Source organism: Onychomys torridus, chromosome 12 (genome assembly GCF_903995425.1).
Source record: "Onychomys torridus chromosome 12, mOncTor1.1, whole genome shotgun sequence".
In the NCBI taxonomy this organism is placed as follows: Eukaryota; Metazoa; Chordata; class Mammalia; order Rodentia; family Cricetidae; genus Onychomys; species Onychomys torridus.
This window is the reverse complement of record NC_050454.1, coordinates 35723169-35824551: the sequence shown is the minus strand read 5'-3', so window position 1 is coordinate 35824551 and position 101383 is coordinate 35723169. Positions and strand designations below refer to the sequence as shown.

The following is a 101383-nucleotide window of genomic DNA, read 5'->3' as shown; positions in this document are numbered from 1 at the left end:
TGCATTTTCTTTGCTCATGGTTTTGTTTAGTGAATGGTATGGAAAGAAGCCATGACCAAAAGCCTGTAATTTTGAAAGTTCAGAGCCAAATTACCATTGCTCATCTTCTGTCAATTTATAGCAGATTATTACCCAACTCTGTGTATGATCTAACATCTCTGTGATTATAAGTAAATCCTTGGGAATGTACAGACAGAACTTTAGTCAATACCCAATAGAAATCTATGAATATAGATAAGAGAGTATCAGAGGACTGGAGTTAAGGTTCCCCCCCACTTTCTGTAACCTGCCCACATTGCTGTGGATATCGCTCTGTGTAAATAAAGTTCTGATTGGCCAGTGGCTAGGCAGGAAGTATAGGCGGGACAAGAGAGAAGAGGATTCTGGGAAGTAGAAGGCTGGGGAGAGACACCGCCAGCCGCCGCCATGAGAAGCAACATGTAAAGACACTGGTAAGCCACGAGCCATGTGGCAAAGTATAGACTAACAAATGGGTTAATTTAAGATAGAAGAAGTAGATAATAAGAAGCCTGCCACAGCCATACAGTTTCTAAACAATGTAAGTCTCTGTGTGCTTTCTTGGTTGGGTCTGAGCGATTGTGGGACTGGCAGGTAAGAGAGATTTGTCCTGACTGGGCCAGGCAGGAAAACTCTAGCTACACCACATGATGTTTCCACTAATGTCTTTGAGAAGTGTTTTGAATATCACTTTCTTTGTTCTGTTATTATAAAGGGTTATGAAATTGTTACTATATTGGAACATGGAATTTGGGGTAACTCACGTCTGTGTTCCTGGGCTATGGTCACTCACATCTGACTCTAGATGAAATTACTTTTTAATCCCCTTGGAGATGACAATAGTTTCTAGTGTTGACAGTTTCTTAACTTTTTTCTGAAGAAGACCTGGCTGAGGATGACTCTGTAGTGGTGTTCCAGTTTTGTTAAGGCATTTGCATGTTTTATTCTTCACTTGTAACATCATTTGGGGTAAATTCATTCTATATATCATGTAGAGTGATTTTTCTGATGTTATATGCCCACACTGTGACAAATATTTGCTTAATTTATCTGATACATATGTATGTGGTTTGTGATATTGCTGCTACTGAAATCTACTAAGTATTAGATTATATTTATCCTATTACTGCAATGACAAATAAGTGAATGTGTGCTCCATGGTGCAGAAGCCTGAAGAGGAAACTGCAGAAATTCCTTTTTGTGCCCAATTGCTTCAGTTCTCTGAGAGGAAGAAGATGACCAGAAGTTATCCTGAACTTTGCAAAGGATAAGAGGGATGTTCCCAGGGTACACAGTTACAAAGCCATGAGACTGGAAAAGGAGAATGTGGTAGTACCTGTAAGAAGAGAAAGCTACCATCACACGGAAAGCCACCCAAGCCACCCTGTTAAAGCAGGTGAAGGAGTAACACAGGAAAACCTATCTTGTAACACTAGACTCTCTGTACCTCAAGAGTCTATGTTTGCACATTGGAGTTGTAATAAGTAAACTGTCACCTAAAGTAACTTGAAGCCAGATTCTATGTCTAGTGCTGGACAGACATGTGGGAATAAGTAGCATGAATCAGACTTAAAATATATTTGAAAACTGTTAAGTGCAAATACTCTGCAGTCTTCCTGAAAGAGCAGAGATGTCTACATGTTTAGTGTTGTAGAAGGCAAGCCCCTGAGAAAAACAGCTGCCATCTTCATCACATCAGCTGGGCCTGTTGACTATTGAAGATCCCTCGGAGGAGGACTGTAGAGGGATACTTCGATCTATAGAATTCTTTTATGGGTTTTAATTTTGCTGTATGAAGAAACTGTATTATAACAAGTTTTCTGAAATAATGCCAAGTACTTTACAGCATAAATGTTGAATATTTTAAATTCTAAAATACTGGGTGAGGAAATTTGGCTTTAGGCTACACTTCTCAACATGCACTCACCAATGGAATCTTTCAACATTTATTGGGTGTGTCAGTGTGAAGAATGCTAAAAAGTGGAGATCCGATGATGGAAAGATCTCCCATGTTCATGGATAGGTAGGATTAGCATAGCAAAAATGGCCAGCTTACCAAAAGCAATCTACAGATTCAATGCAATTGCCATTAGAATTCTATCACAATTCTTTATAGACCTTGAAAGAACAATACTTAACTTCATATGGAAAAACAAAAAACTTAGGATAGCTAAAACAATCCTGTACAATAAGAGAACTTCTGGGGGTATCACCATCCCTGATTTCAAGCTGTTTTACAGAGCAAGAGTAATAAGATCTGCATGATATTGTTATACAAATAGACAGTTGGATCAATGGAAGACCCAGATGTAAATCCACACACCTATGGACATTTTTTTAAATAAAGAAGCCAAAATTGTACAATGGAAAAAAAAAGCATCTTCAATAAATGGTGCTGCTCTAACTGGATGTCAGCATGTAAAAGAATGAATATAGACCCATATCTTTCACCCTGAAGAAAACTTAAGTCCAAGTGTATCAAAGACCTCAACATTAACCCAGACACACTGAACCTGATAGAAGAGAAAGTGGGAAATAGTCTTGAACTTATTGGAACAAGAGACAACTTCCTGAATAGAACACCAGTAGCAAAGATACTAAGATTGGCAATTAACAAATGGGACCTCATGAAACTGAAATTCTTCTGTAAGGCAAAGGACACTGTCAAAATGACTAAACAGCAGACCACAAAATGGGGAAAGATCTTCACCAATCTAACATCTGACAGAGAGCTGCTCTCCAAAATATATAATGAACTTAAAAAACTAGACATCAGAGGAGAGACCTGCCAGCCGCCACCTCAACAAGTGAGATGTAAGGTACTGGTAAGCCACAAGTCGAGTGGCAAAGCATAGATTAACAGAAATGGGTTAATTTAAGATAGAAGTAGATAGCGAGAAGCCTGAGCCATTAGGCAAAACAGTTTAAATAATATAAGTTTCTGTGTGTTTATTTTTATAAGTGGGCTACTGGACTGCTGGGGCTTAGTGGGACCTGGAGAAAAGCTCTCCAGCGACATACTTGTCAATTAATTCTGAAACCTTGATGCCAGCTACATTGAGCGCCTCATATTTGTAACCCTTTTTACTTCCAGCAACACAGAACCATTTAAAAATGCTGTTATGTCCTGTCATCATTAAACTTAAGCCTGGAACCTTGAGAAAAAAACAAACAAACCACTGAGCCATCTCTCCAGCAATACACACACACACACACACACACACACACACACACACACACACACACACAATGCCTCATTCAGTTTCAGTAGAAGAGTAGGAGCTAGTCTCACTGCTGATATCTATGAGAGGCCATCTTGTATTTGAACAGTGGAGGAGGGGTGGATGGGGGTGGGTTGGGGGGAGGAATTGGTAAGAAGGAAGGGAAGGGAAACTTTGGTTAGGATGTAAAAGCAAACAAAAAATCAACAAACAAAAAAGGAAATAGAATCTCAATATAGTTTTGATTTACATTTCTTTTATGTGCTCCTTTTAAGAAGTCTGTTCAATTTGTTTGTCCATTTATTGTTTGGGTTAGTTTGCTTTTCTGGTAATGGTTTTTGTTTTTGTTTTTTTTTTTTTTTTTTTTTGGTTTTTAAAGACAGAGTTTCTCTGTGTAACAGCCTCATCTGTCCTGGAACTAACTCTTTAGACCAGGCTGGCCTCAAACTCACAGAGATCTGCCTGCCTGTCTCTGCCTCCCAAGTGCTGGGATTAAAGGCGTGTGCCACCACTGCCTGGCCTTGATTTTTTTTATATACTTATTCTGGATATTAATCAACTGACAGACATAATGGGCAAAGATTTTTTCCTTCAAAGCCACAGGCTGCATCATCACTCTGTTGTTTCCTTTGCTGTGCAGAAACTTCTTAATTGCATGTAGTCATGTTTCTCAGTTATTGCCATTATTTCCTAAGTAGTCAGAAACTTTTCTGTTGTATAATTTCTGCAACCCTGTATTCTGCATTGACTGTTTCAGGTATTGTGTTGGGTGGATAAGCAAACTAACCAGCATCTATCCTATAATCGTTCTGAATCAGATGAAGGAATGAAAAGATGACTAGAACATGACCCTGCTACTTAAGGACACAAAAATGAGTCTGAGAGGCAGATAGAAGAACAGATACACACAGGGATTGGCAATAGTGGGAAAGAAATATGAACTGATGACTGGGCAGTCCTTTTCCTGTTGCTATAAAAATAGTGCCGATTCGATAATGAATAAGAGAGGAAATTTGTTTCTCACTATTCTGAAGGCTGGGAGTCCACTATAAGGTGTGGTCTACCACTGCCTGGTGTACCAGTCTCTCAGGCAGCACTCGGGGCTCAAAGGGAAATCCACAGCACGTGAAGCTATGACTTTTCCATCTGAGGGTTTTTAGGGAAAAAAGATACTTTCATATTCTCTTTTTTTATTCTCTCACATGTTGTTCTCCTGTATCACTCCATTCTTTCATGTCACTTTACAGTTTATACATCCCAACAAACTCTTTCAGACAATAGAGGAGTCATAAAAAAATTGTACTTCTGGATAAAGACATGACTGAGAACAGAGACATCCTGACAACTCTCATAGAATATATCAAAGTAGCCTGTCATGAGCAAACAAGGAGCATGTGATCTCAGCCAAATCTTTCAATTGACAGACTGTAAATTGTAATTATAAAGAATCAATTACTTTATTATCTATCTTGAGAGTTAATCTTATAAGGAATTTTAAAGGAGTCATAAACCTAAACTACTGAAAAGCCCAGAGAAGGAGAAAATTATGTATTTATAACCTATACTGTAATTGAGTGTAATGCCACTTATGACCTGATGCCTTGAATATTCCCAGGCAGTGGAAAGGCAATTCACCTAACTCATGACAATGTAAACATTTTAAACAAACACTCTGTAATCAGGAATCGTAAATTCCAGATTCTCTTTAGGTCTCCAAGAATGCCTTGTAAGTGCTGTGTTTTCAGACAAAGAGAGCTAAAAATGTTTCAGATTCTCTGGTTGAGGCTAGATTACCGTACATCTTCTAATATCAGTTCAGCCAGCACTTTCCACAATACTCTGACCAAAACACCTAAAATTTAAAGTGTATTTTCTGTTCTGTGTGTAACTTCTGATTACCCAAGAATGCCTGCAGCCCTCATTTAGAGATACAGAGTCAAAATATTTTCTAAAGTCTCGACTAGTCAGAATTTATTTTTACAAACTGAGGTCAGGAATGGGTGCAAGGAATTAATCATTTGCCAGCTAGCAAAAGTTGAGCTGTTTTTGTATTTACAACCTAGCCATCTGTGTGTCCTTGTGAACTAAAGATTGGGAATGTTTATCCTAAAAACCATTAGCAAGGTATGTGGTCTAATCTAAAGCTCCTTTGAAGCTTTGTATCAGCTGGTGGTTCTCAGCAATAAAATTAAAGGAATTTGAACCATTCTCGCTCCCAGTTTACCATTAATTCGAGCTGTAATCAGAAGCAGCTCTATGGGGAAACTCATGGGCCGACTGTGTAGCATATCTTCGCATTCAGTTTTATTCGTCAAAATTATATAGCTTAAGGAGAAGTCATCTTCCTGGCAATCCACAGATATAAATGCCCCATAGAATGGGATGTTTTCATGAGATAAACACACTACAATACAGGCAGTGGCAAATTTCCCCACACCCAGTTTAAACAATGTCAGATATCAGAGAGAGAGAGAGATAGCAACATGCAAAGACACAGCAGGAGCAAAAGACATTCTGGGGTCTGTATCCTTGCAAGCCTTGCTTAAATTAGATATACCCATCAGAGAGTTTTTCTTCTGGTGGGCTGACACCTGAACTTAATTGCCACCTGCTGTTGCTCTGACAAGGCCATTTGGCAAGGACCTTCTTATAGGTCATATATCATATAGCAGAGTACATCACATGACAAGAGTTAGGGAACTGTAGGACTTCAGGGCTCTCTCGGAAAGTCACTGCACAATCAGGGCTGCCAGTCTAATAAGAGTAAATAAGAAAATAATGTTCTTTTTGGATGGATACTTTGATCCAGGTTCACCACAGTCCTTGCATTGTCAGGCAGACCAGTCATGATGGGGTAAGAGTTGGGGAAATCTGAGTAACTCATCTAATTTATGGATCTAACTTCACCATACCATCAACAAATTAATTTGAGACGTTTGTAACACATAAACTTTGGGGAACACAACCACAGTGCACAGTTGGTTCAAGGCAAAATGAGAAATATCACTTTCTTCAGTTAGTGGAGATACTGTAGATGCTGTGTGGAATTCACAAGAAAAATGACGCTGCTTTGCATCTGCACTTGTTGAGCTGAATTCATGGTGTTCCCTTTGCATGCACTCTTCTACAAAAAGGCAAAAGATTTATACAATTTGAAGACAAAATAGGGGCTTTGTGTTGCTGTTGTCCTTAATGTATACTGGCGGGGAATTTTCTAAATCTCCATGTTTGGCTCTTTATGTCTCTCACCTTTTTACGATCATCAGTAAGGAGGTTCCAAGCCACACATGCAATTTACGACTTAGCTTCTCTCCTCTGCTAAATTGCCAGTTTCATCTCTTCTAAGTTGTATCTTGATAGCGCTACAACACAAACTAGCCATATGATTTAAATAAGGGCTGCCTTTAAAAAAAAACAAAAACATCTCTGAGATTGCAGCACAATGGCTTTTTACATCCATGTTTCTACCAACATTTGTCTCATGATTACTTTCATTCATATTCTGTATGGTGGATGCTTCGTCTCTATTTCTCTTTTTCCCCCAAGTCGTCACCAGGATTGTGTTTAACAACAGCCTGTTCACCAGCAAGTAATATTTTTATATTTTAGGAGACCTGATCCAGAGTACACACATAAAGAAAAAGGAACACGTGACACAGCTATCAGAGATATAAAAGCTAAGAGTTAAAATACATTTTTGCAAATGGGAGAAAAAGGCTTAAGAAAATTATCCTAAATAAGCACAGGGGTGGGCAAACCAGAGTTCTGTGACAGGCACATGTGCTCCAGGGAAGATTGTATGGGCTAGGATGTCAGGTGGAATTCCGCTTAAGACGCAGACGTAAAGGTGACTGGATCCAGGGTCCTCGAAGGAAGTCTCCACTCCGAAAACTTCCTAACAGACGCATCGCATCGCCTTTATGACTACTGACTGCAGCCAGAGCACACAGGCACCTTCAAGTCACTTCCATTAGTCGACCTGCCTTTCCCCGGTTCCATCTAGCCATTGCCCTCTGCCGTGGCCCCAGTAACAATAAACTCGTCCAAACTACAGTCTGGATCCTGCAGCGACATGAAGCTGGGTCACACTGCACAGTGTCCTCACCTTTTCCTCACGCACAGCCACACCCTCCACCCGGGTCCCCAAACCCACCAATCGACTGGGCGGCGGCCCCACCACCCCTGCCGGCCAGTTACCTCCTCCACAGTTCCTCTGCACTCCCGCCCACTCCCAACGCTCCTGGGAGCTGTCCCTATCTCGCTCCACTGGCGACAGTGCCACCCGTCCTTCCATGCTGGGGGAGGAGGGGGAGGAGGGGGGAGGAGGAGGAGGAGGAGGAGGAGGAGGAGGAGGAGGAGGAGGGGGGGGAGGGGGAGGAGGAGGGGGGGGAGGAGGAGGGGGGGGGGAGGAGAGGTCAGCTGTCACCCATGGCCTCCCAAGGGATCATAAGCAGGCGCCAGGCACAAGGGGAAGGCTTCCAACCTGGAAGTGATTCTCCTCTACACACTCGAGAGGGGCGGGCACAGCCTCGGGTCTAGCCTGGCATGCCCTGGGCTTCCTTCCGGAGACCTGTGATCTTCTTGGTTGTGCTCGCTTTCCAACAGGCTGACTGGGTAGAGCCCACGACCTGAGGATGGACATCAAGGCCTCCTCTAAAATGTAGAGGCGGTGCTGGCGGCGTGTGGTAACAATGCGTTATGTCAATTGGTTCAGAACGAAGGAAGTAACTCAAATGGGGAACACCACAGACCTACAGTTACAGGACACAAGTGCTGACGCCATGTCTCAAGTTTGCCTTTGTTTTTTGAGACAAGGATTTAGGTGTAGCACGGGCCTCCTCAGCCTCGCAACAGCTGGGATTATGGGCATGGGCCAGCGCCTCCAGCATGACTATAACACTGCACGGAAAAACGGTAAAAGGATGAGTAAGAAGAAATGTCTGGGAACAATACTGTGCCATCTTTTAAGTGAAGGAGGCTGAGAAGGTAAAAAGAGGCAGGAGTCAAATGACCAAGGGCAAATCCAAACCATGTTTGTATCTCACAACGCTACACACACTCTTTGCTGTTTTCCTTCTGAAGATGTGTACAAAAATAAACGCAAAGTTAAAGAATGAACATTTAGCTCCCTTTCTAAAAAAGGAAAGAAGCCCTTTCAGGACTACCATGCTAAACCAACCTACCTTCCTTCCTTCCTTCCTTCCTTCCTTCCTTCCTTCCTTCCTCCCTCCCTCCCTCCCTCCCTCCCTCCTCCCCTCTCCCCTCTCCCTCCCTCCACCCCTCTCCCTCTCCCCTCTCCCTCCACCCCTCTCCCCTCTCCCTCCCTCCACCCCTCTCCCTCTCCCCTCTCCCTCTCCCCTCTCCCTCCACCCCTCTCCCCCCTCCCTCCACCCCTCTCCCCCTCCCTCTCCCCCCTCCCCTCTCCCTCTCTCTCTCCCTCCCTCCCTCCTCCCCTCTCCCCCCTCCCCTCTCCCTCCCTCCCTCTCTCTCTCCCTCCCTCCCTCCTCCCCTCTCCCCCCTCCCCTCTCCCTCCCTCCCTCCCTCTCTCTCTCTCCTCCCCTCTCTCCTCCCTCCCTCCCTCCCTCCCTCTCCCTCTCCCCTCTCTCTCCTCCCCTCTCCCCTCCCTCCCTCCCTCCCTCCCTCCCTCCCTCCCTCCCTCCCTTCCTTCCCCACCTATGGTGGTCTGAATGAGAACATCCTCCATAGGCTCATATATTTGAATGCTTGGTTACCAGTTGCTGTGCTGTTTAGGAGAGATTAGGAGGTGTGGCCTTGTTGGAGGAAGTGTGCCACTGGCGGCTTTGAGGTTTCAAAGCCCATGCCAAGCCCAGTCTTTTGCCCTCTCTGCCTCCATCTTTTGAATAAGATGGAAGCCTTCAGCTACTGCTCCAGTGTCATGCTTGCCGCGGTCTCTGAAATGACGGTCATGGACTAACCCTCAAACTGTAAGGACGGCCCCAAGTTACATGTTTTCTTATAAGCAACCTTGGTCATGATGTTTCATCACAGCAGTGGAGTAGTAATTAGGACACCATTCCCGAATTCCAAGAAGTATAGCAACTCCCAAGGCCTCTATTGCCTGGTTGCCAACTTGCTTCCAGCTGTTCAGGGTGAGGCGTGAACCTCTAGAACAGACAGATGAGGCGACAGAGGCAAAGATGGTGGTTGGATACTCTGTGACAAGCACACAAGACCAGGCTGCCCACTGCTCATATGGAAAATGAAACTTAGATTTTTCACATTGGTGACTTTTGAATATCTAACCTTTTACCCAGGAGAGAAGCACTTGTCAGTCCTAACCAGAGGAGTATGAAAATGTGATTATTTTTCTCATCAATAACACCCTCAAGATAGTGTTGCCTTGCAAGCAAAATGAAGAGAAAGGCATTGCTTTTGTTATTCAGAGACACAAACATCGCAGAAAGTAACGATGACTTCTAAAATATAGCATCGTATTAGAGGTACAGACTGTTCAAACATGTGCACACTGGCTAAAACAAGGACCACAGTGGCCCCAACTTCCCATGTAATGAAAGGCACCTGTTGCCTTGGAAGAAACAATCTGCTTGGTTCTACCAAGGCTCCCCAAGCCCCAGCACTACACAGAAGGATCCTGCATTCATCCTCCCCTGCTTGATCACACACAGGTGATGAAGTTCAGGCTGCATCCTGGGCAAAGCGTGAGTGTTACAGTTCTGATGGGTAAGGTATCCTGGCGATCTGGAGCCAAGGAATACCACAAAGTCACACTTCACAACAAGCCTCACACAAAAGATTTATTGGGAAAGACACAAGAGAGTGAATGCCTTTGTTTGGCAAGAAGCAGAAAAGAACTGAGCAGGAGACACACTTTATATAGAGTTTCTTGGGGGTGGGGAGAGCTTTTTTACAATGGCATGTGATTGGTTGGATTTTGTGGCCTGATCTTGGGGCAAGCTTAGGGATTGGTGGGATTCTGTGGCTTGTTATTGGGCTTTTTCCTATAGAGTGGAGCTTGGCCACCTGTGTCTCAAGGGGCTGGAAATGGCATTAAGATCATTAGAGCAGTTTGCAGGGACTGGCCAATTGCCCCTCAAGAGGCTTACACAAATCACTTGCCTCACTGGACCAATATCAAAATCAGTTTTAAAAAAAATATATGTGTGCTAGGCAGCGGTGCATGCCTTTAATCCCAGCACTCGGGAGGCAGGCGGATCTTTGTGAGTTGGAGGCCAGCCTGGTCTACAGAGTTTTTTGTAGTTTGTGGTTTTGAGCATATCTTATGATGTGATCTCTAGTGGTTGTGTTGATCATGTACCAGAGTATGGTACAGCTGTGTGTGCCCAGGACACAGAGTGTGAGTACTACCTATTTAAAATGTTAGTAGAGGGCAGTCACTGAAGCTTTAGGCAGAAGACAGTGAAATGATGATGTTTTATCTTCTGATGTGCTTTCCTCAGAATGGTGAAAGTTAGTGATGGTGCCAAAGTACCCTCCACAGGGCTTTGAGGGGATCTGGGTTCAGGGGGATGGTCACTGAAATGTTCATAGGGCCTGAAGGACGGAGCTAGATGATTGCTGTAACCTGTTTGTTGGTGTTTTCAGTGGTGGTACAGTTGGAGAGATGCTTGGTGACCGGCTTTCTGATTTCAATTCCAAATCATTAAAACACAGAACGAAAGTATTCCAGTCCTCTGCCACTTCTGGAGACTCAATCTAGTACAATTCTGTACCAAAGGCTCAGAGAACATTGAAGGAAAGACTAAGATCCAGAGGAACAGGATGTCTGCTGTGAGATGACATCTCTAAGAGATGTCAGAAAGGCTACACTCACATAGTCTACTTGACTTTAAAGAAATAGTTCAGGATCAGGAAGGTTATAGCCACGGTACTAACACTGATCTAAAGACAAGAGACTGTTGACTACTGATGGCTTCAGATTCTCCAGGGACATAATGCTGAACATTATTCCAAGTTGCCGTGTCCAACTTGGCAGGAGGAAGCAAAGAAGTGGGCCCAGGGCCCCAGGCAAGATCTTCCTCACAGGGTTAGGGGTAGTGTCCAACTTCTCACAGTTGTCAAAGGACTAAAAGCCAGTTTGGAGTCACCCACACTGAATAATACGAGCAGCTTACCATTTTTGAATTTCCTTTTCTTTCATGCTACATGCAGCTATGCATTCAATATACCTTCAAGAACTCATGCTACTGAGAAAGAAGGCGTGGATGTCAGACTGTGAAATATAGCCTTTGATGAGCTGCACCCACACTCTAATGGAGTGGGGAGCCACTCAGAACAATGACCATATTCTTGATTGCAGATGTACGAGCATTTTTACACACAATAAATGAGAGTTCCAGGGAGAACATCTTTTAGGTAGGGATCTGCAGCAATTAGAGTGGCAGGCAAAGCCTTCTGTGGAGTTTCTGCCAAGAGTGGATGATCAGCCCTGTTAGAGCCGGAAATAAATGACAGAAAACATATGAGTAAAAGATTATGATGTAGGATGTATGTCACGGCAGGCCAGAGGGACACAGGAAGAGGGAAGGGCGAGGAAAGCCTTTGTTAATAAAAAGGAAGAAATTCACATACACTGCTGTTTTTATACAGAGTCCATTGGTCTTAGTGAGTATAGGTTGGAGTTGTGTAATCCCATTGGCAGAGCTATCATCACTAGGAAAGCATCTTGTCTGGGTTGTACAAAATGTGTCTGTGTGTGAGGCATGCAAAACATGGTTATGTATGAAGGGATTTCTGTTTCTTTTGTTGAAAGTCTGTGAGACAGTTCTTATTGCTGACAGGTAGAGTATGAACTCGCATTCCTCATGTTCTCCCTGATTTGAATTTTGTCTGAGCTTGACAAGAGGAGGTTCAAGGTTGGTATCAGTGATCTTTTGCAACCATTAGGAAGGGAGAGGTGGTAATGGCTAATTCAGTCCCAGTCCACAGAACTCCTGTCTTAGTGCTTGGGCAGGAGAAATAAGCTGGAGGCCCGAACTGAGGGCAGTGAGGCTATCACTGAATGGAAGACATGCAAAATGATCAGTACAACAGGTACCCATTTTTGCCTGCTGTGAGAATCATAAAACAAATGGATGTGGGAGGTGGAATGGATGCAGGGTGTGCACTCTTGGGAAGGTGCTATTAGGAGTCCTGTCCTGAAACCACTGAATGGTGATGCCATCCTCAGGGTGGAGACACGTAGTTGGCTTTAGTTTCAATTTTAGAATTTGGCAATATTTCAATCAATAAACAAAAACTATCATTTGATTGTAATAAACCATTACAAATGATAGAGAGAGAACACTAGCAAGAAGGATGTAAGAAATAGAAAATGATACAATGACATTACTCCATTCTTCAAAATATAAAATTTGTCGTCCCCCCCCCCAACTCCGAAACAGGGTTTCTCTGTGTAGCTCTGGCTGTTCAGAAACTGTGTAGACCAGGATGGCCTCAAACTCAGATATCCACCTGCCCCTGCCTCCCAAGTGCTGGTATTAAAGGTGTGCACCACCATTACCCCACCACATTTTGAAGCTTTGATACATACCTTTCATGCTCTCTCCTTCCCATTTTCCTCCTTTTTCTTTTTTGAAACAAGGTTCTATATAGCTTACATTGGCCATGATTCTCTGTGGAGTGCAGGCTGGCCTTAAACTTGGGGTACTCCTGCTTACAGCCTTCTTCATGCTGGGATTATTGGCATGTGCCATCACACCTGCCAATATTACATGTTACTTTTTTTCATGTTTCTTACTCTTACTATATTAATGTACTTGTGAGTCAACTGAATAATTATATCTGAGTTGTTTGGTTTTGTAATATTCTAAATATATGAGTTGTTTACACTCTATTCATACATCAGGGCATTCGGAATTATTATAGTTAGTCTTACTAAAGCGTTTTTTTTTTTTAAACAATGGAATCTTCAACAAATGGTGCTGGCATAACTGGATGTCAACATGTAGAAGATTGCAAATAGATCCATCTCAGTCACCATGCACAATACTCAAGTCCAAGTGGATCAAAGACCTCAACATAAATCCAGTTACACTGAACTTGATAGAAGAGAAAGTAGGAAGTAGTTTGGAATGAATTGGCACAGGAGAACACTTCCTAAATATAACACCATTAGCACAGATACTGAGAGCAACAATTAATAAATGGGACCTCCTGAAACTGAGAAGCTTTTTTAGAGCAAAGGACACAGTCAATAAGACCAAAGGATAGCCTACAGAATGGGAAAAGATCTTCACCAACCCCACATCTGACAGAGGGCTGATCTCCAAAATATACAAAGAACTCAAAAAGCTAGACATCAAAATACTCAACAATACAATTAAAAAATGGGCTACCGAGCTTAACAGAGAATTCTCAACAGAAGAATCTCAAATGGCTGAAAGGCATTTAAGGAATTGCTTAACATCCTTAGTAATCAGGGAAATGCAAATCAAAACAACTCTGAGATACCATACTACACCTGTCAGAATGGCTAAGATCAAAAACACTGAAGACAGCTTATGTTGGAGAAGATGTGGAGCAAGGGGAACACTCCTCCACTGTTGAGGGAATGAAAACTTGTACAGCCACTCTGGAAATCAGTATGGCAGTTTCTCAGAAAATTGGAAATAAGTCTTCTTCAAGACCCAGTTATACTACTCTTGGGCATATACCCAAGGAATGCTGAATCTTACCATAAGGACACATGCTCAACTATGTTCATATCAGCATTATTTGTAATAGCAAGAACCTGGAAATAACCTAGATGCCCCTCAACTGAAGAATGGATAAAGAAAATATGGCACATATACACAATGGAGTACTACTCAGTAGTAAAAAAACAATGACATGAAATTTGCAGGCAAATGGATGGAACTAGGAAATATCATCTTGAGTGAGGTAACCCAGACTCAGAAGGACAAACATAGTAAGTACTCATTCATAAGTTAATACTAAATGTGAGAGAAGGGATGGCCAGACTGTAACCCACAACTCCAGAGAGGCTAGCTAACAAGAAGAGACCCTAGGAGGGACATATGGATGACCCTGTGAAGGAGAAGTGGATGAGATCTACATGAGTGGACTGGGTGTAGGGGGCGGTGGCAGAGGCCGAGGAGTGGGGGATGAGAACATAGGGAAATGGGAGGATCAAGCTGGAACAGGGACAGAGTGGGAGGGTAGGGAGGAAGATACCATGATGGATGAGGACATCATGGGAATAGGAGGAGGCAGGGTGCTGGTGAGGCTCTTGGGAATCCACAGGGTTGACCCCACCTTGGTCTGCTGGCAGTGGTCCAAAGGGTGCCTGGACCAGTCTGCTCTGGTGACCAGCCTGGTGAATAACCTAGCTGTCATTATGGAGCCTTTGTCCAGTGATTGATGGAGGCAGATGCAGGAATCCATTGCCAGGCACAAGGCTGAGCTCCAAGAATCCAGCTGATGGGAGAGAGGAGAGATACTGCAGGTGAGGGTCATTGAGATCATGATGGGAGGATGTACAGAGATGACTGGCCACACTAGTGGAAGCCCATGGACTGTGGACTGGTGACTGTGGAGCCCCCATGGGACTGGACTAGGCCCTCTGGATGCAGAGGATGGTTGTTTGGCTCAGACTGTTTGAGGGGCACCCAGGCAGGGGGTCGGGATCTGTCCCTGGTCTATGGGCAGGCTTCTGGAATCCGGTGCCTGTGGTGTGACACCTTGCACAACCTTGGTGCAGTGGGAAGGGGCTTGGACCTGCCTGGGCTCAGTGTGATGGGCTCTGCTGACTCCCCATGGGAGACCTTGATTTGGGGGATGTGGGGATGTGGGGTGGCTTGGGGGAGAGTGCTGGGGGATGGGAGGAAGAAGGAGGGGGATGTGTGCATGGTATGTGGAGTGAGTAGAAAATTTCTTAATAAAGAAAAATTAAAAGAAAAAACAAACAAACAAAAAAAAAAACAATGGAATCCTCAACAGCCCAGATGTGATTGACTCAGCTGAAATGGAGATGGAATCAAGCAACTCAATAAACCAATTAGAAAATTCAGAGAGAAGTCTTACCAATAGAGCGGATTAAGTAAAAGATAGAATATCAAGACTTACATGTAGTGGATAGCCATCCCAGCATTGGCCTGGAAGTTCCAACCCCCATTGAGGCTTTGGTAATGGTCACGCCCACAAGGCAGGGCAGAGGAGGGAGCGGAAGACCGAGGATCAAGAGGAGGTCGCTCTCTTGGTTTGGGGATGCTGGACGCAGGAGACCGAGCAGAGTTCTCCAGAGAACACCGCCGGACTGTGCTATACCTTTGCCAGACCCTGCAACCTATCCCTTCATTTGTAAGTTACCCTACAAAATAAACCTCCCTTTTAACTACGTGGAGTGGCCTTAATAATTTCACCAATACTTACAAATAAAGTATAGAGATTGGGCAACTCTGTCAAAGACTATTTAAGAAAATGAAGAAATATACAAGAACTTTGGAACACCATGAAAAGACAAAAACTTATGAATTGTAAGCATAGAAGGAGAAGAATCTCAGGTCAATAGCATAGACTGGACCTCCAAAAAGATTATGGAAAATTTCCCCAAATTAAGGAAAGACACAAACATACAGATACAAGAAGCATACAGAACACCAAACAGACAGGACCAGAAAAGAAACTCCCCACAGCTTACCATAGTTAAACAGTAAATATATAGAACAAAGAGGAGGTATTGAAAGTTTCAAGATAAAAAAAATCATAAGCCACATATAAAGGAAAACACATCAAAATAACAGCTGTTTTCTCAGTGGAAACTTTAAAAGCCAAAGAGTCTAGAGCAATGTACTCCAAGCTTGAAAAGAACACAGATACCAGAACAGACTACTTTACCAAGCAAAACTGCCTAAAATGATTGAAGGAAAAAGAATAACTCACCATGATACAAAAGTACTAAAAGAAGTCATGCCCACCAAACCAGCTTGCCAGAGAATACAGAGGAGCTTGCTTTCCTTCCTTCCTTCCTTCCTTCCTTCCTTCCTTCCTTCCTTCTTTCTTTCTTTCTTTCTTTCTTTCTCTTCTTTCTCTTCTTTCTTTCTTTCTTTCTTCCTTCCTTTTATTCCTTCCTTCCTTCCTTCTTTCCTTCTTCCTTCCTTCCTTTCTTTCTTCCTTTTATTCCTTCCTTCCTTCTTTCTTCCTTCCTTCCTTTCTTCCTTTTATTCCTTCCTTCCTTCCTTCCTTCCTCCCTCCCGCTCTCTCTTTCTTTCTTTCTCTCTTTATTTCCTTCCTTCCCCTTTCTTTCTTTTTTCCTTCCTTCCTTTTTTCTTTTCTTTTATTTATTCCTCTCACACAGTACATCCCAACTGCAGGCTTCCCTCCTTCCACTCTTCCCAATCATCCCCATCTCCCCTCTCTTTGAGATCCACTGAGATCCTTGAGAAAAGAGCAACCCTCCCAGTGATATTAACTGAACTCAGCATAACAAGATGCAATAAGACTAGGAATACACCCTCATATCAAAACTGGATGAAGCAACCCAGCAGGAGGAAGTAGGTCCTGCAAGCAGGCAAATGAGTCAGAGACACTTGCACTCCCATTGTTAGGAGTCCACAAAAACACCAAGCTAAAGAACCACAGCATGCACTCAGACCCATGTAGACTCCATAGTTGGTGCTTCAGTCTCTGTGAGCTCCTTGGATCCCTGCTTAGCTGATTCTGTGGGCCCTATTCTCCTAGTGTCCTTGACCCCTCTGGTTCCTACAATTGTTTCTCCTCCTCTTCCTTTTGCCTTGGGGCTTTTTACTGTTCTTTCATTCTGCATGTTCTACTTTCCTGCCTCCTCTGTGTGTGTCTGGCTCGCCTCTGGCATCTTTTGGGCATCTCCCTGGCATCTCTTTTTCTTTCTTCTGGAGCTTAAGTTCCACCTCCTACTTATTCTGCCTGCCTGGAAGTTCCATCTATACCTCCTCCCATGTCTTAGACAGGCAAGGTAAAACAGCAACACATCTTTACATAGTTAAACACATGCAACACATCTTTACATAGTTAAACCAGTGCAACACATCTTTGCATAGTTAAATATTCCACAACATATCCCACCTTTTGTCTAAATAAAAAGAAAGTCTTAGCTTTAACATAGTAAGACTATATACAATAAGAACAATTATCAAGTAAGAATTACATTTACAATATCCAGCCCATTTGCATTTGGCAAATTCAGAGAAAGAACTCCATTATCTGTCCTATCTTGGTGAGTCCAAAGTTGTATACCTAATTTGCTTTCTATCCTAACTTGCATTGCCATCCCCAAATTATCTTTTTAGATATCAAAGCATTTTCTTTGATAAATGATTCAAGCTTTTATGTTTCCCAACCTTATAAACTTTACATTTCTTATGTAAGTTTCTTTTCTGAATTTAGTAACAAAGAAAGCTATAATTATCTTGTCTTCAACTCCATCAGAGACCTGAGAAGGATTATATATTACCAGAGTAAACACAAAGTGTAGAGCAAGCAGCTTCCAAAACTATAGAAATGACAGAAGCAGCTGGCTGCTTGGACAGTCACCCAAGCTTCCTCTGCAACACTGGGGCATTCATCTTCAGCCTACAGGCCTGGACTATCTGACAGACTTTTCTGTAAAGCAGAAATTTTGAAAAACTGTCCCACCTTGTCTTGGCAAAGTTTGGCAGTCTTTCCCCTTTGTGACCTGCTTGTCCAGTTTGTATAGCAGCAGACTGTCAGCAGTTGAGGCAAGGGCAGTTTCTTGCCCAAATGGCTAGCTTTGCCACAGTGAAAGCAAACTCCATATGGAGTTTCTTTGATGCCCATCATTCTTTTATGAAGTAGATTGGTGCTTCCAGAAGCAGATGTTTCTTACTGTCATGAAAAGCCCTAGGTTATTAAACATCTTAAATGCCATATTCTGTGAGTCTCTGAATCATTTGAAGGTCACATAATATTTAAAATATATTCGTTTAATCTGGAAAACACACCTAACATGACTAAAAATTTGAGTGCTATAGATGATGACTAACTATTAACCTGCATTTTGAATTATCCTAATCAGTTTGTAATAATAGCTTTCAAGGACTAGAACTTTATATTACATTTTAAAATGAGTTACACAGGTACAATACCTTAAATAAGAATAGAAACATATATACAGTATAGCAAAAATAAGCTTAAATTTTCATCAATATACAAAAATCCATACCAATGTAAAACATTTTAGATGAGTGGTTGTCTTTTTATCCTATGTTCCTATATCCCCACTAAATAATGACAAACATCCATATCTCATCAAATGACCAAAAGCCACCCACCTCACTTCTTGAGAATGTGGGCATTGTGTTCTCTAGACTGTTTCCTATTGTCTGGGGTTGATGGCATCCCTAGGGGACCCTGAGAAAACTGAGATAATGATCAAGTCCTAAGAAAACTACCTGTAACATTTGTGGTCCGCTATCTGCGTAATGGAAAAGCACAAGGCCCATCTGACATCCTGGCTAGAGTAGTCTATGAAGTTGAACCATCTCAACTAGTAACCTTAAAGTTTTTCTGAATGCAGAACTCTAAGGAAACTTCAGCAGAGGCACTCTGAAAGGCTGGATCACCTGGGCCACCTATGTTCATTAGTGTCTGGTCCCCTTGCTCTGAAAACACACAACTTTCAAAGGTAACATACATCTCTGCATTGACATAAATATGGACTGTGCATTTTACACAAGCCAACCAAAGATTTTTTTGTTGTTGTTTCATGTTTGAGCAGGTAAAAGATATCTGTCAACTTTGTAAGTTTGTTTGGACTGTAAAAGCAAACCTCTATCTATGCCATATGAAATGATGGCATGTAATAATAAGTCTGCAACCATCAAGATTTATCATGTCTCTTCCAGTCTCAGAGCTATTCCCACATCAAATGGTCAGCATATACATCACCTGTCTTATAGTTTTTCTAGGTTTATTTCTTTATGTCTGTAGCCAACATTTTTAGAAGCCCCCCACCCCCAATCAAATCTGGTCTCTATTAATTTTGAAGGAATCTACAGCCTTTCATTTCCTGTAGAAAAAAAAAAAACATAGCCTCTCCCCCAGTGCAATACATTTTATGAATTCCATTATATCCCTAAAGTATCTAGGCTGGTTTAATTCAGCAGTTCCTTTTACAATCCCATAGGTCTCAGCAGCTGTCATTCACTCATCAGCAGTCAAAAAATTCAAAGTCAACAAAGCACCATCCAGGATCCCTGTGTATTTCCCATCTTTATGTGGCTTACTTTTTCTTTCCTTTTCTCTTTCTTTTTTTTTCTTTTTTTCTTTTGTCTTTTTTTTGTTTGTTTGTTTGTTTGTTTTTTTCGAGACAGGGTTTCTCTGTGTGTAGCTTTGCGCTTTTCCTGGAACTCGCTTTGGAGACCAGGCTGGCCTTGAACTCACAGAGACCGGCCTGGCTCTGCCTCCTGAGTGCTGGGATTAAAGGCGTGAGCCACCACCGCCTGGCGGCTTACTTTTTCTTTATTACTTTAGTCTTTCATTAAAGACTTTACATAATTATTTCAAAACTCTTTTATTGTTCCTTAGATAACATATACCCATTTTCTTTATTAAGCACCTGCACACACTGTGACTATTCACAGGTTGTTATGGGGGGGGTGGACTTTTTTCTTACTGTGCACTTGGAGCATTCTCTGACCACATGAGCCAAACCTTAAACTGCTAAGTGGAAGCTAGAGCCTCTGCCATGCAGTGCTGGTGGTTGGCTCTGTCCCTTTCTTGGCCATAAAAGCCAAGCCTTAAGCCCTTGGGCCTGGCCCACAGATTCCCATTTTCTCAATTACCTTTATTCTGTGGTCTCTGTTTTTGAAACCCTTCAAAATGGGCTCAGATGGAATTCCCTGAAGATGAGTTTCTCTCCAGCCTCTGTTGAATCTAAGGGTTTGTGATCAAGACACCCATTTTTGCTTATGGAAATGTGGCCAATGGCCTGGTCCTGGGGGAGATGCTTCTGGTCACAGCTGAGCTCATCCCCTAAGAATAGGAGGCATGAACCCTGCTTGGAGTATATCCTGCAGTGTGAGCATGAGCAAGGCAAAAGGAAATGGGAAAGTAGGAAGCTGGGGATTGTGGATATTCCTGATTGGGGGCTTGAAGTCCTACTAGAAATTTAATGGTCTCTGCCTTTGAAGAATTAGTCACCTAAAAGCCTTACATGGGCTGACAAACTGGGACAGGAAAGTGTTGCACACATCCTAAATGATTTTATAATAAAAATCTGAAGCCAGATATCAGGATGAAAGCTGAAAGATCAGAGAAGCAGAGCAAGCCACAGCCACCATCTCTTACCTCACCAACTCCTCAGCCTGAAAGCACCCTGAAAGCCAGTGAGTCCCTGTCTATTCCTGCCATATATTACTTTCTCTGCCAGCCATATCACTTTCTGTCTCAACCTTCCTAGTGCTGGTATTAAAGGTGTGTGATCCCAAGTGCTGGAATTAAAGGTGCATGCCACTATTGCCTAGCTCTGTTTGTCTTTTAGACTGTATTAATTTTGTGTATGCCAGTGTGGCCTTGAAATTATAGAAACCCAGATGGATCTCTGTCTCTGCCTCTCAGTGCTAGGATTAAAGGTGTGTGCCACCACTGCCTGACCTCTATGACTAACTCTGTGGCTGGCTCTGTCCTCTGATCTTCAGGCAAGCTTTATTTCTTAGGTTACAAATATATCACCACAGGAAAGGTATCTCAACTGCTAACACCTTCAGACTGTCAGGATCCATGAAACTTCTGACAAGAAAATCAACATAGCAACCCCTTCATCTCTTCATGGCAGTGCTGAAGAACATCTGTGTAATGGCACCTATTTTGTTACAGGCAAAGAACACAGAAACAGAGACCTTGAAATTAAGGTGAATCAGAAGGACTTCAGAGAACAACAGAGCAAGTACAATCGTGGACAAAAAAAAAAAAAAAAAAAAAATTCAATAAATACATCTAAGCCTTGACCTCCAGGCCTCAGTAAGCAAACAGGCAGGGGTGACTTCCATTGCAGATTGTGGAGTTAGACATGTATGTTAAGAAGGCTGTTTTCTGGTCTGATTCCAGAAGATGAGTCACAAAATGCTTTCCTTGAGAACAGAAGAGAGCTTTCCTTTAGTCCAGTGGACATTCTGGAACACAGCCTTCTTGATTTTGCCAATCAATATACCCATTACTTCCTTCTATTCTCATTCATTCATCATATTTGTTTTAGAAAAATAAAGTTTTTTGATTTCTTTGCTTTTCCTATAGTGCTGTGTTAATAATAATGAATGCTAAGCATGAAAAAGGAAGTGAAAGTTCCTTTGGATATCTCCTTCTGTAGTAGTTTGAATGTAATTGGCTCCCATAAACTCATAGAGAATGGCACTATTAGGAGGTATGGCTTTGTTGGAGTAGGTATGGTCTTTTGGGGGAAATGTGTCACTGTGTGGGAGGACTTTGAGGTTTCATATGCTCAAGATACTGACCAGTGTCATAGTCCTCTTCTTGTTGCCTGCAAGATTTAGGATTCCCAGTTACTTCTCCAGCACCATGTCTGCCTGCACACTGCCATATCCCACCATGATGATAATGGACTGAATCTCTGAAACTGTAAGTCACCGCTTCAATTAAATGTTTTCCTTTACAAGAGTTTCCATGATCATAGTGTTTCTTCACAGCAATAGACTCTAACTATGACAGAAGTCGGTGCCAGGAGTGGAGTATTGCTGTGATAGGCCTGACCATGTTTTTGTTTGGAGGAATTTAAACTTTGGTACTTTGGGTTAGGAAACCAGTGGAATGCTTTAAGCACTGTTTAATGGGCCATACTAGTAGGAACATGGATGACAATAGTGCTGAGAATGATTTCAAGTGTGGGGATCAAGGTTTTAGAGGAGGATAATTTTAGTATGTTGCCTAGAGACTGTTTTTTTTTTTTTATGACATTTTGGTGAAGAATGTGGCTACTGTTTGACCTTGCCCGAAGAGTCTGCCTGAGACTAAAGTGAAGAGTTTTGGATTAATTTCATTGTCAGAGAAAATATCAAATCAGCCTAGTATAGACTCTATTGTGTGGTTATTGGTGTTAACTCTCATGAAGATTTATAATGAAAAGGAGAAAATAAAAATGCAAAATGTTCAGATTAAGAAAAGGAGCACTGGGAGTGGAATGGAGCTAAAACATGAGTTGAAGGAGATAAATGAACTAAGAGATGGAATAAAGGGAGTGGTGATGTCAGGGTAATATGTCACCCCTCTAAGTTTCCAACCTGTGAAAAGGAACTAAAGAAAAGATTAGAGCTGAGTGTGGTGGGACACACCTTTAATCCCAGCACGTGGAAGGCAGAGGCTGGCAGATCTCTGAGTTTGAGGCAAGCCTGGTCTAGAGATTCATTTTCAGGACAGCCAAGCCTAGGCAGTGAAGGACAGAAAGCTGGTGAAGATTTATTGAACAAGGAGGCCATGTTCCAGCTCCAGTAATCCATAGAACTTGGCTTTGGCCACATGATTATGGCTTTAGAGTGAAGGATAAAAGGAAAGGTCTATGGAATTTGCCCCTGAGACTAAGGAAAGCCACTGAGGCCATAGATGCGTTAGGGGTGTCCCTGAATGGAGGCCTAGAGAGGCCATTTAGTGAAGCTGTGAAGTTGAAGACTGAATTGACTTAGAGGATCTAATGTAGTCAGAAGTTTCTCTGTGCTCCACCTGGCCAGCAGTCAGGACAAATCTCTCCCACTTGCATGCCCTAAGTAAACACACAGAAGCTTATGTTAATTATAACTGCTTGGCCATTTGTTCAGGCTTTATTACTGACTAGCTCTTATACTTAAATTAACCCATAATTCTTATCTATGTTTAGCCACGTGGTTTGGTACCTTTTTTCAGTTCTGCCTTCACATCTTGTTTCTTCTGTGTCTGGCTGGCAACTCCTGACTCAGCCTTCCTCTTCCCAGAATTCTCCTTGTCTGCTTTCTCTGCCTATACTTCCTGCCTGTCTACTGGCCAATCAGCATTTTATTTATCAACCAATCAGAGCAATACATTCATAGCACACAGAATATTCCACAGCACTTCCCCTTTTCTTTCTAATTAAAAGGAAGGTTTTAACTTTAACATAGTAAAATTACATATAATAGAACAGTTACCAAGCAAGAATTACAGTTATAATATCTAGTCTATTTGTATTTTGCAAAATTAAAGAATAATACTCTATCATCTATCCTGTATTTGTGAGTTTAAAGCTTTATATCTAATTTATCTTTTTATCATAACCAAGGAAAATTATAACTATCTGGTCTTCAACTACATCAAAGACCCCAGAAAGATACAATATTACCCAAGTAAACAGGAAGAGCATTGTAAGAAACTTCCAAAAATCTAGAATGACAGAGAGAGCTGTCTGTCTAGACAGTCATCTAAAGTTCCTCTGCAATATTGGGGCATCCATCTTCAGCCCATAGGCCACAGTTTCCCATCTGTCTTCTTTTCTCAGTCCCTCCCCCTCACTCCCCTCTGTTTCCATCCCCCAACCCACTCCTCCTCCATTTCTGTTCAGGAAAGGGCAGATCTCTCACAAATATCAACAAAACATGGCACATCAAGTTGCAGTAAGACTAAGCAGCTCTCCATGTATTAAGGGTGGGCAACACGACCCAGGGTGAAAAGTAGGCAAACGGAATTTCATCAGATACTCTACTCCGATATCATAAAGTTGCTGACATACACATAGAATATAAATAAGTAGTCATGTGGCAAAACAGAAAGGCAGAGAGATTATGGTGACCTGGAAAGAAAACTTGGGAGGTGGGGGAGAGGGGATTCATTCAGCTTCCTCTGCTGAGAGAGAAAGGAAATTTTAGATGCTACTGGGGAAAAAAAAAACAAATTGCTCACAGAGACAATAAATATATGTGTTCCAAAAGTCATCTTGGCAAAGGCAATAAGTACTTGGGGCCATGTGATACATTACTAAAGAAAGACATCTCAATCAAAGATGTCAAGGACAGTAATAACATTTACTTCAGACTAAATGATGTGGAAACTTTGAGTTTCTAGCTCTCCCTTCTAAGGCTAAATGATACTCCTCATAAATCTACCTCACAGCTTTGTTTCCAAGAGAAAATTACTTCAGTGTTAAAGAATTAGGTTCTGGGAGGAGCTAGAAACTATAATCAGAGTATAATATATGAAAAAAAAATCTATTTTCAATAAAAAGAAGAAAATATAAGGATGAGATATTTCTTAGCAACCTTTATAGATGTAATTTGACAAATCACCAAAATTCAATATTGCAAAGGCGTATTATAAAAGTGACTCCCTTGAGAAGCTCATACCCACACTTGGGTAAGTTAGTATTATTTCCCTAGCACCTCTCTTGCCTCTAACCTCTTTAATCATGTGGGGAAAATATCTTTAAAAGAAATCTCTGGGGTTGGGAATTTAGCTCAGTGGTAGAGGCCCTGGGTTTGATCCTCAGCTAAAAAAAAAAAAAAGAAAAGAAAAAGAAAAAGAAAAAGAAAAAAAATCTCTGTTTCACACTGACTCATTCTGAACTTTCATTTTCTCACCAAAACCATGAGTTCTAGTTTTGCCTGCGTGTGAGCTGTATCTCCATCCTGCCTACTGCTAACATCTTAAGGCCTCATCAGGACCCACATGAAGCATTGTTGGTTAGCTTCTCTAATCTGTTCACATAATGCTTAGTGAATGCCGGTAGGTACCAAGAACAAAGATCTCCTAAGTCACCCATACCCCATTCCTGAATCAGATGCAATAGGAAGCTTGGTCATAGGGGTACAGCCTGTTGAGTTTGGTCTACTTATGTCCTAAACCATTCTCTTCCTCCTGAAAAAACAGCCTGAGGCACAAGCTGTGTGAAGATGTTCTTTAAAATAGCACATTTTCAACCCAAACGCATTAGGAATGGCTACTTCCATATTCCTCTTGAACCTAAGATCCTCTTAAAGAAACTTCCTGATAGCTATACTTCTCTCTCTCTCTCTCTCTCTCTCTCTCTCTCTCTCTCTCTCTCTCTCTCTCTCTCTGTGTGTGTGTGTGTGTGTGTGTGTATGTGTGTGTGTGTGTGTATGTTTGGAGATCCAAATACAGGTCCTCATGCTTGCAAATGTTCAAACACATGACTCTGTGGGGGACAATTCCCATTTGAATCACATCAGTTTTTTAAATCTAGGCTTAATTCAGTGGTGGTTTCCAGAGTCCCCAATCAGACCTAGACACCAATAAGAGCAGCACCAAGTACTTGGAGTTGCCTGTCTGCTCACACATTTCCTACAAATTCAAATTTGAAAAACTCAGAGTTACAGAATCTTGTTGGACTAGAAAATAGCCCTGAGACACAGGACACACATGGAAAAGGACACATGATTCCCAGAAGACTATGACAAGTTGAGGCTTCATATGCCAGAGTACACTAGAGTTTAGTGTGTTACTTGATATAAATCTTTAGACACACACATATGTGCTCTAACTTAGTGTAGGAAGAACAGTGTATTCAAGCAATGAGATGGAGGACTCTATTAACCTTCATCTTCATGGCTGCTGTGATATGCAGAAGTTGGGGTAACTTCCGGATTTGTCAGTATGCTGGAGTGACCGAGATCCTTCAGCGTTCAGTTGCCCACCTTTCAGTTCCACTGGCACACAAGACAAAGCCCTTTTGTCCACATTTAGATCACCTCTCAGCTCCCTTCAGTGTTGCTTCCTTGCCCTGCCATGGCAGAGACTAGGTTAGTTGTACACATTGTTCTACCTGAAAACCACAAGATGTGACAGCAAGGAAGGATCCCCGACTCAATACAGTTCTCATACTTTAGAGAGCAGGGCACAAGGGTCATAGAGACCTGAAAGTATTAGGGGGTAGGGTGAGAAGTAGAAACAAGAGCTCTTGGCTTGATGTGGGACGTGACACAACCCATCGCCTGGGCAAGGACTAGATTTTCACTCAGATGGTCTGTAAAAGGACACGTGTTGTAACTGTGACAGTGGGGCTGGCATGGAGGGTATGATATAATCCCTTTTTTCTTATAGCTAACACAACTCTTCCCTCTCCCTATCTCAGATGATTTTATACTCCTTTACTTTCATGTCAGAAAGTTCTTACACCTCAGGAGAACTTCTAGCCTATACTTTCAAAAGAGGATTCAGATTCTCTACAGAGAGATGTTACAGAAAGGAATTTGTGCACCTTGAGGATTTTCTTTACTTTTTTTTTTTTAATCTTACCTCTTTCTTTTATTTTTTGGTATTTATTTTGGTATAAATTTTGCATAAGGATCAGGTATACTTCAATAACAAAAACAATGATTTGAGGTTTCTTCCTAGCCTTAAATAAATAAATAAAATAGAGTCATACTCCCACATTTAATGAATCACAGAAGGCAGGGAGGCTGGGAGTTTAAAGCATACATATGAGGCTTATAAAATATGAATGTTTCACAATATGTGACATAAATTAATATAGCATGATGTCAAAATGAACTTACTGTCATCTATACTTAAGGCTAAAATTTAAAAAATTCAAAATAAGATTATTAGCAAACTTTGGAATGTAAGTATCATCAAATAGCTGTCCAATAAATAAATAGTGAAAAAACAAACAAAAAGCCAAAAAAGGGGGGAGGGGAAGGCTAGCAGAAAGTGGGGAAAGCCTTATTTACCTCATCTAGACGGTCTGGAGGCATGTCATTTCTTCTGATTCTTATTCTTGTTCAATATTTTTCAGGAGCACAGTTTCCTTTTTTTTCTTTGCCTCCTTTTATTATCATTATTTTTTATATCCCTACTGCAGTTTCCCCTCTCTCCTCTCCTCCCAGTGCCTCTCCCCACCTCCCCTCTGCCTGCCACCTATTCTTCCTCTCTTTCTCTGCAGAAGAGGGCAGGCCTCCCATGGATATCGACCAAACATGGCATATGAAGTTGCAGGAAGACTAGGCACTACCCCTCTTATTAAGGCTAGACAAGGCCTTTGGGGTCCCACAAGCCAGTAAAAGAGGCAGAGACAGTCCTTGCTCCCACTATTAGGAGTCCTACAAGAAAATAAAGCTACACAGCTGTCACATATATGCAGAGTGCCGAGGTCAGTCCCACGCAGGCTCCCTGGTTGTCGGTTCAGTCTATGTGAGCCCCTACGAGTCCAGATTAGTTGATCCTGTGAGTTTTCCTGTGGTGCCCTTGACACCAATGTGTTCTGCAATCCCCCCCCCCCCCCCTTCTGCAGGATTCCCCTAGCTCTGCCTAATGTTTGGCTGTGGGTCTCTGCATCTCCTTCTATAAGATGCTGGATGAAGCCTCTCTGATGACAATGGGGCCAGGCAACAATATATGAGTATAGCACAATATCATTAGAAATCATTTCATTGACTTTTTTTTTTTTAAACCAGTCCTGTTTGGTTCTATCCTAGATTTCTGGGCTATCTATCTTCTTATTCCTGGCTCTCCAGGCAGTGTCAGGGGTAGGCTCTTTCTCCAGGCAAAGATCTCAAGCTGGGATACTCATTGTTTGGTTTTCCCATAAGTTCTGCTAAACCTTTACCCCAGTGAATCCTGTAGGTAGGACAAATTGTAGGTTGAAGATTTTGTGACTGGGTTGGTGTCCTAATCTTTCCCCTGAAAGTCTTACCTGGTTATAGGAGATGTCGAGTTCAGGCTCCATATCACTCATTGCTAAGAGTCTTAGCTAGGGTCACCTTCATAGATTCCTGGGAATTTCCATTGCACTAGGTTTCTAGTTTGTCCCTAGATGCTCCCCAAATCCATTTGTCTTCCAGTACTCTCTTCTTCTATCTTCCCCCCACATGATCCCTCCTGTTCCCATCCCCACACCCATCCACCCGCAATGTCTATTTTATTTCCCCTTCCCAGGAAGATTCACGTGTCCCTCCTTGAGCCTTCCTTGTTACTTAGCCTCTCTAGGTCTGTCGATTATAGCTTGATTATCCTTTACAGCTAATAGCCACTTAGACGTGAGTACACACCATGTTTGCCTTTCTGGTCTGGGTTACCTCACTCAGGATGATTTTTTTTTTTTTTTTTACTTCCATCCATTTGCCTGAAAATTTCATAATGCTTGTTTTTAAACAGCAGAGTAATACTACATTATGTAAATATACCACATTGTCTATTCATTCTTCAGCTGAGGGACATCTAGACTGTTTCCAGTTTCTGACTATTATGAATAAAGCTTCTATGAACATAGTTGAGCAAGTGTCCTTGTGGGAGGTTGGAACATCCTTTGAGTATGTGCCCAGAAGTGGTAGAGCTGGGTCTTGAGGTAGATCTATTCTCAATTTTCTGAGGAATCTCTGGTGTGCCATACTGCCCTGGCTGTTGTTGATGGTGTTCTTATAATGGCATCTAGGCAACTGGGTTTGGGGGGTTATAGGTCTAAATGCCAATTTCTGAATTTGTCTTTTTTGGATGGGGTGTTTTTTCCCCCTTGGTTTCCATTTCCTCCTTGGTCTTTGGGTCTTTGTAGCCTTGATTTCTGGTGGCCAGTATGACCTCTGGTCCAACAGGGAGTCTCCATCCAAGTTGGAGGTTGGTAGTGGGTTGGGTCTTTGAGATCCTAAGTGAAGTATGGGAGGGTTCCAAGTCCTCAGGAAGGCATTAAGCAAAAGAACAAAGATCATCAGTGAATCACATAGGAACACAGTCCAAGTTTCTAAAAATACAGTTGAAGACAGTATCTACAATCTGTGCATGGAGCAGATAACAGCAAAAGGGCCCCTAGCATCTCCAAGGTTCTTTACTTGATGGTGGTGAGTCACCATTTTAGCAGAGGTCACATAGTCACAGTTTTCAGCCAGAGTGATCTAAAGAGATTTTTATGTCTTCAAGGCCCTAAAGTCTTCCCCATCTCCACTGGGTCATCAAGTGACCATCAAGCAGAACAGTTGAGCCCAGGAAATGTGTTCTGACTTGGATTCTGATTTACTGAGACAGGTCTCTATATAGTGGGAGATGTGGGCTACACTATGGAGGGTGTTTGTATCAGAAACTGTAATCCTTCTGTGAAGATGAGTAGTGGCTGTGTGTGAGTCCCAGCATGCTATGGGAATAAGGGGTAACTGGAACAAGAACCACTATCACCAGAGCCCAGAGCACGCAGGAGCACTTGGCTCCTGTGCTTGGCCTTACCAGTGCAGAGTGGTTTGATCTGACTTCCTTTTATACCAGAGGCAATTGAGGGAAATGTAGTCATTACTCAAGGACTTACTGTGTCCACACCTATATCAGCAGGGCAGTTTTGGTACAAGGAAGCATCAAAGCAGTTGGACCTGTTGCTCACCTGGGTGGAACAACTTGGAGCTGTTTCTACTTTACCTACATTAATGGCCTGAATAGGAAAAACACTGGCAGGTATTTAGCACCAGCCATAGCACATAGACCTTGGATAGAAAGACAGGGCCAGGCTTGTCCTGTAAACAGCTTCTTCTGGTCTCACTGGCTTAGGCTTTAGAGAGAAAATTATTCAAAGCTCCTCTGCTCTCCACACATAAATTACAAAATGACAAGCCTGAAGAAAAAGAAGCGCCTCCATCCTCTAACTTATCAGGGAGGGAGGACTAAAATTGGCTGCCTTAAAAAAATTAATCTTGACTACCACCCAGAACTTGACAATAAGATTATGTTGCTGAGGACACCACATACTTGACTCATAGACCATGGAGAAATCAAGCTGATACTCACCTGGAAGCTCCATTCCCATTGGCTAGCTCTCATGGTGCTTCAAGATGCTATGGAGACTACAGGAGGAGAAAAGTAGTCATCATTCTCACCCAGCTACATCATTCTCAACTAATTACAATGACTGGACCAACAAAATATGCCCACTAAAGCAATAGTGGTACAGATGTTATGGGAGTAACTAATTGGACCTAAGGCCTGCTCCAATAGATGAAGCACATATCTGGCACTGCTAAAGAGGCTAATAATCTGTAGCTAGATTGATCATAAGCCCTAGGGAAGAACTCAGCATTATTATTCTGCTAAATGGACATAGTATTAAAATAACTCCTAATCACTTACTGCTATACCAGTATATTAGAAAACTTTTTAAGCATCATCAGAGAAGTTTCTCCTTGCAGTATAAGGCAATTAACACAGAGCTCCTCAATTGCTCAGGGTGCAGAAAGAAACTATGGAGTGATCACTCTAAAGAGGACATACATACCACATCTTTTACCTGCAAGGATCTTCATGGACGATGGGAGAGAATGATGGTTAAGAACCTGAGGTTGTAGATATCATCAAGGAAACAGTATTTTTCAGATGAATCAGGGCATTTGCACATATGTACTCATAACAGTTGTGAGGGTTGCATTAAGATATGCACAATCTCAAGCCAGATAAAGTCTCAGGCTAGAAATGGGGACATGGACACAAAACCCCAATGTTAGCTGAGAAACTTGACATTTCATGGCTACTAGAAAGGGAGAGTAAGTTTTCTTAAATGATGTGACCTATAGATTAGGTTTAATAAAAGACAAAGATATACATAATTAAGCAGTCTTGTCAAGGTATGGTCCCGCTCATCACTGACCCATCATTGTCTCCAGTCTGTATTTCAAAGTGTATTGATAATGTGTAGAACTGTATGAGATATTTTCTTAGGAGGTGATTTACACAGTGGCTAAGGTGCAGAGAAGAAGAGATGACAGAATACTCAGCCCTAATGGAAGATATAATAGCATCTCCTCTCAAGGATAAGAGATTCTTGTGTAATGGGGGCCTGAAGAACATTGAGAGTCAGAGGCAGTGGATGGCTACAAGAAAACAGTGTCTTCTGGATGTAGCAGGGCACCTGTATACATGAACTCATAATAGTTGTGACAGCATGCACAAGACCTGTGCAGGCCCAAGCCAGACCAAATCCCAGCATGTATGGGGGCTGATGACAAAATCCCACTCCTTGATGAGGAGATTGGCAGCTGGTAGCTGCTTGAAGAAGGAGACAGTTTTCGCTAAGACTGTGGCCCCTGGCAAAACAATCAAGCTCCATTGGAAGGCCACATATGTAAGAATATTTGGGTGGCACAAGTTTGTCTAGATGATGTTTTTAAAGGACAAGAAGTTGATTGGGTTGGAAGGGGTTGTTTATCAGGGGAGAACTAGGGGAAAGGGAAGGCTGTGATCAAAACATGTTGAATAAAATTCTCAAAGAACAAATAAAATATTCTTGAAAAGACAACAGAAAGACATAAAATGGGTACAAACAGGAAAGGAAGAAGTCAAATTATCTTCTTTAGATATTGTAATTCTATACTTAAAAGACTAAATCATCCACCAGAAAATTCCTACATCTAACAAACACATTCAATATAGTTACAGGATACAAAATCAATATACATACAAACACACATATAGATGAATTTTTAAACAGTGTTATTAAATAAGAAACACAGAGCCAAATGCAGAGGTAACAGCTGAAGAGATGAGAGAAATAGCAAATAGCCATGACTAGCTTGAGCTTACTACCACGCTGTAGCTTCCAAGAGAGAGCTTCTTCCTGTCTAAACTACATTTTTCTTGCCTTCCTGTTTTGCCTTCTCATTGGCTCTAAGCCCAGCCACATGACTTCCTCATTACCCCCAGGTCTCTACAGTTGGTACTAGGATTAAAGGCATGTATCACCATGCTTGGCTGTGTCCTTGACCACACAGAGACTCTGCCTGCCATTTGATCGGATTAAGGACATGTGCAACCACTGCCTGACTTCTGTTTATGGCTTGCTATGTGACTTCTTAGCACAGCCATATCTGAATGGAATGGCAGAAGTCATAAAGCCAGCACAGGTGCTTGACAAAGATCCAGCAAAACTGAGCCACATGATGGCTGCCATGCCACCTTTGGTTTTCATCTCCACCTTTTACATACTTGGGGCACTTTTAATATGTGTACAACTTGAGGATATTGGGTTGATGGAAAATTCCTTTTGAATCATTTATGCCTTCTCCCAGGAATGCTGCTTCTAAGCTTACCCAGGAAAGTCCTGAACATACCATTCCCCACCCCCCAAACTTTGAGGGAGATATCCTTATCTACTTGAAGTTCTTCTTTTTGTCTTTGAGGTTGTGACACATAAAGAAGCCAGAGGTCTTTTTATAAGGCGATGAGACATTCTTGAAACATCTGTCCCTGTACTTACTCTGGAACAAGATATTCAAAACAAAGTAAATTTAAAAAGGTCAACAAGATTCAGTGGGCTAGAGGACTTGTCCACAGTTCAGATTACAAGGCTCTTCCCACTGTACACTCAGACAATTATGTGGCATACAACTCTGCCCTAGATAGAGACATATTGATGCGCAAAGAATGTAGTGGAAAGATGATAAAAGTATGAGCTGTCTGGACCTCCCTCTCTTAGAAGTTAGCTCATGTAGAGCCACTATAATGTCATATGACCAAGGAACAACAGAATATCAGGATTAGACATATAGAACAATTCTATAAGGATATAAATGTGAACATTGATTGTATTATGTCAGAATTTGAATAATAACTGCAGCAGCTTTAGCCTGAGGATTTTTCCTGGGCACTCTGACCACTAAGAGTTAATAATACATTGCTTGAGACATGGCAAAAGGCCTAAGGTGATTGAAGATTTTGTTTTGGTCTAGTGTCCTTGAAGCAACCAAAGCAACCAGCCTGAGAACAGGCTGTCATATGTCTCTAGATTCTCAGAAATTAGGTTATGGGGTTTATGAGTAAGAATGATAACTCTGTTTATTAATGATGTCAAAACTTGGGGGAAAATGATTGGAAATGATAACTCTGTTTTGTCATAGCTTATTAATAATGACTAAAAGATGAGCAAAAGGAAGTGAAACACATGCCCAAACCAAAAATGACATGATCTATGTTTTGGAATATCATGAACATCCCTGCTAACTAAATTCTGTATAAATAAAGAAACACTCTGGCTGCTAGTCAGTCATGCTGCAAGATTCTCCTGACCACCATGGCCTGGCTCACTTCCTTCCCTACCGACCCTGTACATCCTCTGCAGGACCCATCCACTGCCAGGGATGGCTCCTAGCAACCTCTGATCTCTAGGCAAACTTTATTTATTAACATACAAATAAAATATCACGCCGGGCGGTGGTGGCACATGCCTTTAATCCCAGCACTCCAGAGGCAGAGGCAGGTGGATCTTTGTGAGTTCAAGGCCAGCCTGGTCTACAGAGCGAGATCCAGGAAGGCACAAAGCTACACAGAGAAACCCTGTCTCGAAAACACACACACACACACAAATCACATTTCAGCACAAATATATTACCACACATACATACATGTTATACACACACACACACACACACACACACACACACACACACACACACACACACACATATATATATGTTTTCATATATACAAATAACAATCTCGCTGAGAAAGGTCCTAGGAAAAACATCCCATTTATAAGACAGAGAAATAAAAAAACCCTAGAACCCAACTTAACCAAGGACATGAAAGACCTCCATGACATTGAGATATTGAACAAAGTAATCAAAGAAAATAATATATGATGGAAAAAACATCTATGCCTTTGGACTAGAAGAATTAACATTGTGAAAACAGCTGTATTATATTAAAAAAAACAAAAAACATTGATTGATTGTTTCTCTCAGTGTCTGTGCTACTGGTGTTATATGTAGGAAGTGATCTCCTGTGCCAATGCGTTCAAGTCTACTTCCTACTTTCTCTTCTATCAGGTTCAGAGTAACTGGATTTATGTTGAGGTCTTTGATCCACTTGGACTTAAGTTTTGTGCATGGTGACAGATATGGATCTATTTGCAGTCTTCTATACATTGACATCCAGTTATGCCAGCACCATTTGTTGAAGATGCTTTCTTTTTTCCATTGTACATTTTTGGCTCTTTCCCAAAAATTATATGTTCATAGGTGTGCGGGTTAATGTCAGGGTCTTCAGGTCTTTAATTCGATTCCATTGGTTCACATGTCAGTTTTTATTCCAGTTCCAAGCTGTTTTTATTACGGTAGCTCTAAAAAAAAAAAAAAAACCTAAACATCCAGGTTTCTCTGAGTCTCTCTGCACTATGGTTGAACAGGTGGCCTGTTCTTCTGCCCCTTATAACCTGTTGTCCTGGTCAGTTTATTGCCAACTGGACACAAATTTGTTATTTGACAAGAGGAACCTCAGTAAAATAAATAAATAAATACATAACCTATGGATTCAATAAATGCCTACCAAACTTCTAATGTCATTCTTCACAGGACTAGAGATAATGATCAGAAAAGGAGTTGTATCATAGAATAAACAATACTGAAATATTTTTTAAAGAGACATAAAAAAATGGAAAGATGGAGCGTAACAAAATGGAAAGAAAAGGGAAGGGATGAGAAAACAGTAAGAGATCACAATGTAACTGAAGGAAAAGCAAGCAAAAAATTGGATAAAAGAATAGAAACTGTGGTGATATACTGTGTCTCCTAACATATTGTGCATCCTAATAAAACTTATCTGAGGATCAGAGGAAAAAGCCAGCCACTATATTAAACATAAAAAATTAGGCAATGGTAGCACACACCTTTTATCCTAGCATTCAGGAGGCCGAGATCTGTTTGGATCTCTGTGAGTTCAAGGCCACATTGGGAACAGAGCTAGGTATGGTGCCACATGCCTTTAATCCCAGCACTAATCATAGAGGCCTGGAGGTCTGTACAGACAGACAGGAAGTGATGTAGCTGGGTGGAGAGAGGAAGAAAGATGGCAGGGACAAAAAGGCATATAGGCGTGAGTATACAGGAAGTAGCTCTCGAAGTGAGGGTGGCTGTGGCTTGTCCTATTCCTCTGATCTCTCAGTTTTTACCCCAATATCTGGCTCTGGGTTTTTTTTTAATATTAATAAAACTGCTTAGCAATTTGTCTTACAAGAAACAGCAAAATAATTGTATGTATGTGCATGTGGAGACCCGGTCTGGAAGATTTAACTACGTAAAGATGTGTTACATTTGTTTCTGTGGCATTTGCTTAATGATGTAAGAATGTCCTAAATTTGCTTATGCATCATTTTTTTTTAATTATTAAAAGATGTGTTCCACCTACCAGCCCAAGGCACCTGATTGGTCTAATAAAAAGCTGAATGGCCAACAGCTAAGCATGAGAGGGAGAGGTGGTGCTGGCAGGCAGAGAGAATAAATAGGAGGAGAGATCTGGGCTTGAGAAGAGTGCGAAGAAGGAGGAGAGAGAGGGAGAGAGGGGGACACCTGGGGCCAGCTAGCCAGGCAGACACCAACCAGCCAGATACAAAAGTAGGACATACAGAAAGAAAAACTAAATAGCCATGAGGCAAAATGCAGATGAAGAGAAACAGGTTAAGTTATAAGAGCTGGCAATAAATGAGCTAAGATGTGCCGAGCATTCATAACAAATAAGAAGTCTCCATGTCATGATTTGGGAGCTAAAGCCTGCTATAGAGACCAGAGGACAGTATTGATTGTTGTTCTTCAAGTACTATCCCTCCCCCACTTTTTTTTTTTTTTTGAGACAAGGTGTCCTATTGTCCTGAGAGTTACCAAGTTGGCTAAGCTGATTAGCCAATGAGCCCAGAGATCCTCCTGTCTCCATCTCCTTAGCACTGAATTTACAAGTATGTGCCATCATGCCTTGTTGTTTTTGTTCATTTGTTTTTTAATGTGGGTTGCAAACTTCAAGGTTGCAAGGCAACCCCTTTAGTGACTGAGCTGTCACTCCAACCCATGCTTTATTATGTTGAGACATCTGGTGCCTTTCCACACACTAGTGCTTGTTTTATGACATTGGCTATCATAATGTTCAGTACATATGTGCTTGGAATTATTGTATCCTTCTAATGGATTGTTCACTCAAGTAAAGTGAAATGATACTCATTTCTATTGAGTAATTTGGCTAGAAGTTTTATTAATTACTTTTCTGTTGTAGTGATAAAATACCATGGCCTAAGAAATGTAGGGAAGCGTTTCTTTTGGCTTATGGTTCTAGAGATAAGAGTCTGCCATGGTCTGGAAGGCATGGCATGGTGGCAAGAACCAGAAGCTGGCTGATATTTTCTTTTTTTATTTTTAATCTTTATTAATTCTTTATGGATTTCACATTGTGGATTCTGATCTTACTTATCTTCTTGTCTCCTCAAATTTGTCCTCTTCCCTTACACCCCCCCCCAATCAAAATAAAATTTAAAAGAAAAACCAAAGTCCAAACAAAATAAAAACAAAGTCAAACAAAACAGAACAATCTTGTCTTGATAGCTATCATGGTCTGAAGGGGGAATCACAATCAACCAGGAACCACTGGCCCCACCTGAGCTATATTTTGATCATGAATAAGAAGTTCAGGGGGCAGGCCAAGGGGCAAAGCTACCCTCAGTGACTTCCTCAAACAAGCCCTTACATCCTAGAAGTTCATAAACCTTCCCAAACAGTACCAACAACTGGAAACCAAGTTTTCACATACATGAGTCTGTAGAAACATTTCTCCTTCAAATCACAAGTCCAATTTTTACAATAAAAGCATCGCTACCCTTGCTTTTTTTTTCCCTCACAAAAATCATCTATTTTGTAAGGTGAAAAGGGGCAAGGAAAAACACCCTGACCCTGCCTGGACCCCAGGACAATGGCTTGAAATCCCACCAATCCTTGAGCACAGAACCCCACAAATCCCCGATATCCCTGAGCCCAAAATGCCACCAATCCCTGAGCATGAAATGCCACCAATTCCTGAGCTTGCCCTAGAATCAGATCACAAAATTCCACCAATCCCAAGCCACCCTGGAAATCTCTGTCCCCCCTCCAAGAAATCCTATATATGGTCTATACCCTGTTCAATTTGCTGCTGTTTCTCACCCAAGGCAGCTACCCTCCTGGATTCTTTCTTCCCAATAAATTTCTTGAGTGAGGTTTGGTGTGCAGTGTGATACTTGCTGGAGCAGAGCCAGTTGTAACAACTGTCACCAGAGCAGAGTGCAGCAGAGCAGAACTGTAACACCTTTGCTGGGGAAGCTTTCCCCTAGAAGAGCAGAGTTGTTACGCTCTGGGAGACCTAAACAGAGCTCTAACACTTTTGCTGGGGAAACTATCCCCTAGCTGTAACACTTCCCAGCAGGAAATGACATAGACTTTCCATAGAAAGCACGTGTTGACATCCTTGGACGTCTTTTTTACTCCTGTCAATCAAATTTTGGTATAAACAATGCCATTCAGCTAGTGACATAGACAAGTTGGGCAAGTTGGACCAGCTACCCGATAATAATTCTTCACCCAAACAACAACTGGCCTCAATCATTGTAACTTAGCTGGAACCCTAACATTTACCAATTAGTGAGTCAGGAGGCCACACTGGAAACACTGGCTTATGTCCTCTGTCTGACTCATTCTCCACTGATATAAGCTCCTCCAAGGACACCAATAATTGCCAGGAACGCTGGTGTTTCTTGTAATACCCTATATGTCCCCAAGGCTGTATATCTAGAGTTGAGTCAGGTGCTAACTTCTTTCTTTCCCTAAAACATAGTGAGCTCTTATCTTAAAAATGATCATACAATGTCTACAAGTGTTTTAACAAACATAACCATGTAATTTTTATTACAGTCACTGATGTGGCATGGGAAAAAGAACTAAGGGCTGGAGAGGTGGCTCAGCGGGTAAAGACACTTACTTCCAACTCTGATGATACCAGTTTGATCTCTCAGACATTTGATGGAACAAGGGAACTGACCCCCATAAGTTGTCCTCTGACCTCCACATGTGCATCTTGGCATGTGTAAATACACACACTAAATAAACAAATAGACAAATAGATATTAATTTAGAGAAGAGGGCCTCCTTAAATTATTTGGAGGAGCTTTCCAGAAAATTGAGTGACACATTACTTATGTACATCCTATTGGCAGTACCTACCCTAGGAATTACTCAGTTAGAAAAAGGTATGTTTTACCACTTACTGTAATGAAGTCAATTAATGATATCACCTTGGACCTTGCAGTCATTCAGGTTAACTTCAGGTTACTGGCATGGATGGTTGTGGATGATGCACTTAGCCTTTACCACTCATGGTAGAGTCTATAATCATTATCTGTCCTGTTGAATCTGTGTAAATGTCGTGCACCAAGTGAAATGGTGAAGTGGGGGAGGGAGGGAGGGAGGGAAGAGAGAGAGAGAGAGAGAGAGAGAGAGAGAGAGAGAGAGAGAGAGAGACAGACGTTGGCTTTATACGGTGCATTCTAATGGCTTATGGCATTTATGCACCTGGTTTGATCCAGAAGCCTCTGCAGGAAGATAAATGGGTCTTGTCTTGCATTGGTACCACAGGGCAGCAGATGCTTGCAGTGATGCTGATGCTGCTATATAAGAGAAGTGTGGTAGATTTTGTCCCTGCTTCCATTGATTGTATTAATCAGATTGGCTGATAAAATAACACACTCAGGAAACTATGTTCCTACTAAAGATGTTATAGAAGCAAGGGATGGATGTTATTATGAGATAGTTTTCTCCATAGATGTCCCAGTAACAGAAGCATTCACACCTCTTTTCCAAACATCTCAAGAAAGTTTGTGTGCCCCTCACCAACCATCCCCAGCGGCACCATTGACCACTGTAGCCATTTGGGCACCCTGCACCAATCGGGAAGAGGTAAGTCCCTAATCTCCCTACTGGACAGCTGAGTTCTCTAGCCTGTAGGCCCCAGGCACACATTCCATACTGATCTAGAGACTAGCCTTGCAGTCTGCTCCTGCAACTCCATCGCCAACCATCCCCTGTAGCACCAGCAACCACCAGAGCCATACAGCCCTCCACACTGATGGGGAAGAGTGCCCTTTAGAGCCACAGCCCCCTCTGATACCCTCTTCATTGATTGGGGAAGAAGAATGACCACGGGACCAGCAGTCCCTATCTGCACTGACTGGAAGAAGAGAGATCAGGAGCTCCAGCTGTTCAGATTAAAGGAAGAAATAGGTAGATGGCCACATAAGAACACATTCAACAACACAAAGAGCAATATGGCACCACGAGAACCTAGTGAACCTACAACAGAAAGACCTAAACATCCCAATGCGGATGATCCAGAAGATTATGATGATTATAGGGACCCTAAAAGGGGAAATGAAAAATTCATTTAAAGAAACAGAGGAAAAGACAAAAAATTGGAGGAAATCAATAAGTCCCTTAAAGAAAGCCATGAAACCCAAGAAAAAACAATCAACAGGTGAAGGAAACCATTTCAAGACTTGAAAATTGAAATAGAAACAATAAAGAAAACACAAACTGAGGGAATTCAGAAAAAGGAAAAATCTGAGTAAACAAACGAGAACTACAGATGCAAGCATAACCAACAGAATACAAGAGATAGAAGAAAGAATCTCAGGCATTGATGACAATAGAGGATTCACTGGTCAAAGCAAATGTTAAACCCAGCAATTTTTTTGTTTGCTTGTTTTTCGAGACAGGGTTTCTTTGTGTAGTTTTGTGCCTTTCCTGGAACTTGCTTTGGAGACCAGGCTGGCCTCAAACTCACAGAGATCCACCTGCCTCTGCCTCCCAGTGCTGGGATTAAAAGCATGCGCCACCACTGCCTGGCAAACCCAGCAAATTTTTAATATAGAACATCCAGGAAATCTTGGGCAATATGAAAAGACCAAACCTAAGAATAATAGGGATAAAAGAAGGAGAATTCCAGCTCAAAGGCACAGAAAATTTTTTCAACAAAATCATAGAAGAAAACTTTCCCAACCTAAAGAAAGACATGCCTATGAAGGTACAAGAAGCTTACAGAAAACCAAATAGATTGGATCACAAAACAAGTCCCCTCACCACATAATAGTCAAAACACTAAACATACAGAATAAAGAAAGAATAGTAAGAGTAGGAAAGGAAAAAGATCAAGTAACATATAAAGGCAGACCTATCAAAATTATATCCAGCTTCTCAAAGGAAACTCTGAAAGCCAGAGGTCCTGGAGAGACATTCTCCAGATACTAAGGGACCATGGATGCCAGCCCAGACTGCTACACCCAGCAAAGCTTTCAATCATTAGAGATGGAGAAGGTAAGATATTCCATGATTTAAACATTACATATCCACAAATCTAGCCCTACAGAAAGTACTAGAAGGAAAATTCCAACCCAAGGACATTAGCTGCAACCACCAAAACACAGGCAATAGATAACCTTGCATGAGAAAATCCCTAAGGGAAACACACACACACACACAGAGACATACTACCACCACTACCAACAAAACAAAAGTAACAAGAATTAACAATCACTTGTCGTTAATATCTCAATATCAATGGACTTAATTCACCAATAAAAAGATACAGACTAACAACAAATATGAAAACAGGATCCATCCTTCTGCTGCCTACAAGAAACACACCTCAATCACAAAAAAAAACCTTGTCTTGAAAAACCAAAGAAAAAAATCAAAAGAGATCGAGAAGGACATTACATACTCATCACAGGAAAGATCCACCAAGATGAAGTCTCAATTCTTCAGAATTTATGCCCAAAATACAAGGGCACCCACACTTGTAAAAGAAACATTAGGAAAGCTTAAATCACACATCAAAACTCACACATTAACAGTGGGAGACTTCAACTCCTCACGCTCACCAAAGGTCTTCCAGACAAAAACTTGATAGAGAAATAAGGTAACTAACAGTTGTTATGACTCAAATGGACTTAACAGACATGTACAGAACATTTCACTCAAACACAAAAGAATATACTTTCTTTTCACCACCTTCTCTAAAATTGACAACATACTAGGTCACAAAACAAATCTCAATAGATATTAAAAAAATTGGAATAGCCCACCTGTATCTTATCAAATCTCCATGGGTTAAAGTTAGAATTTAACAAAAATACAGAAAGCCTACAAACTCACAAAATACTCTAGTGAATCACAACTGGGTCAAGGAAAAAATAAAGAATTTAAAAACTTCCTAGAATTCAACAAAAATGAAGGCACAGCATACCAAAACTTATGGGACACTATGAGAGAGTGCTAAGAGGAAAGTTCATAGCACTAAGTGCCTACATAAGGAATTTGGAGAAATCTCACACTAGTGACTTAACAGCTCACCTGAAAGCTCTAGAACAAAAAGAAGCAAACTCACCCAGGAGGAGCAGATGACAGGAAATAATCAAACTCTGGGCTAAAATCAATAAAATAGAAACAAGGAGAAAAATACAAAGAATCAATGAAACAAAGAGTTTTTTTGAGAAAATCAACAAGATAGACAAGCCCTTATCCAAATTAACCAAAGGGCAGTGAGAGAACATCCAAATTAACAAAATCAAAAATGAAAAGGGGGACATAACAACAGACACTGAGGAAATCCAGAGAATCATTAGGTCATGTGGAGTCTTACCCCATTGGGAACTTAGATCACCTCTGAGGAGGTGGTCGGGAACCAAGGAAAGGTAAGTGTGCCACTCGCCTATTTCCAGCCTTCCTCTTACCCAGAGACAATCAGATGCAGTGGGGAGTCAAGTCAAGCAAAAATTCATTTATTATTAGGCAGTAAGCATCTTTTATAGCAGAAAACCTCAGACAGAGGGGGTGGAAGAAACCAACCCATCATTTTAAAGGTCACCCTATATTTATTCCTTTGTCTATGAGCTGTTTATGTACTGACATCATCCTGTCTGATTTTTGTATCTAATCTCAGCATAAACAAATTGGGCTCCATCTGTCCCACTTCCTCTTGGCACCATCTTTGCAGCCCGTGTATGCCCCACAAGGTCATACTTCAAAAATCTAAAAGAAATGGACAATTTTCTGGATGGGTACCACACACCGAAATTAAATCAAGATCATAAAAACAATTTAAATAGACCTGTAACTCCTAAAGAAATAGAAGCAGTGATCACAAGTATCCCAATCAAATATGACCAGGGCCAGATGGTTTCAGTGAAGAATTCTACCAGAATTTCAAAGAAGAGCTAACACCAATACTCCTCAAATTGTTCCACACAATAGAAGCAGAAGAAACACTTCCAAATTCTTTTTATGAGGCTACAGTCACCCTAATACTCAAACCACACAAAGATGCAACAAAGAAAGAGAATTACAGACCAATTTCCTCATGAACATTGATGCAAAAATACTCAATAAAATACCGGCAAACTAAAATCCAAGAACACATAAAAAAGGAATTGTCTGGGTTTGAATATTGTTGTCCTTATAGCACTGTGCCCATGCCCATTGCTTTTTAACTCTGTAACCACAGTAGCTGCCAGCTGACGTCAGTGCTGCCAGAGCAGGAAGTGTCTGGCTCAATATTTAGTTAAGCCTGCAAAAATGCTGAATGCTACGTCTAGAATAAGGTTATGTAGGGGGTGGGAAAGTGTGTTTGGGAAAGCATAAAGGGGAACAACAAGGGCTTTTATAATGATTACAATGTATTTCTTAAAAGTAAAAAATAGGAGCCAAAAATAAAGCTGTTCATGTAAGCCTGGTAGAGAAGAACCCTGTCAAAGTATAAAGATGGCTCAAGGTATTTGGGGCCACTTGAATGCAATCCACCCAATGGTCAGATTTCTTCCTTGCACGAACACCCCTTCCCTGTCTCAGGACCTAAACCCAAACTGAGGCTGGACCCCAGCAGTGGAGGCCTCCTGGTCCCATTGGTCCCCAGGCTTCCTCCACCCTCCAGTCAGCAACACAGCATCTTCAGCCTTTCTCACCAACTCAGACCTTCATGATTTTGATTCTTTTGCCAGCAATATGAGAGCCTAGTGAACTACACCACACCTTCTAGATATCGTTCATTGCCCTAGTCCCAATTCTTTAGTCACATCTGCAACATACTTTCTACCACATGAAGTAACCTATTCCAGATTTCCAGAAATTATGTCAGTTTAACTTTGAGCACCATTGCTCATATAATCCCTTTAAGAAGTACAGTTAGAGGAAGATTCTCTGACAGTCATGAGAACAAATTTTTTAAAACTTGCCAAGACAGGGTAGATGAGAATAGAAATTAAAAATGCTCTGCAGATTTACAGGTTCCAAATCAGTGTGGCAGGCAGTGTGCTCTAGTCTTCAACACCAGCGATTATTGGGATCTCCTGAAGAGCCCATACAAACTCAATGAAACAAACCCGACCCCTCCTTCTCTCTCTCTCTCTCTCTCTCTCTCTCTCTCTCTCTCTCTCTCTCTCTCTCCTCTCTCTCTCTTCTAATTCTCTTATGCTTCATTTGTAAGTTTGGTTGGCCCTACGAATTGCACTGCTAAACAAAGGAAGTGAGAATAGATGTGGGTGGATAGCAACCAGGTTCTTAATGTTTACAAAGATGTTTTACATGCACTAATTATTTTAATGATCCTAATCATTAGCCCTTATTTAAAGAGACAATAAAGAGCTTAATGCCATGGGGATTATAATACACCTTGCAATCATGTTTTATAAAGCCAGGTGTCAACCATAAATCCATGTCTAAAACGAATAACAAGAAATTTAAATTTATTGGGTACTACCTATCCACCAGTTACATAATGTGGTCTCAATCCCATAAGATCGCATTTTACCCTGTTTTACATTTGACATGATGTGTTAGGAAGTCATGAAATTTGCAGGTAAATGGATGGAAGTGGAAAAGACTATATTGACTGAGATAGTCCAGGTCCAGAAAGGCAAAGACCACATGTTTTCTCCTATTTGTGTGGATCCTAGCATCAAATCATTAGATTTGACTTTATGACCTATAGTATAAAGAAGCCAATCAATACAGGTGGAGAGAAGAGACAAAGCAACAGTAAGAATGTCTGAAAAAGTCATAGTGAAACATTATATTTTGTAAGCATAAATTTAAAAAATACTTGAAGATTCTATACCTTTTATTTAGATCAATGAATCATCATTTTAGTTAGGTCATCTGAAACTTAAAATGTATGCCTGATTGTTTTATAGCAGTAAGCATTCTTTAATCAAAAGACAGGGCTCAATAGAAATGAAGAAGAGTTCCAGCTCGACTGGTAGGGTGTTTGGCCATCTAATCACCAGACTAGGTCAGATCAGGCTTTCTCTAGACCATTGCCAGCAGTCTACAGAGGATGTATCATTGTGGATTTAAGGGGACCTCTCCAGCACTCTGCCTATTCCTGTTCTCATGTGGTCATCATTTATCATGGTCTGTTATTCCTTGTTCTCCCTTTCTGTTCTTGATCCAGCTGGGATCTCCTGCTCCCCTAAGATTTCTTTCCCTCAAACCTTGCCCTTCATTACTCCCACTGTCGTCCAGGTTGTTCATGTAGATCTCATCTATTTCTCTGTCATTGGGTGATCCCTGTGTCTTTCCTAGGGCCCCGTTTTCTAGGTAGCCTCCTTGGAGTTGTGTCACAGTCTAGTCATCTTTGTTTTACATCTAGTATCCAATAACTGATGGAAGTGGATGCAGAGATCCTCAGCCAGGCCCCAGGTGGAGCTCTAGGTGTCCAGTTGTCGAGAAAGAGGAGGACTGTAAGAGCGTGAATTGTTGAGCCCAAGATTGGAAAAAGCACAGGGACAAATAGCCAAACTAATGGAAACACATGAATTATGAACCAAAGGCTGTGGAGCCCCCAGCTGGATCAGGCCCTCTGGATAAGTGAGACAATTGAATAGCTTGAACTGTTTGGGAGGCACCCAGGCAGAGCTGGCTGTTTGGAACCTTGGGCTTACACGGGGACACATGCTCAGTCTGGAAGGAGGGGACTGGACCTGCCTGTACTGAATCCACCAGGTTTAAATGAATCCCCAGGGGAGTCTTGGCCCTGGAGGAGATGGGAGTGGAGGGGAGGGGCTGGGGGGAAGGTGGGAGTGGGAGTGGGGAGGACAGGGGAACCCATGGCTGAAGTGTAAAATTAAAACACAAATATAATAAAAAAAATTTGAAAAAAAAAAAAAGAAATGAAGAGAATGTAGCTCTCAAAGACATAGGGCCTCATTTGATCATTGATAAGCTTTGGAGCTCACACCAATAAGTTCTTTTTGAAATGGCTATTTTTTTAGTTTTCAGTTAGACAGTATAGGTGTTTACCACTCTAGAGGTGGTGGGACCTGAGAGAATGGAGCTGATAAATGAGGTGGACTAAAGTCTCGTGCAATAGCCAACTTTATTCAGAGCATCAGACAATCTACACTCTGAGGGTTAAGCAGAATCCCATGAGTAAAGTTTACAATCACAAGGACAATCTGCATGTGGCAAAAACGTGTTTTTCCATAGAGGCATATAAAGGATAGTTCAGCCATAAGCAATAGGAGTAAGGTGAAGTAACTCACTCCCACCCACTACACCTGGGAGAAGCACAAAAACACATTCCAAGAACAGTTCTGTGTTTTGAAGAAAGTGAGGTCACAAGAGTTCTTGGTTTCTTGGAGTTTTCTCACAGGAACTCATAGTTCTCCTCACAGGACTGCATTCTTGGACCATGTACAAAAATTAAAAACCCTATTATTTTGAAAGAGGATAGCACAGGGAATAATTCCCATGCTTTAACATTTTAATTTCAAGCTTAAATTTATCCTATAATTGTTAAGACATTAGTCATCTGTTGTTTTTTTTAAACTTAATGAACATAGCCCCTTTTCCATTTATGTGCAGAGAAATATTACTCATATTCTGAATGTTAACTGCTTATTGTAATTGTACCTTCTGTAATTTCCATTGTGGAAAGAAAATTTAACATGAAGATGTACAACAATCACATATAACTCATCATTTCATGTACATCACAGTCTTAACAAAACCCCCATTTTCACTCATATATGAAGAATATTCCTGCAAAATAAATCCATAGAAACTAACCTAATAAGTTTTTTAAAGTTGTTAAATGTATATTGCTTAGAAGCATTTTGATTAAAATGAGTCATCTTAAGTCCTTTGAATTTTCTTATTCTTGACTATTAAAAATGAAATAAAATTTTTATTTTCTGTCTAGAATCTATTTAAGAAGAAAATCCTCAAAATGTATGTAGTCAATACAGTTTAACAAAACTCTTATATCATGTTAAATAAACACATGGCTGAAAGAGTCTTAAAAGTTTGGAGCTGGAGAGATGGTTCAAGGGTTAAGAGCATTTGCCATGCTTGCAGATGCTTGGGTTCAGTTCCCAGCACCCACACAGCAGCTCACCGCTGACTGTGACTCCAGCTCCAGGACATCTAATATCCTCATCTGACTTTAGTAGGCACCAGGTGCCTCAGTTCACACATTGTATATGTACATACATATATACATACACACAGGCAAAATACTCATACACATAAAGTGGAAAAAAACAACTAAAAATGTTGTAAGGATTGGTTAAATACATTTACTAAACTCTAAAATACCATCTTAATAGGTTTTAAGATGTTGAGTATCTAAATTTATAAGTTAATACGCATCTACAAAACTTTTTTTTTGTTTTTTTGAGATAGGGTTTCTCTTTGTAGCTTTGTGCCTTTCCTGGAACTCACTTGGTAGCCCAGGCTGGCCTCGAACTCACAGAGATCCGCCTGGCTCTGCCTCCTGAGTGCTGGGATTAAAGGTGTGCGCCACCACTGCCCAGCATAAAACTTTTTAATATAGCCAACAAATACATACATGAAACACACACACACACACACACACACACACCCCTTAAATTAGGTGTTCTCCAAATAATCCTTATAGCACAAATGAAAATAACGGACAAAATGAAGGGGTCACAGGTTTGTTACTCAGTTACTTTGGTGAATTCTAAGGATAGACTGAATCTTGTTCCATCATGTCTTAGGTACAAAATGATAAACAATTACATGAAAATGGTTATCATGAACACACATGACACAATTTCATTAAAACAAATTATACTTAGTAAAACAAAGAAGAAGGATTTTTATCTTTAACTGCCTTTGGGGAATCTGTAAGGCTGTCATTTTGCCTTTCTTTCTGCCTGGGGGACCCTTTGTCCTGTAATGTAGTCAGTCATGTTGGGAATTGGCCCCTTCCTTTTCTGGATATAGAGACAATTCATCTCACAATGCCAGGTTTCTGAATCCTGGAAAATCATACATAGCTTCCGGTTGTAGTTGAGGGGTAGTGTTTTTGGTGCATTTACATGCTCAGTAGCCTAGCCTTTGCATTGAAGCAGGTCAAGTCTCTGCTTTTATCTCAAAAGGGTACTTTTGAGATCCTATTGGTGGACAGGTCCATTCAATGGAGCCTACAAGAGCAAACACAGTTATTTGTCCCCTTTCTCTCCCTTTGTCCACTATCTTTTGTATTTTTTTCATATTTTGATTATTGATTATTGAGAAGGAAGTATCTGACTGCTGAATCTAAGTGGTCTGAGGTCCCATATGGAACTTCTGTAGCTTTTTACAGATGCCAAGTGTTGGGTGACTAATGAAATGTTGACACAGAAGAGCTTATCCCTCAGATTTAATGAGGGATTAAGATTGTTGAATTGTATGAAAACCTCAATTGTTGGATAAATAGGGCAGGGCTTCTTCTTTCCTTTCTTGAGTAATCTTTGTGTTATCACAGTTAAAATGTTTCTTAGTGTAATGTGATGAATCATCATCCTGTGTTTACCAGTCCCTGCTGAGGTGTTATAAACCCAAGCAGTAGATTCTTGATTCTGGAGGATCTGTGCTTCTGGTAGATACTTAGTGGGATTTTAAGCAATTACCAAACAGCCAAGACTAATTCTTCTTGAGTATAGATCTTTCCATGCAAGATAAAGCTTAGGCAAAAAAGTCTCTAGTAACTTGGGATAGATCATCAGAGAAGTTTCCTAGGTTTTCCTTTCATTGACTGAAGTTCATGGCCTCTAATTGTCCCCAAGGGCCCCGGCATTTCCCTTAAGAGGAGTGCCTTAGGCTTAGAAGTAGATGATTGATAGGAATCTCTACTCCTTTTATGTTATACAGGGTTTGCTTCCCTCTTATCTGGTAATAGGATAAGCTGGAGAAAATGGAGGTGGTATGGGGCTCTGTGAAGTAGCTGGAAGTTTCTCCAGTACTGCCTTGCCCCACTGTCTGGATGAATCTCTCCTACCCTCGGTCCCACACCTGCTTATAAAATTATCACTCAGAGGTTTATATTAACTATGTATGGCCCATGGCTTTAGATTATTGCTAGCTAGCTCTTTCATCTTAAATTAGCCCATTCCTATTCATCTATATATTGCCAAGTAGCCGTGGCATTATTGGTTTGCTGACATCTTATTGCTCCTTCGGGTGGGGGCTCATGTCTCCCTCAACTCCACCCTTCTTCTCCCTGTATCTCTGCTTGTATTTCCCTCCTGACTGTAAGCTTTCTTGTCATAGGCTAAAACAGCTTTATTTATTATCCAATGGGAGCCACACATACTCACAGCATACAGAAAGATATCCCATAGCAAGAGAGGTGTCTTTTCTTGCCTCTTGTCACCTGTTTTCTCTTTAGAAAGCAGCATCTGTACACAAACAGAATCATCTAGGATACTCTAAGTGTTCCCTTTGGTTCCCCTTTCCTGTTAGAGGGCCACAAAAGGTTGAGCATAAGGTACTTTAGATTATTTCCCTTGATTTCCACAAAATAAATCTAGCAATAAGACAGTGTTGTGTTTTCACCTTCTATACTTTGCCCAAACCTCCCCATCACTCAGCTTGTTCCTGGCAGTGTAACAGGAAAAGATTAGCTTTTCTGTCTATAGGTTCTGAGAATAAAATTATTGCAGTTCTTTTTCCTTGTCCTTTTATTTTTCAACACAGAGTTTCTCTGTGTAGCCCTGGCTGTCCTATAACTTGGTCTGTAGATCAGGCTGGCCTTGAAGTCACAGATCTCTCTGCTTCTGTTTCCTGTGTGCTGGGATTAAAGGGTGTACCACCTTGTCTGAGCCTGGCTAAGATTATTCCAATTCTTCAAGATGCATCATAGCAGGGAGTCCCTGAGTATTCTGTATTATATGACCTGGTGAGGGGACAGAGAGGGGGAAAAAGGTAGAGGGAGAGGGAGTGGGAGAAGAGGAGGGAAAGGGAGGGAGGGAGGGGATATCCTGCCTATTAGCCTGTGGGAGCCTGTGTTAGAAAGCTGTGAACTTACTATGAACTACGGACGGGCAGAGTATAGAATATTCTTCCCACAAGATGGCCTTCTAGGGACAATTGCATGAACTATGATAAGTGAATGAACTTGAAAGCAAGGACATGAAGAGAATGCACTGGCATATCTACATTATCTCTGTGGGAAAGGCAAAGTCCTGGAAGGAATATGCTTGGCTCTTTTTCCATGACCAAAGATGAAAGACATAATACCAGGTATGTTCTCTCACTATACTTATATTTGTGTAAGCTAACTGTAAACATCACCTCATGTTTTCATTGCTTCAATAATAAACATGGGAAGTACTTTGTTTGTATTACTCTTGAATTCAACTGCCTGGAGTCCCTTCCACCCTACACAGGTCTTTGGAGTGTCCTTCAATCTGTAGACTTAGCCTTAATGGCCATGGGGTGGATCAACATTACTTTGTGTCTTTTTATTGGGGAATTAAGACTATTGATATTGAGAGTTACTACTGAACACTGTTTATTAAATTCATGTTATTTCACAGTTGTGGTTTTTTTGTCTCTTTTGATTAACTGTTTTTGGATTATTTATTCTTTGTGTCTTTTGGGTTATAGTTAACCTCTTCAAATAACATTTTCCTTCTAGTGCCTTTTTGTTGCATAGAAATAGTTTAAAGTTGTTTTTATCATGAAGTATTTTTCTTTCCCTACTATTTGTGATTGATAGTTTTTTTCTGGGTATAGTAGTCTGGACTGACATCTGCAGTCTTTCAGAGATTCTGGAACATCCATCAAGCCCAAATGAATGGTAATATGTTACAAGAGTTGGCTGAATAGCAGGGGGCAACAAGGAAGAACTAGGAGGACCCTTTGTCCACACCACAGACAAATAGACAGGATTAGAAAAAAGGATCCATCTTTTTGCTGCACCCAAGGAACTTCATCAAGAACAGATATTATCCTAGGATAAAAGCATGGTAAAAAGGAATTCCGAGCAAGAAGCAAGTGGGCATAGCAATTTTAATATCTGAAAAAAGAGGCTTTGAACTAAAACTAATCACAAGAGCTAGGGAAGGCCATTACATACTCATTAAAGGAAAAATCCACCAATGGGATATTACAATTCTAAGCATTTATGCATCAAACAACAGCATTTCAGTCGGAATTTTCTTTGGGTTGCCAATCAGCTCCCAAGTAAGGACACAGAGATCTATTATTGATTAATAATGCTCGGCCTTAGCTCAGGCTTGTCCCATTAGCTCTTTTAACTTAGTTTAACCTGTTTCTATCCATTCACATTTTGTCTCAGAGCTTTTTATCTTTCCTTCATTCTGTATGTCCTACTTTCCTGCTTCCTCCATGGCTGTCTGTCTATCTCCTGCTGTCTCCCTGTTGTCTCCTTTTCTTTCTTCTTTGAGACTAAATTTCTCTTCCTACTGTGGTAATATTTTATTTGTGCTGAAATGTGATATTTTATTTGTATGTTAATAAATAAAGTTGCCTGGAGATCAGAGGTCAAACAGCCTTAAACAGAAGCCAGGCAGTGGTAGCTCACACCCTTAATCCAATCACGTGGCAGGCAGAGTCTCTGTGTGGTCAAGGACACAGCCCAGCGTGGTGACTCACGCCTTTAATCTCAGTACCAACCATAGAGGCCTGGAGGTCTGTATAGACAGGCAGTGATGAGGAAGACATGTGGCTGGGCTTAGAGCCAATGAGAGGGCAGAACAGGAAGGCAATAAAAACACAGGTTAGACAGGAAGAAGCTCTCTCTGTGGAAGCTACTGCTGGTGGTAAGCTAAAGCTAGTCGTGGCTATTGCTCTAATCTCTTTGGCTATTTCCTCTGTATTTGGCTCTGTGTTTCTCATTTAATAAGACTGTTTAGAATGTCGTCTACATCCTACTTACTCTTCCTGCCCTGAAGTCCCCCTATACCTCTTCCCTTGCTATTGGCCATCCAGCTTTTTATCAGACCAATCAGATACCTTAAGCAGACAAGGTAAAACAGCAACACATATTTCCATAATTGAACAAATATTCTACAACAAGCATTCGAGTTCATAAAAGAAACACGACTACAGCTAAAATCACATGTTGACCCTGACACAGTGGTAGTGTGAGACTTCAGTACCTGACTCCACCAAATAGACAGGTCATCCAGAGAAATAATAATACCATAATAATAAATAACAGCATAAACCAAGTGAATCTAACAGACATCTACAGAACATTCCACGGGAACACTAAAGTATACCCTTTCTTCTCAGCAAACCATGGAACCTTCTCCAAAATTGACCAGATGTTAGGTCACAAAGCAAGTCTTAACAGAGGTAAGAAAGTTTAATAACACCCTGAAATAGCCTCATATTTTATTTATTCCAATCCTATGCCTTACATTCCCATTCCTGAAGGCCCCAGGTTTCCCAAATCCAATGCCTTGTCCAATGATTGTCATCCATGTGCTGCCCTCTGTGCCAATACCAACAAGTCCCTGGTAAGCTGCTGTGGGTGTTCTGGAGAGGAAAAGAATCCCTCCCTTTGGTAAGGCCCTCTCATCCATTTTGATGTGCATCGGTCCATCACACAGCAGATGGCCATTACACATTGATATAGCTTACACATCTTCAGAGGATTATTGAAAAGTCGCAGTGCCTAGTCCATGGCTTTTCCCATCTCTACCTTCCAGAATGTTTGCTTGGACCACCACACCAGCCACACTAAATACTGCCTTCAGTTTCTTGCAGCCACCTTTATAATACAGATCCACTACAAATACTGTGCTTCCAAGTTTGTAAGAATGAAGGATCTATATCTTTTAGTTGGGTTGGAATATGGCTGAAAGGGATAGCCTCCTCCTTTTATGGCTTTTCCTTCCTCTTATCCTGAGTAAGCCCTTCTCCTTCACCCTTCAGGCCTGGAGTTCCTTTGCTGCTTTGCACACTGGGCAGGCAGCTCTCTTCCTCTATTTAGGGCTCTGTCACCACTTTGGCTGCCACTTAACCCCTGCCACTGTCTTCTCTGCATCCTGACATTGTGTCGATTTCCATGGTTTTGACTTTGGTTCAGATGTATTACCCCAAATAGTTAGTCTAAACGGAAATCACTGAAAAATATAAGTAAGAAAGCATTGTCATGTTATATCTGAAATAGTTACTATGCTCTGCCAAGCACGGACATTTCAAGGTTACTCTGACCCTCATCTCACTTTGATGTGAGTTGTGATCTTTGTGAGGTGTTGTCTTTAAAATTTCCATATCCTGAGCTCAGGCACCAAGAGACTCTGAGGCATAAGCCTGCTCCTGGTCCAGTTAATAAAGGATTCATATATTTTTAATTGGGTTAATCAGAGTGGTTGTCAGTATCTTTCTTCTGTTGATTACTACAAAACAAGAATAAATAACACTCCAAAAGAGTAGATGGGAAGAAAAAAAAGGGAAAAAAGAAGAAAGAAACTCAGGGCCAAAATCAATCAAAGAGAAGCAAAATAAAAAATCAAAGAGTCAATGAAATGAGGAGGTTGTTCTTTGAGAAAATCAACTACCAACTTTCCATTATCTAGTCTCAAGGGCATTTAACCATGCAAATGAACACAAATAATCCAGAGGAAAATTTTAATATAGAGTCACCACATTCCCCTACTTATTCCTTCAAATGGCTTTGCATTGCATTTTAAATCAAATCAGATGTTTATGCCAACCTAAAAGTCCATGAATTATCCTGCCCCGCCTATGTATCCACCTGCCTCCATCTCCTCATTTGCCTAACAGCTTTCCCCAGTGCTAAGGGAAAGTTGTGGGGTTTTGAGTGAAAACAGGTTTAACTAGAGAACACATGATGACTGAGCCAAAGAGTTACACTTGGTTTTGTTTTCTCAGCTATTAGATCAAGCACGGGAAGCCCTTCCATTAGCATCTTTCGAGCAGGGAGAGCCTTGTACAAATTTCAAAACAAATACCATGTCAGGCCTAAAACCAAGTCCCAGTCAGAGGTCTTTGCTTTGGAGGCATAATGTACTGATCCTCTGGTAACCTCAGTCTGTTTTCTCTTCAAACCTACAATGACTTTTAGGCAGTTCATTCCCTTCGCTAGCCGTATGTCTGTTACAAGTCATGAGGTTATTCTAAATGCCCTTGAGACTAGATAATGAAAAGTTGTAGTTGGTATTGTTACAGCTACTGAAAATTCCGTGGTAGGGAAATTGTCTGCCATTGTTTATTAATTAGTTAATGAATTGAGTGCAAACCCAGATCTGAGCACAAGGGTCTCCTGGTTGGTTTGGCTTACTGTCTAGAGGGGCTCTTGTGTGGCTGCACCCAGGACTCTCCATCCCACCAGTGTGCACTTCTACAGCAACGAGTCTGTTGCCCTACCACAATGATTTCCGAACTTTCATTGTCTTTGTTAACTCATTGTTATAGCAATGGCAACAAGACTCCCATTTTAGTCTCAGGAAATCTATATTCAATTGATTTGGATGCTGGAGGATATTTGATCACATTTCGAACACCAAGTTTACATTTGCATTAATTAAATAAAATTAACCTTGAGTCAGAAGGTTGAGTCAGCAACTAGTTGACAGAACGTAATCATAGAGCGGCATCGGAAGGCATCTGGAAGAGACAGAGACACACCAGAAATAGTAGGGAGGGATTTTGAGTGGCATGGCCTTTTCTGTTTTGGTGGAGCGGAGGATGGGCTTTAGGGAGATGCCACTAAGGAGAGAAGGTTAGCTAATTGCTACTCCACCTCTCTTAGCTAGCAGGTTTTCACCCCAGTCTTTGAGCCTTGAGTTTTATTTATAAATAGAATGAGAAAGATTTAGTTAAAGCTACCTTTAGCAGCAGCGGCAGATCTAGTGCCTGTGGGAACAGAATTCCCGCCAAGCTGCAGCCTGAGCAGTCAGCAGACTGGTAACTGCGGAGTTGCAATTGCTGGCTGAAATTAAGGTGCAGTCACTGTGCCGCAGATAAAACAACATTTGGGGATGTATCAATGTGCATTTTGGGGAAACATCATGGATGACTCTGAGATAAACGGTTTCAGGAATTCCCTTTGCAAATATGGGGTAAAGTAGTATGACTTCTATGTATGGTTTATTTATTGGGTCAAAGGAGGCTTGACTTTAGAAGTTTTTTGACTAATGAAGATGAAAATGACCAGATTCACATTTGCCTAAAGCAACTAAAAATATCAGGTGAAATACATTTAAAATGCATTCTATACCCTTCTACAACAGGCAATGAAGAACACAGAGAAGTTAGTAGCAAAAACAGGTATTCACTTTGCCCTGGTTACAGCCTGGAGAGAATTTTCATGGAGGGTGGTTCCAAATGCAGGGGCAGTCTGGATTTCTTGAGCTGAGGAGTTGATGAGAAATATCTAGGGTCACTGAGATGGCCATGGTCAGAATAGAGTTCAAGATACATAAGACTCTCACATGTAAAGGAGAACTCCTAAAGGGGCCCCTCAAGGATTTAACATTATACTAGTTAAAACAGTATTTGAGACAGGCATGGTGGTGCATGCCTTTAATCCCAGCACCCCAAGGCAGAGGCAAAAGATCTCTATGAGTTAGAGGCCAACTGATCTACATAGTAAGTTCCAAGTCAGCCAAGGCTACATAGTGAGACCTTGTTGCAAAACAAAACATTAACAACAAAAACAAAAACCCAAATATTTGAAGAAACTGCTGAAAGCTGGATGTAAATCTTGGAGGCTATGATTTTAATGTGTTCCCCCAAATATTCATTCATGGGAGACAATCTTCAAATTCCTGTTAAATGATATATGGATGTAGGTCTGCTGTGGGATAATCCTTCTGTACACTGTGAATATGTATTACTCTCATTGGTTATTAAAAAGCTGTTTGGCCTATAGCAAGGCAGGATAAAGTTAGGCAAGACAATCAAACTGAGGACTGAAATGAAGAAGGGTGGAGTCAAGAGAGATGCCGGCCACCCACTGGGGAAGCAAGATGCTAGAGGTCAAGTAAAGCCATGAGCCATGTGGCAATATATAGTTTAATAAAAGTGGGTTAATTTAAAAGTAAGAGCTAGTCAGTAATAAGCCTGAGCTATTGGCCGAACATTTTGTAATTAATATAAGCTTCTGTGTATTTATTTGGGACTAGGAGGATGGAACAAAAATCTCCATCTACATAGGTCCTTTGGGAAGTCATCAGGGTTCAGCCATGAGGGTAGAGCCTGAATGATGGCATTACTGGATTTATAGGGAAAGACACTTGAGCTAGAAGCTTGCTCTGTTTATCCATGTGGTATGGGAAGAAGTCCTTCACCTTCCTTTTGAGCAGACACTGCTGATGTTTTATCTCAGCCTCCAGGACTCTGAGACATACAATTCTTTTCTTCCATGTTGTCCAACCTCAAGCATTCGGGAATACTATCCTAACATGCAGTCACAAAGGCCTAGGGATATTGCTTGTTTTTTTTTTTTTTTCTAGACTGGAAAACTCATACTTTATGGGATATTAGACCAGGCAGGAAGGCCTTTGTTTAGTGGACAAGAATAACTAGCATCAGCTTGCACACTTCTCTATATGTACCCAATACATGATTTAAAAAGCAGTTCCCCCACAGGCTCAATCCTGGTACCATCCTTAGCCCAGAACAAAGCTAAAGAGTGTAGTTAGGAGAGCAATTCAACTCTTTAACATGTATTACTTCTACCCTTTGAAATAATCGTCTAAACACATCGGTATACTCCAGGGTTTAGTCATAAAACAGCCAACGGCAGATATTATATCTGTATTCTCTTTCATCTGATATAGTTTATGTCTTAAGCAGAAAGGAAATAGATAGCACGTAGTTAGTAGTTTCAGATGATGAAACCAACAACAATGACTGTGGATGTTCATTCTTGAGTTTTCTTAATCTTTGTATGGTTAGGTCACAGGACGGTTACAATTTGGAGTACTTATTTACTTTCTTATGTGTGGCCAAGTGAATGTAAACTGATTGCTTTAGAAGATTGGCCCAGAAGGAAGCAGAGCCACGGGGTGGGCCTAATCCTACACAGAGACCTTCTAGTTACATGTTTACACACTGGACAGCTGACTGAACAATTGCACAGAAATAAACTATTCAGAAAACACTTTGGTGAGAGTGAAAATAAATAAATATCTTTACTATACTTAGGAATCCTCACTACACTTATTATATACTTCTTATAGGAGAAGAACCTTGTAATAATTCAGTAATACTTTCCCAAAAGTGAAGAAGTAACTTGGAGCTTAACTAATGAGTTGACCATTATTCTTCTATGTCTAATGACACTAATTGCAGGTTGTCATGGGCCAGGTTTCTGTAGGTGTGGTAGAGCTAATGCTAACTGGCTATAAGCTCAGTAAAGAGCATGCTACTGGGAGACGCCAGTGTAGTCTCTGGGATGCTCCAAGGGTAACAGAATTTCCTCAAGAAGTAGGCAGTACCTGTCTCTTCACTGGCAATGAGGAGGTAGTCACTCAGCAGCACATCTTCAGTCCTCATGACTCATGAGGGATTTGAACAAAGGGAAAACTGTGGTAAGTTTTCAATACAGTCTTGCATTTTCTTGCTAGTCGCTCTTGGCATAAACACTTAGTATATGAGTAAAACTGAACGTAATGTGTTAAGTGTCAGCCTTTTTTTTTTTTTTTTTTTAAGAAAAATTTCTGCATTAACTGAGGGGGAAAAAAGGACTGATTTTAGCAGCCTCGTTCCTGTCTGTACTGGCTCAACTTTAAAGTGAGCAATACACTGAAGCAAAGCGAGATGAATAACTCAGAAGATGCAACTGGGCAGCGCCACTTGAAGGTGAGTTTAGTATTTCAGGAGTAACTTTTTTGTGTTGCATTGTGTGAGTCTGTCTCACTATGTAGCTCAGACTAACTTCAAAGTCATCATTCCTGGGGTGTGCTGCAGTGTGTCCAGTTTTGGAGTAACTTTTGGCCTATTAATTTGGAAAAAGCAAGAAAGTTTGATTCATGTAGACTTAATGTGATTCCAGTCTTTACTGGGTGTTTGAGACATTGTGTGCAAATAATTTGCTCTCTTTGAACTTTAGTTTTCTTGTTTGTAATGGGGGTTGTGGGTGTGACATCAGGTCTCCAGGGTGATGAAGACTCCATGAGATTTTGTTTGCAGAGATCCCAATGTGCCAGTTGTGTGGTAAAATGTGATAAAAGATGGCTGTCTAGAGTCTGTCAGCTTTTTTTTCTGGTCCCCTTTCTAACACTGGGGAAACAGGCTGTCATATCTGATGTTTGCAACAGCAAATCACCACCAAGACTGCTTATCATGGATTGCCGCCGGCTGAGACAAAGCTGAGTGCAGCCTGATGCTAATGACTCTGGGGAAATACCTTCCCTTTCACGGCAGATCCAGCATAGCAGGCAGAAAATAGGTATCTTCGGTGCTGACTTTTCTTTCACTTGAATTCTGTGGCATTCTCCTCTCTGGACCCTCAAGATTCTGACAGCTGTTGCCTACATAAGGTCCTGCCACTGGCTCTAAATTTTTACCTGCCTTTTTGTTCCGTCTATTCATCCATGTGCCTGCCACTTACAAAATGAACTATCTATCAGGTGTCGTCCTGAGAGCTTATAATTCAACAGTAAATAAATAGAAAAAGAACTCTGGATTCCTGGGGAATTTGCTCTAGGAAGGGCGTGGAATCAGAAGAAGTAAGCAAATTATGTATCATACCCAGAGACATTCAAGTCTCAGCTTCCCACCTTATCACTCATCTTTATGTCACTACCTCTATCCATCTTGGTCAACAAACCCACTGGAACCAACTGCGATTCCTTTACAGTAGAGTTTGTTTCCACCCTCTGTTGATGTCAGGGACCATGACTACTTCCCTGTTGGTCTGGTAATAGAAAGATGTCACAAACATGGTCCTGAGGGTTGCTCCCAGGTACAACTGTGTGCATCACCTTCAAACTGGAGACAGATTGTGCAGAAAAAGATACCTTGGGGTGTTATCGTGGGGGAGAAGGCAAGTTGGGGTTTGTTCCCCAAGAATACCTGGTTCCAAGTAGTCAGCAAGGAAATAGAGACCTTGAAATTAAGGTAAATCAGAACGATTTCTGAGAAGAACAAGAGTGAGCACAATAACTGAGAAAAAAAAAAGTAGGAAATTCAAGACACATGGGAAGTTTCCCCAGCTGGGATGTATCATTCAGGGTTATGATGTTCCCGGCTGCAAGCAGGGTCAACCTGCCTGTGGATGTGACTGTGGAACTGGGCACATTATGAAGGAGCAGTCTTGAACTGATGCTGATGGATGGACTCATTTGATTCACACAGCTGGCTTTGGCTGGAGAAAGAGGAAAACTTCATTGAGCTACTTCACACAGCTGGGCACACAAAGCCTCGCTGTTCTTGCTGATGATTAGCATACCTGCTCCTTTCCCCATGCCCTCTTGGTTCTTCACCATGTTCGTCTTATTCAACAATTAGCAAAGATTGCTGAGGGTGAGGGTTGTTGTTTCTCTTTGCAGGTGTTTTAATAAGAGCAAATACTAGGCAGACAGAAACGAGGGCAGCTCTGTTGGTAGCAATCTCTTTCCCTGTACCACTGAGACATATGAAGAACCATATCCCAGCTTCCACTGAGACAAATTTCATGGGTAGTGCCAATTTTACCCTTTACAAATAACATGGCGAGCCTTCAGTAAGTCTTCCAAAACTGAGAGTGGGTACTTCTCCTATGAAGATCAGGCAGGAGAGAGTCTTCCTCAGAGGCAAGATCCTTCTGTGTTGAAGAAAAAACCCTATTTCACAATTTAAAGAGGGACAGCCTAAAGTCAAAGGATAAGTAGATGGTTGGCATACCTGAGGATGAAATAAGATAGTAGGAAGCGTAACAGTCCTTTTAGTGTGGTAGGGGCCTTATACAGTCCCAGAACGCCATGGCCTGTCAGGGCAGGCGGGGAGTCAGAGCATTAAACAGGAAGCAGACTCCAAGTGCCATGGTGGCAAATCTCCAAGCACCGAGTAACTCATCTTCAAGCTCTGTTCACCACTGTCAGATTCCAAATAAGCCAGCGCTGGCCTTTCAGTGAGTTCCGGTGCTCCACAGGCTGCTTGGCGGTGATTGTGAGGTAACCAGTGACAGGGGCTGAACCTGATGGCAGCAAATGCCATTAGCTGTTCCTTCCTGGCTCCAAACTAAATAGCCACTCAGTCCTGGCCCCCAACTAACCCCATTTGAAGATAGTTCTCGCCTCAAAGGAATAAAAGACACAGTTTGTTCCAGAGCATATAATGAGTGATCATGGCCCAGGTCATAAATTTAGGCTATCCAAAATTCTATGTTCCAACTTGAAAGCAGTGTCATGAAGTTTTTATACTTTTATAGAACAAAGTCATCAATCAAGGCGAGTTTAAAGTACATTGGTGGGTACATTAGAGAGGTTCAGCAAGATAGCAGGAGTTTTTCTATAGGCTTAAGATGATTCCATTCTTAGCTTTTGGGTATGTGGGTCTGCTAAGTTAATACAATTCCAAAATGCTTTTATTTATTCATCACAAGATATTAGTTTCTGGGCAAATCATCACAGTGTGACTTGTGACTCTTTTGCCAAGATATTTGGAATTTAGTGGTCCATGCCCTGGACAACTCTGGAACATTAGGGGACGGTTGTTATTGTTATGGGAGGCAAGAGTCCCTTGCTCACTCTTACATCATCACAAACCACAGAACATGAGGCAGTGTCTGTCCCCTGTGGGTTTTTTTTTTTCCTTTTTCTGATGCTTTGTAAGGCTCAGTAAACAGAGCCTTTATATACATATTAGTAATAACATCTCTAATGAAAAAGCCTTTGGGGGGTTGGGGATTTAGCTCAGTGGTAGAGCACTTGCCTAGCAAGCACAAGGCCCTGGGTTCAGTCCTCAGCTCTGGGAGAGAGAGAGAGAGAGAGAGAGAGAGAGAGAGAGAGAGAGAGAGAGAGAGAGAGAAAGCCTTTGGAAAGATGAAAAGAAGAAAAAATTTGACCAACTATTTCTGCTACTTTTTATGTGTGTTTGAGTCATCTAAGACTCTTTCAAAGTTTTCTAACTCTTCACAGGTGACATTATCACAGCGAACAATATATGTTGATGGACCCAAGACTGAAAAAAAGCAACATGTGTCCTTAGAGTACAATCATTTTCTCCTCAGATAACGCATGCATAGATCTCAGTGAAGTGTTTGATACAGACACATCATCTGATACATTTTCATTGCTCTTGGCAGTGGCTGTTATTATTGAATTTTGAGGCATGTAGAATAGGAAAAGTGAAGAGAGAAATACAATTATAGCTGAGAGATGGAGATAGAGAGTTAGGATTCCAGCCTTGCCTGTTCTGAGCTATTTGACCAGAGCAAGGTATTTAGCCTGAAAACAGTCATGTCAAGTATAAAATTGGGGTGAGGGGGAATCAATCTCATAGAACTGAGAGCACATTATGTAACTGGTGAATACTGGCCCGTTAAATTTAAATTGTTTATGTCATTCATTTTAGACATATTTATGGTTGACACTTGGCTTTATTATAATTTATCAATTGTAAGGTGTATTATAATCCCTATGGTATTAAGCTCTTTATTCTTATCTTTAAATAAGGGCTAATGATTAGCATCATTAAATTAATTAGTGCATGTAAAACATCTTGGTAAACATTGAGGTTGTTATCCACTCATATCTATTCTCACTTTCTTCACCTATCAGTATAAACAGTAGGAACAACCAAACTTACGAGGAAGGCATAAGAGAATTGATATCTGAAAGTTTAGAAAGAAAGAAAGGAAGGAAGGAAGAAAAAGAAAAATAGATAGGTAGATAGATAGATAGATAGATAGATAGATAGATAGATAGATAGATAGTTGGATCAGTCCTAGGCCTCACCCATGGAGATTTTTATTTAATAAGTCTGGGGCAGGGATTAGATATTATGCATTTGTTTATGACTCTCTAGAAGTTTTTACACAGCTCCTTAAGTGTTTTATCTACATGGCCAGGCTGTGAAGGACTACTCTAGAAGGCAGCAAAGCCTTGACCACTGTTGACCACACAACTTATCAAATCTTTCCCACTGGCAGCTCCAGCCTTTCTGGATTTTAATCTTCTGATTATGTGTTCTTAGTATGAGAATTGCAGCTATTGTCCTTATCCTACCCTTCTCTTGGCACACAGAAGTAAGCTCTTCCAGAGCCTATGTCAATGACACAGGGCAGAGAGAGTCTGTTCAGTGTCTCCCAATCCTTTGCTTGCTAACCTGACCACACAGAAATCCTCTAATTCCGTTGTCAGGCAGAATAAGGCAGCCCCTGGAGAGCTATGTGGTTTTTAGACAGAAATAGCCTTGACTTAGGCAGTGACTTCTATATGGCAAGGGTATGTTTGTATGCCTTCTATCCTCAGCCTTACAGGAGGTTATTATTAATATCATTGTCCACATTGTTTAGAATGAGGTGAGGCAGCTTAAATATGTGTTCTGGACCAAGCTGTTCTTGAAATGTGAATATTTGATTTCTAATCCTGGGCTCTTAAAAGTTCTCTAGGAGGGATTTAAACATGATGACTCCTGGGTCCACCCTGATTACTGAACTGGAATCTCTGTTGCTCAAGTATTGGCAGGTTCCTTTTGAAGTGCAACATTTTTTATTAACTCTTTGCAAATTTCATATATGCATGCAGTGTATATTGGTCATATATACCCCTAGACTTCTACCTTTAATCCCTCCCAGATCAAGCCCTCAACCCTTTATCACCCCCAGACTTTTGTTCTCTGGGTGTGTCTATCTGTCTCTTTCCCCTCCCCTGCCCTCACCCCTTCCTTAAATTACCTTCTGAGGCCAAGTGTAGCTTCCCTGTACTCATGGGTGTGGGGCCCTCCACTGGAACAAGGTTGACACACCAAGGGCCACACCCTTAGATGTACTGTGTGTGGCTGAACACTTCAAAGACACTTACTCTCTGCACTTTGATCAGTTATGAATTTCTGCATTAAACACTATCCAATGCACAAAGACACTTCTCTGATCACGTCTGGGAGCTACATTAATCTATGGGCACAGAGATAGGAATAGAGAGGGTAGTTTGATATTGTGTCCATTCAGCAAAATAATAGTAGGCTATTCACTTTTGGTGCCTCTGAACTACCACACCATGGGGTTTTAGCCAAAGTTATAGTTTCAGGCTGTTTCCTCCCATAGAGTGAGCTTAAGTGTGGTAGCCATTGGTTATCTCCATGTCATTTGTGCCAGTATTGCACCATGGACATATCTTACCACACTGGTTGTGACTGTAGCTCATAGCATCACATCTGGCTATTATGGTTAATGTGTCTAATATTAAAGAAGAAAGGGAAATAAAGGAGAAGGAGGTTTAAGTGGAGAGAAAGAAGCATGAGGATGGCAGGAGAGATGATAACTAAAGATGCTTGAAAAAGCCTTATGGAAACCTACTGTGTTATGAGCTTCATAAATATAGTTTGTGTGTTCATAGAAAAGAAGTTTAACTAGGATAACACTACACAGGGAATAATGCTTCTCCCCAAAGCCATAGCTTGTCAAATAAAAAGTCCAATGCCATATGAGGCTACATACACAGCATGGTGATTGAGAGGGCCAGGCATATATCATGACAGGCCCCTAATAACTCTATTAAGATCTAGGCCTCAGTTCCTGCACATACTAGACCTAGGCCAAACCCCTCTCTCCATGCAGGTAATAACCAAATAAGGACAAAGCCTGGGACTTGTCCAGGCATGCCCCCAAATGGAAAAGCTGCAGACTTAACCAGCTCCTGACTAGCCCTAGCCAATTTGAATGTACTAATATGATTGCCACTTTCTTAAGCCAATCATATCTGAGATGACCTAACTGCCCTAGGAACTCCCCTTGGCTGGGTTAAAAGGAGCCTATGAGCTTCTGCTAGGGCCATTGCCATTTTGCCTTTGTGTGGAATGGATGCCCCAGCATGCTGGAATCTTGCTGATTGCAGATGTGGAGGGTGGTCTTTCATGAGACTTCTCCAGGACCCTAACAGTGACAAATTATCCAGTCACTTAAAAGCAGAAGCCTCTCCCCCAACCTTTACATGATTGTACATAGGACAAATATAATGAACAGGTTTGACATACAGTCAAAAGTCCTGGACTTCATATGGGCTATTAAATTTCAAGTTCCTCTTCATTATTAATTGTAATACCAAACAACAATCTAGAACATTCTCTTCAGGGAATATTTGCTCAAGACTGTGAAATCATTTTTACACATTCTTTTTAAAATTTTTTAACTTTTATTGATTCTTTGTGGATTTCACATCATGCATTCCATTCCTACTTATTTCCTTGTCGCCTCGAATCCACCCTGTACTCTGGCAACCTCCCCCTCAAAACAAAAACAAATTAAAAACAACAACAAAAACCAACTCCAAAACCAAACAAAGAAACAAAACAAAAACAAACAAACTAAAAAAGAAGAATCTTGTCGTGGAGGCTGTAGTGTGGCCTGTTGGCACACACAGTTTACTCATTAGTCCACAAGTAAAGAGGCTGCTTGGCTTGCAGCCTCTGGCTTCTGCTACACCCCCTATTATGGGCTCTAATTGGGGCTCCTCTTAGATATCCTGCTGTTGTCTTGTGTTATGGAGGTCCAGCTGTTTTGGATCTGTAGATTTGTCCCCTTCAAATGATCCAACACTTCATAGATTAGGTGGATGTTAGGGTGGGCCAACTCATAGCCCTGGTCTTGGCCTTGGTGGTAGCTGGGTTGGTCAGCTCGATAGCTTTCCCTCATTGTCACTACCTTGATGGGCTCTCCAGCACTGATTCGGCTAGCTCACCCAAATGCAGCCTATGGCAAGGAGTGGGGCCGGTTCTCCTGCTCTCGGGTCCTCAGATCTGGGTCTCCCTCATTCATATGTCCAGGGCCAGCTCTACTGTTTTGCCCAAGCAAGGTGCAGCGCCCTCTCTCTTGATTGCCACAAGAGGCATATAGGGGTAGGGGGGAAGGAGTGTCAGCCTGTTCTCATGCCCTCAGGGTTGGCTCACCTGTGTTCCTAACCACAAGTTCGGTTCATTTGTTCCCTGACCACAGGGCCAGCTCTAGTATGCTGCCCAGGTGAAGTGCATGCTTGTGGTGAGGGGTGGGGCCATCTTTCCTGAGTGCAGGGGTGAACTCTCCCCTGAGGGGTAGGGCCAGATCATCTGCTGCAATATCCATCTAGGCACAGGACCAGCCAACCCAAGGCAAGGGAACAGCGGGGCTGGCTCAACACTGTGTGGTTCTAATGATCCCTATGCTAACACTGGCCAGGGACATTACCACAGAGCCCGACTGTGGCAGGACCACCGACCCAGCCGTGAACTTTGTCAGTAACCCTGACCCAGACAACGCCATGGCCCTGGGTGACAGTGCAGGCCACTCAGATCAGGATGTCCTGGGTGGCACATATCCCCCCCCCACACACACACACACCAGGCACCAACATAGCCACAGCTTGTGGCCCAGACCGGGGGCATCTATGCACTGCTAAGGAAACAATCAGTTGAGTGAAGAAGAAACACACAGAAATGGGAAGCTTTGCCAGCATACATCTGGCTGAGGATTTAGATACACAATATATCAAAAAATTAAAAAGAAACAACAAGGCACCAAAGAAATAAATTACCCTATTAAAAATGAGCTTGGGACCTACACAAATAGAAGAAATAAAAATGACTAAGAAATATCTCAAAAAATTGTTCATCACCCTCTGCAACCGGGGACATACAAAGTAAAATAACTGTGGGATTGCTTCTCACTCAAGTCAGAATAGCCATGACCAACAAAACAACAGACAACCAATGCTGGTGAGGTTGTGGGGAAAGGGGAACCCTCGCTCACTCTTGTTGGGAATGCAAACTGGGTGCAGCCAGTCTGGAGATCAGTATAGATTATCACAAATAAACAAACCTAAAAGTAAATCTCACATATGACCTAGATACACCACTCATTGGTACATGCCCAAAGGACATCCCATCCCACAGATACTAGGTCAGCAGTGTTCATAGCAGATCTTAGCTGGGAAATGGAAACAGCCTAAGTGTCCTTTAATAGATGAATAATGAAAATATGGTACATGTCTACATTGTGGAATAGTATTCGGTTGTAAAGAAAAATGAAATAATGAAATTTGCAGAATAATGGGTGTACCTAGAAAATATTATATTGAGTGGGGTAATCCAAACCCAGAAAGATAGACATTGAATGTTCTCTCTCATCTGCAATTCCTAGTTCCGAATTTTCTGATGTGAGTATATAACATGGAGGAGTGACTACAGAAATCAGAAAAGTATAAAGGGGTCATGTTGGGGGGGGGGGTGTTGAGAAGGGATAGGAAGATATCGGTGATATGAAGCAGTAAATGGAGAAACAGCCGGAGGGCCCTAACTGGGGAGGAGAAGGGAGGTCTGTACAGATAAAGGAGAGAGAATGGACAAATAATACCAAGATCGTTTGATAAAGTCTCAAGGAATCATATTATTTTCTATTTCCTTAAAATTATACAATACATGTAAGTGTATTTGTATGCAATGAATGTGTGTGTGTGTGTGTGTGTGTGTGTGTATGTGAGCACACGCATGCACACACGCACACAAAGAGCACCAATCATGAGAACAATATAGGCTATTGCTGTTGCCTTGGGATGCCTCTCAGGGGCTTAGGCTATTCTTCTATTACTGAAGACATCAAACACTTAGGACAGGCTACTTGGACGATTCAAGCCGTATCTAACCTGAAGGTCTTCCTGCAGTCTAGTTTCTATTTTACCAGAAAGTACTTTGCAAATTGCCCAAGGAGGGAATTAATTGATAGCCCTACCTAGCTGTGACACCTATGAATCACAACAGTGACCAGCATGGCAAGATATCCAGAAAGGTGTAATAGTGGCACTCACATGGTAGTGGTAAGCAACAGCTATCTAAGTGGATTTTAAGGCCCACTCAACAGAACAGAAATTGTACCTGGTACTACAAATTGTACCTGGTACTACATAGGAGTTTCCCAGGGCTAGTGAGGTCGTGGATCTTAGAAGAGAAGCTACTACTGCCGATTTGCTAGACTAGCAGAATTCCTTAGCTTTTTTCTAAATCTTGTCCGTAGAAGCATAGATAAGTGGAAATACCACCCCTCATCAAAGACACGTCTCTTTGTGGCAAATGAAGACAGTTACAGAAAACCACAACTGGATACAGACGTTAAGGTCAATGGATTGTGGCGTGCCTACCGCCAGTGCCCACATCCTGCAGCTATGGCTTAGGGAACTTGGCAGAAGAGGGTGCAAAGAGGCAGAATGACTGACTGCCTCTCTTGGAAAGGGCAGCACACGCAAGACCTGAACAATTACAATATCAGTAGATATGCTAATGAAGTAGGGGCAAAATCTCATGGGTTCTCACCCTTAGAAGAAGAGCTACAGAGAAATTCTCCATTGTTTTGAGATCTGGACAATTCATTTGAGTTCTCTAAAACGGTGCCTTAATTTAAAATAGTAATCCTTCTTCATTCAGGCTTACATTGTTGCAAAAATTAGACATGTGAAACACTTGACAGGGTGCCTAATCCATGGTGTTTAATGGCTGGAAAATTTCACTCTGATAGGCATTATTGCTATTATAGTGAGATCTACTGTGTATCCATGGCCACAAGAAGATAGTCTGCTGTATGGAGATGGAAATGATTTGGCCATATTCCAGAACTGCAACGCCTATCTTCTATACATTCTTATCTCTGTAGATCCCAGGGGATTTCCAAGGTCATGCTCTCCCAGGAGCTTTCTTGATTTTTTTGAGTCTTTGGTGGAATTCTGTGAATATTCTGAAGTATGTCTGCAAAAAACAAAAACAGACTTACCTTCATTCCAAACCATGGATATATCGAGCAGAAATTTTGGATGGAATTATACTAATTGGCATGGTTTTATTTGGTGAGTGCTTTTAACTTCAGACTTTAAGAAAGATTAAATAGAAAATAAAACACTAACAATAATCTTGTTTGCAAAATACCCTTTCGTATATCTATTGCAATTATAATTTCAGTCTGATTATACTTTATTAGGAAGGCAATTGATGTTTATGCAATAGCCTTTCCTAGAATTTAATTTACCCATATTGGTGACTTCCTTTATTAAATTAGTTGGAATGAGTGAAATAATCTCGTATCAATTGTACTAGTCCCTAAAAAAGGCCCTACTTTATTGAAAGTCCCTCTGACTGTAGGAAAACTTCAGGGACACGTCAGTGCTGCGAGTTTGGAATAGGAATCAGAGCTCAGAAGCCTCATGCAGTCCTTCCTTTTTTTGACTTTCTTAGTTGGAAAAGTTGTTTAGACTAGACAATTTGGAAGGCCTTTCTGCTGCCTTTGAGAATTCTCTAAAAATACTCTTTTTGGAATTCTGCAGCTTCTCCACTATAAAAAGTAAAATGTCCTATGTTACCATTAGGATGTTTCATGCCTTATTAACGATAATAGGTCTTTGCTATGGCCTTCAAATTATAGACTGTTCTTTTTCCAAAGAGAGACATTTCTCTGTCATTTTCTATAGAGCAATAGATAAGGCAGAGTCCCTAACAATATTAAACAGTTTATGAAACTGACTGGTCTGCACACTGTGTCCATCAGGCCTGACCAGTTATCTCTAATTATGGAAAGCTGAAACTCTAGAAGTATTTTATTGAAGAGAAGAGGAATGACTTTGTGTTAATGATGTAAGATCTAGAAGTCCAAGCATCAGCTGCTCTCAGGTCGATTTCTTACATCAAAACAACCTAATTTTTTGAGATTTCACTAAATTGTAATGAGTACTTGGACCAAAATGGCTTAGTACTGAAGAACTAGTTTCATAGGAGGACAATCAATTTGAACATTCATTAGCACATGCTCCTGTGTACAAGGAACTTATGGAGAAGGTTACTTGTTCTGTGAAATATTCTCTTACAGGTGCCATCAGCCTACAAATCTATGCTGAAGTCTCAGAGAGCCGGTTGATGTGGATCCTACGCTTGCACCACACAGTTATCTATATCTTCTATGGACTTCTGGGTGTGACTAGAATCTTAAGTACTACCATTAAATCTCTTCCAGTCTCCTTAACCAAGCTGGCATTGTCAAGTGCCTTCCTTGTACAAAGTAAGTATCAGCAGTTTTTCCTGGGCCTTTCTCAACTGTTAGACATCCAGGTAGCTGTGTATAAGGTACCTTTGGTGTCATGGTATAGCCTTGATTGATGAGACCATTTCTATCCAGGCCATAGTGAGACATTTGGGTGTCAGAATGTCAAAGACTTTCCTTCCCTACTAATTTACTTAGGCCAGCAAAACTACTCAACGTATTTCATTCATGTTTCACTTTCTGTCTTAAAGACTCGCCTATTAACATCAGGATATTTTCTATCGTTCTTCTGGCTCTTTAAAAATATTCATGGAGTAAAACTCTGCTAGCATATAATAAGTAACAACTCAAATATTCAGCCATATTAAAAAATGAGGTTCTTGGGGCTACAGAGATTAGCAGTTAGGAGCACTTGCTGTTCTTGCAGAGTACCAGAGTTTGATTCCCATGACCAAGCCAGGTAACTTGCAACTGCCTGTAACCCCTCTTCTAGACTCTACAGTTCCATGAACATATATTTAATTAAAAATAAATCTTAAAGAATGAGGTACAAATTTTGAGAGATCAATGATAAACTGCACATTGTGTCCATTTGCTTTCTCATCTTATTGTAGAGGGAAAGAAAACAAGTGTTTAATGACATGTCTTCATTTATTACACACATATGAAGCACATTAATTATGGAACCATGAAATCCCCAAATAATCAGAAGACAGTCACTTCCTATCTCTTCCTCTTGCCTTCCATGTCTGTTGAAAGAACTTCTGTCTGTTACTGTTTGAGAATGAGAACCAGATAAAAGATGAGTCCCAACAACCAGCAGCATAACCCTGTTGTTTCAAAGGGCTACTACATTATACATTTCATGAATGCGTTTTCCTCTTTAAAGGAAAATGTTTCAGTGAATTTGGAATCTATTCATAGACTGAAACAATGCACATATTTACAGCTTCCTGGTGACTTCCAGATAATATTGCCATGTCCATGGTTATGATGTATGTATGTGTTTACATATCCCAGGGGACAGATGTCATGATATGAGGCTTCAGCTTGTTCATAGTTGTATAATTCATAGTTCCTCGGCCCTATTAGGCTTCTTATTCATCATTCTGCACAGAGAACTCTCTGACTTACAGTTACTTGAAGGTGCTGTGATGTGTTAAAGGCAAAAATGAATGTTGGAGGAGGGGAAAGGAAGGTTATCACTCCAACATTCAATTTTGAAGAAGCAGCAATGACAATATGCTTACTATGGACATCAGCTGGGACTTGTTCCTCTGGGCAATTGTGAGTTTGTTCAGAGAGCTCATGGACAGAGGGAGGGAGGGAGAGGCCATGAACAGCTTTTGGTTCCATTGAAAATGACCAACTGCTTTCCTCCTTCCTTCAGCTTTCATCATGTACAATCACACTCATGGCCGAGTCACAGTGGATGTTTATTTGCACAAGATACTGGCTCTTGCCACCTTCTTATCAGGCCTGGTTTCCTTCATGGAGGTCCTCACAAAGAATAATATAACCCTGGAGATGCTGCGATCAAGTCTTATTATGCTCCAAGGGACTTGGTTATGGCAGGTAAGTTGGGACTATGAGATGACGGCCATGTGCCTGCATCTGTAGCTTCTCTCATTTTGGTGGAGGATATTGCTCTATAGGTCAAGACCTTCTCTCTGATGAGTTTTCTGCAATACTAATGTGGACCTCTGGGAAATTATGGGTTTTTTTAATGCTTAGTTGCTGAGGAGGCAGATAGTACACATACCTGAGGAGCCATCATATAGTAACTCCGAGACGATGTTTTTAATCAAAAGCCATTTGTGATACTTAGACATTTTGCTGCCCAATGACCAGCAAGTCTGAGAAATTAGTGAAAGGCAAGAAATGGGGGAAAACAATATTTGCTGTGTGGCAACTATATGGTTGATGTAGAAGGGCCTATCTTACTATAATCCATGCCATCCCTGAGCAGGTAGATGGTCCTGAGTGCTATATGAAAGCAGGCTGAGCAAGGCAGGGGGAGCAAGCCAGTAAGCAGTCTTCCTTCATGAGCTCTGCACCAGTTTCTGCCTCCATGTTCCTGCCTTGTTGGAGTCCCTACCCTAACACCACTCAGTGATAGATTGTGCTGTGGAAGTGTAAGCTAAAATAAACCCTGTACTCCCTAAGCGGCTTTTGGTCATGGGGTTTTCACCAAGCAGTAGAAACCCTAGCTAAGACAATGTTTGCATATGGGGCTCAGCCACATTTGCTGAAAAAAAAATTTACTTTGGAACTATCACCAAATTTCAGGTCATAGAGCTGAAAGTCTGTTTTCTTGTGTTTTATGGATGTAGAGAGAACATTTGGATTTTTAGATAATTTTGCATGTAGTAGGAGTTAAGTGTTTCTTGTGGTTCTGATAATAAATGTTCACGACGGGCTCATGTTTTCAAAGCTGAGTCCTAGCTGGTGACTTAATTTGTGCCATTCTATCTTGGAACTATGTAGTTTTGCTTTTGACTTTTAAGTGGCTATTCACTAATTGTCTGCCTTGAGCTTCACAAAAGGCTTTGAATTTGGACTTTCAAACAATATTGATGCTATTAAATATTTGGAGATGCTTAGAAATAGTATAAATGCATTTTCTACTATGAGATAGATGGTCATGAGCCTTCGGGTGCCTATGTAGTAAATGGTCATCCATGGAAACATACAAAAAAAGTAACACTACATGAACTCAACAGATTATATTTGGGGATATACATGTGTGCATGCAGTGACAATCAAGGGAAAAGAGACCGTGAGTTTGAAGGAGAGTGGGGAGAACTATACAGCAGGCTCTGTTAAACATTGAGCCATCTTTCCAATCCCCTTTAATTTTGGGGGGGTTTCTTGGGGTTTATCCCAGAGCCTAAACTATGATAGGCAAACAATATACTATGGAGCAATGTCCGTCCTCCAACATGAGTATCCTTGGTTAAATTTACTCTGAAGTCTTTTAGGGTGTTCAATGCCATTGTAATAGAATTACTCATTTAATTTCATTTAGTGATTATTTGTTGTTTGTATATAAAGATTATAAATGACTTTTTGTATTGTTTTTGTATTTGTGGATATGCTAAATTAATTTATTGCCTTTTAAGAAAAGAATCCTCAGTGTTTGCTATATGTAAGATCAGAATATTTACAAATATAGAGAGTTCTATTTATTCTTTTCTAACATTTGGTTTTAAAATTTTTTTCTTGCTTAATTATGCTGTCTAGACTTTGTAGTACAATGTTGAATAGAGGCAATGAAAAAGTAACTTTATTTCTTGTTCTTGAGTCAAGGAGGACAGCATTCATACTTTCAGTATAAGATATGATATTGTCTGTGGGGCCTTATTCATTTAAAAATGGTTTTGACATAATTTTTTCCTTTTATTGAAAATATGCTTTTTTCCAAAATAACATTTTCATTGATCATTTGGGAATTTCATATCATGCACCTTGATCACACCCACTACCCAGTCCTCCCAGGTCTGCCTTCCTACCCTTGTGACCTCCCACCCCAACAGAAGAAGACGGGAAAGAAAGAAAAACTACTTACTTGGCATGGGAGACACCATGATCAGAAACAGGCTTTTTTTTTTTTTTTCTCACATAATCTATCCTGCTTATAGTTTCATCCCTCTGCTCCTCCCCTTTTCACCACACCTCCCCTCCCATCCAGAGCCCCCCCCCCTTTCTGCTTCTCATTAGAAAACAAACAAACTTCTGAGGGATAATAATAAAATAAAATAAAATAAAATAAAAACCAAACACATTGTATCAGGACAGAAATACACAAACAGAAGGAAAAGAGTCCAAGAAAAGGCACAAGAAACAGGTATAGATGCAGAGATCTACTTGTTTGCATACTCACGAACCCCATAAAAACACTAAACTGGAAGCCATAATATATACACAAAGGACTTGTAGGGTAAAGAGAGAGAAATAATAAATAAATACAATAAAAATTCAGATACAATTAAAAAATAGTTTAAAAAGCCCCAACATGACATTATGAGACAAGGAACCTCCAAAGATGCAGTTCAGTTCATTTTCTGTTGGTCATCTAACTGCTGGGCAAGCAGCCTGAACTCAAGAGTAGTTTGTTTCCCCAGGGAAACTCCTGGAAAAAACTACGTTTTCACTTGCAAGTGGCTCTAAATTGGAGAGAGCTTCTGGGTTAGGAATCAGGGCTTGTGTTCACTTCTCCTTTCAGCTGTAGGGTTCCATCTGGTGCAGACTGGTGCAGGCCCTATGCATGTTGCCACAGTCTCTGTGAGTTCATGTGTGTGTCAGTCCTATTGGTTTAGAGGCCCTGTTTCCTTTGTGTTCTCTGCCACTTCTGGCTCTTACCTTCTTCCTACCTCCCCATCAGTAGGACTCCCCAAGATCTTGAGGGGCTGGGATGGGATTTGATGAGACATCCTGTGTAGGGCTGAGTGTTTTGAGGTCTCTCACTTGCTACATATTGTATGGTTGTGGGTCTGTGTTTATTCCCATCTGCAGGAAAAGGAATTCTCTGATGATGACTGAGCAAGGCACTTATGTACGAATATAGCAAAATGTCATTAGGAGTTGTTTTATTGCTATGTTCTTTTAGTAGAACAGCAGTATTTGGTTTTACCCTAGATCCCTTGGCTATCTAGTCTCAGGCTCCTGGCCACCTAAGCAGTGTCAGGAATGGGTTCCATCTCATGGAGTGGGCCTTAAGTCAAATCAGATATTGATTAGTTACTCACACAAGCTTTGTATCACCGCTACACTAGCATATCTTGCAGGCGGGACGCCATTGTAGATCAAAGGGTTTGAGGCTGGGTTGGTGTTTACATTTCTTCTTTGGCAGCATGCAGAATACTTTCCTGTACCAAAGATGCTAGCACATGGAGATGAAAGCTCTATATAGGCACCAGCTTGATTTCTCTATGTTCAATGATTTGTGTAGGGGTTATCTTTAGCAATAGGGCCTTACTGTCAGATTGTGGAAAGCAACCTATAGTTTTGGCAACAGCCTGGGTTGTTGGGTGATTCCCATGAGACCTCTTTGGCCAACAACTCAATTAGATGTAACCCAGCCCCAGTACTGGCAGCTTCATTTGGTGACAAGAAATAGCCAGTTGGGGCTCTCTCCCCTACCATTACTTTGAGATTTCATTTAGATAGCCTTCATATATGTATATAATTTAGGAAGCTTCTGCTTTATTAGGTTTCTGAATTACTCCTCAAATTGCCCCTAATTTTAGCTCTCTCTCCCTGTACTCCCTCCCTCATCCCCCATTTACCTCCCCTTCCCTACTTGATCCTTGATTCCAGCTCCCGCTACTCCATTCATCCAAAATTTTCTATTCTATTTCCCTTTCCTAGGGAGATTATGTGTCACCCCCTAGTCCCTTACTCTATATCTAACCTCTATGGTTCTACAGATTGTAGCTTGGTAGTCATTGAATTAATAGTTAATGTCCACATATAAGTAAACACATACGATATTGTCTTTCTGGGTTTGTGTTACCTCATTCAGAATGATTATTTTTCTAATTTCATCCATTTACCTGTGAATTTCATTTTTTAATGTCTGAGTAACATTCCATTGTATAAACGTACCATATTTTCTCTGTCCATTCATCTGTTGAGAGACATTATTGGGGCCCTGTCCCAGCTGGATTCATTCAGGTCCTGAGATAGGGAAGGGGTGTCACTGGAAAGAAGTATCTGACCACCAAATGAAATTCACACTAGTGGCCACCCCAAAAAGCTGAGCCGTCCTTATCTATATTTCAAAGACAAACATGTTCCCCACCCCCATCCCCAGTATCGACTTCAGGCAAAAACAAACATGTGTTTCCCAACTTTTAAATTCAAACACTGTAGTTAGAGTTTTCCTGTCTGGCCCAGTCAGGACAAATCTCTCTTACCCGCCAGTCCCACAGTCGCTCAGACCCAACCAAGAAAGCACACAAAGACTTACATTGCTTATAAACTGTATGGCCATGGCAGGCTGCTTGTTATCTACTTCTTCTCTCTTAAATTAACCCATTTTTGCTTATCTATACTTTGCCACATGGCTTGTGGCTTACCAGTGTCTTTACATGTTGCTTCTCATGGCAGCGGCTGGCAGTGTCTCTCTCTAGCCTTCTATTTCCCAGAATCCTCTCCTCTCTTGTCCCGCCTATACTTCCTGCCTAGCCATTGGCCAAACAGCATTTTATTTGTACAGAGCGATATCCACAGCACTTCCCCTTTTCTTTTTTTTTTTTTTTAAGGAAGGTTTTAACTTTTACATAGTAAAATTACATATAACAAAACAATTATCAAGCAAGAATTATAGTTACATTATTAAAGAAGATATTCTATCTTATATTGGTGAGCCTAAGGTTTTATATCTAACTTATCTTGTATCATAACTGAGTAAAATTATAACTATCTAGTCTTCAACCACATCAAAGACCTCAGAAGGATATAATATTACCTGAGAACCGGGAGAAGGATGCAAGCAACTTTCGGGAGTCTTGCAAGAGTAGACAGAGACAGCTGGCAGCCTGGACAGTCACCTAATGTTCCTTTGTAAAGTTGGGGCATCTGTCTTCAGCCCACAGGGCTAGAGTCTCTTGGTCACTTCTCTCAGTGTCCTGTAGAATGTCTGGCCATTTCCTCTGCAAAGCAGGAACCTGAAGGACCATTTTGTCAAGCAAAGTTCAGTGGTCACCTTTCTATGGGTCCTGCATGTTCAGTTGATCAAGCAGTCCAGGCAAGAACAGTTTCTTGCCCAAATGGCTATTTTTGCCAAGGTGAAGATAAGATATGAAGTGTCTTCAATGCCCATCCTCGTCTCTGAAGTAAATCGGTGCTGCCAGGAGCAGACATGTCTCACTGTCCACAAAGTCTAAATTTTAAAAGTATTTTAAATGCCATATTCTGTAGGTCTTTGAAGTATTTGAAGATTACCTATCTGTCTGAAATATCTCTATGTATACCTAGAAGACTTAACTAACATGGCTACGAGTATGATTATCATAGATGACTAATTATTAATCTATTTTTAATTATCCATTACAATTTAAATGAGCTATACAAACATAATACCTTAAACATGAATAGAAATATGCACATAGTATAACAAAATTAACTAAGTTTGTATCAATAGATACACATCAGCCATGGGTTCCCCTGTCCTCCCCCCTCCTGCCCCTGCTCCCACATTTCCCAATAGCCCCTCTCCTCCATTCCCATGTCCTCAAGGATCAAGGCACCCCTGGGGATTCATTTAAACCTGGTGGATTCAGTACAGGCAGGTCCAGTCCCCCCTTCCAGGCTGAGCAAAGTGTCCCTGTGTAAGCCCAAGGTTCCAAACAGCCAGCTCATGCACTAAGGACAGGTCCCAGTCCCACAGCCTGGGTGCCTCCCAAACAGTTCAAGCTATTCACTTGTCTCACTTATCCAGAGGGCCTGATCAAGATCCAGCTGGGGGCTCCACAGCCTTTGGTTCATAATTCATGTGCTTCCATTTGTTTGGCTATTTATCCCTATGCTTTTCCAATCTTGGCCTCAACAATTCACACTCTTACAGTCCCTCCTCTTTCTCGATATTGGACTCCTGGAGCTCCACCTGGGGCCTGGCCGAGGATCTCTGCATCCACTTCATCAGTTATTGGTTGAGAGTTCCAGCACAACTGTTAGGGTGTCTGGCCATCTGATCACCAGACTAGGTCAGATCAGGCTTTCTCTTGACTGTTGCCAGTAGTCTACAGAGGATATATCATTGTGGATATCTGGGGACCTCTCGAGCACTCTGCCTATTCCTGTTCTCATGTGGTCATCATTTATCATGTTCTGTTATTCCTTGTTCTCCCTTTCTGTTCTTGATCCAGCTGGGATCTCCTGCTCCCCTAAGCTTTCTTTCCCTCAAACCTTGCCCTTCATTACTCCCACTGTCGTCCAGGTTGTTCATGTAGATCTCATCCATTTCTCTGTCATTGGGTGGTTCCTGTATCTTTCCTAGGGTCCCGTTTTCTAGGTAGCCTCCCTGGAGTTGTGTAGCAGTCTAGTCATCTTTGTTTTACTGTAGTTGGAGTTTTTCTGCCTGACCCAGAGTCAGGACAAATCTCTCTTACCCGCCAGTCCCACAGTTGCTCAGACCTAACCAAGAAAGCACACAGAAACTTATATTGCTTACAAACTGTATGGCCGTGGCAGGCTGCTTGTTATCTACCTTTTCTATCTTAAATTAACCCATTTCTGTTAATCTATACTTTGCCACGTGGCTTGTGGCTTACCGGTGTCTTTATATGTTGCTTCTCATGGCAGCGGCTGGCAGTGTCTATCTCCAGCCTTCTACTTCCCAGAATTCTCTTCTCTCTTGTCCCACCTATACTTCCTGCCTGGCCACTGGCCAATCAGAACTTTATTTACATAGAGCACTATCCACAGCACTTCCCCTTTTCTTTTTTTTTTTTTAAAGGAAGGTTTTAACTTTTACACAGTACAATTACATATAACAAAACAATTATCAAGCAAGAATTACAGTTATAATATTAAAGAAGATATCCTATCTATCTTATATTTGTGAGTCTAAGGTTTTATATCTAACTTATCTTTTATCATAATTGAGGAAATTATAACTATCTAGTCTTCAACCACATCAAAGACCTCAGAAGGATATAATATTACCTGAGAACCGGGAGAAGGATGCAAGCATCTTTCGGGAGTCTTGCAAGAGTAGACAGAGACAGCTGGCAGCACAGTTTCTTGTCCAAATGGCTATTTTTGCCAAGGTGAAAATAAAAGTATCTTCAATGTTCATCCTCCTCTCTGAAGTAAATCGGTGCTGCCAGGAGCAGACATGCCTCACTGTCCACAAAGTCTAAATTTTAAAAGTATTTTAAATGCCATATTCTGTAGGTCTTTGAAGTATTTGAAGATTACCTATCTATCTGAAATATCTCTGTGTATACCTAGAAGACTTAACTAACATGGCTACAAGTATGATTATCACAGATGACTAATGATTAATCTATTTTTAATTATCCATTACAATTTAAAATGAGCTATACAAACATAATACCTTAAACACGAGTAGAAATATACACACAGTATAACAAAATTAACTTTAAGTTTGTATCAATAGACTAAAGTCTATACCAATGTAAAACATTTTAAACAAGTTGTTGCTCTTTAGAAGTAAATTCCTTAATCTACCCTTTCATCCTATTATATCTGTATCATATCCCCCTTTCTTCTTTAGAAAGAGATCTCATTTATAATCAACCTGCTTTAAAGAAAAATATTGGTTTTTCTCTGTCCCACACCAGAGGGCTCTTCTGATTTGGGACACAAGAATCTAACCTTTTCTTTTAGCAATATGTCTGGGTTTAGAGAAGGAGTGAGCCAATTCCATCTCCAAAGCCAGCTTGATAATTTTGGGAATGTGGGCGTAGTTTCTCTTACTACTTCTTGCTGGAGGGGGGCGCTGTATTTTATGGGAACACAAAGAAAATTTTAGGATTATGGAATAGTCCATTAGGGTGAACCTCTGAGCCAGTTGCCTTGAAACCATTCTGGATGTTGGATCATCTGAGCCATGGTGTCATCAGAGACCTTTCAGGTGGTCTTGGCTGATCAAACCTGATGTATCTTAATCTGGAACAAATCCACAGCCTCTGGCTTTCTGTGGAAACAAAAGCAGAGACTCTTTTCCAAAGCAACATATCCTTATATCCAAATTTTGAAGTCAAGTTACCTTTAAAATTTACATATTTGTTTAACTCAACAGCTTTTACGATCAAATCTTTTTCTGTGGTTAAAAATCCCAAAGACAAGAAAAACCAGATTCTCTGTGTAATATCCATCTTTGTAAAATTGAAACGCCATTGTGGCTGCTGGCTCCACCCACCTCAGTTTCCCAACATGGCGGTGGTACAGTTTACTGCCAGCTCTGGGTCTGGAGCTATGTGTACCATCAACTATCAGAAGCAGTTCTATTAAAGCAGCGCATAGCCCAGAAACTTTTTTTTTTTAAAACTAGCAAAGGCTAAATCTACCATGCAGCAGAGTAAAGTGCTGCTTGTAGACTCCTCATTCCCACCACACTGCAGGTCAGACGCACGCGCCAGGAACCCGCCATAGTAGCTCAAACCCGCAGGCTGCCGCTAACTTGAGAGAGACAACTAGGAAGCTGTTTTTTAGCTCCATTTTAGAATATTTTTTCTCAGGATTTAGGTGGAAACTCTTGCCAACATGTTGGGCGCCATTTGTAGTTAGAATTTTCCTGCCTAGTATCCTACTATGAGTATTGAAGACACGTTAGAAGAAATAGATTCATCAGTCAAAGAAAACACTAACACCAACAAAGTCATGACCCAAAATGTCCAAGAAATTTGGGACACCATGAAAAGACCAAACCTACAAATAATAGGGATAGAGGAAGGAGAAGAATACCAACTCAAAGGCACAGAAAATATATTTAACAAAATCATAGACGAAAACTTTCCCAACTTAAAGAACGAAATGCCTATGAAGATACAAGAAGCCTATAGAACACCAAACAGACTAGACCCCCCAAAAAAGTCCCCTTGCCACATAATAATTAAACAAATAAACATACAGAATAAAGAAAATATATTAAGGGCAGTAAAGGAAAAAAGGCCAAGTGACTTATAAAGGCAAACCCATCAGAATAACACCCGATTTCTCAATGGAGACTTTGAAAGCCAGAAGGATCTGGACAGATATAATGCAGATATTAAGAGACCATGGATGCCAGCCTATACTAATATACCCAGTAAAATTTTCCATCATCATAAATAGAGTGAACAAGACCTTTCAAGACAAAACCAGATTTAAACAATACTTATCCACAAACCTAGCCCTACAGAAAGCACTAGAAGGAAAATTCCAACCTAAGAAAGTCAGCTACACCCTCAAAAACACAGGCAATAAATAACACCACAGCAGTAAACCCCAAAGAAGAGAAGTACACACACACTACTACCAGGAATGAACAGTCACTGGTCATTAATATCCCTTAATATCAAAGGACTTAATTCACCTATAAAAAGACACAGACTAACAGAATGGATACAAAAACAGGACCCATCTTTCTGCTGCATACAAGAAACACACCTCAAATTCAAAGATAGACACCTCCTAAGAATAAAAGGCTGGGAAAAGACTTTCCAATCAAATGGTCTTAAGAAGCAAGCTGGTGTAGCCATCCTAATATCCAGCAAAATAGACTTCAAACTAAAATCAATCAAAAGAGATGATGAAGGACATTACATACTCATCACAGGAAAGATCCACCAAGATGAAGTCTCAATTCTGAACATTTATGCCCCAAACACAAGGGCACCCAAATATGTAAAAGAAACATTACTAAAGCTTAAATCACATATAAAACCCCATACATTAATAGTGGGAGACTTCAACACCCCACTTTCACCCCTGGACAGATCAGCCAAATTGAAACTTAACAGAGAAATAAAGGACTTAACTGATGTTATGACCCAAATGGACTTAATCAATATCTACAGAACATTCCACTTGAACAAAAAAGAATATACCTTCTTCTCAGCACCCCATGGAACCTTCTCTAAAATTTATCACATACTTGGCCACAAAGCAAATCTCAACAGATTCAAAACAATTGAAATAGCATCCTGTGTTCTATCAGACCACCATGGTTTAAAGTTAGATTTCAACACCAAAAAAACCTACAGAAATCCTACAATCTCATGGGAACTGAATAATGCTCAACTAAATCACCAATGGGTTAAGGAAGAAATAAAGAAAGAAATTAAAGACTTCCTAGAGATCAATGAAAATGAATACACCACATACCCAAACTTATGGGATACTATGAAAGCAGTGCTAAAAGGGAAATTCATAGCACTAAATGCCCACATAAAGGAGTTGGAGAAATCTCAAGCTAGTGACTTGACAGCACACCTGAAAGCCCTTGAACAGGAAGAAGCAAAGTCTCCCAGGAGGAACAGATGCCAGCAAATTATCAAATTGAGAGCTAAAATTAATAAAATAGAAATAAAGAGAACAATACAAAGGATTAATGAAACAAAGAGTTGGTTCTTTGAGATCAACAAGATAGACAAGCCCTTATCCAAACTAACCAAAAGACAGAGAGAGGGCATCCAAATTAACAAAATCAGAAATGAAAAGGGGGACATAACAACAGACAATGAGGAAATCCAGAGAATCATCAGGTCATACTTCAAAAACCTCTACTTCACAAAACTGGGAAATCTAAAAGAAATGGATAATTTTCTGGATAGGTACCACATACCTAAGTTAAATCAAGACCAGATAAACCATTTAAATAGTCCAATAACCCCTAAGGAAATAGAATCAGTCATTAAAAGTCTCCCAACCGAAAAAAAAAATAAATAAAAGCCCAGGACTAGATGGTTTCAGTGTAGAATTCTACCAGATCTTCAAAGAAGACTTAATACCAATACTCTTTAAATTGTTCCACACAATAGAAGCAGAAGGTATATTACCAAACTCCTTCTATGAGGCTAAAATTACCCTGATTCCTAAACCAAACAAAGATGCAACAAAGAAAGAGAACTACAGACCAATCTCCCTCATGAACATTGATGCAAAAATACTCAATAAAATACTGGCAAACAGACTCCAAGAACACATCAAAACAATTACCCACCATGATCAATTAGGCTTCATCCCAGGGATGCAAGGGTGGTTCAACATACGAAAGTCCGTCAATGTAATACACCACATAAACAAACTCAAAGAAAAAAAAACACATGAACATTTCAATAGATGCAGAAAAGGCATTTGACAAAATCCAACACCCCTTTATGATAAAGGTCTTGGAGCGATCAGGAATACAGGGATAATACCTAAACATAATAAAGGCACTATACAGTAAGCCAACAGCCAACATCAAATTAAATGGAGAGAAACTCAAAGCAACACCACTAAAATCAGGAACAAGGAAAGGCTGTCCCCTCTCCCCATACTTATTCAATATAGTACTTGAAGTTCTAGCCAGAGCTATAAGACAATATAAGGAGATTAGATGACATGATAGTATACATGAGTGACCCCAAAAATTCAACCAAGGAACTGATACAGCTTATAAACACCTTCAGCAACATAGCAGGATACAAGATCAACTCAAAAAAATCAGTAGCCCTCCTATATGCAATAGACAAACATGCTGAGAAGGAAATCAGAGATACATTACCCTTTACCATAGCCACAAATGATATAAAATACCTTGGGATTACTCTAACTAAGCATGTGAAGGACCTATATGACAAGAACTTTTAGTCCCTGAAAAAAGAAATTGAAGAAGATGTCAGAATGGCTAAAATCAAAAACACAGAAGACAGCTTATGCTGGAGAGGATGTGGAGCAAGGGGAACTCTCCTCCACTGCTGGTGGGAATGCAAGCTTGTACAGCCACTTTGGAAATCAATATGGCACTTCCTTAGAAAATTGGGAATCCATCTCCCCCAAGACCCAGCTATAGCACTCTTGGGCATATACCCAAGGAATGCTCAATCATACCACAAGGGCATTTGCTCAGCTATGTTCATATCAGCATTGTTTGTAATAGCCAGAACCTGGAAACAACCTAGATGCCCTTCAACTGAAGAATGGATAAAGAAAATATGGTACATATACATAATGGAGTACTACTCAGCAGAGAAAAACAATGACATCATGAGGTTTGCAGGGGAATGGATGGATGTAGAAAAAATCATCCTGAGTGAGGTAACCCAGACTCAGAAGGACAAACATGGTATGTATTTCTGGCTTCTTTATAAAAAAAAATCAGAATCATGTGTTCATTCATTCATACGTGTGTGGGTTTATGTCTGGGTTTTCAATTGGATTAAATTGACCATTGCTGCTGTGTTGGTGCCAATACTATGCTCTCTCTCTCTCTTTTTTTAAACCTAGAATGGTAGTACAATTTGAAGTAGAGGATGGTGATACCTCCCCCAGTTCTTTTTTTATTTTATAATTTAATTTAATTTTACATATCAGCCACAGATTTTCCTGTCCTCTATCCTCCTGCCCCCCTTTCCCACAGCCCATCCCTCCATTCCCATCTCCTCCAGGGAAAGGACTCCCCTGGGGATTCAGCTCAACCTGGTAGATTCAGTCAAGGCAGGTCCAGTCCCCTCCTCCCTTCACCCAGGCTGAGCAAAGGGTCCCTGCATAGGCCCAGGTTCCAAACAGCCAGCTCATGTACTAAGGACAGGTCCCAGTCCCACTGCCTGGGTGCCTCCCAAACAGTTCAAGCTATTCAATTGTCTCACTTATCCAGAGGGTCTGATCCAGTTGGGGACTCCTCAGCTATTGGTTCATAGTTCATATGTTTCCACTAGTTTGGCTATTTGTCCCTGTGCTTTTTCCAATCATGGTCTCAACAATTCTCGCTCATACAATCCCTCCTCTTTCTCACCGAGTGGACTCCTGGAGCTGCACCTGGGGCCTGGCTGTGGATCTCTGCATCTGCTTCCATCAGTCATTGTATGAGAGTTCTAGCACAACAGTTAGGATATTTGGCCATCCGATCACCAGAGTAGGTCAGTTCCCTTCCCCAGTTCTTTTAGTATTTTTTTTAGCTGTCCTTGGTGTTTTATGTTTCCATATGAAGCTGAAAATTGTCCTTTCAATACCTGGGAAGAATTGTGTTAGAATTTTGATGAGGATTGCATTGAATCTGTAAATTACTTTTGGTAATATGACCATTTCTACTATATTAATCCTACCAACCCATGACCATGGGGGAATTTTTGCATCTCCTGTTATCTTAAATTTCTTTCTTCAATATCTTAAAGTTTTTATCATACATGTCTTTTACTTGCTTAGTTAAAGTTACCACAATCTATCTATCTATCTATCTATCTATCTATCTATCTATCTATCTATCTATAATTAAGGCTGTTTTAAGGGTGTTGTTTCCCTGATTTCTTTCTCAGTCATTTTGCTATTTGTATATAGAAGGACTAATGCTTTTGTGAGTTAATTTTGAATTCAACTACTTTGCTGAAAGTGTTTATCAGCTGTAAGAGTTCCCTAGTGGAATTTTTAGGGTCATGAATATGTGCTATCATATCATCTACAAATACAGATACTTTGACTTCTTCCTTTCCAATTTGTATCCACTTGATTTCCTACAGTTGTCTTGTCACTCTAGCTAGGACTTCAAGTACTGTATTGAATAGGCATGGAGAGAGTACACAACCTTGTCTTGTTCCTGATTTTAGTAAAATTACTTTGAATTTTCTCCACTTAAGGTGATATTGACTCTGAGCTTGTAGTAAACTGCCTTTAATATGTTGAGGTATGCCCCTTGTAAATCTAATCTCTCCAGGACTTTTTATCATGAAGAGATAGTGTATTTTGTCAAAGGCCTTTTCTTTCATTTTGTTTATATGGTGGATTATGTTTACTGATTTTTGCATGTTATATTATTGTCCCTATATCTCTGGGATGAAGTATATTTAACAATGGTGGATGATCTTTTTGATGTGTTCTAGAATTTGGTTTGCATGTATTTTATTGAGAAATTTACATCTATGTTCATTTGTGAAATTGATCTGTGATTCTCTTTCTTTGTTGGGTCTTTATGTGATTTTGGTATCAGGGTAACTGTGACCTCATAAAGTGAATTGGACAATATTCTTTCTCTTTCCATTTTGTTGAATAGTTTGAGGAATATTGGCATTAATTCATCCTTGAAAGTCAGGTAAAATTCTGTACTAAAACTATCTGGCCCTGGGCTTTTTTTTTGGTTGGGTGAATTTTAATGACTGCTTCTATTTCACTAGGTGCTATAAGTTTGTTAAATTACTTCTGTGATCATGATTTAACTTTGGTAAGTGGTATGTATTGAGAAAACTACCTATTTTATTTAGATTTTCAATTTGGCAGAGTATGGGTTTTTAAAGTATGTCCTTGTGAATTCCTTGATGTCTGTTTTTATGTCCCCCTTTTCATCTCTATATTTGTTATGTTGGATCTTCTCTCTCTGTCTTTTTAGTTAGTTTACATAAGGGTTTTTTAATCTTATTGATTCTCCAAAGAACCAACTGTATCATTGATTCTTGGTATTGCTCTTATTATTTTTGTTTGTATTTTATTTATCTCAGCTCCCAGTTTATTTCTTGCTGTCTACTCCTTTTGGTTGTGATTTCTTCTTTGAACTCTAAAGCTTTTAGGTGTGTTATTAAGTAGATAGTATGAGATCTCTCCATTTTTTAATGTAGGCATTTAGTGCTCTGAACTTGCCTTTTAGAACCTCCTTCATTGTATCCCATAAGTTTGGGTATGTTGTATATTCATTTTCATTCTAGTCTAGAAAATCTTTAATTTCTTTTTTGACCCATTTTCCATCCAATAGTGTTGCAAATGAGTCTGTACGCTTTCTGTTGTTGGTATATAGCTTTAATTTGTGGTGGTCTGATAAGATTCAGGGTCTTATTTCAATTTTCTTATATCTATTGAGACTTGCTTTGTGCCCAAATATGTGAGCAATTTTGTAGAAAGTTCTATGAGGTACAGGGAAGAAGGTACATTCTTTTGTGTTTGGGTGAAATGTTCTATAAATATCTGTCAGACCCATTTGGTTTATAACATCTTTTAGCTCCAGAATTTCTCTGTTTAGTTTTTGTCCGGGTGTCCTGTCTCCCACTATCAGTGTGTGAGGGTCAATATATGTGTGAGGGTCAATATGACTTAAGCTGTAGTAGTGTTTCTTTTATGAACTTGGGTGCCTTTATGTTTAGTGCATAGATGTTACAAATGCAAATGTTCTCTTGGTGGATTTTTCCTTTGTTGAGTATGTAGTGTCTTTCCATATCTCTTTTGATTAGTTTTGGTTTGAAGTCTACTTAAACAATTAAAATTGCTATACCAGCTTGCTTCTTAGGTCCATTTGCTTGAAGTATCTCTTTCCATTCTTTTACTCTAAAGAAATATCTATCTTTGATGCTAATGTGTGTTTCTTGGATGCATCAGAAGGATGGATCCTGTTTTTGCATCTATTCTGTTAATCTGTGTCTTTTTATTGGAGAATTGAGACTATTGATATTGGGAGATATCAATGAGCAGTTTTTTTGATTCCTATTATTTTGTTGTTGTGGTGGTGGTGGTGGTGGTGGCTACAGTGTGTGTGTGTATGTGTGTGTGTGTTTCCCCTCTTTTGATTTGCTGGTCTAGGATTATTCATTCCTTGTGTTTTCTTGGGTGAGGTAACCCTTTAGTTTGGAGTTTTCCTTCTAGCCCTTCTGTAGGGTTGGTTTTGTAGATAGATACTGCTTAAATTAAGTTTTTGTCATGGAATGTCTTATTTTCTCCATCTATTTTGATTGAAGTTTTGCTGGTTGTAGTAGACTCAGATGACATTTGTGGTCTATTGTAGTCTGTAGAACATCTTTCTAGGCCCTTCTTGCTTTTAGAGTTTCCACTTGGAAGCCAGGTGTTATTCTAATTCTAATAGGTCTGCTTCTATGTGTGACTTAGTCATTTTCCTTTGGAGCTTTTAATATTGTTTCTTTGTTCTGTATGTTTAGTGGTTTTACTACTACGTGCCAAGGGGAATTTATTTTCTGGTCCAGTCTGTTTGATGGTTTGTATTTGTCTTGTGCTTTGATAGGTATCTCCCTCTTTAGGTTTTGGAACTTTCCTTCTATAGTTTGGTTGAAAATACTTTCTGTGTTATTGACCTAGGTTTCTTCTCCTTCCTCTATTCCTATTACTCTTAGATTTGGTCACTTCATATCATCCTAGATTTCCTGGGTGCTTTGTGCCAAGACTTATTAGTCTTTTCTTTTACCTCAGTGTTGTGATCTTGTTGGCTACAGAGTCCTCATGACTTATTATTACATATCATCTTTTCATATGTCATGGATAGAGGTTTGATTATATAGTCTAAACAAACTTATATAGTTAACTGATGCCTTTTACATGCTCAAACATAAAACAAAAATCATTGTAGTAAATCTTTCTCTGTACCACCAGCTCCCAAATAATGACAAAGAGACTTATTAATTATGAAAGCTTGGCCTTAGCTTAGACTTGTCCCACTAGCTCTTGTAACTTAAATTAACCATTTATTTTAATCTATGTTCTACCACATGGCTTGTTACTTCATCTCTCCACACTGCTCATGTTACTTTCTCCATGTCTGGCTGCTGACCTGCCTTTCTTCTTCCCCGAGTCCTCTCTGTCCCTAGAAGTTTCACTTAACCTCTTCCTGCCTAACTATTGGCTATTAAGCTCTTTGTTAAACCAACCATAGTGACATATCTTCACACAGTGTAAAGGAATATTCCACAACAATCATCTTTAACTGACTTGATCACTGCACTTTCCACACTTGTATTGATGCAGATATATATGTTACCTTTAAAACTTTATGTATTTTCAGAAAAAAGAACTAGATACCAGTGAAGATAAGTAGCCCAGATAATCCAGCCTCTCAGAATGCCTCTGTTGCAGTTTCCTCAAAATTCTGCATCTAGAACAACTTCAAAGCTGCTAGTTGAGATGGTCCAGCCTCATAGACTATCCACCAAGACTCTACACACAGAGACTAAAGAAAATATATTACAGCTATCTCTCCCAGGACTTGACCACTATCCCAATCTCAGGGTCCTCTAAAGAAGTCATTGCCCCCAAACAATAAGAAGCAGTCTGGGAAATATGGCACATTCTCAAGAAGTGGAGTGGATGGGTCTGTGAATTATGGCTGTTTGTCACCATTTAGGAGGGTTGGCTACAAGTTGTTATTGGTCATGGTCAGGAAAAAAGCTAAACAAAAGAGATTAGACTCAGGGATCTCTTTCTTATGGAGAAAGGGGAGGATGGGCTGGAGAGGGGCTAGGGATTCACAGGGGAGAAGAAATCAGGGTGTTTCACCAGGATCTGCTTAGTCCCCTGGGAATGGGTGCAGAGAGTGAGGAGAGGCCAAAACAGTTAGTCTCCTTGAAAGCTGGTGGGATTGGGATTTGGAGGAAAAGAGGAGAAGTTAAGATCTGAGGCTTGCCCACTGGCTTCTGTGGCCTACTTGCTTCTCTGTCAAGCTTGGCGGGCAGTTTCCAAGGGAGTGTCTGCTGGAGTTGGGGGTTGTGATGACAAAATGAGTGAGGAGTAATGTCAAAGGAGAAAAATCTGTGTGATCTGCTGGAGATGGGGACACATAGGAGGGAGAGGCCATAGCAGGTGGTCCTCTGTGGAACTGGGAATGAGACTGGCAGATTCGACTTGGAGAGGAGAAGAGAGAGCTAAAGATCTACAGTTCCCTGCTTCCCTGGCCAGAGTCTATTTTACAGTGTTGTGTGATCTAACTTTGAAATAATAGGATGAATCTGTATACGTGAACTTTCTGAACATCTTCACATAACAAGGGATGCTTACTACTCATATTTTGAAAATTGATCATTAAATTTCCTTAAAATCTGTTTTAAAATGATGACTTGGTAGATACTGCCTCTGATACTAAATCAGATCAGAACATGGCATTTATCTGTGATATCTCAGATAATAGAAATTATCTTAATTATCAAACATTTTAAAATGTGCCATTGTTAGCAGTATGCTCCTATATTTTAATTTTGTTGTGTTTGAACTTACAGATGGGTTTTGTTCTCTATAACCCGACTGGAGGTATTGAATGGGATCTGACAGATCATCACAACACTATGCTTCTTACCATATACTTTTGTTTCCATTGTGTGTTTGCCTATATCATCATTGGAGTGAATTATGCTGTTGTCACGTGGTGAGTTAGTGATTTTTTGGTTCATGGCTATCCCATTCCTTGGTATATGGTCATCAAGTCCCAATACTAGTGAAAGGAAATACTTGAAAGGGACCATCTTACAGCCACATCTCAGTGGATTTCCTAATCCAAACCACCAGGCACACAGCCTCCATCTTGTGGTCTGAGTACAGCTCTGGCTGCAATGTTCTGTATCTCTGGCCATATTTCTGTCTAGAGTGGTACACTTTGTAGTCACTGGTGCTTGAGCACTTTAAACATATCAAGTGCCACAGTAACTTCAGTAAATGTAAATGTCTAATAAGATTGAGTCTCTTTTTTTTTTTTTTTTTTTTTTCAGAGCTGGGGACTGAACCTAGGGCCTCTTGCTTGCTAGGCAAGCGCTCTACCACTGAACTAAATCCCCAACCCCCAGAATCTCTTCTTTACTATGTTTAGGAACTACACATTTATGGTCCAGTCTCTCTCCATCCCTAACATGTTTCATTCTAGACTTTCCAAAGGGCACTTCCTGCTACCTGGCATATTCTCATTAAGTGGCTATCTCTTCTTTGAATGATCCTGTGGTTCCTCTAACCTATTCATCCACCAGATGTTGTAACAATAGTGGGGCTGACTGTGAGTTCATTTGTGTTAATTCCCCCTGCTATCTTGAGCTGTCCTAAGGGCACAGTGCCAAACATGGAGCAGTCAATCCATCATTGCCTGATTACTACTAAAAGATCTGTGTTCCAGATAAAATTCGATATCTCATACAGCCTTCATTTGTTTTGACAAAGTCTTAGATGCTGTTTAGTTTTGCTCTTTTATTGGTATTATAAAGATAATGCTAAGATTCAGTGCTACCTTTATGAGATTAAATGGCTGGTTAACTCAGCCCTGAAATTCAGGGTAAGGACTGTAAAAATCTAGTAGTCAGGGTTTCACCATGAGTTTGTATCTCACCCATATGTGATAAAGTATCAAACATTGGGGCTGGAGAGATGGCTCAGAGCTTAAGAGCACTGGCTTCCAGAGGTCCTGAGTTCAATTCCCAGCAACCACAGGGTGGCTCACAACCATCTGTAATGAGATCTGGTGCCCTCTTCTGGCCTGCAGGGATACTATATACATAATAAATAAATAAATCTTTTAAAAAAGTATCAAACGTTACGTGATTGGCTTGGTGTAGCATAATGATTGTCATGCAGCCTAAACAGGATGTGGAATAAGCACCCCAGAATCTCTAAAAGATGAGGCTATCTGCCAGTTCCCTAAAGTGATGGATCCAAGATAGCCTCATCCTATCTCACACCTGCAGTCTTAATTACAATGGCTTACATCTGAGAGCTATCTTCCCAAAAATCTTGTTATGTGGTCCATATATTTTACATTTAACACCATCTGTTACAAAAAGCTATTTTGCAAGATCTCCTCTGTGTACAGGAATTAACAGGCAATTAAAATCAGATTTTCCAAGTGATAATTCGTATGAGTCATTTTGATAAGCAAAGTAGAGGTTCTCCAAATACCAGACACATGACAGCTAACTTGCCGGGTCAGCTCTTGTCTTTCTCATATATGTGAAGGGAAGATACGAGATCCAAAGCACGTGTCTACTCTGATTCTCGCTCCTAGAACTTTGCCGTTCTAGTGACTAGTGGTTATTTTCCATTCTTGTTTGTTGGCTCTTTCTCAGTCCCCTGGAGGCCATTTCTGCATCTCTAAACCTTAGAGCTGCTAGGGGCAAATAGAACCTGGTAAAGACATCTGAATGTGACGGAGTTTGGAGGCTTGTGATAAGGGCATACGTACACGAGAGAAAAGGAAGACAAAGTCACTAGGGGTTATGTAAATAGTTAATTCATGGGCTAGAGAAACAGTTCAGTGGTAAAGAGCTCTTAACTGTTCTTCCAGAGGACTCCGTTTTAGTTCCCAGCACCTAATGCTTCTGAGTCCCAACCTCCCATGACTCCTGTTCTAGGATATCTATGCCTTCTTCTAGCCTTCAGGGTAGCTAGCCTCATATATGTGGTATACACACATATACATAAATTAAAAAATTAAGTAATTAATTTGCTATAAGCAACTACACACACTTTAATTCACTACAAGAAATTTCAGTAAGGAAGCTAGTCCATCAACCAACCAACCCTTTACATTTCATAGGTGTTGGAGTTGTGCAGTGAGGAAATACTATGTGGTTTTGAAAAAACGACAAAGGGGAGTTCTCAGGCTTGCACTTGTTCCAGAGGTTTAGCCTTTCGTGACGAAGTGGTTTGAAGGCTTAAGGAGAACAGTGGGGCAATGTTAATAGTCAATAATCAAGGTAAATCATTCTAAGTGGCTGCCTTCAGCTCTTGAGTCAAAAGATGTTTCAGAGACTAATCAATCATTGTTTATTGGAGGAGTTTGAGTGAGCTGGCAGAAGCTGAAGAATTAGCTTCCACTTACAGATGAGTAGTCTGACCCTGCTGTCAAAGTGTCCAGAATGTTCCGTGCCAGAATCAGTTCAGTCTGGCCGGGGTTAGGGAAGCAGGTAGGATGAAGTCTCTGCCCTGTTGACGCTTTAGTGGGACCTAGAGCTCAAGAGGAAGCGTGGAGCATTGACGGGTGGGCAGAGCTCCATCCGAAGGAAGGCGGAAGAAAAGCTCATTCACATGTGGGTGGCCTGGGGAACTTCCTCTTAAAAGAACAGTCTGGAGCGGTTGCTTTATCAAATGTCTTTCCATAGTCTTGTGCATTTCTGGAAATCATATCTTATGCATGTGGTCAAGGTCACAGTGTCCTTATGAAAACCACACACACGAAAAGATTTGCATATGCCTTAATACCTTTTCTCATCAGAGACTCAGAAATCCTGCTTGGCCACTAAGCAGCTTCCGTTCTTCCAGTGTCGAAAATGATCGTCCACTTCCTTCTGAGTTTCTCTTGAAGTGAAAATAGTCACAGGGGAGAGAATAGTCCCCTAAACTTCTGACTCACCACGGGCAGGGCAACCGCCCATACTGAGTGCTCCGTGCCCACACAAAACACACACTTCTTTTCTGTCTTCCTTTCTTCCTTCCTTCCTTCCTTCCTTCCTTCCTTCCTTCCTTCCTTCCTTCCTCCCTCTCTCCCTCTCTCTCTCTCTCTCTCTTTCTTTCTTCTTTTTTTTGTGACATTGAGGTAATGCACTGTAAAGCTGGGCATCAGCCTAGAATCGCAGGCAAGCTGATTGAGGCATAGGACAGTCTTCCTAACCCTGAGTCCTGGGTAATCTTTATAACCTTCATGAAATTTTCCTTCTTTTTTTTTTTTTTTTTTTTTTTTTTTAATAATCATGAGGGCACACTCTTTGGTATCTCCTGGGTCATATTTTCCCCTCTGTCACTTTTGTGTATCTTTTTCACAATAAAACTGTGTGTAGGTTTGCCTCTACATTTTTTATTATTATTAAGAAATTTTCTATTCATTTTACATACCAACCACAGATTCACCTGTCCTCCCTCCTCCAGCCCCCCAGCCCCTCCCAACCCACCTCCCATTCCCACCTCCTCCAAGGCAAGGTCTCCCATGGGGAGTCAGCAGAGCCTGGTACACTCAGTTGAGGCAGGTCCAAGCCTCTCCTCCCTGCACCGAGGCTGTGCAAAGGGTCTCACCATAGGCACTGGGCTCCAAACAGCCGGCTCAGGCACTAGGGATGGTCCCGATCCCATTGCCTGGGAGCCCCCTAAACAGTTCAAGCTAAACAACTGTCTCGCTTATCCAGAGGGCCTAGTCCATTACCATGGGGGCTCCTCAGCTATTGGCCACAGTTCATGTGTTTTCACTAACAAAAACACATTTCTAAAGAGGCAGGAGGAGTTAAAAGTCAGTCCAGACTGCCTCTGCTTCTTTTCTAGAATGCCATAGGATGGCAAGGGCAAGGGAATTATGTCCCCCCATTCCCACCCCTTGCCACCTACAACAAGTGGGAGAGCAGACCTCAGAGGCATGAGAACAGAAGAGCTGGTCCTGCCTATTACCAAGTGCAGCAATCCGGAGAGCGAGCCCTGCACCTTGCCTGGGCAAAACAGTAGAGCTGGCCCTAGTGGTGTGAGTGCAGATGAGCTAGACCAGAGGATTTGAGAGCAGGAACACTGGCCCCACTCCTTGCTCTCTGCTTGGGAGAGCTAGGCAGAGTAGTGCTGGAGAGCTCCCCCAGGTGGTGACGATGAGGAAAAGCTGGCAGACTGACCAATCCAGCTACCACCCAGGCCCAGAACCAAGACTATGAGGTAGCCCGCCCCAACACCCACCTCATCTATGAACTGCTGGAGCATGTGAGGGGGCTGGACCTGTAGTTCCAAAGCTAGAGAGATATGACACAAGGTAACAACAGGATATCCAAGAGAATTCCCAGTTAGGGGCCCAGTATTGATAGTGTGGCAGAAGCCAGAGACGTTAAACCAAACCAATGACTCATTGCAATGAACACTTATAAGTAGAAATGTATGGACTAAAGGGTAAACTGTGTGACTCACTGTGTCACACTACAGCTTCCATGCTGAGATTTGTTTTGTTTTCTTCTTTTTTTCAATTTGATTGGGGTGGAGAGGTTACAAGGGCAGTGGGCAGAAGTGAGGGGACAGGAGATGAGTGGGATTGGGATGCATGATGTGAAACCCACAAAGAATCAATATAAAGTTAAAAAGTCAACCCAGAATTGCCATAGGGCTCAACTTGGGCTGGTACCCCTAGGAAGATCTCACTTCATGTGTTCCCTTTATAGAAAATGAAATTGCTTTGCAACCCATGGGTAGGTGTGGTTTTGATGCTGAAACTCCACTGACCTCAGTCTCATCCGACCTCACCACAGCCCACAGATTCTCTTATTTGTTTTAGACAGAATCAAAATGTCCTGATGCCTAGTTAAACAATCACGTAATCTATTGAAGACCATATTTGTTTGTTTTCTTATACCGTGCTTTAATCTACATACATTTCCAGGAATCCCTGACACCAAGTAAATACAGTGTGCTTTTCTGGCTCGCCTCCTCTAGGTACAGAAATACTCTGGAGTGTTAGCTGTATATTGCTCTCAGTTTTTATTCTAGGTTTCACGTAACTGAGATTACTCTCCTATCCTCCCCATCCAGGTTGGTGAAATGGAGACTTAGGAAATTCTACTTCACACAAGTTCCACTCCTGAAAAATGTCGGGCAAGAGGAAGAATCAGAAGAGATGTGAACTTGATGGGCAGCCATTCATTCTTACATAAACCTTTTCTTTATTGTAATGAACCTTACTTTCCTCTTGCTTTTCACCTGCATTCAGCACACACAATCTGTACTGTTTATAGTTCCAACTTTGCTAAAAGTACTTAAATGTAGTTATTTCATTTTTGTCTGAAAGTACTTTGGATGACAAGATTATTTCACACACATGGTATCATATAGTAAGAATCATATATAAAAATACTTTTTTTAATTTTCCACATGGATAGTTTCCAGGCTCCTGGTCTTGCTGTATCTTGTGGTTCATTAAAAATGGAGCAAAAAAAGAAAAAGAAAATTAATATAGAAACCTCATGTCTTTGTTTTCATCATTGCGCTATACCATGTTCTCACGTGGTGCAGAAAAAGCTGAGTAATTCAGAAATACCTTTCTGTAAGACATCCCCCATGGAAAAAACAGACACAAACCAGGATGATAATATATATCTTTAATCCCAGTGCTCATACTGTGAGATTGGGAGCGTAGGTAGGAGAATTTCTGGAAGCTCTCAGACTGGCTAATCCTGTGTATACCACCGTGACCATCAAAGAGACCCTCTCTCCAGGTAGAAGGTGAAGACCAATCTGGAGGTTGTCTTTAGACATCTACATGTGCCATGGTATGCACATTCACTCACTTCATATATTCAGACACACACATATATATACAGACACATATCACACATACACACACACACACAAACACACACATACACACACACACACACACACACACACACACGCCAAGAAGAGAAAAGTATAATTTACAATAAGAATTCTCTTTTCAATAGTGATCCTTTATGTGAAAATGTAGCTATGTAGATGTAATTCTGAATAGTCTTACTAAATAAGAAACACAGAGCCAAATGAAGAGTTAAAAGCCCAGAGATTGAGCAGTAGCCAAGAGCTAAGACCACCTTATCTTACCACTCGCTGCCATCCTTCCCCTGAGAGAGAGAGACCTTCCTTTGTCCTCTCTTTTTATTGCCTTTCTGTTCTGCCTTCTCATTGGTTCTAAACCCAACCACATGACTTCCTCGTCACTGCCTGTCTATACAGACCTCCAGGTCTCTATGGTTCGCACTGAGATTAAAGGTTCGGGTCACTGCTTGGCTGTGTCCTTGAACACACAGAGATTCTGCCTGCCATGTGATTGGATTAAGGGCGTGTGTCACCACCACCGGACTTCTGCTAAATGGCTTGTTCTTAGCTCTGACCCCCAAGCAACTTTATTTATTAACATGCAAATAAAATCACATTTCAGCACAAATAAAATATCACCATAGTATCTACATGGGGATTACCATGGACAAATATGGACCTTCTTCATAAGATTTGTAACAAAAACACTAAATGTTCTATGTTTTCTAAAAAAAAAAAAAAAATTAATATGGATGATTTTGTTAATTCTTCTAAATACCGACTTCACTTGCTTATCTTTTTCACATTATCACTTAATTTTGATGAGGCTACTATTTGTTTGTTGTAAATTTATCTTGATTTCTTAGTTAGTCTAGGGGATAGTCTCACACTGTATCTACTTTTAGCCTCCAATCAGTGGACTGTTTATTCTTAGTAGTTCATTTCATTGATCATTTTAATGACCCATCTTGGGACAATCCTTTAGCTTCATAATACCTTTTGAACATGATCTTTGAAGAAATAAGTTATGAATAAATAATATTTTCTGTTTTCAGTGTGTTCTCTTGCAGCATCAAGGATATTGCCTTGTTGTTGTTTTTTCTTTCTTTCTTTCTTTCTTTCTTTCTTTCTTTCTTTCTTTCTTCCTTCCTTCCTTCCTTTCTTCCCTCCCTCCCTCCCTCCCTCCCTCCCTCCCTCCCTTCTTTCTTTCTTTCTTTCTTTCTTTCTTTCTTTCTTTCTTTCTTTCTTTTTGATTTCAGTGTCTTTGAGAGTACTCTTCAGTACCCTTCTGAGTACCCATCTCTTTCCTGATAGTTAGAGCCTATTTCCACCATATACTTTTTCCTACATATTTTACCTGGTCTTGTTTATATCATATCACCGGTCTTCTCTGGGTAACTCAATGCTTACAGAACTGAATGCCTCATGAATGCATACAATCAATTACCAAAACATTTGGTAAGATTGCTGCCAGTAATGACTCTGAGGAGGTTTTCTCATTTTACTTACTTACTTTTGTGTGTCGTCAGGAGTTCTTTCAAAAACCAAATAAATTACATGAATTGCTCTTTGGCTTGTTTACCGTATTTATTCTAAGTGATTATGCAGATAGGCACTAAATTTGCTTTTAGCCTGTATGCAATGTGTTTATATTCATCATCCTCCACCTTATGTGGTTGCATCCTGCCTCCTGGTTAGAAATTGAGAAGGTAAAAGGAGGACATCAATTGTATTGATGCCTACTCCTTTTAGTATATAGATGATAAAGTACTGTCTGTATTCTGTGAGGACATAGAGTACTTACATATTTTCTATATCTTAAATATTACACAATTACTTATAACACAGGTGTAATTTACAAATTATAACTGAATACTATGAGGTAGAAAAAGTAAACACGGCACTAATTGCATTTGGATCTAAATTGTCGCCCCCAAAGCAATGTGCTATAGGCTTTGTTGTCATGGGCCTGCCTCTTTGGAAGTGATTGGATCATGAAGGACTGTAGCTCAGTGTGGGTCTATGAGGAGGTGGAAATCGGTTTGAGGAATCAGCTTGCTGGGAGCTTGCCTGCGGGGTTATCTTTTATCCTTTTCCCTTTTCTCATTCTCTCACCTTTTTCCAGATGCCATGACATGAAGAGTGTCCTCTACCATACCCTCCCACCTTACTTTGGTGCTAAACCAAAAAGAAAAAAAAAAGTAGTAGACCTTGGACTGAACCTACTCAAACAGTGAGCAAGTATAAACTCCTTTGCATTGTTCATGTAGCTATTTTATACACACCAGCTCATATACACAGATCTGTTTCTAGGTTCTCTGTTCTGCTGTATTGGCCTCTTTCCCTATTTCTTCACCAGCATCCGAGTCAAAGCACAGATTTTTGGGTCCTGTGTCCATGGCAGCATCTTTTATAGGCAAGTAAAATGGTCTCTGTTAGGGAAAGCAGGTAGCTATGTCCGATGGTAGAGTAGAGTGTCTTCTCATGCCGGAGTTACTAGAGAAGAGTTTCTTCCAGGGCTAAGTGCTGCTGTTGTAAGTTTCTCCAAGTATGCTATAAAAACCTTAGCCTAGAAAATGGGTGGAGTGGTGGTATTCATACTTGACAGCAACTAACAGGACTCTAATTGTACTTAAGACCCATTCAGCAGGAAAGAAACCATGCCTGGTACTGGAACCCTAGCTAATTACTTAGTGCTGGTGGAATCATGGTTATTGGAGGAGAATCTGCAACCACGCATTTACTAAGCCAGCATAATTCCTAACAATCTATAAATATTTGGCCTTATACCCACAGATAAGTCTAGCCTTCACCCCTCATCAAGGAAACTTTTTTTTTTTTTTTTTTTTTTTTTGCTACAGAGACCACTATAGAAAACCATAACCAATCAATACGTAGCGTTGTGGAACCTGGTCCCAATGGATACATCTATAAAACATTCCTACCCCTATGGCTCAGGGAACATTTTAGAAGAGAGCTGGGAAGATGTAAGAGCCAGAAGAACAGGGAATTTGCTGTGAGATTGTGTCCTGTAGTAATTTCAGAAGCTACACATATACAATCTCGCCAACATGCTTTCCCAAATGTAAGCTGAACAAGGATGACACCAATGAACATACCAAAGTGGACAGAGAAAAGCATATAAAGCCTCAACCCTACACGAAGAACTATAGACAAGTGAGAAAAGCTGGGGGTGGGAAAGGGGTCATCCCCAGGAAAGAGCACACCAAATGTTTGTCCAATACCAAATGGTCAGCTCTGAAAACATACGGACAAGTTACATTATACAGACTGCATGAGTTACATTTAGTAATAGATATGTATATACATGTACATTTATGTATGCAATCACAATCAGTAAAAAAAAAAGGCCATGAACTTGAAGGAGAGTGGGGAGAATTATATGTGAGAGTTTGAAGGGAGGACAAGGAAGGGAGAAATGTAATTATAATTTAAAAAATAAAAATTTTTTAAAAAGGTAGGAACAATTACCAATTCTCATTTGTCAAGAAATGGTCTTTCGCTGGAAAGCAAATATTATGGGAATCTATTCTGTTATCTCCTCTCACAACAGAGAACATTTATATATCTTTGCTTTGTTAGAAGTTTTAAAGAATTTCCTTTCTTCCTTCAGTCAAGGGTCTCAAAGAACACCCCTTGGGTTAGTGTCTCAGCAAAGGAAGTCATATGGTTCCATGTGTATTTACACTTGTGGCTAAATATTTTTTTTACAGTGAAAAAATATAAAGCAAAATTTCAAATAGAACCTGCACATAGGCAAAGTTTAGAGGAAAGCTGACTCACTCAACAGTCCTCTTCTCTCATTCATTAATCACAGGAGATGTTGATATCTGGAAAGAAAGCAGTCCCTAGGGAGACTCCTTCCAGACAATGTGAAAAGGTTGTGTTGGATACTTGTCATGGAGGCACACTTTACCAGGCAAATGACATAATTTTAGATTCCCAAAGGAAATTAATTTTGTAACATTATTTTTAGGTCTTCAATATCCCTCAAAGGCTATGTATTGGAGGCTTGCTAACTAGCCTCAGGGGGCTTTATGTAGGTGGTAGAGCTTTTAGGTTAGCAGTAACTGAGGAGAATCATGTTACTATGCATGTCGTTTGAAATGATACTAGGATCCCAATATTGCTTTTCATTTTCTGACTGCTGTGAGATCAGTAGCTCCCCCCGACCCCACATGTTCTTGCCACATCTGTTCTACCTTGTCACAGAGATCTTGCCACAGTAACGGAAAGCTGACAAGCATAGTATAAATAGCATTGATCATACACTTTAGGCCACTTATAATTTAGAGAAAATTAAATCACTGCAGACACTCTATACCATCGGCTATGACAGCAAATAGCTAATGTTGCTAGCAGTTATATCTTAGGCCAGGGAGTTCCAGGCCTATTATATTACCATCTTATTATACAGTCTTTATGCTCAGCTGAAGTGTTTCATAGCCCAGATATTATCAGTAATACCCCATGTTAAAAGATATGGCTGATCTTCAGCTGAGAACATATGAAAATTTCAGATTCTCAGAATGGAAGTGGACCTTTAGCATAAACATCTTTTATGTACAGTATGGGTCAAGTGAGCCATCACTGTCATTTAGAGGGAGTTTTATTTCACCAAATATTTAGCAGTCAGATTCCCAGTCAAGTCAAAAGCCAAAGGGAAAGTGGGGCTTTATGAACACAAACAACCTCAGGCTAGTGGTGGTTCTGCTTTTCTGCACATTCTTCAACAACTACATTAGTAGTTCTGTCTGTAAGGGGAAGGCTTAGCACACCATAAATCAAACATTCCTGAGATTCAAAAAGTCCCTCTATTTTCTTCAACTAGATAATATCTGATCTGGTTTTGTAATTATCTGCCTTTAAGACATCTCCCCCTCCCCCCCCCAAAAAAAAACACCTGGAAAAACGGGCATTCCTGTTATTTGGTATCCTCTGTGTCTAGCTTAGTGAATCAGAGAGTATATTGTGGTTACTTGAAATTGTGTAACAGGTTTTGTTTTGTTTTTTTTTTCTGAGACTGAAATATTTTATCCTGCAGGGAAGGTCCTTAAGCAGGAAGGTAAACAACTCAAAGAGCCCAGGAAGCCCCTGAAACTGATCAGATTCAATAGGCTCCTCCTAGGCAATAAAGCTGCAAAGAGGACTCTCAGAGGAGTCAAACTTTAAAGAAGATTCTGAGGCTATACCAGTGACCTAGAAGAAGCAGAATAAGCCAAGCTGCCTAGAAGAGGTTTAGAAAAATTGAGGCAGTTGGAAGGGATACTCTCCAGCTTGTTGAACTGGCCAAAGACTGTGCAGTATACTCTAGGTTCTCAGATTTGTGAGCTATCACATATACTGGGGTAGGCTTTGGTAATATAGTCATTGAGTCATTTGAGTCATTTCTGCTCTTGCAAGTAACATCTCACCCATATTCTTATAAGTAACCCCAACTAACTCATTGGTTCACCAAAGTGTACTCTAATGGTATCTATACTTTGGTATAAACTAGGGGTTCCCTATCTGGGGTAAGTAGATATCTCTCCAGGAAAAATTTTACCACATAACATTTGCAGGAACATAGGTGAAGGGTTCTATACCAGAGCATGGGTGACTCAAAGGAAGCTGTATCACTCCTAATGGGTGGTAACTCTCAAGAAAGGTTTATCCCTGGAGCTCTCTGAACAATTTATAGGCATCTTGGGCATCCAGAGAGCCTCCTCTCCCAATTAGCTGTTTACTACTTTTATAACTTAGGGTAGAGGCATTGAAAATCATGTAACTTTTGGGAGAATCCTGAGCCTTGTAAATTTCTTGTACTTCCTGAGCCTTATAAACTTTGTTTACTTCCTAAATCTTATGAGCTTCCCTCACCTTCTAGGAGGGTGTGGTAGTTTGAATTGACCCCCCCCCATAAACTTATAAGGAGTGGCACTATTAGGAGATGTGGCTTTGTTGGAGTAGGTATGGCCTTGTTGGAGGAAGTGTGTCACTGTGGAGACAGGCTTTGAGGTCTCATATATGTTCAAGCCACGCCCAATGTTTCAGACCACTTCTTTTTTTTTTTCTAAACCTCTGAAACTGTGAGCTACCCAATTAAATGTTGTCCTTTCTAAGAGTTCCCATGGTCATGGTGTCTCTTCACAGCAATAGAAACTCTAAGACAGAAGGGATATTTCACTTTGCAGGAAGTAGTTGCACAGTGTTCCATCTCCTTCCCCATTTCCTTTCACACTTCTTTTTGTCATAGCTTTTGCAATGTTCCCTGTGCCGTGGTGGGAGTGAAACAGATAACTTGGTTATTTTCTTCCATCTATGGCTCAGCATTGAGCCACTATGCCACAGCAACAACTGATTGTTCTTAAGAGCTGGACAGTTACGGATCCCTGTAGTTTGCCACTTTTATTTAAAAAAGAAAAATAAAATAAAAGTTTCCCTCCATGGCTGAACAATTGTGATGGCTAATCTTGGTTGTCAACTTGACTGCATCTATAATCAACTAAAATCCAAGCAGCTGGGCGTTCCTGTGAGAAATTGTCTTGAGTAGGCTGTTTGAAGTGGGATGACCTGCCTTAAAGCCAAGCCATAACTTCTGGTTGTGGCTCACATAGAAGGACATGGAAGAAGGAAACTTTTTCTTTTTGGCAACTTGCCCTCATTCTCCCTGATAAGTTCATCTATCCTGTTGCTAGGACATTTCTTCACTGATATTAGAGCCTGCTTCCTTGGGATTCCAATGCAGACTGAAGACCAGCAGCTCTCTATAAATTCCCTGGGACTCAAGCACCAGATTGGGACTGCTGAGACATTCAGTCTAGATGTGAATACCTTCCTATGAAATGGGCCTTAAATCCAATTAGAAAACAGCTGATTTCACCCATAACAGCCATGGCATTATTATGCCAATGGGCATATCTTGCTTGGCATGTTGGTAGTGTAACACCTGGGATCCATAACTGAGCAAGACTGTTGGTAACTGTTTTCTCTCAGCACTCCACAAAGTTTCCTCTGGCCCCACAAAAGCCAGTCAGACAGTAGGAAGGAAGTTTCCAACTCTGTCCCATTCATTTTTGCACTCTTTGTAGCCAAAACAAGTATAACTTACAATGCAACCAATAGCGGTAGTGATAGCCTTGATGGTTTGTGGGGCTTTGGAAGCCTCCTTCTCCCCCAACTTGTAGTGAGGTAACCTACTGCCTGGCACTGGGAATTTTTCTCAACAACTCAACAAGAGCTTCCAGGAGTGCTCTTTATCACTTGAGTTGGCCTGTTCCCTCCTTAACTGATGCCTTTGCTGTTCTTCTAGATGCTTTTACAAATCTATAAAACACGAGTTAATAATAAAGAACACTTTATGGAGGTTTGGCAAGATC

The 101383-nt window shown here is 40.8% G+C and overlaps 1 protein-coding gene across 1 annotated transcript; it reads left to right on the top strand.

The window, feature by feature from the left end:
- The first annotated feature begins 56995 nt into the window (after positions 1–56995).
- Positions 56996–93336, top strand: LOC118593846 (transmembrane protein 45A-like). Its single transcript, XM_036203435.1, has 6 exons — positions 56996–57037; positions 64444–64660; positions 68199–68387; positions 69760–69944; positions 88001–88146; positions 93246–93336. Exons 1-6 carry the CDS (start codon positions 56996–56998, stop codon positions 93334–93336), a joined length of 870 nt encoding a protein of 289 aa, XP_036059328.1.
- Positions 93337–101383: the final 8047 nt, after the last annotated feature.

Excerpts from the sequence above, each read along its gene's own strand:
- LOC118593846 (XM_036203435.1), top strand. The coding sequence starts at position 56,996 with ATGAATAACTCAGAAGATGCAACTGGGCAGCGCCACTTGAAG. Across the intron at positions 64,661-68,198 it reads CTCAGATCAGGATGTCCTGG|GTGCCATCAGCCTACAAATC; the intron begins GTGGCACATATC and ends ATTCTCTTACAG. Across the intron at positions 69,945-88,000 it reads AAGGGACTTGGTTATGGCAG|ATGGGTTTTGTTCTCTATAA; the intron begins GTAAGTTGGGAC and ends TTGAACTTACAG.